Here is a 144179-nt window from a genome sequence, read left to right on the forward strand (position 1 = left end):
ATATGTTATGTGCACTTTTGTTGCCAACCAACACCACAGCTGCAGAATTATTCAAGTCTTTGAATGATTACATATCAGGAAAACTGAATTGGTCATTTTGTGTCAGTATAGGCACGGACGGAGCAACTGTCATGACTGGACAGCTTTCTGGTTTCACTATTCAGGTCAAAGAGGTCACTTCTGAATGTGAGTCTATGCACTGTGTCACCTATAGAGAAATGCTGGCTAGCTGAAAAATGTCACCTGAACTTTTACAAGTTTTGCAGGATGTGATTAAAATTATCAACCACATTAAAGTACATGCCCTTAACTCATGTCTGTTCATGCAGCTCTGTGAGGAGATGGACATAGAGCACACACGTCTTCTCTTGTACACAGAAGTGAGATGGCTTTCTAAAGGTAGATCACTGGCCAGAGTTTTTGAATTTCATGAGCCACTCCAGAAATTTCTTTAGAAAAACAGTCACCACTGGCAGCACTCGTCAGTGATACCACTGGCAGCACATTTCAGTGACACATTTCAGTCACCGCTGGTTGCAAAACTTGCTTACTGGTGTGACATATTCAACCTGCTCAACGAACTCAATCTGTCACTTCAGCGGAGAATGGCAACTGTGTTCAAGTCGGCAGATAAAGTGGCTGTATTCAAAGCCAAACTGGAATTACGGGGGTGACAAGTGAATATTGGGATTTTTGACATGTTTCAAACATTAGCAGAGATTTTGAAAGAGACTGAGCCAGGGCCTTCTTTCTCCCAGCTTGTGCATGATCACCTATCTCAGCTTTCAGAAGAGTTTGAACATTATTTCCCAACAACAAAAGACCCCCAAACTGGGAAGGAATGGATCCGTGACCCATTTGAGAATAAGCCAGGTGAACCGACTTGTCTGTCCTAGAAGAGGATCAACTACTTGAGATCGCAAATGACGGTGGTCTTAAAAGTATGTTTGAGACAACTTCAAATCTCTGTAAATTCTGGATTAAAGTCAAGGCAGAATATCCTGAGATTGCCACCAAAGCATTGAAAAGCCTGCTTCCATTTCCAGCATCCTATCTTTGTGAAGCAGGGTTTTCTGCAGTGACAGCAACCAAAATGAGATTACAAAGTAGACTGGACATAAGCAACACATTTCAGGTGTCACTGTCTCCCATCACCCCCAGATGGGACCATCTAGTTGCAGGAAAACAAGCTCAGGGCTCCCACTGATTCTGCATTATGGTGAATTGTATAATTATTTCATTATATATTACAGTGTAATAATAATAGAAATAAAGTGCACAATAAATGTAATGCACTTGAATCATCCTGAAACCATCCCCCCCACCCTGGTCCATGGAAAAATTGTCTTCCACGAAACTGGTCTCTGGTGCCAAAAAGGTTGGGGACTGTTGCTTTAAAAGACAATTGCCTATGTAAGGCAAAAATCACAAAGTTTTGTGAGTTTATAACATATGTAGAAGTAAGGTGTATGATAATATGAGCCAAAGGATGGAGAGGAAAATGGACATATAATGTAAGTTTCTTATACTATATACCTCAAAAAGTATGGTACTATTTAAAGGTAGATTATAATAGGTTTTATTTATTGCAAAGAAATACAAATTTTATCATTTATTATTATTATTACAAATATATTATAAAATATATATTTGCAGTTATATATATAATATATATTGAAATTGCAAATATACATATATGTACACACATTTATATATTTTTCAAACCCTAAAACATGGCTAAAAACTAAGCAAATCAAAACAAGACAAGAGATTTCACTAGTAAGAGAGTTGTACAGATAAAATGAAACTTAAGTCCTCAATTAACCCAAAGAAAGGCAGAACACAAAAAATAAAGAGAACAAAATTCAAATGGAATGAATAGAAAATAAGTATCAGGATGGTAAATTGAAATCCATTCATAACAATAATTACATTATATGTATAGATCTATAAATCCAATTAAGAGGAAGAGATTGTCAGATTGGATACAAAAAGCAAAATCCAATTGCTGCCTACAAGAAACTTACTATACATACAAAGGCACAGATTGAATGAAAATAAATGATAGAAAAGGGTATGCATAAAGAATCTGGAGTGTTCAGACTAATATTGGACAAAGTAGATCGGGACAAGGAATATTACCAGGGATAAGGAGGGAAATTTCAGAATGATAAAGAAATCAATTCATTAAGAAACAATCCTGGGCCTCCCTGGTGGCGCAGTGGTTAAGAGTCCGCCTGCCGATGCAGGGGATACGGGTTCGTGCCCTGGTCTGGGAGGATCCCATATGCCGCGGAGCGGCTGGGCCCGTGAGCCATGGCCGCTGGGCCTGCGCATCCGGAGCCTGTGCTCCGCAACGGGAGAGGCCACAACAGTGAGAGGCCCGCATACCGCAAAAAGAAAAAAAAAAAAAAAAAGAAACAATCCTAAATGACTATGCATAGAAATATCTTTTCTTTGAAATATTTTATAAATTATGAGAAGTACTTATACACTAAAAATACAAAGTATTGTTGAGAGAAATTAAAGAAACCTAACTAAACAGATAGAATATATCCCATGTTCATGGATTGGAAGACTCAATATTATTAATATGTAAATTTTCTGAAAATTGATCTATGGATTAAAAGTATTCTATTAAAATTCAAGCAAAATTTCTTGTAGAAATTGACAGGTAGATGCTAAAATTCATATGAAAATGCAAATGATCTAGACTTTGCAAAATAATTTTTGAAGAAAAATGAAGATGGAGGATTTAATTTTATGATTAATTCTAAAATGGTTGTCATCTAGGCTGTTTGGTATTGGTGTAAGGATCATAATAAAAATTCTCAGCATTTTAGGACTAGAAAAGGATGTCCTCAGTCTGATAAAAGGCATCTACCATCTATAGTTAACATCACTCTTAATGGTGACATTTTGAATGCATTTTCCCTCAGATCAGGAAAAAAGCAAGAATATTCGCTTTCACCATTGTATTCAGTATTATTATGAAAGTCCTACTAGTAAAATAATTCAAAAAAAGAAATGAGCATAAAGATTGGGTATAGTGTCTTCCCATTATATTAAATCAATTTATAAAAAACAATTGCATTCTTTATACTAGCAACAGTACATTGCTACATTATTAAGTACTATACAATATTACAGTACATTACTGAGAAAAATAAAGAATAAATATATGGAGAGATATGCCATGTTTGCTATTGGAAGATTCAATGTATAAGATGTAAATTCACTTCAAATTTTGCTATGGATTCAATGATAACCCTATCATACTACCAGTAAATGATTTTTTTTCTTTAGAGAATGAAAAGCTTAATATAGATATATTATATATCTGTAATATACATGTATAAAAGAGAATTGCAAAAGCCTCAGAAGAAACAAAACAATCTTGATAAAGAACAAAGTGAGAATACTTATATTACCTAATTCTAAGACATTGTAAAGCTGCAGTAATCAGGACAGTGTAATATTGACATTAGTATAGACTCAAAGCAATGTAATAGAAGTACAGAAATAGAATCACAATATATGACCAATACTTTAAACAAATGTGCCTATATAATCCAATGGGGAAAGGATAACCTTTGACACAAATGCCTCTGAAACAACTGTATAATTGTGGAACAACAACAACAAAAAAGGCCATTGACTCTTTTGAATACTATTTCCCAAAATTGATTCAAGAAAATCATAGAACTACTCATGTTAAGCTGAGACTTTAAAAAGTTCTAGGCCTTAGACTAGGCAAATATTTCTTAGACAAAAAAAAAGTGCACTAAATCAAAATTAAAAACTTTTCCTAATCAAAAGACAGCTTTACTAAAAAAGAACAAACCAAATAATGGGAAAATATTCACAATACATATATCTGACAAAGAAGTTTCATGAATGAAAAGAACGTCTACAAACGACTGATAGAAAGGAAAACATCAATAAAAGAATGGGAAAAAAAGGTTTGAGCAGATCATTACAAAAGAAAGCATAATAATGGTCAATAAGCCATGAAAAGATGCTTAATATGATTTGTCATCAGGGAAATATTAAATAAAGTACAATGAGGTAACACTTCACATTTTTCTAGATTGTTAAAATTTAAAGACTGACAGTAACAAATGTTTATGAGGGTATGAAGCTCCTGGAATGCTCATATAATTGTGAGAGCCTGTAAAATTGTACAACCACTTTAGAAAACTGTGTGACAATTTCTTATGAAATTAAACATATCCTGCTCTATGACTCAACAGTTTCACTGTTTTTAACCCAGGAGAATGATAGCATATGTCCTCAAAAGAATGTAGACAACAATGTTTATAGAAGCTTTATTCATTATAGCCTATACTTAAAGTAACCCAAATGTCCTTCAACAAAAGAATGAATAAACAATTTAAATCTATCATAAAAAAGAATACTTCTCTACAATAAAAAAGAAAGAAGTCTGATTAGACTGGACCCTGTATAGGATAGAAAGGTCACATAGAGGATCTAATTGAGTCTATTGACAAAATTATAATATGGGATAGTTTATTAAAGAATCTTATTGATATTAAATTTACTGAATATAATATATAATGTGATTTTGTAAAAGAATATCTATGTTTAGGTAACCTACCTAATATATATGGGCAAATAGCCATGATGCATGTAACTTTTCAAATGTTTAAGAAAATTTTTCTATATTTGGAGATGTTTATATAGTTGCATACATATGTAAGTATATACATGTATGTATGCATGTGTGTGTATATAAATATATACAGAGCACGCACAAATGTTAAAACAAATAGTTAAATGGTATCAGGTAAATCTGGCTAAGAGATACATTTTGTGTGTTTTATTACTCTAATTCTTACACATTTTTTATAAATTTGAAATTATTCCCAGATAAAAGATTAATTTTTTGAAAAACATAAAAAGAACTACAGAAAAAAGACAAGGCTGAATCTCAAAATATTATTTTGAGTGAAAAAGTCAAACACAAATGTATACTTACTATTTGATTCCATTTAGATAATGTTCTAGAATGGATAAAGCCAACCTGTAATGTTGGAAATCAGAACTATGGTCACCTGGGCAGGGAGTAGAGGGCTGTTTCTGTTATCAACTGGAAAGGAAACAAGGGAGAATTCAGAGGTGAAAGGAATGTTTTATATCTTTATTCTGTTGTTAAGCTGCATGAGTTATACACGTGTTAAAACTCATGGAGCTATATTAGGAGTGCATTTTACTCTATGTAAAAGATATCTCAGTAAAATTAGATAATTATAAAAAGTGCATTTATAAATATTCATTCCAGCAGGCAATGTCACTAAGCAAAAATCAAGTTGCCTTTTGGTTCTCATTGAAGGGTCTGTATTGATAATTTGCTTTCCGGGCCTAATATTAATATCATTGCCCGCATAGCCTGTGCCTGATTATTTTATTGTTTTATATTTTACTTTATCCATCAGGAGAGTCTATATATATATGAATATATAATTCACAAAATACAATTAGGTTTCCAGCAGTATGCTGGTAAACTAAACCTGGCATTTTGAGAAAAAAGAAATCTCCATGAAAACACTTCCAACCATGGCCAACTTCTAGTTACTAAATGACATCACAAAAGAAGCAGAATTAAGAAGTGATAGTATCAGCTGTGGTGCAGGCTTCATCACACCACCACCTTTCTCTATATACATAGAATGTCTACCTATGGAAAGAATGCTTTTCACAACACATAGTAAGATCCAAAACAATAAGCAGAAGATCACTGACTGCCTGCTGTTTGGCAGTTTGGACACCATTGTTTATTGGTGATCACATATCCTATTTTGATTCTTTTGTAGTGATTTTCTTTTTTAGCTGAATTTGAGTTTCTTTACCTCTGGAAACCTTGTAGCAGAAATCTGAGTAAAGGTCATTTAGGTCCATGACTAGCTGAATAAGCATTGGATACTGCTGATGGTGATTATTTTTTACCTGGTGGCATTAAAAGATGTTTGCAGACACTGACATTGTCAGAATACTTATCCTTTACTGCAGGTATTGCTCTGAAAAATCTTGATTTTGTGTCATCTCTGATTAACAAGGGCCTGGCCTCCTCTCCTCAGCTCACGAGGCCCATCTTCTTCCAGAGGATTTCAAACCTAGGGCTTCTTTGAAAAATGTATGGAAAAGACAGCTTCTTTCCCCATCTGTTCTCCTCTTCCTTTCCCCTGGCTTGTCTCCATTAAATTAAAGAAATATAGGCACTGATCCTAAGTCAATGGAAATGTTCAGAATTTTTCTTTTTTAATGTATTTACTTTTGGCTGTGTTGGGTCTTTGTTTCTGTGCGAGGGCTTTCTCTACTTGTGGCAAGTAGGGGCCACTTTTCATCGCGGTGCGCGGGCCTCTCACTATGGCGGCTTCTCTTGCTGCGGAGCACAAGCTCCAGACGCGCAGGCTCGTAGTTGTGGCTCACGGGCCTAGTTGCTCCGCGGCATGTGGGATCTTCCCAGACCAGGGCTCGAACCCGTGTTCCCTGCATTAGCAGGTAGATTCTCAACCACTGCGCCACTAGGGAAGCCCCAGAATTTTTAAAGAAACTTTTAATATATATTGATGGATGAGCCCTAAAGGCATTTATGATTGTAAACAAGAATTTTGCCAATAGGTCATCTGACTGGCAACTTAACTTTATATTACCTTCCTCACTGTAGGTCTTAAAAAAAAGCAAGGTACTTAAAAAGCTCATTAATTTCCTACTAACATTTCCTGTGTGCAGTATATTTTTTTTGAGGCAGTACTTTTCTGCCCTACTATCTAAACTGGCCATCTATCTGCATTGTTCTACAATATTGTAGAAAAAAATATATTTCATGATGTCTACAAATATTCTTTCTCACTCCAGTTTTCTTTAACCAATAACTCATTTTAATTTTGATTGTTGAATTTTAAGCATTTTACAGTTGTATGATTGTGACTCAGAAGACAAAATAATACACAGCAACTCCTTGAATTTATTCTAGGGAAAAATTATCTACTTATAGAAAAATTTAATTTTATGAAAGTTCATCTCTTGTGAAAATTCCAACTAACCTAAATGTAAAACATAATGGTAAACTATACAAAATTATTTATATTGTATGAAATAAACTGAAGAAATAAAAAGAAGGGTGTAGAAGAATAAAGACATGGGAATATTATTGATATATTGAGTGAAAGATCAGATTATAAGTAATTATGTAGGTTATGATGTCACCTTTATTTAGAATGCATGCAAAAATCATTATCAGTAATCCTCACTAAGTGATAGATTATGGAAGGATTTTACTTTTTATTTGTGATTTTCTATACTTTCTAAACATTTCAAGATGACCATGTTTTTATATTAAGAAGAAACTTTAGATGAAATTATTTCATGACAGGACAATAGAAACTAAAAGCAAATATAATTATTTGAGCTTTTACTTCTTTTTGATTAGTGGAGAAATAAAGAGAGCCATTTTATCTTTAAGTGCTCAGGTTCTTCTCTGCCATTACTACTATGCCTATAAGGGTTTTTCTCCTTTTATTAGGAAGGAACTAAAATTTATGAAAGCTACTTTATATAAGTGAGAGTTTAGTATAAAGCTTATGTTCATCAGACAAAGAGGAAAATGTGAACTTTCAGGTCACAGAAAAAGCAGGAACTGTAGAACTCTAGAAAATCTAAGAACTCCTGTAGGAAAAGCAGGATCTAAAATAAGAGAGGCTCCAGAGCAGCACTGAGGATTTCTTCAAGAGGAGCTTGTTTCCTCCTTCCTCACTCTTCTTCCCTCCCTTTCTCCCTCCCTCCCTTCTTTTCTTCTTTCTCTCCGTTCATCTTTTAAATATTCCTTTCTTAAATACTTTATCAAGTTCCTACCACTGGGGATGCAGACAAGGTCTCTGCCTACATTCTCCTAGAGGAGAAAAATAACAGACCTTAACCAGTAAACAAATAAGAGAATTACAGGTAGTGACAAGTGCTTAAAAAGAAAATAAAACCAGGTGTTGGATTAGTGACTAGCAGAAGGGTTGGTGACATGTAAGGGTGCCTTAGAGTGGGTGGTCAGGAGAGTCCTCTCAGAACAGCTGACATTTGATCAGAGCTCTAAATGAAGAAAAGATTTGGAGAAAAAACATTCCAGGTACAGGTGCTATGTGAGCAGGAGGGAAGAATGATCCGAGATGGGTTGGAGCAGTAGGAACTGGGTAGCTCATGTGGGCCCTTAGATTATATATTCTTGATGCATTGGGAAGTTCTTGGAGCTTTTTAAGCAAGGGTGTCAAGTGATAGGATGCATGATTTAAAAGACTGTACCCTGGCTGTTGTATGGAGAATGGCTGGATCCCAGTGGGCAAGCGTAACACAGGGTACAGTTAAGATGTTATTACAGTGACTTAAATAGAAAAGGGCTTATATATTCTTTTTTTTTTTTTTTTTTTTTTTTTTTTTTTTTTTTATTCCTTTTATTTCCTTTTCTTCTCTGATTGCTGTGGCTAAAACTTCCAAAACTATGTTGAATAAGAGTGGTGAGAGTGGGCAACCTTGTCTTGTTCCTGATCTTAGTGGAAATGGTTTCAGTTTTTCACCATTGAGGACGATGCTGGCTGTGGGTTTGTCATATATGGCCTTTATTATGTTGAGGAAAGTTCCCTCTATGCCTACTTTCTGCAGGGTTTTTATCATAAATGGGTGTTGAATTTTGTCAAAAGCTTTCTCTGCATCTATTGAGATGATCATATGGTTTTTCTCCTTCAGTTTGTTAATATGGTGTATCACATTGATTGATTTGCGTATATTGAAGAATCCTTGCATTCCTGGAATAAACCCCACTTGATCATGGTGTATGATCCTTTTAATGTGCTGTTGGATTCTGTTTGCTAGTATTTTGTTGAGGATTTTTGCATCTATGTTCATCAGTGATATTGGCCTGTAGTTTTCTTTCTTTGTGACATCCTTGTCTGGTTTTGGTATCAAGGTGATGGTGGCCTCGTAGAATGAGTTTGGGAGTGTTCCTCCCTCTGCTATATTTTGGAAGAGTTTGAGAAGGATAGGTGTTAGCTCTTCTCTAAATGCTTGATAGAATTCGCCTGTGAAGCCATCTGGTCCTGGGCTTTTGTTTGTTGGAAGATTTTTAATCACAGTTTCAATTTCAGTGCTTGTGATTGGTCTATTCATATTTTCTATTTCTTCCTGAGTCAGTCTTGGCAGGTTGTGCATTTCTAAGAATTTGTCCATTTCTTCCAGGTTGTCCATTTTATTGGCATAGAGTTGCTTATAGTAATCTCTCATGATCTTTTGTATTTCTGCAGTGTCAGTTGTTACTTCTCCTTTTTCATTTCTAATTCTATTGATTTGAGTCTTCTCCCTTTTTTTCTTGATGAGTCTGGCTAATGGTTTATCAATTTTGTTTATCTTCTCAAAGAACCAGCTTTTAGTTTTATTGATCTTTGCTATCGTTTCCTTCATTTCTTTTTCATTTATTTCTGATCTGATTTTTATGATTTCTTTCCTTCTGCTAACTTTGGGATGTTTTTGTTCTTCTTTCTCTAATTGCTTTAGGTGCAAGGTTAGGTTGTTTATTCGAGATATTTCCTGTTTCTTAAGGTGTGATTGTATTGCCATAAACTTCCCTCTTAGAACTGCTTTTGCTGCATCCCATAGGTTTTGGGTCGTCGTGTCTCCATTGTCATTTGTTTCTAGGTATTTTTTAATTTCCTCTTTGATTTCTTCAGTGATCACTTCGTTATTAAGTAGTGTATTGTTTAGCCTCCATGTGTTTGTATGTTTTACAGCTTTTTTCCTGTAATTGATATCTAGTCTCATAGCATTGTGGTCGGAAAAGATACTTGATACAATTTCAATTTTCTTAAATTTACCAAGGCTTGATTTGTGACCCAAGATATGATCTATCCTGGAGAATGTTCCATGAGCACTTGAGAAAAATGTGTATTCTGTTGTTTTTGGATGGAATGTCCTATAAATATCAATTAAGTCCATCTTGTTTAATGTATCATTTAAAGCTTGTGTTTCCTTATTTATTTTCATTTTGGATGACCTGTCCATTGGTGAAAGTGGGGTGTTAAAGTCCCCTACTATGATTGTGTTACTGTCGATTTCTCCTTTTATGGCTGTTAATATTTCCCTTATGTATTGAGGTGCTCCTATGTTTGGTGCATAAATATTTACAATTGTTATATCTTCTTCTTGGATTGATCCCTTGATCATTATGTAGTGTCCTTCTTTGTCTCTTCTAGTAGTCTTTATTTTAAAGTCTATTTTGTCTGATATGAGAATTGCTACTCCAGCTTTCTTTTGGTTTCCATTTGCATGGAATATCTTTTTCCATCCCCTTACTTTCAGTCTGTATGTATCTCTAGGTCTGAAGTGGGTCTCTTGTAGACAGCATATATATGGGTCTTGTTTTTGTATCCATTCAGCCAGTCTGTGTCTTTTGGTGGGAGCATTTAGTCCATTTACATTTAAGGTAATTATTGATATGTATGTTCCTATTCCCATTTTCTTAATTGCTTTGGGTTCGTTATTGTAGTTCTTTTCCTTCTGTTGTGTTTCTTGCCTAGAGAAGTTCCTTTAGCATTTGTTGTAAAGCTGGTTTGGTGGTGCTGAACTCTCTCAGCTTTTGCTTGTCTGTAAAGGTTTTAATTTCTCCATCAAATCTGAATGAGATCCTTGCTGTGTAGAGTAATCTTGGTTGCAGGTTTTTCTCCTTCATCACTTTAAGTATGTCCTGCCACTCCCTTCTGGCTTGTAGAGTTTCTGCTGAGAGATCAGCTGTTATCCTGATGGGGATTCCCTTGTGTGTTATTTGTTGTTTTTGCCTTGCTGCTTTTAATATGATTTCTTTGTGTTTAATTTTTGACAGTTTGATTAATATGTGTCTTGGTGTATTTCTCCTTGGATTTATTCTGTATGGGACTCTCTGTGCCTCCTGGACTTGATTAACTATTTCCTTTCCCATATTAGGGAAGTTTTCAACTATAATCTCTTCAAATATTTTCTCAGTCCCTTTCTTTTTCTCTTCTTCTTCTGGAACCCCTATAATTCGAATGTTGGTGCGTTTAATGTTGTCCCAGAGGTCTCTGAGACTGTCCTCTGTTCTTTTCATTCTTTTTTCTTTATTTTGCTCTGCAGCAGTTATTTCCACTATTTTATCTTCCACCTCACTTATCCGTTCTTCTGCCTCAGTTATTCTGCTATTGATCCCATCTAGAGTATTTTTTATTTCATTTATTGTGTTTTTAATCGATGCTTGATTCGTCTTTAGTTCTTCTAGGTCCTTGTTAACTGTTTCTTGCATTTTGTCTATTCTATTTCCAAGATTTTGGATCATCTTTACCATCATTATTCTGAATTCTTTTTCAGATAGACTGCCTATTACCTCTTCATTTGTTAGGTCTGGTGGGTTTTTATCTTGCTCCTTCTCCTGCTGTGTGTTTTTCTGTTTTCTCATTTTGCTTATGTTACTGTGTTTGGGGTCTCCTTTTTGCAGGCTGCAGGTTCGTAGTTCCCGTTGTTTTTGGTGTCTGTCCCCAGTGGCTAAGGTTGGTTTAGTGGGTTGTGTAGGCTTCTTGGTGGAGGGGACTACTGCCTGTGTTCTGGTGGATGAGGCTGGATCTTGTCTTTCTGGTGGGCAGGTCCACGTCTGGTGGTGTGTTTTGGGGTGTTTGCGGACTTTTTATGATTTGAGGCAGCCTCTCAGCTAATGGGTGGCGTTGTGTTCCTGTCTTGCTAGTTGTTTGGCATAGGGTGTCCAGCACTGTAGCTTGCTGGTCGTTGAGTGAAGCTGGGTGCTGGTGTTGAGATGGAGATCTCTGGAAGATTTTCGCCGTTTGATATTATGTGGAGCTGGGAGGTCTCTTGTGGACCAGTGTCCTGAAGTTGGCTCTCCCACCTCAGAGGCACAGCACTGACTCCTGGCTCCTCAATTTGGGATGATTTGTTGTCTATTCATGTATTCCACAGATGCAGGGTACATCAAGTTGATTGTGGAGCTTTAATCCGCTGCTTCTGAGGCTGCTGGGAGAGGTTTCCCTTTCTCTTCTTTGTTCTCACAGCTCCTGGGTCTCAGCTTTGGATTTGGCCCCGCCTCTGCGTGTAGGTCGCCGGAGGGCGTCTGTTCTTCGCTCAGACAGGACAGGGTTAAAGGAGCAGCCTCTTCGGGGACTCTGGCTCACTCAGGCCGGGCGGGAGGGAGGGGCACGGAGTGCGGGGCGTGCCTGCAGCGGCAGAGGTCGGCGTGATGTTGCACCAGCCCGGGGCGCGCCGTGCGTTCTCCCAGGGAAGCCGCCCCTGGATCCCGGGACCCCGGCAGTGGCAGGCTGCACAGGCTCCCGGAAGGGCGGTGTGGACAGTGTCCTGCGCTCGCACACAGGCTTCTTGGCGGCGGCAGCAGCAGCCCCAGCGTCCCACGCCCGTCTCTGGGCTCCGCGCTTTCAGCCGCGACTCGCGCCCGTCTCTGGAGCTCCTTTACGCGGCGCTCTTAATCCCCTCTCCTCGCGCACCAGGAAACCAAGAGGGAAGAAAAAGTCTCCTGCCTCTTCGGCAGCTCCAGAGTTTTCCCGGACTCCCTCCCGGCTAGCTGTGGCACATTAGCCCCCTTCAGGCTGAGTTCTCGCCGCCAGTCCCAGTCCTCTCCCTGCGCTCTGACCGAAGCCCGAGCCTCAGCTCCAGCACCGCCCGCCCTGGCGGGGGAGCAGACAAGCCTCTCGGGCTGGTGAGTGCCGCTCGGCACCGCTCCTCTCTGCGGGAATCTCTCTGCTTTGCCCTACCCAGGTATGTGGGGAGTTTCTTGCCTTTTGGGAGGTCTGGGGTCTTCTGCCAGCGTTCAGTAGTTGTTCTGGGGCTTATATATTCTATCTAGTTGTTAGCTAGCTAGTTTCTGTCTTCCATCTAATCATCATTTATTCTCCTTATTTCTTTTCTCCTTTTGCTTTGACACAATTTTTATTCCCTTTCCTTCACTCAGTGTTTACCTCATAGCTTCTATGTCCTCATGAGTGTGGCTCTCTGTGGTTACTCATTCCCAGATTCAATTTCCATGCCTTTAAACCCTGATTATATCTTCTTGCTAATTTGTATGTAATTTTAGGTCCCTCAGTCAATTGCTCAGTTCTTTCCAAGCTGGCATGCCAGAGAAAATCAGCTTCATTAAGCTTACCTTGACATAGCAGGCAACATCATGTGTTGCTGGAGTGCCTATAGATTATTGTTGAACTTTAATTATTTGTTTCTGGCTTGGTCAAGAGGGAGCTAAGACAAGTTATACAAGTCATGGCCATCTAGGACTACTCTCTCATCAGGAGCTATGAGTAGAGTAATTTCACTTAAATGGAGCCATGGGAATATTGAACACCAGAACAGGGACAGCTCTGTGGCATTTTTCTTTTGGTTTATTAGTAAATACTTCAACTAAGAACTCCAATAAATAAGAAGAACTGTGAGTAGAAGAGACATGCCACTAACAAATAAAGGGCAATAAACTCATAGTTAGGGACTTGGATAGTGTGTGTGTGTGTGTGTGTGTGTGTGTGTGTGTGTGTGTGAGAGAGAGAGAGAGAGGGAGGGAGAGAAAGAGAGTGTGTTTCTGTTTGGTATGCTGCATTGTAGGACTAAGACATGCCTTGTTGTTTTGGAAGTCTGAAATTGTAGACATAGGACAGAAAATAACTTTTTCAATTTAGAAAAGTCTATAAATGCCTCAGTTTGCTAAAGGACAAACTATTGAATAACTGAGTTGATTGAAAGTATGTTGTAGCTTTTTGGGTTCATGATGATTGAGAAGTAATTGTGGTAAATTTGCAGATTCAACTAAAGCTAATATTAATAATGCCTGGAAATGTCAAAAGTTTTGAGAAGATCTTTGAAACTTGTATTACACCTACTATAGTTTTTTTTTCACCAGATTGGCCAGTGAGGGTGAAATGTGAACTATTAGCCACTCAACCTATACTTTAGGTAGATCTTGGTATCATTTCATTTTCTTACCTTGTTGAACATGATTGAAAGATTCTAGTCAGTTAAGTTTTTCCGTAACATTGGGATTTCTCATTTAGAGACTATCTCTATGTACATGTAATAATAGCTAAACGGTTTATTTTCTGATAAGTGCATACATAGATAAAATAGAAAAGAAAGCAGAATAATAGGAAGGTTGCTTTTAAAAGTATTGGTAATTTAAAAAATTGTGAATTAGGTAACAAAATTTTCAATTTATTTCTAAAAGCATTTGGTTATGAAGATTGTATCTTATTTTGAGCCCCAAACACAATTGAAGAGTCTCTTGCAGATAGAAGAAAGTATAACTCCAACTCACTTATTTTCTACTTCTTAGTCAAGATTTGGGCTCTGCAGTGCACTCTCTCAACAAGAGGCATTTTTGCCTGAGAGGAAGAGCATTGTGTCATCCATTTTAATTACACATCTTGTGTCTGGCAGTAATGCTACTGTTGATACTGCCAAAGCTGTGAGTCTCTTTTAAAGGATATTTCTTGGGATTATGTTCAATGTTATGCATGATTGGATCAGAACTGGGACACAGAGAGTTTTGGGCCACATTTGAAAATTTAATACAGATAAAAGGAAAACAATTAAGTTATAAGTGTCTGCTTTGCTCTGTGGGGCTGATTGGAATAATGGGCAAAAAGTATTGACTGAAATCTATAAAGGCTAAATTGATCTGTATAACATACAGCTAAGTGTGGAGGGGTATAGTGAGGGCATATAACAAGTCAAGCCAATGCTTAAGCACCGAGGTAGTTTTGGGAGAAAACTTGGAAATCAAATATAGGATCAGGGGAGATTTTCTGAGCAAGCCATTGTGACTATTTCAGAACAGAAAGTAGCAAGGAGAAATTCTAAAGCATTTTGCTCTGTGTCACGCACTGTATCTCCCTTTGCTCATCTTCAGAAACTTGAGTAAAAATATATTTCAGTTCATTGTTGAATGTGATGGTATATGGAAATGTGCTACAAGGAAGAAGTAAGAAGACCCAGTTGTATTCAGCTTACTTAAGAAAAAACACCAGTCTTGGAAGATACCTCAATTTTCCATCCTCATCCTCCCAGAGAGAGAAATGAGCCCAGAGAAGGTTAAATAATCTGCCTAAGATCACACAGCTAATAGGGGAAATTCAGTACTAGAATTCGAGTTTTCTTCTCATGTTTTAGCATCTATGTATAATCTCAGCTAATGCTACACAGTCACACGGTATTAATATATTCATTTATTATTGGGTGCCATTAAAGCAATTGATGTTAAGTATAAGAAAACAAATTTAATTGAATATTAGTGTATAAGGAAATAATGAATAATAGTAATAGATCTTTTACCAGTTGCTTTGAGCAAGGATTAATAATGACAAAAGAACAGTGGGCTACCTAGATACCATCATTGCAACTTTCAAACAACTGCCCCCCTGGGAAATTTTACTGTTGATTTAATTAATAGCATTGTTGGTGCTTGGCTCAATTACTTGCTTTATTGACAACTTTTTACACTTCTTAATGTTCAATCAGTTATCAATATTTATTATGCATCAATAGTATATTTATATAACAAAAATCAACAACATATTTTATTTGTTTATGAATTTATATAAAAATTAACAACAGTACCTGACAACATTCCAGGCACTGTTCTATGAATTCTACATTTATTAACAAATTAACCCTCATAGTAAATTTATGACATTTTACTATGAGGGTTAATTTGTTAATAAATGTAGAATTCACAGAACTTAGCCTGTTTTACACTTACCCTGTTTTATACATGGAGATATTTAGGTAAGAGAATTTATTTATTTATTATTGTGGTAAAAAAACATAACATGGGGGCTTCCCTGGTGGCGCAGTGGTTGAGAGTCCGCCTGCCGATGCAGGGGACACGGGTTCGTGCCCCGATCCCGGAAGATCCCACATGCCGCAGAGCGGCTGGGCCCGCGAGCCATGGCCGCGGAGCCTGTGTGTCCGGAGCCTGTGCTCCGCAACGGGAGAGGCCACAGCAGTGAGAGGCCCGCGTACAGCAAAAAAAAAAAAACCAAAAAAAACATAACATGACATTTACACTCAACAAATTTTTGGTGTGCAGGACAGTATTGTTAACTATATGCACATTGTTTACAGCAGATTTCTAGAACTTTTTCATCTTGCTTGACTGAAATTCTACACTTATTGAATAGCAACTCCCCATTTGCATACACCCAGCCCCTAGCAAGCACCATTCTACTTCCTGATTCTATGAATTTGCCTACTGTAGATAATTCATTTAAGTGGAATCAGGCAGTAATTTTTCATTTGTTACTGCCTTATTTTGTCCTGAAAGTTCATATATATTGGCATTTGACAGAATTTCCTCCTTTTTTTAAGGCTGAATAATACTATTTTGTGTGTGTGTGTGTGTGTGTGTGTGTGTGTGTGTGTATCTCACATTTTCTTTATCCATTCATTCATTTATGAGTATTTAGGTTGCTTCCACCTTTGGGTTATTTTGAATAATGCTGCAATGAAAAGTAAATCCAAATATCTTATGAAGATTCTACTTTCAATTCTTTTGTTTTTCTTTCTCTACTTGCTTTAGGTGTAAGGTTATGTTGTTTATTTGAGATTTTTCTTGTTTCCTGAGGTGAAATTGTATTGCTATAAACTTCCCTCTTAGAACTGCTTTTGCTGCATCCCATAGGATTTGGATCATTGTGTTTTCATTGTTATTTGTCTCTAGGTATTTTTTTTAATTAATTTTTATTGGAGTATAGTTGCTTTACAATGTTGTGTTAGCTTCTGCTGTACATCACAGTGACTCAGCTATATGTATAAATATAGTCCCTCTTTTTTGGATTTCCTTTTCATTTAAGTCACCACAGAGCACTGAGTAGAGTTCTCTGTGCTATACAGTAGGTTCTCATTAGTTATCTATTTTATACATAGTAGTGTATGTATGTCAATCTAAATCTCCCAATTCATCCCACCCCCCTTCCCCCTGTGGTATGTCCATATATTTTTCTCTACACCTGTGTCTCTGTTTCTGCTTTGCAAATAAGTTTATCTGTATCATTTTTCTAGATTCCACATATAAGCAATATTATATGATATTTGTTTTTCTCTTTCTGAATTCACCTTGTATGAAAGTCTCTAGGTCCATCCACATCTCGCAAATGGCACAATTTTACTCCTTTTTTACTGCGGAGTAATATTCCACTGTATGTATGTACCACAACTTTATCCATTTCTCTGTTGATGGACATTTAGGTTGCTTCCATGTCCTAGCTATTGTAAATAGTGCTGCAATGAACATTGGGGAGCATGTATCTTTTTGAATTATGGTTTTCTCCAGGTACATGCCCAGGGGTGGAATTGCTGGGTCAAATGGTAGTTCTCATTTTAGTTTTTAAGGAACCTCCATACTGTTCTCCATAGTGCCTGTGTCAATTTACATTCCCACCAACAGTGTAGGAGGGTTCCCTTTTCTCCACACCCTCTCCAGCATTGATTGTTTATAGATTTTTTTTTTTTTTTTTTTTTGCGGTACGCGGGCCTCTCACCACTGCGGCCTCTCCCGTCGTGAAGCACAGGTTCCAGACGCGCAGGCCCAGTGGCCACAGCCCACGGGCCCAGCTGCTCCGTGGCATGCGGGATCCTCCCGGACCGGGGCACGAACCTGTGTCCCCTGCATCGGCAGGACGACTGCGCCACCAGGGAAGCCCGTTTGTAGATTTTTTGATGATGGCCATTCTGACCAGTGTGAGGTGATATCTCATTGTAGTTTTTATTTTCATTTCTCTGATAATTAGTGATGTTGAGCACCTTTTCCTGTGTTTGTTTGCCATCTGTATGTCTTCTTTGGAAAAATGTCTATTTAGGTCTTCTGCCCATTTTTTGATTAGGGTGTTTGTTTTTATGATATTGAGCTGTATGGGCGGTTTATACATTTTGGAGATTAATCTGTTGTCAGTTGCTTCATTGGCAAATATTTTCTCCCATTCCTAGGGTTGTCTTTTTGTCTTGTTTATGGTTTCCTTTGCTGTGCAAAAGCTTTTAAGTTTCCATTAGGCCCCATTTGTTTATTTTTGGTTTTACTTTCATTACTCTAGGAGGTGGGTCAAAAAAAATATCTTGCTCTGGTTTATGTCAAAGAGTGTTCTGCCTATGTTTTCCTCTAAGAATTTTATAGTGTCTGGCCTTAAATTTAGGTCTTTAATCAATTTTGAGTTTATTTTTTTGTATGGTGTTAAGGAGTGTTCTAATTTCATTCTTTTACATGTAGCTGTCCAGTTTTCCCAGTACCACTTATTGAAGAGACTGTCTTTTCTCCACTATATGTTCTTGCCTCCTTTGTCATAGATTAGGTGACCATATGTGCCTGGGTTTATCTCTGGGCTTTCTATCCTGTTCCATTGATCTATTTTTCTGTTTTTGTGCCAGTACCATACTGTTTTGATGACTGTAGCTTTTTAGTACAGTCTGAAGTCAGGGAGCCTGATTCCTCCAGCTCTGTTTTTCTTCTTCAAGATTGCTTTGGCTAACTGAGGTATTTTGTGTTTCCATACAAATTGTAAAATTTTTTCTTCTAATTCTGTGAAAAATACCATTGGTAATTTGATAGAGATTGTATTGAATCTGTAGATTGCTTTGGGTAGTATAGTCATTTTCATAATGTTGATTCTTCCAATCCAAGGACATAGTATATCTCTCCATCTGTTTGTATCATATTTTATTTCTTTCTTCGGTATCTTACAGCTTTCCGAGTACAGGTTTTTTGCCTTCTTAGGTAGGTTTATTCCTAGGTATTTTATTTTATTTTTTTGATGTGATGGGAAATGAGATTGTTTCCTTGATTTCTCTTTCTGATATTTCGTTGTTAGTGTATAGGGATGCAAGGGATTTTTAATTTTGTATCCTGAAAGTTTACCAAATTCATTGATGAGCTCTATTAGTTTTCTAGTAGCAACTATAGGGTTTTCTATGCATAGTATTATGTCATCTGCAAACAGTGACAGTTTTACTTCTTCTTTTTTGATTTGTATTCCTTTTATTTCCTTTTCTGTAATTGCTTTGGCTAGGATTTCCAAAACTATGTTGAATAATAGTGGTGGGAGTGAGCATCCTTGTCTTGTTCCTGATCTTAGAGCAAATGCTCTCAGTTTTTCACCATTGAGATGATGTTTGCTGTGAGTTTGTTGTATATGGCTTTTATTATGTGGAGGTAATTTCCCTCTGTGCCCTCTTTCTGGAGAGTTTTTATCAGAAATGGATGTTGAATTTTGTTACAAGCTTTTTCTGCCTCTATTGAGGTCATCATATGGTTTTTATTCTTCAATTTTTTAATATGGTATATCATATTGATTGATTTGTGTATATTGAAGAATCCTTGCATCCCTGGGATAAATTCTGCTTGTTCGTGGTGTATTATCCTTTTAACGTGTTGCTGGATTCTGTTTGCTACTTTTTTGTTGAGGAGTTTTGCATCTATGTTCATCAGTGTTATTGGCCTGTAATTTTCTTTTTTTGTGATATCTTTGCTGGTTTTGGTATCAGGGTGATGGTGGCCTTGTAGAATGAGGTTGGGAGTGTTCCTCCCTCTGCAATTTTTGGGAAGAGGTTGAGAAGGATAGGTGTTAGCTCTTCTCTAAATGTTTGATAGAATTCGCCTGTGAAGCCATTTGTTTTTTGGAAGATTTTAAGTCACAGTTTCAATTTCATTACTCGCGGTTGGTCTGTTCATATTTTCTATTTCTTCCTGGTTCAGTCTTGGAAGGTTGTACCTTTCTAAGAATTTGTACATTTCTTCCAGGTTGTCCATTTTTGGGGCATATAGTTACTTGTAGTAGTCTCTTATGATCCTATGTATTTTGGTGGTGTCAGTTGTAACTTCTCCTTTTTCATTTCTAATTTTATTGATTTGAGCCCTCTCCCTTTTCTCTTGATGAGTCTGCCTAAAGGTTAATTAATTTTATTTATCTTGTCAAAGATCTAGCTTTTAGTTTCATTGATCTTTCCTATTGTTTTCTTCAGTTCTATTTGACTTATTTCTGCTCCAATCTTTATGATTTCTTTCCTTCTATCAACTTTGGGTTTTGTTTGTTCTTCTTTCTCTAGTTGCTTTAGGTGTAAGGTTAGGTTGTTTATTTGAGATTTTTCTTGTTTCTTGAGTTAGGAGTGTATTGCTATAAACTTTCCTCTTAGAACTGCTTTTGTTGCATCCCATAGGTTTTGGGTCATCATGTTTTTGTTTTTATTTGTTTCTAGGTGTTTTTTGATTTCCTCAGTGATCCATTGGTTTTTTAGTAGCATGTTATTTAGCCTCAATGCGTTTGTGTTTTTTACAATTTTCCTGTAATTGATTTCTAATTTCATCACGTTGTGGTTGGAAAAGATGCTTGATATGATTTCAGTTTTCTTAAACATATCAAGGCTTGATCTGTGACCCAAGATGTAATCTATCCTGGAGAATGTTCCATGTGTAATTGAGAAGAAAGTGTATTCTGCTGCTTTTGGTTGGAATGTCCTATAAATATCAATTAAGTCTATTTAGTCTAATGTGTCATTTAAGGCTTGTGTTTCCTTATTCCTTTTCTGTCTGGATGAGCTGTCCATTGGTTTAAGTGGGTTGTTAAAAGTCCCCCACTATTATTGTGTTACTGACAATTTCCCTTTCATGCCTGTTAGCATTTGCCTTATATATTGAGGTGTTCCTATGATGAGTTCATATATATTTACAATTGTTATATCTTCTACTTGGATTGATTCCTTGATCAGTATGTAGTCTCCTTTGTCTCTTGTAGCATTCTTTATTTTAAAGTCTATTTTGTCTGATGAGAGTATTGCTACTCCAGCTTTCTTTTGATTGCCATTTGCATGGAATATCTTTTTCCATCCCTTCACTTTCAGTCTGTATGTGTCCCTAGGTGTGAAGTGGGTATCTGGTAGACAGCATATATATGGGTGTTGTTTTTGTATCCATTCAGACAGTCTATGTTTTTTTTTTTAACATCTTTATTGGAGTATAATTGCTGTACAATGTGGTGTTAGTTGCTGCTGTATAACAAAGTGAATCAGCTGTATGCATACATATATCCCCATATCCCCTCCCTCTTGTGTTTCCCTCCACCCCTCCCTATCCCACTGCTCTTGGTGGTCACGCCCTCAGAATGGGAGAAAATATTTGCAAATGAAGCAACTGACAAAGGATTAATCTTCAAAATATACAAGTCTATGTGTTTTGGTTGGAACATTTAATCCATTTACATTTAGGGTAATTATTGATATATATGCTCCTACTGCCATTTTCTTAATTGTTTTGGGTTTATTTTTGTAGGTCTTATTTCTTACCTTCCTTTTCTGTTCTATTCTCTTGTGGTTTGGTGACCCTCTTTAGTGTTGTGTTTGAATTGCTTTTTCTTTTGTGTGTGTATATCTGTTGTAGTTTTTTGGTTTGAATTTTCTATGAGGTTTAGATATATCAATCTCTATATATACAAATTTGTTTTAAGTTGCTGGTCTCTTAACTTCAAATGCAGTTCCCATTTCCTGCATTTGTACTCTCCTCTTCTCATAGTTGCTGGTTTTGATACTATATTTGTGTGTGGATGACTTTCTACTTTTATTGTGTGTTTGCCTTTACCGGTGAGCTTTCCCATTTACAATTTTCTTGTTTCTAGTTGTGGCTCCTTTTCCCCCCCCTGCCTAGAGAAGTTCCTTTAGCATTTGTTGTAAAGCTGGTTTAGTGGTACTGAATTCTCTTAGCTTTTGCTTATCTGTAAAGCTTTTGTTTTTTCCATTGAATCTGAATGAGAGCTTTGCTGGGTAGAGTATTTTGGATAAATACTCAGAAGTGGGATTACTGAATCATATGGTAGTTCTATTTTTAAATTTTTGAGGAATCTCTATACTGTTTTCCACAATGGTGACATCATTTTATATTTACACCAACAGTGCACAAGTATTCCATATTCTTGACATTCTTTCCAACACTTCTTTACTTTCTTTCTCTCTCTCTCTCTCTCTTTTTTTATAGCCATCCTAACAAGTCTGAGCTGACACCTGTTTATAGTTTTGATTTGCATTTCTCTTATGATTTGTGATTTGGGTATCTTTTCCTATACCCACTAGCCATTTGTATGTCTTCTTTGGAGAAGTGTCTATTCCAGTCCTTTACCCATTTTTAATCAGGATGTTTTTGTTTTGTTTTTTAACTGAGTTTTAGGAGTTCCTTGTATATTGGATATTAACCATTTATCAGATATAAGTTTTTCACATATTTTCTCCTAATCTGCAGGTTGCCTTTAATTCTGTTGCTTGTTTCCCTCACTGTGCAGAAGACTTCTATCTTGATGTAGTCTTACTTGTCCATTTTTGCTGTTGTTACCTGTGCTCTTGGTGTTTTATCCAATAAATCATTGCCAAAACCAATGTCATAAACCTTTTCCTCTGTTTTTCTCTAGGAGTTTTATAGTTTCAGGTCTATGTTTAAGTTTTTAATCAATTTTGCATTGATCTTTGTGTGTGGTATTAGTGACCAATTTCCTTCTTTTACACATGGCTATCAAGTTTCCCAACACCATTTGCTGAAGAGATAATCCTTTCCCCACTGTGTTATTTTTGTTATTCTTGTCAAAGATCATTTGACCATATTTGTATGGGTTTATTGTTGAAATTTCTCTTCTGTTCCAATGGTGTATATGTCTGCCTTTTTGCCTGCATCATACTTTTTTGATTACTGTTGCTTCGCAGTATATTTTGAAATCAGGACATGTGATACCTCAACTTTTGTTCTACTTTCTAAGATTGCTTTGGCTGTTTGGGGTCATTTGTGATTACATATGAAATTTAGGACTGTATTCTTCTATTTCTGTGAAAAATGCCATCGGAAAATGATAGACATTGCATTGAATTTGTAGATCATTTTGGGTAGTATGGACGTTTAAACAATATTAAGTCTTCCAGTCCATAAACACAGATGTCTTTATTTGTGCCTTCTTTAATTCCTTTCAGCAATGGTTTGTAGTTTTTGTGTATATGTCCTTTATCTCCTTGTTTAAGTTTATAACTAAGTGTTTTATTATTTTTGATACTATTGTAAATGGACTTCTTTTCTCAATTTCATTTTCAGATTGTTAGTGTACAGACATGCAACTGAGTTTTGTATGTTGATTTTGATTCATTACACTGTGCTGAATATGATTATTAGTTCTAGTAATTTTTAGTGGAACTTTAGGGTTTTCTCCATACAAGACCATGTCATATGCAAACAGATAATTTTACTTCTTCTTTTCAAATTTAGATGCTGTTCATTTCTTTTTCATACCTAATTGCTGTAGTTAGCAATTTCAGTACTATGTTGAATAGAAGTGGTGAGAGTTGGCATTCTTATCTTATTCTGAATCTTAGAGGAAAATTTTTAGCTTTTTACTGTTGTATATGCTGTTAGCTGTGCCTTGTCATATATGGCATTTACTATGTTGTAGTAATCTTGTACTCCTAGTTTGTTGAGAGTTTTATCATGAAAGTGGTGTTGAATTTTGTCACATACTTTTTCTTCATCTATTGAGGTGATTGTATGATTGTTATTCTTCTTTGTGTTAATGTAATACACCACATTTATTGGTTTTCATATGCTGAGATAGCCTTGCAACCTAGGCATAAATCCCACTTGATCATCATGTATGATCCTTTTAATGTGCTTTTGAATTCAGATTTCTAATATTTTTTTGAGGACTTTTGCATCTATATTCATCAAGGATATTGGCCTATAATTTTCTTTTCATGCAGGGTCCTTGTCTGGATTTAGTATTAGGGTAAAGCTAGCTTTGAAAAATGAGTTTGGAAGTGTTCCTTCTTCTTCAATTTTCTGGGAAGAATTTCAAAGAATTGCAGCTAATTCTTTTTTTAAATGTTTGGTAGAACTCTCCAGTGAAGCAATCAGGTCCTGGGCTTTTCTTTGGGAGGTTTTGATTACTGATTTGATCTTCTGACCTGTTATTGGCCTGTTCAGATTTCCTATTTCTTCATGATTCATTCTTGGTAGGCAGTATGTTTCTGGTAATTTTCCATTTCTTTTAGGTTGTCCATATTGTTGGTATATAATTTTTATAGTATTCTCATAATTCTTTTCATTTCTGTAGCATCAGTTATAATATCTGCCCTTAAATTTCTGACTCTATTTATTTGATTTTTTTGTGTGTTTTTTTCCTTGTCTACTTAAAGGTTTATTAATTTTGCTGATCTTATAAAAAAACTCATTTTCATTGATTTTTTCTATTGTTTTTCTGTTCTCTATTTTGTTTATTTGTGCTCTAATCTTTATTATTTCTTGACTTCTGATAATTTTGAACTTAGTTTGTTCTCTTCTTTGCTAGTCTGTTGAGATGTAAAGTTAGCTTTTTAAATAAATATTTTATATTATAATATTTAATATATAAAATATACAATGTGATTAATAATATAATGGAAAATCAATTATATTAATAGGATTAATTACATTAATGTAATTAAATTGGTTAATATGTATTATATGATTATATGAATATAATTGTATATGATATATAATTATGTTATATTAATAATATATAATATAATATTAATACATACTATTTTATATTATAAATCTATAATGAATCTAAAATATCATATTTTCCTCCTTCTATAACACAAAGAACGAAAACAAAAACATTTTCAATCAATATGACATAGTACTTTCTTATTCTTTAGAAGTGTTGCATTATATTTATTGAAAAAGCTGTTTTAGTCTAATTTTTGACATAGACCTTTCATATAGCACTCTTATGTATATATTAAAAGAAACATGTAAATGAAATGAATTCTGTAGTGATTTCTAAAATGTCTTCACATTCAGACTCATCTGAATCTATGTCATCAGAGACTATGTTTTTCCATATAATAATGTATTCTGTGACGTCAAGAGAATTGATGCAGTAGTTATGAAATAGTCCTCCACTATTGTCTTCCAAATTTTCTACCAAACAGCTGCCATCCATTCTGTAAGCTGTCATGTTGCTTATTTTGTTCTTAACACAAGGGCTGGCAATGAAGCTACACCATTGACCACTGCCCTGCTGACAATAATTATGAGGCACTATTCTGATTTTAGATATATTAAGATGTGAAAACATGTAGGTCTTAGAATCAGTGACATATGATGTTGAAAATCTTTCCCTGGAGGATGTGATTAATATATTAAGTCCAGCTTTTAATGTATTTAATATTATGCCACAAGACTGTGTCCTCTGCCCTGCCCTGTTCAAAATAAGCATTAACGTTCTAGATGATATGAATATCAAAATTACATATTATAGGAAGCTGAAGTGAATAGTCACTAAAATAGTCTTTATTATCTAATAAAGAGCACAAACAGGAGGAATTTAATAGGGATTTACTGTAGTTCTGGTTACACTGCTGCCTTTGCTCACAGGGAAGTTCCCCACTGATCCAATTTAGTTTACCTTGGTAAAGGGGCAAGAGCCTTCCCTCAGACCCTCAATCTAACATGGAATATCCAAGTTCAAAGTTTCGTTTGGGATAGGTGGGAAGAACTCTGGTAGCAGATTGTTCAGTATGCTTGATCTGCAGATTGTAAACAGGTAATGAATTGATGGACAGAATCTATGTTGAAGGACAAGTCCCAGGCCTTTTTTGACTCATAGTAAACCAAAAGCTCTTTTCAAAATCTTGTTTAAAAATCCTTTTCCTTTCAACATAACTCTTAAAACCTCTTATCTTCTCACTGTCAGTGAGGAGTTTGAGTCATCCAACTGGTTCGTCACCACTTACTTTGAGATTTGTATTTGGCATGACATCTCACTTTGGTATTTGACACACCTCACCTTAGAGTCTTAGTAGAAGCTTCCATTTTAGCATTGTGTTACAGGGTGAGTTTAAGATGATGCACTAAAACATGTAAACTGTTACTGGTCAAAGTAAAAAAGTTACTGAATAAAGAATCAGAAACTTCAGTTTCTGAGTTTGAATCTGTAACAAATTCTTTATATTAGATATTTTCAACATTTTGTTTGTTTTGTCAAAATGCACACAGTAAATGAAAATTACTTATGTGATACATTCTCACACAAAATTTTCAGTTTCATCATTTTAAATCTATTGATAATACTTTTGTACTGAATCAAAATAGTATATTGACATTCAGGTAAGAGAAATATAAGACTGTAAGTATAAGCTCATAAATTCTGCTCTAGAAAACTGAAAATAGTTAACAATCTTTTTTCTATTATCAATAACACATTACTTGCAATGTGGTTTAAAACTGCTAATGACAACAGTGTGTTGAGACTCTTTGCTGAGAACTCCTATTCTATGTGGTCTTGAGGAAGTTATTTTGATCCTTGACTTTTTCTTCACCTGAAAATAAGAAGTGATCCAGAAGGTGCCTTTCAGTTCTCAGACAATTTATTGCCATATATAGGATGAAGAGTTAGGGTTAATTGAAAAACATGTAAAAGACATATATTTTAGTTGAGTTATATGAATATACAATACAAATATTTTAAAAATGAAAGACAATGACTATATGCAGTTTTTAGTATTTCAAAATCAGTATAATTATTGAATCTATATAATTATTGATTTTGAAATAAGAAAACATGTACAAGATATATATTAAGATTTTTCATCTGTATCTTTAATTTTTCATTTTCAGATTGCTTAAGTAAATACCTTGAGTATTCCTGAAAGAAGGGGATAGGAAGGAATATGCTGTAATTGAATTTACTTCATTACTTCTGAAAACTGCTTATTAAGAACTATTACCTCATCTAGTTTGATGGTGCAGCTCCTCTTATGTGATGAGAGCTCTCTAGGCAGGTTAGTTTTTTATAATTCAGTCTAGATGATAACAGATAACTTTAACAAAAAGATCTACTCTTTAAAAACCACTATTATTACACTATTTCATTCAGTGTTTTACCTTTTCATAGGATATTTTACATGCTAAATTTCATCTTTGATATTTTCTTGGTCACAGAAAAGCATCCTTATGCTTTTACCAGGTAATTGTAATGAGATATGATGCTGCTTTAACAAATTTTTTTTTTCTATCTAGTTTGATACGTCTTAACCTTGGCTGCAAAATTGAAATAATCTGGAAAGTCTTTGGAAAAAATACTTTGCCCCAACCTCAGAGATTCTGAGTTTTTTGTTTGGGGATGGGGCCTATGCATTAGCTACTTTTGAAAAGTTTCTGAGGTGAGATCTAAGAGTCTGGGCTGAGACCCACTTCCATATATAAATTTTTATATTTCTTTGTCAGAATTATTTTCCTTCTTATTATGAGACCAGTCTGTATATTTCACTAACTTTCAGCCCAGAGTCATATTGTGAATAAGGTACAGAACATTTCTTAGTCAGATGTGAGTGTAAGTGAAAACATATAGTGTTAAAAATAGCTAAATTTAGGAATAGGAAAAATGTAAAAAGTTAGATATTTACAGGTAGAGTAGTTTGAGTATGTTATTCTTCCAGGTTCATGATGTCCTATTACTTCCCTGACTAGAAGGTCATTTTGTCTTTTAGCTAATGACATTTGAATAGAGCTCAAGGTGTACCTACCTCTGATTGAATTCTCCCTAGAAAATATTTTTTTTTGGGGGGTGGGTAAGATCCTGATATGGTGTGTTATTACATTCTGCAGAGGATATTTAAGTTTCTGGCAGTAACTAATTTATTCTGAGCTAAATATTAATCCATGTCTTTGATGATAATGCATGATGATAATGACTTGTATCCTGTTCTTATGTAGTGGCCAGGAATATGATTTCTATATGTAAACTAAATCCCATCCAAGACCTAATTTTAGGTGGGATCTGAGTGATAAAACTCAGCAGGAGACATGTTATTTTTTTAATATTACTTTTACTCTATGCTTGTATTACTAGTATAATTAATAGTATTTTCTTCATTCTTGTATTACTATTATTATTTTTATTATTCACTGCCAGTGAATTCTCTTTTGCATGGGATTTACATGTTACCCATTATTTTTCTTCTTCTTTTTTTTTTTTTTGCGGTTCGCGGGCCTCTCACTATTGTGGCCTCTCCCGTTGCAGAGCACAGGCTTTGGACGTGCAGGCTCAGCGGCCATGGCTCACGGGCCCAGCCGCTCCGCGGCATGTGGGGTCTTCCTGGACCGGGGCACGAACCTGCGTCCCCTGCATCGGCAGGCGGACTCTCAACCACTGCGCCACCAGGGAAGCCCTACCCGTTATTTATTTATCTTTTTATCCATTATTCTTTGGAGTGAAGTTTCAAATGGGAGATTGTTTTCAGTTCAGGAAGCCTTAATTGAATATCCATTTTGAACAATGCATGGATTTTCTCTCTCTATGAGGATTAGAAATGTAGTAAGACAAATAACTTGTCCTCAGGTGTCTTATAATGATGAACAAGGTAGTATTAGCATGTTGTTCAGAGTGCTGGGAATACTCTAATAGAAGCATGATATTGAATATTAACTCTTAAACAACAATCCTCATTTTATATTTTCAAGACTATTAGAACATGCAATTTTTGCTATAAAAAAATGATCGTCAGACATAGTTGGATTTGACTAAGCAGAACAGAATATGATTACGGACCTCACATATAAAAGATACTCAAGCTAAAAATTATACTGTTTTGACAGTGTTCTGAAATTTGTTTTAACACATGAAGACATATGAAATATAAATTTTTCAGAAGACGTTCTTCCGATATCGTAACTTTAGACTTATTAATAGATAAGAGACAAACTTTTCTAAGTTAAAAAAGTCATTTTAATGAAATACAAAGAATGCTAGTTTTTGTTTGTCACAGATATTTTTGGAGTACCATATCCCAGTGACACACCTGAGATTAACTGAATTAGTAGTAAAATTTCTGTGCTGCTGGTTTCCTACCTCAAGTAACTGTGAGTCTTTTCCTCCTTGCCTGAGGGCTTTCTCTGGCTTGGTGCAAACTTTCTCTGCAGTACACTGGCAACCAAGAAATAGGACATAATGAATATACTTAGAGGCAACCCTCATCCAATGGGGATGGGGGTTTTTAATAATGGCCTTAGCCTCCCATTGTCAGGTGGGATGATTCTGATGCATGTTTCATGTCATCTGTCCAAGTGCACCCAGAGGACTAGAACCCTATGGGCCATGAAATTAACCTGCTTACTGGGGCTTACTTATTTTAGGTTTTCTTCTCACTTTTCTCATTTCCTTATTTGTGCTTCCCGAGATCACTATCTAAAATCACTTCCTTGAGTCAGCATTTGTTTCGGGGGAACCAGAACAAAGCCACCTCTCAATATCTATTTTTTCCTACTTCTTATAGAATAGAAACCTTGAGTTTCTGCCGGTCCATTGCTTTTCACAATAAAGACTATATTTCTCTGCCCTCTTTGTAGCTATATATGATCATGTGACCAACTTCTGATAAATATAACATGAGTAGAAATTTTGGTTGCACCTTCTAGGTTGTGCTTTTAATAGTGGGGACATCATGCTATTTCCCCTTTTCTCTTCTCTAGATGGAGGTGAGCCATCTTGACTATACAGTAGAAGGCTCACCACTTTTGCAAATTTGGGAAAAGGCAACAGAAGCCTGGATATCAAACACTGCAGAGCCTCTGTGCCAGCATAAAATGCTTGCATTCAGGCTTTACTTAAAAGAGAAACAAGCTTCCCTCTTATTTTTGTCTCTTACTTTATTTTTTATCTCTCTCTTATAGCAGCCTAAACTATATTATAATTATTATGTTGTCTACACAATTAAATATAAATACATGGTATTGTATCTAAGAGCAGAATTACATTATAAGGCCAGTGGAAAGATTTTTTCTGTAGTAACATATATCACACCTAGATAGAAATAAGATAATTATGACAATTCCCTAAGAGATGATGCTTACCTTATTTTTAGCACTTTAGATGTGAGAATTTTAACTGAAATAGTCAGGCAGATTTTATCACTCCAGGAACTACTTTAAAAATACTTGGAATAGTTGCTTAGCTTAAGCAGATACAAAATGACATGGAATTAGAAAAATACGGTTGAATCTTCTCTCTGGAATGAGAACATTATGCATTTTATGATGCATTAGCTTAAGCATACACATATTGAACAACAGTAAAGGTAGTTTGTTGATTGTGATATGAACTTGCAGTTCTTCCCAACTAAGGACTTTTTGCTAATGAGGTTACTGAGAAATCATCTGCAAGTTTTTAAATTATACCTGCCAAATTAATAAATATGTATTTTTTTAAAAAAAATCATCTCTGGGCATTTGAGGAACACCAGAGGATGGGAAACAGGGCATTAATGAGCAGTGCTGAGGGTTCTTTGTGAATTGGCCTACTATTATTTCAGGATGCTTATTTTCAGTTTTCAGAACATTTTTTATCTCTGATAATATTTTATTTCAAGCACTGAGTTTTTATCAAAAGTTCTCTATGGACATGCATTCCCTAAGATATTTCCTGCAAAGTTTGTATTACTATATTTAACTTGAGACTGGCTTCTGTCTCTAGTTGGAGTATACTGTTCTGCATTTGTACTGGTTGTAATTTTCTGCAGTTTCTTGGGTTGATCAGTAGGACTCTATTTACTCATTCATTTATTCACTCATTCATTCACTATTTCAGGCACAGTAGTAAGCAATGTCACTTTCCATTTGGGCATTAAGCTTAATGCCTTCTTTGGCAGCAGTGCAACATTGTTTTGAACATCTCAAGCACCAACCTAGTGACACTGGCTATGGTGGCATTACTCTGAACTGTCCCATAGCCACAGCATGGACTTCATTTGTTCTTCTATTCCTGCTATTGATTGTTATATTTCCACTATAATCATATACTCATAATATTGTTTTATAAAAGCATTAGGTTTTCTTTTATGATAACTTAAAGTTGAACTTTCTTATTTGCTCTGGATATAGTCTCCAAATTGTCATTAATGACTTATTTTCACCTTGACATATTTGAATTTTCTAGTATATCTAACTTTTCCTTTTAATTAAAAAGGTGATGGTTTTGTTCCTTCTCAAAAAGGTAAAGAAGGAAAATGCAGGGTGTTTTGCCAGAACAAGGCTGTGGAGAATCCATAGAGCCATTAACAGAGAGAACGCTTATGTTCTGAAAAGGTCAGTGACATGTATTGGCTGAGATTATTTTGAGCTCTGGTTTTCTTTATCAAGTGCTCCTGAATACATTATTGTTAATCTCATTGTAAACCTAATGAATTATTCCATATATAATATTCATGCTTAACTAAGTAGTGTCATAAGGGTAAAAGCAAAAGATTTTTTTTTTTTTTGTAAACAGAAATGTGCAGACTAAAACCTAAAATGAAAAGCAAATTATTCTGTTTCCTTTTGGCTTCTTTGATTTCAGTGAAAAGATAGAATCAAAAGTTTAGTGCTGTCTCAGGTCATCTCTTATAAAAACAACTCTGTATCTACTATTTGAATTTTTTTTTGTTAGTTTCTGCTTTATAACAAAGTGAATCAGCTATACATATACATATATCCCCATATCTCTTCCCTCTTGCATCTCCCTCCCACTCTCCCTATCCCACACCACTAGGTGGTCACAAAGCACTGAGCTGATCTCCTTATTCTATGTGGCTGCTTCCCATTAGCTATCTATTTTACATTTGGTAGTGTATATATGTCCATGCCACTCTCTCACTTCGTCCCAGCTTACCATTCCCCATCCCCATGTCCTCAAGTCCATTCTCTACTTCTGTGTCTTTATTTCTGTCCTACCCCTAGGTTCTTCACAACCTTTTTTTTTTTTTTTTTTTTTTTTTTTTTTAGATTCCATATATATGTGTTAGCATACGGTATTTGTTTTTCTCTTTCTGACTTACTTCATCTGTATGACAGTCTCTAGGTCCATCCACCTCACTACAAATAACTCAGTTTCCTTTCTTTTTATGGCTGAGTAATATTCCATTGTATATATGTGCCACATCTTCTTTATCCATTCATCCATTGATGGACACTTAGGTTGCTTCCATGTCCTGGCTATTGTAAATAGAACTGCAATGAACATTGTGGTACATAACTATTTTTGAATTATGGTTTTTTAAGCGTATATGCCCAGTAGTGGGATTGCTGGGTCATATGGTATTTCTAGTTTTAGTTTTTTAAGGAACCTCCATACTGTGCTCTATAGTGGCTGTATCAGTTTACATTCCCATGAACAGTGCAAGAGTGTTCCATTTTCTCCACACCCTCTCCAGCATTTATTGTTTGTAGATTTTTTGATAATGGCCATTCTGATTAGAGTGAGGTGTTACCTCATTGTAGTTTTGATTTGCATTTCTCTAATGATTAGTGATGTTGAGTATCTTTTCATGTGTTTGTTGGCAATCTGTATATCTTCTTTGGAGAAACGTCTATTTAGGTCTTCTGCCCATTTCTGGGTTGGGTTGTTTGTTTTCTTGATACTGATCTGCTTGTAAATTTTGGAGATTAATCCTTTGTCAGTTGCTTCATTTGCAAATATTTTCTCCCATTCTGGGGGTTGCCTTTTTGTCTTATTTATGTTTTCCTTTTCTGTGCAAAACTTTAAGTTTCATTAGGTCCCATTTGTTTATTTTTGTTTTTATTTCCATTTCTCTAGGAGGTGGATCAAAAAGGACCTTGCTGTGATTTATGTCAGAGAGTGTTCTACCTATGTTTTCCTATAAAAGTTTTATAATGTTTGGCCTTACTTTTAGGTCTTTAATCCATTTTGAGTTTATTTTTGTGTATGGTGTTAGGGAGTGTTCTAATTTCATTCTTTTACATGTAGCTGTCCAGTTTTTCCAGCACCACTTATTGAAGAGGCTCTCTTTTCTCCTTGTATATTCTTACCTCCTTTATTAAAAATAAGGTGACCATATGTTTATGCATTTACCTCTGGGCTTTCAATCCTGTTTCATTGATCTATATTTCTGTTTTTGTGCCAGTACCATACTGTCTTGATGACTGTAGCTTTGTAGTATAGTCTTAAGTCTGGGAGCCTGATTCCTCCAGCTCCATTTATCTCTCTCAAGAATGCTTTGGTTATTCGGGATCTTTTGTGTTTCCATACAAATTGTGAAATTTTTTGTTCTAGTTCTGTGAAAAGTGCCATTGGTAGTTTGATAAGGATTGCATTGAATCTGTAGATTGCTTTGGGTAGTATTTTCATTTCCACAATGTTTATTCTTCCAATCCAATATAAATATAAATAAATATACCACGTGGTATATCTCTCCATCTTTTTGTATCATCTTTAATTTCTTTCATCAGTGTCTTACAGTTTTCTGCATACAGGTCTTTTGTCTCTTTAGGTAGACATATTCCTAGGTATTTTATTCTTTTTGTTGCAGTGGTAAATGGGAGTGTTTCCTTAATTTCTCTTTCAGATTTTTCAGCATTAGTGTATAGGAATACAAGAGATTTCTGTGAATTAATTATGTATCCTGCAACTTTACCAAATTCATTGATTAGCTCTAGTAGTTTTCTGGTAACCTCTTTAGGATTCTCTATGTATAGTATCATGTCATCTGCAAACAGTGATAGCTTTACTTCTTCTCTTCCAATTTGGATTCATTTTATTTCTTTTTCTTCTCTGATTGCTGTGGCTAAAACATCCAAAACTATGTTGAATAATAGTGGTGAGAGTGGACAACCTTGTCTTGTTCCTGATCTTAGTGGAAATGGTTTCAGTTTTTCACCATTGAGAATGATGTTGGCTGTGGGTTTGACATATATGGGCTTTATTATGTAAGGTAAGTTCCCTGTATGCCTACTTTCTGGAGGGTTTTTGTCATAAATGAGTGTTGAATTTTGTCAAAAGCTTTCTCTGCATCTATTGAGATGATCATATCATTTTTCTCCTTCAATGTGTTAATATGGTTTATCACATTGATTGATTTACTTATATTGAAGAATCCTTGCATTCCTGGAATAAACCCCAACTTGATCATGTTGTATGATCCTTTTCATGTGTTGTTGGATCCTGTTTGCTAGTGTTTTTTTTTTTTTTTTTTTTTTCGGTATGTGGGCCTCTCACTGTTGTGGCCTCTCCCATTGTGGAGCACAGGCTCTTGATGCTCAGCCTCAGTGGCCATGGCTCACGGGCCTAGCCGCTCTGTGGCATGTGGGATCTTCCTGGACTGGAGCATGAACCCACATCCTCTGCATCAGCAGGCGGACTCTCAACCACTGCGCCTCCAGTGAAGCCCTGTTTGCTAGTATTTTGTTGAGAGTTTTTGCATCTATGTTCATCAATGATATTGGCCTGTAGTTTTCTTTCTTTGTGACCTCTTTGTCTGCTTTCGGTATCAGGGTGATGATGGCCTCATAGAATGAGTTTGGGAGTATTCTTCCCTCTGCTATATTTTGGAAGAGTTTGAGAAGGATAGGTGTTAGCTCTTCTCTAAAGGTTTGATAAAATTCACCTGTGAAGCCATCTGGTCCTGGGCTCTTGTATGTGGGAAGATTTTTAACCACAGTCTCAAATTCAGTGCTTGTGATTGGTCTGTTTATAAGTTCTGTTTCTTCCTGCTTCAGTCTCAGCAGATTGTGTTTTTCTAAGAATTTGTCCATTTCTCCCAGGTTGTCCTTTTTATTGGCATATAGTTGCTTGTAGTAGTCTTTCATGATCCTTTGTATTTCTGCAGTGTCAGTTGTTACTTCTCCTTTTTTCAGTTCTAATTCAACTGATTTGAGTCTTCTCCCTTTTTTTCTTGATGAGTCTGGGTAATGATTTTTCAATTTTGTTTATGTTCTCAAAGAACCAGCTTTTAGTTTTATTGATCTTTGCTATTGTTTCCTTCATTTCTTTTTCATTTATTTCTGTTTTTGGATAGAATGTCCTATAAATATCACTTAAGTCCATCTTCCCTAATGTTTTATTTAATGCCTGTGTTTCCTTATTTATTTTCATTTTGGATGATCTGTCCATTGGTGAAAGTGGGGTGTTAAAATCCCCTACTATGAATGTGTTACTATTAATTACCCCTTTTATGGCTGTTAGCATTTGCCTTATGTGTTGAGGTGCTCTTATGTTGGGTGCATAAATATTTACAATTTACCATTGTTATATTTTCTTTGTGGATTGATCCCTTGATCATTATACAGTGTCCTTCTTTGTCTCTTGTAATAGTCTTTATTTTAAAGTCTATTTTTTTCTGATATGAGAGTTGCTACTCCAGCTTTCTTTTGATTTCCATTTGCATGAAATATCTTTCTCCATCCCCTCACTTAAAGTCTGTATGTGTCCCCTGGTTTGAAGTGGGTCTCTTGTAGACAGCATATATACGGTTCTTGTTTTTGTATCCATTCAGCCAGTCTATGTCTTTTGGTTGGAGCATTCAATCCATTTACATTTAAGGTAGTTATCGATATGTATGTTCCTATTACCATGTTCTTAATTGTTTTGGGTTTGTTATTGTAGGTCTTTTCCTTCTTTTGTGTTTCCTGCCTAGAGAAATTCCTTTAGCATTTGTTGTAAAGGTGGTTTGGTGGTGCTTAATTCTCTTAGCTTTTGCTTGTCTGGAAAGGTTTTAAATTCTCTGTTGAATCTGAATGAGATCCTTGCTGGGTAGAGTAATCTTGGTTGTAGGTTTTTCTCTTTCATCACTTTAAATATGTCTTTCCACTCCTTTCTGGCTTGCAGAGTTTCTGCTGAAAGATCAGCTGTTAACCTTATGGGGATTTCCTTGTATGTTATTTGTTGCTTTTCTCTTGCTTCTTTTACTATTTTTTCTTTGTATTTAATTTTTTTAGTTTGTTTTATGCATCTTGGTGTGTTTCTCCTTGGATTTTTCCTGTATGGGACTCTTGCACTTCCTGGACTTGATTAACTATTTCCTTTCCCATATTAGGTAAGTTTTCAAGTATAATCTCTTCAAATATTTTCTCAGTCCCTTGCTTTTTCTCTTCTTCTTCTGGGACCCCTATAATTCGAATATTTGTGTGTTTAATGTTGTCCCAAAGGTCTCTGAGACTGTCCTCAATTCTTTTCATTTTTTTTTCTTTATTTGGCTCTGCAGGAGTTATTTCCACTCTTTTATCTTCAAGGTCACTTATCTGTTCTTCTGCCTCAGTTATTTTGCTATTGATTCATTTTAGAGAATTTTAAATTTCATCTATTGTGTTGTTCATCATTGTTTGGTTTCTCTTTAGTTTTTCTAGGTCTTTGTTAATCATTTCTTGTATGTTCTCCATTTTATTTCCAAGATTTTGGATCATCTTTACTATCATTACCCTGAATATTTTTTCAGCTATACTGCCTATTTCCTCTTCATTTCTTTGTTCTGGTGTGTTTTTATCTTGCTCCTTCATCTGCTGTCTGTTTCTCTGTCTTCTCATTTTACTTAATTTACTCTGTTTGGGGTCTCCTTTTCACAGGCTACAGGTTTGTGGTTCCCGTAGTTTGTGGTGTCAGCCCCCAGGGCTAAGTTTGGTTCAGTGAGTTATGTAGGCTTCCTGGTTGAGGGGACTGGTGCCTGTGTTTTGGTGGATGAGGCTGGATCTTTTCTTTGTGGTGGGCAGTTCAACATCTGATGGTGTGTTTTACGGTGTCTGTGACCTTATTATGATTTTAGGCAGCCTCTCTGTTAATGGATGGGGTTGTGTTTCTGTCTTGCTAGTTGTTTGGCATAGGGTCTCCAGCACTATAGCTTGCTGGTCGTTTAGTGGAGCTGGGTCTTAGCGTTGAGATGGAGATCTCTGGGAGAGCTTTTGCCATTTGATATTATGTGGAACTGTGAGGTCTCTGGTGGACCAATGTCCTGAACTTGGCTCTCCCACCTAAGAGGCACAGGCCTGACATTTGGCTGGAGCACCAAGAACAGAAGAAAAGGGGAAAGAAAGGAAAGAAAGGAAGGAAGGAGAGAAAGAAAAAAGGAGGAAGGAAGGAAAGAAAGAAAGAAAGAATGAAAATAAAATAATCAAAATTAAAAAAAAATTTTAAATGATTAAAAATAAAAAAATTAGAAGGTAATAAAATGGAAAGGAAGAAAGAAAGGAGAGACCAAATCAACAAACAAGTCTACCAATTATAACAAGTGCTAAAAACTATACAAAAAAAAAAAAAACCCCAAACAACCAGACAGACAGAACCTTATGTTGAATGGTAAAAGCAAAGCTATACAGACAAAATCACACAAAGAAGCATACACATACATACTCACAAAAAGAGAAAAAGGAAAAAAAATCTATATAAAAAAAAAAACAATGAAGGGAGCAAACAAATCAGTAAACAAATCTACCAATATAATAAACTGTTAAACTAAGATAAATATAAAAAACCAGAAACAAATTAGATGCAGAGAGCAAACCCCAGGTCTACAGTTGCTCCCAAAGTCCACCATCTCAATTTTGGGATGATTCATTGTCTATTCAGGTATTCCTCACATGCAGGGTACATCAAGTTGATTGTGGAGATTCAGTCCGCTGCTCCTGAGGCTGCTGTGAGAGATTTCCCTTTCTCTTCTTTGTTCACACAGCTCCTGGGGTTCAGCTTTGGATTTGACCCTGCCTCTGAGTGTAGGTCTCCTGAGGGCATCTGTTCTTTGCTCAGATAGGACGGGGTTAAAGGAGCAGCTGATTAGGGGGCTCTGGCTCACTCAGGCTGGGGGGAGGGAAGGGGTATGGAATGTGGAATGTGGGGTGAGCCTGCAGCGGCAGAGGCCGATATGATTTTGCAACAGCCTGAGGCATGCCATGATTTCTCCCGGGGAAGTTGCCCCTGGATCACGGGACCCTGGCTGTGGTGGGCTGCACTGGGTCCCAGGAGGGGAGGTGTGGAGAGTGACCTGTGCTTGCACACAGGTTTCTTTGTGGAAGCAGCATCCTTAGCATTGCATGCCCCTCTGTGGTGTCTGTGCTGATAGGCGTGGCTTGCACCCATCTCTGGAGCTTGTTTAGGCGGCGCTCTGAATCCCCTCTCCTCCTGCATCCCGAAACAATGGTCTCTTGCCTGTTAGGCAGGTCCAGCCTTTTTCCTGGACTCTCTCCCAGTTAGATGTGGCACAGTAGTACCCTTCAGGCTGTGTTCACGCAGCCCGCCCCAGTCCTCTCCCTGGGATTTGACCTCTGAAACCGGAGCCTCAACTCCCAGCCGCTACCCTCCCCGGTGCCTGAGCAGACAAGCCTCTCAGGCTGGGGAGTACTGGTCAGCACCGATCCTCTGTAGAGGAATCTCTCCGCTTTGCCCTCTGCAGCCCTGTTGCTGCGAACTCCTTTGTGGCTCCAAAGTTTCCCTGCCACCTGCCAACCCCTGTCTCTGCCAGTGAAGGGGCTTCCTAGTGTGTGGAAACTTTTCCTCCTTCACAGCTCCCTCCCAGAGGTGCAGGTCCTGTCCCTATTCTTTTGTCTTTGTTTTTTTCTTTTTTCTTTTGCCCTATCCTGGTACGTGGGGAATTTCTTGCCTTTTGGGAAGTCTGAGGTTTTCTGCCAGCATTCAGTAGGTGTTCTGTAGGAGTTGTTCCACATGTAGATCTATTTCTGACGTATTTGTGGGGAGGAAGGTGATCTCCACGTCTTACTCTTCCACCATCTTGAAGGTCTCCTCCTATTTGAATTTAATGTAAAACTGACATCCTGCATGCAGCCCAAAGTATTTTAGGATTATAAGCGTTTTATTTTTAAAATCATGGCTTAAACTACATATAGAAAGATACTTGGCTTAAATGATTTATTCATCATTCCTCAGTATAGTCTTCCATCTGATATAAGGAAGTGGGTGTCTGTTAAGGCATATAGGGATGAAGAGTGTGATAAACATTCTTACTCTGTTTTTTTGCTACTTGTAATACTATTCAGTGAGGGGACTCAAGTGCATGAGGCAAATGAAATTGTGTTTCCTAATATATTTAGATCACATTTCAAACTGCCAGAAGTGGTTCAGCATCTATTCTCCACAGCCTGGCAAATTAGGCTATTTTAATGTGATAAAATATAGTCTTGATGGAAACTTTTATTTTTAGTTTGGTATATTATAAAGGAGTCTTACAAAATCACTGTGTCTGTGTATGTGAGTGTCTACCCCCATATGCTGTCACAGACAGTTGGCATTGCCTTGGAAACTTTACAAGATCAAATTGCTACATTCAGTATTCAGTGAAAGCAAAACCAGCGCTGCCTCTTCTCCCTGTCTGTAAATGGGAGAAAAGTCAGTCTCTGTAGGTTTGAGGCTTTTGTTGTACTAAGATAGTTATAAAAGTTATAATAAGCTCCTTTGGGGCAGGGAAATATTTATTTGATTTTGTATCAACAGCACCTTGCCAGTACTTGGCTCATAGAAGGTATTCAATAAATCTTTTCTAATCAATGGATTAAAAAGAAACTATCATTGCTTTTGGATTATTTCAGAAGCTTAAAAAACTGCAGTAAACTATTTGGTGATGATCCTAGGTTCAGAACTGAGGTGAGTGATTCACAGGAGGTTTCTGCAAAATCTCATTTCTGTGAAGGCTATTCTGCTTTCATTATTCATTCAGAATCTCCTATGAATGCCTCTCATGAGTGGGAATTAACCCCAAGATTCTGGGAAATATAATTCCCAGGCTTTCAGACCCTGTGATACAGGGGAGAACATAGAAGGGGAAGACTTGCTGAGTTGTCAAAAGGTGATACAAAACAGCTTTCTAGGCACAACTTTTATAAAAATTACCTGGAAATGTTGTATCAATGCCTGCATAAGGTGGAATTCAGTATGACTGGTCCAGATCCTAGACTTATACAGGGATTGAGTGCATACAAGTTTCAAAATGCCCTTATTCCTGTGTTGTACCATAGAGTTTTAGATGATACCAGTATATACAGACAATTCTTGTGCTTGTCCTTTTGGGAGTTTTCTTATGGGGTCTGATCATTGAATTGTCACTTTGAGGAGTCCTTGTAAACAAGAACTAGTTATGGGAAAACCTTGGGGAAATACTTCCTATGGGTGCTGAGATTCTCTGACATATCCAAGTTTTCCTCTGTAGGAAAAGCAGAGTGGACTATTGATCTTTTTTTTTTTTAATTGAAGTATAGTTGATTTACAGTATTGTATTAGTTTCAGATGTAGAGCATAGTGATTTGGTTATTTTTTTTTCTGCTTATATTCTGTTATATATTATTATAAGATATTGAATATAATTCCCTGTGCTATTTGGTAAATTCTTCTTGCTTATCTATTTTATGTATAATAGTTTGTATCTGTTATTCCCAAACTCCTAATTTGTCTCTCTCCCCTTCCTCTCTCCTTTGGTAACCATAAATTTGTTTTCTATGTCTGTGAACCTGTTTCTGTCTGTAAATAAGTTCATTTGTTTCATTTTTTTAGATTTCACATATAAGTGATATCGTATGATATTTGTCTTTGTCTGACTTCACTAAGTATAATATTCTCTAGGTCCATCCATTGTTGCTGCAAATGGCAATAGTTCACTCTTTTTTGTATGGCTGATAACAGTCCATCGTGTGTGTGTGTGTGTGTGTGTGTGTGTGTGTGTGTGTGTACTGTCTTAAGCCAATTGTCTGTTTATGGGCACTTGGGTTGCATCCATATCTTGGCTATTGTGGATAGTGCTGCTGTGAACATTGGGGTACATGTATCTTTTCGGATTAGAGTTTTCGTCTTTTCTGGATATACACCCAGGAGTGGGATTCCTTGATCATATGGTAGCTCTGTTTTTAGTGTTTTGTGGAACCTTCGTATGTTTTTCCATAGTGGCTGCACCACTTTATATTCTCACTAACAGTGTAGGAGGGTTCCCTTTTCTCCACACCCTCTCCAGCATTTATTATTTGTAGACTTTTTAAACTATTGAAATTAATAAGTTAAACAGGATCTGTAGATGCCCCCTCCCCCCACCTCCTAAGTTAGGTTAAGTAACTACAGCAAGGGAAAAACATTTATAATATCTACACATTTTTTCTTAAAACGTTCTCTGTTTTGAAATATTTTTTGCTAATTTTTAGAATGCTTCCATTAAAAATTGGAGAAATGTGTCTTCTTTAGTGTCCTGAATGAAGTATGCCATCCCTAGACCACAGTCTCTGCCCTCAGAAAGAGATGAAAAGAGTTTGAAAAAAACCTCTCTTCCCATGCCCTTAACCTTGAATAGTGCCTGGTACATAGTAGGTTCATAAAATATATTTTGTCAAATGAATGAATAGATGTATGAAGTAAAACATTATTATTGAGGGTATCAATATTTAGAAAGTTTTTATTTTGTTTTATTTTATTTTATTATGAAGCATTTCTTTGATGTGACAGGTGACTGAAAAATGAGTTTGGCTTCTTTTTATATTATTCTTTACTGTTGACTCAATGTTACACACTGCTTTCCAGGAAACCATCTCTGTGGGGGAGCCAGGAAGTCTGACTACCAGATATCTTTTTTCTAATGGTAGGAATAAGGTGTGTTGGGAATTGGTTCAGGAATTAATGCTACAGTGCTTCAGGAAGGCAGATGAGTTGCAAGACTTATATTACAAACTGTTAATCATTCATTAAGACTCAAGTTTGTATGATTTAGACAATTTTTTTCTCTTTTTCCCTTTATTCTATGTTCATGGTATTTTGTACATACTTCAGTTATTCCATGTACATTCTGTATGAAATCAATTTATCAATATTTACTGAGTGTCTGCTTTGATTACATGTTACATTAGATCTATTAGTATTAGCATGCAAACAAAAATATTATAATATATCATCCCTCATTTCAAAAATTTACAGTTTAGTTGTGGAAATAGATGGTAAACTAGAATTTCAATATTTTTGGTGAAATATAGGTGTAAAGATACCTATTGGCTGCTGTAAAAAACAAAACAAAAAATCTAACAGTGCATTTAGTTTATAGAAGGATACAAGGCTAGAAGGATATGTTATTAACGTTGTACACCTAACAACAATTAATAGGCTCTCAATTAATATGCAATACATTGATGAATAAATTCTAAGCACAACATTATTAGTAGTAATGAGTAATTAAAAGTATATTTTATTTTATTTTATTTTTTTTTTGGCCGCACCCATGCAGCCAGGGATTGAACCTAGGCCCAGGACAGTGAAAGTGCCGAGTCCTAACTACTGGACCACCAGGGAATTGCCCTAAAAGTATATTTTTTATTGATCTAAATGTTACATGACATCAAGTTTTTAAGATAAAATTTTAAACTTTTAAAATGAACATAATTCTATATTAAATTCTGATTTTATCCTATATACTCTATTTTCTGAAAGCAAAGTTCTTTTTTGCATGCATGTTAAAACCCAGCACTACCTCTAAATTGAAGGTAAACTAGGAAGTTTGTTTTCATTCCTTGGTAGTGATGGAAATACAGTGTTTCCACATCTTTGAAAATCAGTCCCTCCTGTGCTACCGTGGCTACCTTTGGTTTATATTTAACTGTGAAAGTAATACTGGAAGTGATTCCCTGGATTTTTCAATGGGTAGGCTCAAATCTAATTCAAGGTATACTGAGAATACATTTTGCCTCACTTGAGCAAAAGATGTTGCTGCCTGTTAGGTACACACTTGACTCATCCCTAACTCATAAACTGATGCATGTTCCTGACACATCACACCAGCCCCTACAGCTTTTCTTCCCTCAAACACACTACTAACTCCACGTGGCACACAACACCCACCACTCCTCAGGCCAGCAGGATCACTATGATATATTTTCACAAAGATATGCAAGAAATAACACACACAGTTCTCCCACACAGCTTGGAACAATCATGCAGAATGAAGCACGATTTATTCTGGTTTCATATTCTTGTTTTCCAAAGGTCAGTAGGCAGATACAAAGATGATGATACTGTAATAATCTTTATGGTCATAAAAGATCTTTGAAAATATTTAGCAAATACATTCCTAAGATTATTGAATCTCTAAAACTAACTCTTAGTTGATAGGGCTCATTCAGTGGTTTTTAAAAAAAAAAAAAAAAAAAAAGCTAGGTCTTTTGGGCATAAATTCTTCTTCATTACCTTCAGTCTCCTCCTTATAAAGGTATCCAAACTAGATGGACAAGAAAAGTCTACTCTTGCATTTCAAATGCCAGCAAGGCTTATTATTGCCAGCATTTGAGTCACTATTAAAAACAAAAGAGAACCGAGACAATAAGTTGGGGCACACATCCAAGTCAAGGTGCTTCACAGATACCAGAAACAAGAAGGTAATTGTTAAAATGTGGGAAGGTGTCCTTTAGGCATTCAGATATTTAGAGGCTACCTCAATTTCAGCATTGTTATTTCAGTGTGCTCTACAGCAATAAACAAAGCTAGGAGACCTGGATCCTCATCACAGATATTCTGCTTAGTGTTTTGTGTCACCATGGATAAGTCATCATATTTCTTTATCTCAACTGTCTCCTAAGTAAAGCTGGGTATCCAGATTTATATGATGGTATGTACATGTAGTATAACTCAACTGGAAAACACACGTGTACACACACACATTTTTATTAGATACACCTGTAGAGAAAAAAATCAGGAGGAGGGTGTGGGGAGAAATAACATTAATTGAACATCTATTATCAGCTTATGTAATCTTCAAAATGAAAATAGTGTTAGGCCCTTTCTTTCCCCCTGTTTCTTACTTACTAGGAAATACAGCCCAGAAAGCAGGAGCACCATGTATAATGTCCTCAAAGTAGTAAATGCTATAGCTAAAAGCTCAATATGTAACAAAAAATATCTAGAATTATCATTCTCTGACAAGGTGGTATTTTAATTGTGAGTGACCCATATCAAAATTTTAGGAGATAGTTCAATATTTAAGGAAATCTATTATTATGAATAACTTTTGTCCTCATAAAAGCATTGTATTTTACAAGGAAAATAATCTTTTATATTTGAATTTTTGAACTTAAAAATTTTTTAAATCTATTTTAAATTATAGAGCAGTGGACATTTTTGTACATGTATACTTACACATATCCCTGGTTTCCTTCAAGGGGAATTTCTACTTAAAAGTTATGAACTTTTTTGGACCTCTTTATTCATACTGAAAAATTATTTTTTAAAAAGTAAACAATTACACTTTCACCTGAGTATATGATTGTGTCTGTCTACAACACATATTCCAGCAATAAAAAGTATTATTCTTAGGATTTATCTAGTTTGATTAGTAAAAAAAAATGACATTAATTTTTGTTTTAATTTATAATTATTTAATTCTATTGAAGGTGAATATCTGGATTTATGTAGATTTTTACATTTGCCTACTTAATCTAGGTGGGATTTACTTTGTTGTATGAGGTGAGGTGAGGATCTCTTTGGAACTTTTCCCTAATTTCTAGGCCATTTTTCCAACATTATTTGTTTCTCAGCATCGTCTCTTTATTGACTTGTGATACCTTATTTATAATACGTTAATTTTTTCACTATTAATATTAGAGGGTGCTTCTAGAGAGTATACAGCTCTTTAATGTTTTTGCCATAATATCACTCTGTTTTTGTAATTGTCACTTTAAAATATATATTTAGTAGGTCATGGCAGAATTCTCATATTTTTATTAATATTTCCCAAGATAATTTTTGTTATCCTCACTTCATTCTTTCAGATACACTTTAGGATACACACACACACATGCACTTTTTCATTGAAAGTGTACTACATTTATTAATAAATCTGATAGGAATTGATGTCTTCACAATATTTAATTTCATCATCCAGGAAAATGATATATATCATATATCCCGGTCTTTTTAAAACTTTTGCAGGGACTTCCCTAGCGGCCCAGCAGTTAAGACTGCACTTCCACAGCGGGGGGCATGGGTTTGATCCGTTGTTGGGGAACTAAGACCTGCATACCTCACAGTGTGGCCAAAAAAAAAAAAAAAGCCAAAACTTTTGCTTATTAGAAGTTATGGACAACAGATGCTATGATAAGTGGAAACCATCCATAAGGAGGAGGGTAGAGTCAAGGTCATGGCAAGAGTAAAAGCATGGTTAGAGGCTAGCTGAGTCAAATAAGTGAAAGGGCAGTGGAGAAAAGGGTAGTGGATTCTTGCTCCCAGAATATGACAACACAGAGAGAACTCAGGAGTAGCCTTGATCAGCTATGTGAGTCCAGTTTCAAATAACACCTGGCTGTAATTTCAGTAATATCCTAAAAGGCGTCCCAGGCTTTTGGAAGCCTGGCTGTGAAGCTGTTCCTGTTGTATTCTCATATTCTGCTTTACTTTTTAAATTAATTCCTATCCTTTGAATTAGACTTATCACATCTTTTTTACCCTACAATGGGAAAAAGTGTAACAGATAATCATTACTTATTCTTTTGCTACACTACTAAATTTGGCTTGCAATATTTCATTTTGAAATTGTGCATCATATTCACAAGTGAGATTTAACAAATTTTATGAGTATCAGAGTGGAAGTTTGTTTGCCAGTTCCTTGATTTGGGCACCTCAGCACTCCATAAGCATTGAGAGTGATTTTTACAAAAAAAGAAATGACACACATAAGTTTATGGTTGATGAGCAGTTGGAATATGTGTGTTTTCCCTCTAGTATCTAAATTTCTTTTTTTATTTTACCTTATTTAATTTTTTACTTAATTTTATTTATTTTTTTATACAGCAGGTCTTATTAGTTATCTATTATATACATATTAGTGTATATATGTCAACCCCAATCTCCCAACTAAATTTCAAACCAAAGAAAATGTTTTTGAATTGTAGTAAAAAAAAAAAATGTGTTGTATTTATCAAATGTATCTCACTGATGAAAAACAGTGTTTTATCTTGATCATCATCAGTTTATCATTGATTAAGTTTTTCAGTGTGAGTAGAGCTAAATAGTTACTGAATGCACAATCACCACCCAACAGAACATTTGACAGTATATTTATTGAATACCTGCTAGTTTTTAAGAACTAGGCTAAGAAGTAAGGATTCAAAGACTCATATGACTGGCTACCTGTTCTTAAAGAGCCAAAAGTCTAGAAGGGGAGAAAACATGTATTTTATTTATTATAACACGGTTTACAAAGTGCTGTAGTAGAAATATATTCAGGATGTTCTGGGATCATGAGGAGATACACCCTCAGTTCTCTTCTCTGTACCAGGCCCTGGGGCAAGTAATTATGGTAAAATAAGCAACAGGACACTTTCGTGACGAGAGTACCTACATCATTTCAATAAAGTCCAACTTCTCCACCAAGTATTTGTGTGAACACAAGTAGGGTAAGTTATTTAAACTTTGTGTCTTACTTTTCTTGTCTATAAAATGGAAAAACATACATTCCTCGTAGATTGTTCTGAAAATTAAATTACTTAATGCATTAAAATATATCCTGCATATAGTAAGCTTAATATAATATTAACCTCTACTATTATTGACTTGAAAAAGAAGAAAAAGAAGCAGCAGCAGCAACAGCAGCTGCTGTGTGAATGGGAGGAGTATTAAAAAAAACCCACACAATCGAAACTGCCTGGAAAACACTATGTGAATCGTGTCAACAGACTGCATGATGTCAAATGTAAGGCAGGGATCTGCAAAGGCTTCTCAGAGTCAGCTACTTCCAACTTGACTCCTGGAGGAGTTGGGGTCAAGTTGGTAAAGTTGGGAGGGAAAGTCACTAGAGGATGAAGGAGAAGATTCTGTAACATCAGAGGCAAGAGAATGTATGACTGGAGCATAAAGTGTGAGGTTGGGTTACTATAAAAACTGATGCTGGTAATCTAATTGGACATGAACAAGAAGGCTCTTTATGTTAGGACTCTTGTTAATTGCAAGGGAAAGAAAAGCTAGTCCAGAACAAATTAAGTAAAAAGAAAATCTTTGAGTTCTTACAACTGAAACGTCTAGGAGTAGAGAAGATGGTGCTCAAACAACGTCCTCAGGATCTTGTCTTTCTTTGTCTTTCTGCTCTTTTTCTCCAACCATTTTTCTCTCTGGGTGAAAAAACTTACCTCTCACAGTTTCTAATACAGCAGAAAAGACAATTCCTTTGTCTTGGTCACTTACCAGGTGTAGACAAAGTGCGGCCTGAGGGCCAAGTCTGTTCCAGAGGCTGTTACTGTAAGGCCGGTGTTGTGGACTGGTTGTTTGTATCCCCCTAAAATTCACATGTTGAAATCTTAACCCCCAATGCGATGGTATTAGGAGATGGGGACTTATAGAGGTGATTAGGTCATGAGATTTGAACGCCCATGAATGGGATTAGTGCTCATAAAGAAGACCCCAGAAAGCTCTCATGCCCTCACCCACATGAGGATACAGCAAGAAAACAACCATCTGCAACCTGCAAGAGGGCTTTCACCAGAACCTGACCATGTTTGCACTCTGATCTTGGGCTTGGAGCCTCTAGAACTGTGAGAAATATATTTGTTGTTTATAAGCCACTCAGTCTCTTATATTCTATTATAGCAGCATGAACTAAGATAGCCAGCAAACTAAGAATGTTTTTTTTGTACTGTTATAAGGTCGTAAACAAAGACAAATATGTAATTGAGGCAGTAAGTGGCTGGACTCTCAAAGCCTAAAATATTTACCACTTGGCCAACTCCCTTCCTTAAGTGAAAGTCTTGTAATTATATCTGAGCCTGACTGAATTGGCCTGGGGCATGGTCATGTGACTATCTAGTCACACTGGTCAAGTTCAGATTGTCCTGGTGTAGGCTTCATGTCCACCTCTGGACCTAAAGATGAAACCAGCTTTATCTGAAGCACACAGACTGAGAGTGGAAGAAGTATAGCTGCTCTGAGAAAAATCAGAAGAGTAAATGGACCATAAAATAATATATGTCCAACATAACCTTGCAAACCATTTTGAAGAGAATGTACTCACTTGAGAGCATCAGGTTGTCACTGCAGATTTTTTATTGTGTGGACTGGCATGCTTATATTTGTGTTTTTATAAATTCAAGTGTCAGAATTAATTTCAAAAATTTAAACTGTTGTTTTCTGTGAGTTTCTCTGCCCTTCAGCAGTCATGAAATTCTTTCACCTGCTCCTGGAGGACCTTCTCTCTTGCCAGATCACTCTGGGGAGTCTGACTCACAGATTCTGGAAGCATAAACAGAGACTAGGACTTAAAAGAAGCTTCTGGCCAAAATTCCAGACAGAAAGATTTAGATGCGTGTTAGCAGAGAAGTTTTTCCACTTCTTGAAACTAGATAAGATTCAGACTGAGAAAGGAGGAAGAAGCTATGACAATTGGAAAAGAAGAAATGGCATTTAATCCTGGAAGGGAGCTGGGGAAGGGCATGGTGGATTAGTAGAAAATTTTTCTTTTAGACAGTAGCTTCTCAAATTTTAATGTACTATCTGAAATATTGTATCATCTGAAATACTGCTAAAATGCATATTTTAGTTTGGTAGGATAGGGGTGAAGCCTGAGACTATGCACTTCTTCTAAGATACCAAGAGATAAAATTGCTAGTGGTCTATGAACACCACTTTGAGTAGCAAGGGTATAAAGTATTAGGGAGATACTTAGAAGTTGATTCAGTGCCTAATCTCCTTCTTGTAACTGTCCAGGGAGGATTAAAATCTGCAGTGGTCACTCACTGGCCATCAAGTCAAAGTGACATTTGCCTCACAGCTTTTGCTTTCCCTCAACTCCATCATCCCATTATTTGTGAAGAACCCCAAAACACATGGCCCTTACAACTTTAATTGAGCCCTCTACTAGGATAGAAAGTACAGATTTGGACAATTCAGTGATGGTGGCAAAATGAAAGGAAAGCCTTGCCTCCTGTTCAATGTAGGATTAGATGTAGTCAGTTTGAAATTTCTCTCTGAACTGGGATAATGATAAATATACAAGCCTTTTAGAGCCTATGTTCTAAGTCCAGTATAGGTGATAGATTGGAACAGGAGGCAAGACGGGAAGTAAAGACACAAGATGCAGTAATATTCTAGAGGAGAAATGATAATGTTCTTAATTGAGATGAAGACCATGTTGGGCTGCACCCCGCTGGCCTACAAGGCCTGCTCAGCTTTAAGACCAAAGAAAGAGCCCGGAGTCGGCATCAGAGACATCAGTGGTTTAACGGATGGGGGAGCTTACATGTCTGAAGCAAGGTCCTGGAGTGACACCCCAATGTGTGTACGAGGTAGATGGTGGGCATGACATGGTGGCAATCTTCAATCCCTGCAGGGGAAGGGGAGGTTACCAGATATAGGGGAACTGACATCAGCTGGGCTTATTAGTTACCAGGGAAACCAGTAGAGACGCATGCCCCTCACCACACTTTTGATAAGCTATCATTAGCTGGGGCATGGGGCAAGTATGTAGGAAGGTCAGTCATGTGAGTAGGGTGTAGGTGAAGCAGGCCTTTGTCGGGCAGGTGATGTACTGAGAGCAAGAGGACAGCCATAGTGAGTGACGTGACCATACAGACTGATAGTTGAGAGAATCTGTTTGGAAATATATTGTCAGTAGAACTGATGGAATTTAATCCTTGATTTCATGTGGGGTATAGAGGAGAGGAAGAAGTACTTTTGAATAATATCCAGGCTTAGAATTTGGGAAACTGGATTTTAATATTGTTTATTGAGCTAGAAAACGTTGGAGAAGAAGCAGGAAGAACTGTTTGGGACTCTGAGTGGTCAGGAAAGTATCTATGCTGAGTAAACTGTGTGTAGAGACTTGATGGAAGAGTGGACATTATGTAGAAAGAGAAGCAGAGCTTGTGATGATGTTTCCCAGAAGAATGAATGGCATGTGCAAAGGTGCAGGGATATGAAATGTCACCTGTGGCTCACTGTGTGACTGGAGATGGGAGTGTATGGGGCAGCGAGTCGAGAGAAAAGTGAGCCTTGAAAAGTACATAGAGGTAAAATCTCAGAGGTTTTGCAATGCTAAACAAAGATTTGGAAATTGTTTCTGAAATTAAAGGAACCATTCAGGAATTTAAGCAGAGGGATGACATAATCTAATATAAAATTTAGGAAGAGAGGAAGGGAGTCATTACTTCATCAATGCATTTTATGGAACAGAGTTTATATTAATTATCTTGTATCAGGATGGAGAAGAATGGCATTGAGCTTCTGAAAAGCAGATGATGAATTGCTGCAACTCTAAGTATGAGAGGTGGAGCTCCATTCATAGGACACAGGGAAGATTTTCTTTAAGAAATGAACCCTATGTTAGTATTCATTTTCAACCGGGCTACACAGTTAATGTGATTATGTTACCTTTTAATATAATGACCCGTGACCACCCTGAACATCCCCACTGTAGTTAACTTTTCTGGGTTGTGGGTACAAAGTCTTCTATGTGCCTGTCACTAATACACTGCAAAATCTCTGGAAAATCTATAATGCTCCTATTGATACATTTATCCATATTAGGTTATCTAACTTTTTTCTTGGAGACATCTCTCCTATAGGTTTTCACCTACAAAATATAAGACCCCTCTCTAGGCTGGAATATAGATGCTGTTATGAGACTTCCCTTTGCCTTAATTTTGGGAAATCCTTTTTCTCTAGTATTGAATTTCCTGATTCCTAGATAAAATCTCTTCCTTTTTTTGTTTACTCCCACATTCTAATAAAGTACACTCCCTAGTAGGTTCTTAGTAAATAATGCATGGGAGATACAACTTTTTAGATATTTGCATATCTAAAGTGTTTTTATTCTATTCTTCCAGTGACACATATTTCAGGGGAATATAGGATTTTATATTGCAAATATTTTCCCCCAAGAATATTGGAGATACTGATCCATTGTCCTCTATCTCCAGTTTTGCCATTGGTATGATCTATACCATTTCTGATACCAGGATATTTCATGTAACATTGTTTTGTTTTGTTTTGTTTTTCCTTTTTAGTACTGAAATCTCTTGGGATGTTCTATATAGTGCCAGAATTTACACAATAATATGACTTATTGAGAATATATTTTCACTTATTTAATTGGGTGATGGGTCATTTTAATTTGGAAACATTTTTTTCTTCATTTAAGGAAACGTTATTTCCTTTCTAAATTTTTCTCCTGAATTTTTTTTTTCTTCTTCTTAGAAATTTTAATGTTCACATGCTGGATCTCCTGGATTGTGCTTCTAATTTTAATTTTTTTTCTCAATTAATATCTATTTTTTCCCTTTTGCCACACTTTCTGGAAGATTTCCTTAACTTTACTTTTCAAACTTTCTATTGATTTAAACATTTTTTTTCTATCACAATTTTCATTTCTAAGATCTCCTTGTTCTCTTCTGGTTATTCATTATTTATCATTGCCTATTCTTGTTTCTTGAAGATGAGGTTTTCTCTCATCCCTCTGAGGATATTAATCATACGTATTTCTTTTGAAGTTATCTTTTGCAGTGTCTTGTCACTATTTATTCTGACTCCTTTTATTTGCTTAATCATGGCTATTTTCTCTGAATTTATAAGAGGTTTTTTCCAAATATCTGGAAATATCTTGTATTATAGGCAGAATTCTAAGATGACCCCCCAAATTCTTGCCCCTGCTATATAAGCCTTGTATAATCCTCTCCCCTTGGGTATGGTAGGTCCTGAAAATATGATGGGATAGCCACTGTTCTGACAAAACTGTCAACCTAGAATCTTACGTTCAGCAAAACTATCTTTCAAAAATTAAGGTGAAATAAAGACATTTTCAGATAAGCGAAAACAGAGCATTTGTTGCTAGCAATTCCACTCCACAAAAATACTAAAGAAAGTAGTTCAGGCTGAAAGCAAGTGACACCAGACAGCAATTCAAATCCACACACACACACCCAAAGAGGGTTAGTAAAGACAGTTATGCAGGTAATTATACATGACAGAATAATTGCATATATTCTTTATTCTTCTTTCTTTTTTAACTAATTAAAAATGTACTTGCATAAAACAATATGTACATAATTACATTGTTGAGGTTTTAACATATACAAATATAATGTATTTGACAAAAATTGCACAAAGGAGGTGGGTGGAAACAAAGCTTTATTTGAGTAAGGAAATGATACCAGATAGTAGCTTGAATCCACAGGAAGAAAATGAAGAGAATGGATAAAGAAGATGTGGTACATATATATACAATGGAATATTACTCAGCCATAAAAAGGAACAAAAATTGGGTCATTTGTAGAGACATGGGTGGACCTAGAGTCTGTCATACAGAGTGAAGTAAGCCAGAAAGAGAAAAACAAATATCATATATTAACACATATATGTGGAATCTAGAAAAATGGTACAGATGAGCCTTTTTGCAAGGCAGGAATAGAGACTCAGATGTAGAGAACAGATATGTGGACATGGGGGGAGGATGGGTGGGTGGGATGAACTGGGAGACTGGGATTGACATATATACACTACCATATGTAAAACAGATAGCTAGTGGGAACCAGCTGTATACCGCAAGGAGCTCATCTCGGTGCTCTGTTGTGACCTAGTTGGATGGGGTGTGGTGGGCTGGAAGGGAGGTCCAAAAGGGAGGGGATATATGTATACATATAGCTGATTAACTTTGTTGTACAGCAGAAACTAACACAACAATGTAAAGCAACTATGCTCTAATTAAAGTATGATAAATGAGATTAATGTAATAGACTCTATAAATACTATATATGATTTGTCTCCTCTTATCTTTGAAAGCCATAAGATTATAAAATGTAATAATTATAAGAATGGATTATAGGGTTTGAAACATATGTAAATATAATATGTATAATAAAAACAGCACAAAAGTGGGGGAGGATGCAGCTCTATATGAGTAAGATTTTTATGTTTCACTGGAATCAAGATAGTATAAATACATAGTAAACCCTAGAGCAATTGCTGAAAAATCATTTAAAAATATAATTAAAAATTATTAAAGGAATTAAAATGTTACTAGGAAGTATCCATTCAGTATAAGAGAAGAGAGCAAAGGAGGAACAAAATGATATGAAGCATATAGAAAACAAACGTAAAATGGCAGACATAAATCTAACTATATTCATAACATTAAATATGAATGAATTAAATAATCAAGTCAGATATCAAACTGAATTAAAGAAAAACAGGATCCAAAAATATGCTGTCTACAGGAGACACATTTTAGGTTTAAAGATATAAATAGGCTGAAAACAAAAGGATCAAAAAAGATGTACCACACAAACAGCAACCATAAGGGGATAAAGACATAAAATAAATAGACAAAACAAATAAGACAAAAATACTTAAATAAATTGACATATAAAAGGCCATAGAGTGATCAAGCAAAGACTCCTATTTTCCTAAGGAACAAAATTGCAGTAATTGAAAGTCTTTTTTCTGGGGCTGGTCAGTTGTCCAGAGGGAAAAATTCCAGCTCTTGTCTAGGGCACGATGGGTATAGGTTTGGTGGTCTTTGTGTGATCTCAGCCTCCTAGGTCACATTCTGAGAACTTGGGGGTAGGTGGCTCAGAGAGGAACTTCACCATTTCAGATCTGGATTTTCCATCTCCTTTTTCCAGATAGCATCTTTCTTCCACCCTAAACTGTGCCTATGGTGGCAAGACTAGATTTTTTTCTAAAACTGGAATCCTCTGCTAGGTTGAGACAAAGTCATTGCCTAAATGGGGAATGTAAGGAAAGAGATTTCGGGGGAAATTTTTAAAGTTTTCAAGCTTTTAAAGATTTTTATTCGATTATCTTTTTAAAAACCCTTACCCATAATTCAGCCTTAATATTTTCTGGGCTTTCCAACAGGAACTTACTTTTTCCTGGCTGCCATGGCAAATACCCTCCATCTGCTTTTCATTTTCCAAATAATTACCCCTTTCTCCTTTGTCTTCCTGGGTTTATACTTTTCCCCTCTTTATTGTAATTTTTGTGGGATTTTGAAGAGAGCAAAGACAAATGTAATCATTCAATTTACCATGTTTGGTCTTAAAGTACAACCCCTCAAAAATATGTCAGCAAAGAACAATAATACAACTTTGGGTTAAGCAGATCTTGGTTTAAGTACTGAGTCAACCTCACACTGATGGTGTTATAATGAACAGGTTATATATTTTCTTGGAACCACGATTTTCTCAGTGGGAAGACGTGCATAATAATACCTACCTCATACATAGAGGTCTTACGTAAGAAAAGATGTATACAGTACTTTCATGGCTTACTTCTTTGGGACTGTAACCATCATCATTTTTATCATCATCCTGGCTCCAGATAAAAACAACATGGCTCAAAGTGCTTAGATTAGTGTTTGCAATTCTTCAGCTACTTATTGATTTAATATTATTATTAAATTTGAATAAGATGATTCAAATAACCAGCGACCAATATATTTCAAGCTATTGTTCTGCCTTCTTAGTCATAAAGAATCTCCTTTGGAGAGAACATGGATCATAATTTTGTGGTCTATTAAATTTGAACTAGAAATGAGAAAGCCAAATTCAGTTTTGAAGGTTGAGGTGAGATGAGGTGGTAGTTAATAGAATGACCACAGTGTTGTATTGGTATAATAAGAATTTAAATCCTCAGAAATATGAGATTTGTGAGATGTCATGACTTCTATGTGATGTTTGAGGAGGAATTCAAGATATATAGGGTTTTTTTTTGGGGGGGGTTGGCCTATTCTTCAGCTAATTGCATTTTTTGAATTTGTATTTTCCTGTCTTCTGTCTTCAGATTTTAAATATGATGGCTTAATGGCCATAAGTCTTCCTTGATTAATATTATTTGCTTGTATTCATGGATAGTGTTGTCTTTAGTAATGAATAATTCATTTGTAAAATAAGCACATCCTCATCATTCCAAATTAACCACATGAGTATTAAATGGGAAGTTAAATAACTCCTTGACATTCTTGTGAACCAGTAGCCCCAGAGAAGAATCTGATTGGCCAAAATGATAAGAATTAAGAATAATAAAAAATATATAAATCTTCAAGAATCAGAAGTAAATGCAGATATCTGTCATAAATAAATAAAACTTGTTATTCAGTATTTCATGTGTGTATAAATGTATTTTAAAATGTTATTAGTATCAAAAGCAAAACACTTTTTATTTGTACAACGCTGTTTTCTGAACAAGAACCTTCCAGTATTCATGTGCCTCAAAAATGTTGTCTCTGTGTGGAGAGAACTTTATTCAGGGAAGATAATTTTTGAATGGAAAATTATTCCATTAATTAAATATTTTTCAGGGTGGCTGCTTTGCACTCATTTCATGCTTCTAGATTTAGAATTGTTGTGTTTTAACACTGATTAATAAGTTGTCTATGTATTTTGTAAACATTCTCAAGGAAGGTAGTCTGTAAAATAGTAAAATTGCTGAGGCACAAATATTTATCACTGATCCAGTAAGATTTTATGTACCCTGTAAATGCAATATTATATATTTTATGCTTCCTCTGTTTTTGGTACAATATACATTCAGTTTTTTCCCATGAAGTTAATTTCATGATCAGTAGATATCTCTGAAGAATATATTTTTTACAGCTTCATGGGTACTGAACACTTACATGGAATCATTATTTTTCCCTCAGGTAGTGATAAGGAGACAGACAAGCTGAACCCACATTGTTTATATTTTGAAATCATGCTTGATTTCTAAGCTATAATTATATTTTATTTCCTTAGATCTATTATATTTACATGCTTCTCTCTTGCACTTACTTTGAAGTCTATCACTAGCTCATCTAACAGCTTATGTAGCATCATGGACATCAAAGTCGAGTTCAGAATAGGGTGCATTTAATTAAATAACAGAGTGAAGGAAAATCTGATTCAGTTTTTGGTTTTGTGTGGTTAGGAGGGAAAAAAGAATTTTTGATCCTCCCAATTGCTTGAAAAATCTTATACTACATATTCAAGTATACGCAAGTATGTATATACATGTACACATATTTATATATACACTGTAACATAATAAACCAGTTTTAATAATGAATTATTTTTGTGAAGAACAGGATTATTCAATAAAAGCAGGTGAATAAGCAATTGAGATTTTAAAATTATATTGCAAGTCTATACTTTCAAGGATCATTTCTATAGTTCATAAAATTCTATAGCCAATTCTGTCACTGATCTGTTTTGTGAACTTACACAAATAACTCATTCTTTTTATTTCTTTCTATTTTAAAATAGAGATTGCCACATCACCTAGCTAATGGTTTTGTGAGGGAGAATAATGAATAAAAAGGAATGAGAAGTGAGTGGACAATGATTGCTATTGAAACACTTCATTCATAGTCTTGAGACTGGAGGTGAAAGGTTACCTAACTTTTTGCATTTGCACATATTTGGGTTATCAGGGTCTTTAGAGTCAAGTATTGGTTATAAACTCTGAAGGTTACTGTTCCTGAACCCGATTGATTTTAGTGGAAAGATCATTAGCACTAGGATTCAACGTACTGAGTTCCAGCCCAAACAATGCCACTAATTTTGCAAGGTCAAAGGATGTTTCTCAGGAAACATATTTCCTCATTTGAAAAGATAGAGTAGTCAATCTTTTTACTCATATGGTTATTGTGAGGCTCCCAATACTTTGAAGGCCAGGAAAGGTGTCTAGAAAAAAAAATCTGACATGTTTTATAAATTCAAGGTGCTATTTCTAGAGATATTTCAGAATCAAATATACCATAGGATAATGACTGGGGATATTAAAAAAATCTACAATGACTTTCTCTTCAAGAATGTTCTTTCTTCCCTCCCTCCCTCTCTCTCTCTTTCTTTCTTTCTTTCTTTTCCTTTCTTTATTTAGTTAAATCATAACCCTTCTGCTAAGAGTTCTAACAGTGTTTATCAATGCTCAGACCAAACTTTTGTAAACTTCTGGGTGGACCACTCAATCACTATCCTTTCTTTAAAAAGTAAACTACACATCGGACTTTCCTGGTGGTGCAGTGGTTGAGAAACTGCCTACCAAGGCAGGGGACACGGGTTTGATCCCTGGTCCGGAAAGATCCCACCTGCCGTGGAGCAACTAGGCCCGTGCGCCAAAACTACTGAGCATGTGCTCTAGAGCCTGCGAGCCACAGCTACTGAGCTTGCGTGCTGCAACTACTGAAGCCCACGCGCCTAGAGGCCGTGCTCTGCAACAAGAGAAGCCACCGCAATGAGAAGCCCACGCACTGCGACAAAAAGTAGCAACCATTTGCTGCAAATAGAGGAAGCCTGCGTGCAGCAATGAAGACCCAACACAACCAAAAAAAAAAATATATATATATATATATATATGTATATATATATGTAAACTGCACATTTATCTATTTTTTTTTATTTTTCAGTGCCCGTGCAATCTTCATTCTTTACCAGCCATGATTTAGCTTGCCAAATTCAAACAAAAACATTCTATGGTAACTAAGAACTGTTTAGTCACCAAAATTGAAGACTTGTTTTCACTTCTTTTTCTCATTACGTTGTCAACAATATCTGAAACTGTTTACCATTCCTATTTTTCAAAATTGTTTTTCACTTGTTTACTTTATAATGATCTATGCTAGTATGCCCATGAGTTCTTTTCCCATGTCTTCCTTACATTTACATATCTACTCCCCTGCACGTGAAGCAAGTTAATACTCAAGGTCTGCCTCATCCTTTTTTCTCTTTCTTTCTGTTATCCATTTTTCTTTCATTATTGAATTCTTATCTATGGCTTCAACTATCATTCAGATGAAGTTAAATGCCTATTCTATCTCTGTCTTTAATATCTACTATTTTTTCATTATTACTTTCTATTACTTCCCTAAGTACCTTTCCAATTGGAAAAAGTTACCACCAGATCATCAATATGCCTGATGTTGATATTCTAACTTCTATTATCTGGATCATTCTCTGCTTTTGGTCTTAGGTATTTTCCTATCTTTGCATGCCAGAATGCTAAAAATGAAATTGTTGCATACATTCTATGGTTTCTAAAACTTTTTTTACCAGTTAACTTAAAAACTGGAAGTTAGTGACTAAGTACAAATATACTGAATTTTAAATAGATTGTAAGTATTGGAATTATAAAAATTAAAAATAAGATCACTGTAGGTTCAAAGTTTATATTAAATTTTGCTCAGTTTTCATGAAATAAATTCAGGGTCAATGGGAAGGTTGATATCTTTTTGTACCTTTTTTTTTTTTTTTTTTTTGCAGAGGAGAAGGAGTTATATGGAGAGTCAAAATTTAATCCAGGTTTATAGTACATTGTGTTAACTATATTTTTGTTTTATTCTGTTTCTTAATGAAGGGGACATTTATGTTCTATCATCCAAAAATGCTAAATGAATGCTTAAAGAATATGTAAGACTTTACTAGGGATTTTGAGGGATACAAAAAATCAGGCCCAATTTTTGTGTCAGGGAACTTAGGGTCTTGATGCATACTTATATGAGAAGAGATATGTAAAAAATATCTATACTAGTAGATAGAGTGAAATAAGTGCCTTAAGAGAGAGAGAAAGTGCTATGTGAAATTTATGAACTGTAATAACGTATATATGGCTTGGTTTTTATCCTCATATGCAAACTGCAGTTTTTATTTTCCCTAGATGTCTGCAGTTTTTCTTAATAAGAAATTGAATTGTGTAGTGGCTAGGTTCATGGTCTCTAGAGCCACACTGCCTAGGTCAGACCTCTAATCCATTATTCACTAGTTGTATGTTCTTGGCCAACTTAAGCTGTATCCCAGTTTCCTCATCTGTAAATTAGGGATAATAAAAGTACTACATATAACACTTCACATGTTTATTATAAGATTTAAATTAGATGTATTTGTAAAACCCTGAACAATGTCTGCCTTGTAGTAAGTGGTAAGGATGTGAGAACTCAATTTCTTAATGATATATCTATCTTTACTTGGATTAAAAATGACCTTTATTTCAGCCTTATGTTTACTTACTTCTAAAACTTTAGGATATTCCCATCTAAGAATATGACAATAGGCAATGATAAAAAGTTTTGATCATAAAATTGGGCAGATATTGGCATATTTCATCCAAACTTATGGGTGAAAAAATCCTATCAGCATAAAATTGTATGTTTTATGCAACATAATTCCTTTGATTTTAAAAGGTATAATTCAGTCAAAAGGATTTTTAATTTTAAGAATCATAAAGAGGATAATTTCCCATTTTTTCCCAGTATTTGGCCTAAAGTATGTTACCTGGTTTTTATGGAGGTCTCCAGGGACAGGTTACATTAAGAATACTATCAGTATGTATGTAATACCCACTTTTGCTCCAAGCTCTTTCAGCTATAATGAGTGTTAGCAGTTCAAAATGTTTGAATATAATTTCCCAGCTTTCCTTTAAAAAAAAACAAAACTTTTACCAAGTTGGAATGTATGCATTTATTTATTAGTATTATGCCTGCAACATTAATCCCTATTTAATATTCTTTCAAATGCAGTAGAGGTTTGCTTTTACATATTAGACTTGGGAGGACCTAGTTGAAATATGTAAGTCTTGATTACATAGAGCTGTATTTGAAAACTGAATTTCCTTTTAATGATTTAATAAATATTTCTTAGAATTTCACATGATGGGATATGACCATTTTTCATTACTCTCTATTTCTACAGTTTGAGATTAATGTTATAACATCTCTTATATTGGGAAATTAACATAAAAGAGAAATTTTGGTAACGAATTATATATAATTCATTTTTCAGTTATGGATAATTTGAATTTGAGATTTTGCTGTTGTGTCTGAAACTGTTGTCATTATTACTATTTTAAAATTGAAAAGGATTTGAGATTAAATTCTATAGACACAAAGGTCAACTCCATAGTTTCTTCAAAAAAATCACGAACATTCATAATGGGAAAGAAATAATAAATCTGTTCAAATAGAGACATGATAAATTTCATAGCAGCCTTCTAATCATTTAAAGGAATTGTTGTCAAGTCATTTGGCTCAGAACAATGTTTTTATTATGTTACATATGCGATATATTATAATAAAATATACCTATTTTATTTTATTTTTTAACATCTTTATTGGAGTATAATTGCTTTACATTGTTGTGTTAGTTGCTACTGCATAACAAAGTGAATCAGCTATACGTGTACATATATCCCCATATCCCCTCCCTCTTGCGTCTCCCTCCCACCCTCCCTATCCCACCCCTCTAAGTGGTCACAATATATACCTATTTTAAAACAATATAATCTATAAGTATATAACTTTATTATATGAAAACATAACACATAAAATATCATTATATAATCCTCAGGTACAGTATATAAACATAATTATATGAAAATTTAGACATGGAATCTATGTGAGTAGTCATTTGCAGGCGTTTTTTAAAAGGTTTCAGAAATAAGTTGGAACTAGAACTTAAGAACCTGTTTAAAAACAAGGGAGGCTGAATCCTATGAGTGTGGAGGCAGAGACCATGAAAGCCCATGTAATCAAAGTTGAAGATGCTTCCAGCTTGGTACAGAGTCAACTTAACAGTGGTCTCAGCTGCAGGAAGAAAGAAGAGTGTAAAGGAAGGTCACCCTGAAAGAAAATGTAATAAAGCAAATATATGAACAGTTGAAGTAATCAAGGAAAGGGCCAGATAGGTGCTGCCAATGATGATGTATATATGAAGTGGAAAAAAATGAGAAATATCAAAATATTTTTTATGATCAATAAAGATAAGTATAGAGAAAATAATCACATACCATTAGAGATGATTATTAGCTATAGTGTGGCTGTAAAAGGCAAGACTGAAACAACTTTGAAGTAGTCCCAGCTGATTCTTACTTTTGTCCTATACCTTTATTCAAAAATAGTGAAGGAGCTCAGTACCCTCATTTATTCTTCTCCTCGACTCTCCCTCCCTCTCTCATCAAAGTATTTCTTAGCTATTAGTTGTATTAAATTGTTCTCAGAAATACAAATGATTAATATATCATATTATGTATATGGCTGCCTATTTTTTCCATTTTGTTACACTGACCTTGGGGCTAATGGTTTCTCTCTTTCCTAACTTAGAATTCTGATTTCAAGTTTTGGATGAGTTGACTAAATTTATCTAGCTAAGTAACTCCGTGTTCATGTCCCTCATTTTACCCATCTATAAAATAGATTACTTATTGAGTACAATACCAAATAAACTTAAAATTGTTGGTAAAAATGTCTTTGTTTAAATCAAGTGTAAAGGAAATAATAAAGAAACAGTAATGTACCAGAGACATCAGAATTTTTCTAGTTTACAATGTAGAATTATGTAATTTACATGAAACTGGCTAAAGGATAAACTGTACTGTAAGACGTGTTGAAATATGATAACTAGGTCAGTCAATTCTGCCACCTGACTTGCTGTGACAAAAGGTTCTTGTGGACCTGCTCAAACTACAAAAATTATAAGGAGAGAGAAATACTCTTGTTCTTGTAGATAATAAGGTAATTTTATTTTGTCTGCTTTTTTATGAATGAGAGAATAGTGTATTTCATGCTTAAACACAGGTGCACCACACACCCAGTCTCTCAAATGCACAGATCACGTTTTGAAATGTCTCATACCTATATTGTTCAAGCTTGAAACTCTTTACTACTGATCATTGTTCTTAAAGGCATTTCTTGCTTGGATTTAATGTGGTTATCTCTTTCTTACTTTAAAAAAAAGTAACGTATTACTATATAATTTACTTGCATTTGCTATATAAATAGAGTATTTTGTTACATGACCCTAAAAGTAGATTACTTTTTTTGAGGGTTTTAATGAAATAAAGGGAAGCTTCATGTACTCCTAAGTGTTTAATAAATGTTTCTTGATGGTGATAATAACTTTTTGGTAGTTTAGGTCCAACTATAGTATCATTTCAAACTAGATTTGGTCCAACCTGCAGTGTTATTTCAAAGCAGCTTGAAAGGGAATCTTGATTTTTATTTCAAACTCTCTTACTTACATTTATACAATTCTTGAAGATAATTTTAAAAGATGTTGATCTGATAATAAATTCCTTCTTAAACTCTTTGTAATGATTTTAGAGTTCTTTCATTTTAATAACTAGTATATACATTTATTTAAAGCATTTTCCCTTAAATTACAAAAAAACACTTTCAAGGGTGGATAAAATTAAAATACAGTGAACCTACAAGAAGCCATGGGTTGGTTGGAGATGAATGATCACTTAAATATATTCTACTTAAGAAGTGCCACAAAGAAGTTTGATTTGCAAAATCGGTTGAAATATGCTAATGAAATCAAATAGCAAATAGAACAATAATGTTGTTTGCTACTTTTTACTGTCACTTATTTTAGTTGTTGGTTGAAACAGGGAAATTGTAGAATGGCTTTTAAAGATCCATGTTTAATTGTTTTAATATTGATTGTCTTTCCTAAAATTTAAATCCTTTATCATTCTGTAAGCATTTCAAGGATTTGCCTTTTTTAAATCAATAATTTTGCTTTCTAAAGCACCTTCACAGAACCCTCTTAAATACTTCTATATGTTAAAATATTCTTAAAGTAATATTGAATGATACCCATTTCTTAGATAGGAGAAAGTGACAAAGAAAGGTTGTGTATCTTATCTTTAGTTATAAATCTGAAATAATTTGTATAATTTAGAAATTAATTCAAGAAAATAATTCTTTTAACAATATACCAGTTATTTAATAAACAAAACAATATTGCTATCTGTCTGGCCTTTGTTGAATATTATCTAATAATAGAATAAACTCCATGTTTTCAAGTGAAAGTCATCTGAAGAGTTTGCTATACAATTCTAGGAGAAAAAAAGTGTTTTCCTTCAATTTACCAGTGATTGTAAAAGCTCATTATCAAGGGGATCAGGTTTATACTTGTAAAGAATTGGATGTGAAACCATGAAATATATGTTCATTGTTTCATGTGGGTGTTCTTAATAATGCCTCAAGATTTGTGAAAATCAGGTAAAGTCATATTATGATACCACAAATAAGTCTAAAATGCTGTTAATGGAACTACTGTATTGTATGATCTTAACCTAATTCATTTACCATCAAATAATAAGATCTTAGTAAAGCTCCAGTGTCTGTTCACCACAGATGGTATGATTGTAGTTTACTTATTTAAATGGAATTACAGCAATATACTCAGCAATTATATCACAGGTATTAATGGAAGATAACATTGGTTTAGAACTAATGAGTTAATACCTTGATACCTTGTGAGAGAGACATAGGGAAGAATATCAGATATTAGTTTACTAGATTCTTTTATGCTTTTATTCAATGGACATTTGAAATTTTTCTATAATTGCTATTAAAAAAAACTGGAATAAGACAAGTCCCTAGATTTAAGGAGCTAAGAGTCTATGGGGACGGGGTCTGTAAGCAAATAATTAACTTCCAAGTGGACATTGTAGTGGGAGAAACACTTCCATCTGGGGTGGTCAGGGAGGGATGTGGTAGCATTTGTGCTTTCTGTAACAACTTAGAGTATGAAAAAGTAGCTGAAATTTTAGGTATATAGGATATGTGCAAAGGCGTAGAGGTGGAAGGTATCTTTTTTTTACAAGATTATGTGAAGTAACTGAAAGAAGCTAGAGAGTTTAGAACAGTATAAGGAGTGAGCGTTGTGTGAGTAGTGTTTGTGAATGAGGGTGATAGTGAAGGAGTAGATAAGCCTGAAAAGATAGTTTAAACAGATTGCAAGTGTATATGAATGGTGAGTTGTTTGGAGTTTGTCTTGTATGAAATGAAAATCCATAAAAGGTTCAATAGGGAAGTGCATGATCAAATTATATTTTAGAGAGCAAAAGGTGGTGTCAGAGTGGAGGTGTGGGAGATGAATAGAGAGGACAAAGGAGAAGAAAAATTAGACACAATATAAGGCTATTGAAATACTTCAGTAATAAAATAGGCGCTCTCAAAAATGGGTTTAGATGAATTAGACATAGAATAACCACACTGAATGGCATAAGAATTAGGTTCCATCAATTCTGCCTTAAGGTGGCCATTGAAATTCCCGAGTTTTGTAGAGATTTTTCTAGAGTTGAGTTTACCTGGAACATTGCTCCAAAGTCTAGTCCCATGTTCTCATGGCTGGCACTGGTTCTTTTACATGGACTGAAATAACAAAATTATAATTTCCTAAGTATTTTTAGGTGAATATTTTACCTTGCTGTTATTCACGTGGCAAAATGAGGAAATCCTTTGGAAAGAATAAATTTGTCTTTGGACAATAAGAATTTATAGGTAATACTTAATTAACTATTTGACAGAGATGCAAACTATGGATTCTTTTTCTGCCCTGTTGACATCAGAGTGACCTTTGTCTCACCTTGCACAGAAGGTTCCAGTCACACTCGGAATGGATTATGACACACTGAGCTCCTTCTTAACATGTCCTTATAGTCAGCAGATCTCAGGAGGGATTCCCTGTGGAGGATATTGTACTCTCCCTCTGGATGCTTTTTTTTCCTTCTTTCTTCTTTTCTTTGCTTTGAAGAGCTGGACAAGAAAAGTATCTATGCTGAAAGCTGAGTAAACCTGGAGGGCAAGTGCTGACATTCATGAGATCAGAGTCACTCTTGCAAGAGCCAACCAGCAGGGTAAACAGTTTTCTATAGCTTTAATAAATGAGACTAATAGGAATGGCATCAGATCGGTTAACCTGCATGATTTTCATTTTCATACACAGCTAGTAGTCACTGAACTCTCCTTATCACACAATTATTTTTTTCCAATTCCCTTTGTTCTTTCTGTCACATAGCACCTCAGTTTGTATAAACCAAAGGCGGCATTCTAAAATGTGATGTGATTATTGGGAACATTTTGTTGATAAAAGATACTCGCGCAAGAGGAGGAAGTTAAGTTGTTACTGACATTTCTCCATAGAAAGTGGAATTCTCTGCAGCTGAAAGCTCACACAGTGGAATTTCCATTTAGCAAACTCTCTAAGACTGTGAGAACTTCCTGGTAATATTAGATATGGCAACTTCAGAAACATAGACTTGAATAAATGGCAGTGTTGAATACTCTGTGGTGCAGAATTCTAGCTCTCTAGGGAGTGTCCAGTGTCCTACATAATAAGTCACAGGAAAGAATTAAAAATAAATTAGGACAGTGCTATACTTCTATTTTCCTCTTACACTAAAAGCCTTGGAATGTAGAGAAAAGTTTGTTTCTTACATTACATTTTCAACCAAGAAAGCTGGATGAACACTACATGTATGAGAAAAGTCTTCAAAAACAATATGTTTTAGTTTATAAGCATTTAAATTTCATCCAAAGCTAGGAGCAGAGGTGTGCCCCACATGGTCCTATATCTGTTTCTGTCCACAGTGGTGGTCTTGAATGTTTTAAAGGCTTCAAGATATATGGAAATATTATCTTTGCTTTAAATTAGGGAAGGAAGCCATTACAAGGTGTATAACGTACACATTGCAGTGATGTAGTCTGAATCAATCATAAGTCATCCTGTGGAAAGTTCTTTTAAATTTTACTATTGGTAATGTCCTCAATGCCACAGAAAGATTAAATGTCTCATTATAGCATTTTGTGTAGTAATTAAGTAATATAGCATTTCTTTTCCTCCAGTGAAACAACAATTTCAGGTTAACTCTATTTCTCTAAATTTGTAAACTGGTTAATGTCAATCAAAGATGAGAAAATTAGTCTACATTGAGACTTCTTTCCTCAACCTTATGGTGATTTTCTATATCTGGGGTGAATTTTGATTATGTTATTATGATTTTATCTTTTTACTTTCTGTTTATAAGGACTTCTGTTTAGCTAAACTCAAGCTTCTATTGGTTTCAGAGGTAGGCCAGGTGGGATTAGGAATTTTATATCAGGTATGCAAGGTTTAAGACAGAATTAATGTTTAATTTCTGGAAAACCAGGGAAGAATTTTCCACCAAAAAATAGGTTTGAAAGAAGAACTTGGAGTAGATATTTTGAAATTTTTTTGGCATATAGTGCCCAGGCATCAATGGCACAGGCTATGGAAAAATTTCCCTAAATATAGGGGGCATGCCTGCTACCTTCATGGATAATCCTTATGGCTTGGTACCCATGGTAAGTAGGTATGATGTAAAAGCAGTAGATAGATAGCTCAGAGCCTGTTTTTGTTTTTGTTTTTGTTTTTGTTTTAGTCCCAAGGAATTTTGAGAGATAAAGGTAAAGCAGATGAATAATGGAGTGAAGAATCTGGGCCCCAATCTCCCATTTTCAGACTTTGTCTTGAGCAGAAGGAGATATATTATAAGTTGAAGGAATTGCCAAGGCTAGAGTACTTGACTAGATTCATTTCTGGAACTCTGGAAAGAGACTGCTTCTCAGATGTCCCTGAAAAAGTAAACTTTGGAACTCAGCATGGTTAGGTTGAAGAAAAGATGTGGTTTAAGTTTTCCTGAGTTGCTTGTAATACCTGTGAGGTGTGGATTGAATCCCCAGTATTCTTGCATGTCCCAGTGGGGACTTCTGAGGTGATATAATGCCACTACAGTGGTTAGAAATTAGGGGTCTAATTGACTATTGACTATTGAATATTAGGGGTCTATTGACTATTGACTGTTAGGGGTCTATTGACTATTATAGTCTAATTGACTATTCCAGGCTCTGGGTGGAAGATCTAGAAGAGACTCAAGGAGATTCATAGAACCAGCAATTGCTGAGATGAGGCCATGTAAGTAAGAGATTAGCACTAGGCCTTTAAGAAGCCTTGCCAGCTCTGCCTGTGAATTACAGCAGGGGATTCTGGCAGGGAGAGGAGCAGCCAGACAGATAAGAAACCTCCTCAGAGACCAGCGGAGCCAAGGGAAGCAGGGCATGCCCACACTCCCTCCCTCTGATGTCATGAGAACACTGTGAGCCTCCTAATATACCCATGCCCCACTTTGAGGAAGAAAAGAGTAACTGGAGCATCTTTCTAGAAAGTCTGAGCAGGGGTGGGGGGAGGAAGAAAAAACTCCCTAAAAACAGTTCTGTGAGGGATTTGGTTTTTGAAGTATAAAACCAGAACTGTAAAAGCCAGAAGAGACTGAAATACTGTTATATGGCAGGAGTAAGTTTTCTATGTGGGGCGGGCTGTGGTAGATTAGGCCAGGTTTAGAGAACAAAGGAGCTATATTTTCTACATACCTCTGAGAACAGTTTGAGAAAATTTAAGAATCCTCCATGTATGATGTTCTGTACTCAGTTGGGTCTCATAACCATAGCAAAGATTTACTCATAGTGTAAGACAAACATCTTAATAACTGGAAACCTCTGCATTAAAAAAGGAAAGTTTATTAGTGTATTAGGATTCTATTGCTTTAGAATGAATTATCACAAACTTCGCAGCTTAAAACAACAGAAATTTATTAACTCATAGTTCTGTAGGTCAGAAGCTTGGGCAAGGGCAATTGAGTCTTTTGCTTAGTCTCCCAAGGTGGAAATCAAAGTGTCAGCAGACCTGGGCTCTTATATGGAGGTTCTGGGGAGAATCCAGTTCTAGCTCATTTATGGTCAGCAGAATACAGTTCTTTGTGGATTGTAGGTCTGAAGTCCCAGTTTTCTTCCTGGCTGTCATGTGGGGACTACTCTCTTCTCCTTGAAGCCACTTGCATTCTTTCTCATGTGGTCCCCTCCATCTTCCAACCAGCAATAGCAAGTCAAGTCTTTCTCATGCTTTGAATCTTTCTGGTTCCCTCTTCTGCTATCAGTTAAAGAAAACTATCTGTTTTTAAAGGATTCATGTGATTAGATTTAGTTGACTCACTGGAATAATCTCCCTTTGGATTAACTAAAAGTCAACTAATTAGTAACCATAATTAGATCTGCAAAATCACTTTTGTCATGTAACTTAACATTATCACAGGCATAATGTCTCATCAAATTTCCAATCCTAGTCCTGCTGGATTAGGGTGGGAAGTTATGGGGGTAGGGAGTGGAGAGAGGAGAATCAGTTAAGGATTCCTCCTAACACTACCCAAATTATCTTGTGTACATTTTTGTATAATAGCAGACCCTAGTAAGAGAGGTAATATTGGTTAGGAAAATAAATAATGCTGTTGATAACAGTTATGATCAGTTACTAATTATTAATAGTCATTATTATTAAATATCCATAAATATTTTATATTGCCTATCATGAACAAATATTTATTGAATATTACAGATTTTATTATGTGCTGAGGGCATGCCCAAGCAAATTGGACACAATGTCATCCCATGTAAATCTCACAGACTGCAGGGGAAGAAAGATGTATAGATAGATGATTACAGCACGATTGATATAAATTATTATATATAGCCCATATAACTTATGCTATGGAAAGGCAGAACCGAATGATGTCAGTGGAGAATTCTTTGAGAAAATCACATTACTTGTTTGCTCAAAGTCTAGAAATTTCCCTCTTGATTAAAACAACACAGGCCTATTGTAGAAAAATGGAAAATATAAAAGAGAATAGAATGATAATCACACACAATCCCATCCTATAGAAATACCTTTATTTACATTTTGATATTCCTTTATGTCTTATTTTACATATATATTTCCTACGTATTTTACACAGTCAAGGTTGCGCTTCATATACACTTTAGTACAACTCTTTTATATATAATGCACTAACATTTTTCTGTATCTTAAGAATTTTATAAATATTATTGTTGATTATTTAGTAATATTTCATCATAAGGATGGACCAAATTTTAATTAACCATTACATCTATTGTTGGATATTTGTTTTTTTTCTGATATTTTGTAATTATAGGGAGCATGAAGTCCACTTTTTTCACATTGTGATCATGTGAAATTTGAAAAAATTCAAGTTATTCTAAGGCAGAACTGTGTATATCATTGTCCATTTAGAAGACATGGTGAAAGGAAAACTCAACTTAATGTATGTTGAAAATAATTACAAATAATTATAGACTAATTGTTAGTATTGGTACAATTAATTACTTAAATGAATAAATTTATATAATTTATTATAGTTTATAACTATAAACATATGGTTTAAAATAGTCAAATAACTTCTTTTAACTGAAGCAATGATATCTAAGGATAGAAAAATGACTTTCTTCAAAAATTTATTTTTCTACTTTGTATTTATAGATTGTATTGGGCTTTTCAGAGAAAAAGAACCAATGGGATGTGTGTATATACAGATGGTCCCCAACATACAATGGTTTAACTTAACAATTTTTTTTTTGACTATGATGGTGTGAAAGTGATAAGCATTCAGTAGAAACCATACTTTGAATTTTGAATTTTGACATTCTCCAGGGCTCACAATGTGCGGTATGATACTCTCTCATGATGCTGGGCAGCAGCAGGGAGCCACAGCTCCCAGCCAGCCATGTGACCTTGAGGGTAAACAGCTGATACACTCATAACCATTGTATTCTTCACCTTCAGTACGGTATTCAATAAATTACATGAGATATTTAGCACTTTATCGTAAAATAAACTTTGTGTTAAACGATTTTGCCCAACTATAGGCTAATGTAAGTGTTTTGAGCATGTTTAAGGTAAGTTGGGCTAAGCTATGATGTTCAGTAAGTTAGGTGTATTAAATGTATTTTCAACTTATGATATTTTCAACTTTTGATGGGTTTATTGGGACATAACCCCATCATAAGTTGAGGAAGATATGTATATCTTTATATACATATAAAGATATATGTATCTATATATGTATCTATATATATACATACATATTTTTACATATCCATATGTATATGTAAAATATATATAAATGAGAGAGAGAAAAAAAGAGAGGGATTTTAAGGAATTGGGTCAAATGATTGTGGGAGCTGGCAAGTCCAAAATCTGTGGGGTAGGCCCACAGCCTGAAAACTCAAGGAAGATTTGCAGTTTGAGTCTGCAGACAGCCTGCTGGCAGAATTCCCTCTCTCTGGGGGTAGGTCAGTCTTTTCCTTAAGGCCTTCAATGGATTGGACAAGGCTCACACACATTATGGAGGACAGTTTGCTTACCCAAGATCTACTGATTTAAATGTTAATCCCATCCCCAAAATACTTCACAGAAACATCTAGAAAAAAAAATATCTGGGTACCATGGCCTAACCAAGTGACATAAAATTAACCATCACACAGACTCATTATGAAGAACCATTGGTGATAGATATGGCTATTTGAGGTTTGATGTGAGTTCTTTGTATTCCAGAATTGAGTATACTTAAGATTCCTTTCTAGAAGACATTATGTCATGAGATGAAAAACATCTAAGAAGTGGAAGGCATTAGTTATTGTTAATATAGAGCTAGTAGTAGTAAATAGGACTCACAAGTGTCCTTAAAGGACAAAAATTATTTTCTACTCTTAATTGTTCTAGTAGGCAGATTAAGTGTTATTTACTGTTTTGATGAAAAATCTCTCCAATGAGGACTATTTGTAGTAAAGCTCATTTTAATAGATTAAAAATTGAATTAGATAATATTTAAAGGAAACACAATGTTTTAATTTTGGTTGCATATAATTCCCCACACAGGAGTAAATAAAAAAATTGACTGCCAGGACTTCCCTGGTGGTCCAGTAGTTAAAACTGTGAGCTCCCAATGCAGGGGGCCTGGGTTCGATCCCTGGTCAGGTAACTAGATCCCGCATGCTGCAGCTAAGACCTGGTACAGCCAAATAAATATATAAATAAGTAAATAAGTAAATAAAAAGTTTAAAAAGAAATTGACTGCCCTAATTTTTTTTAAGTGCAAACCACTGGGGAACTTTCTTTTAAGTAACTAGGGAAACATTGTAATTAATATATTTCTTTATGTAAATTGTTGAGAAGTTCTCGAAAATAGGTCTTTGACTTGCTTATTTAAAATAAATCCCTAGCTATTTTGTCCGTATCATACATTTATAGAATCTGAAAAGGATTGGATAGATAAACTTAGGTAAACATCAGCTTAAATCCCTTCTAAATTATTGAAAATTCCAAGGAATTGTGAGTTAGTAAAATTTATCATGCTTGTGTTAATCTTTGGAATGTATTATTTTTTTCCCAGTATAATTCTGTGGTTTGTTTTTGCTCAAAAGATTTTTATATCACATATAGTAGCAGAAATATTATTGATAAGTGAAAAATTAGAAAAAAGCAGCATATAAATGTGATTTTTGGAAATTTGTCTAGAATTTTAACTTATTTATAGGAATAAGTTTTAATGTGGGATTAGAAGTACTTGCTATGGGTAATAAGCCATTTTAAACTGATAGCATTTATATCTAATACTATTAATTGAAATGGGTCTTTAATAAGTTTCCTCCAAGTGAAAAGAAATGCAGATTTAGATTCTTATGAGAGATAATAAGCTAACAGTATCAGGGAATGAACTTCAAAATCAGTAATGGAATTATTGGTTTCCTGATCTAACCAAGAACTTCTACCTTGACTAGAGCTTTTTAGTCCTCTGATTAGCCAGATAATCCTAGATTGTGTGGCCTTTATCTGAGTAAGCTAATAAAGGGTTAGTATATAGAATACAAGTCCTACCAGCCATGTAAAAGGTCCAGGTACTTCAATTCTAAATAATACTTAAAGGAAGTTGATGACTTAAGACTAAGGATTAAAACCTACCAGAATGGTAGGTTTAACTTAGCAGTATGGCTACTCTGTCAGTTTTGAGATTTTGAAAACTGCAAATGAATAATACATCATACATTAGTCCTAAATATTATTACTTCTTTTTAATTGTTTTTGGGTTTACATTCCAGAACAATGTTAATATTTTTGCACGTGAAACCAAGAGGAAATTAGCATTCATGTTTTATTCTATTTTTCCAAATTATAAATGTTTTTCTGACCTTTAAATACTAATGAAGGGAAATAAAGTGAACATAAAGTATTTGTCTTAATTGTTTTGTGTTTTCTTGCTTCATTATGAATCTTTTCTTAACAGCTTAATTATTCCCAGTGTCATTACATCAAGTGGGGAAAATATCAAGTGAGCCATTGAAGGGACACTTTTGGGGTTTCAGAACAATTTCTGAAAGCCAAAGAGGATCACACAGGCAGCACAAATTATTAATATAGATAACTTGACTGAGTTACTCATAATGCAGCAGAATTATTAATTTTATACCAATGTTTTAGGGAAAGAGGGAACTGTTATCATACCATTCTTATAATGAATGAAGGCTACTTTTTCTGAGTCTGGTGGTTCCTCTGGAGAAACCAGAGGATTTGATTTCTCCAAATTGTGATTTGGCAAAGTATATTATACTTTCTGGATTATTTTACAGTAAATGATCAATATCCTTTTCAAGGACTGAGGACATCGAGGTGAATTCTTTATCTGCACAGTTTTATATAAATACATATTTGCAAATAAAACCTTAAAAATTATCTCTAACTAGCGAATCCTGGATTTTTATGTAATACGGAGATATGTCCTTAGGGTACTCTGCCATAGCTTTAAAAAACTTCTTTTCTTTTACAAAGTTAGGAAATATGTCAAATATTTAAAAAATATTTTACATATGTAATATGCATCTGCTGGAGTACTGAATGGTGGGAAGGGACCAGCCGCACACCAGCTATAACTTCTTGATTTATTTAGCCAAACAGCAGACAAGCGTGAAACACGTTAGTATGGCTTTCCTCTTGTATTTTAGCTCCTGCTGGGCACATAGATGCTTTATGTGTGGGAAGGATTCTACCAGATTAAGAAAGAAGTCACAGGTAGCTTTGTCTCTTCTCTCTTATTCTCAGATTTAACCTAGCATTCATGAAGAAAGTATACTATTTTCAAACCTCTATTTAATAACTACAACAACAAAAATAATAGTATGAATATGGCTACAAATATAAATACTGATCTTACTAATGATAATGGTAACATTTTACCTTTACTGTATATTAACATTTTACATTTGCTGTATATACACTCTTCTTCGGGCTTTACATATATGTATTACCTTATTTGATTGTGAAAACAGTCTAATAGATAAGTACTATTATTATTCTCTTTTTATGCATGGGAGGCAGAGGCACTAAGAGCTTGGTAAATTGCACACGGTAACTCAGTTTAAGTGGCTGGTTGGAAATATTGGCCATTTAAAATTTATGAGTTAAACTTAATATTCTCTATAGCATCTGATTTTTTTTTTTTTTTTTTTTTTTTTTTTTTTTTTTTTGCGGTACACGGGCCTCTCACTGTTGTGGCCTCTCCCGTTGCGGAGCACAGGCTCCGGATGCACAGGCTCAGTGGCCATGGCTCACAGGCCTACCCTCTCCACGGCATGTGGGATCTTCCCGGACTGGGGCACGGACCCGTGTCGCCTGCATTGGCAGGTGAACTCTCAACCACTGCACCCCTAGGGAAGCCCAGCATCTGATTTTGTACCTCAGAGAGAGGCACATCTCATTAAAAGTGCTTCCAACTGCAGCATCCCTTTCATCCCTTCCCACTTTCTTTTCAACCATAGCCCACTGCCACACCTTAATCTCCAACACATTTTCCCTATGATTTGCTTTTATTGTATAAAATGTGATATGTACAAAACAATCTTTGTAATACTTATTGTGGTGATCAATTTTGTGTCAACTTGATTGGCCATGGTACACAGATATTTCATTCTACATGTTTCTGTGAGGGTATTTTTGGATAGAATGGACATTTAAATCAGTAGACTTTGAAGTGCTATTTTGTTTTACTTAGTTTTTAACTTCATAGAAGTTTATCGTACTTGTATATAATTTTAGTTTTCTAAAATTTATTTCAAACCCCAAATTATGCTTTAATGATTCATCTATGCTGTCAAATGTAGCTGTACATATTCTCTTCATATTAGAGAATGTGAAAATACTCTAATTTTAAATTTTTTCTCTTGTTTTTGGACATTTACTTTGTATCCAATATTTTATACACCTCTGCAATCCTTCTTTTACATGTGTCTTAGTATACATGTGAATGAGTTTCTTGGAATGTACCTTGGAATCAAATTGTTGGGTGGTAGGGTATATGAATTCTTCCTTTTTCCAGAAAATGCCACATTGGATTTCATGAGTAATGTGTGTTTCTATTGATCCACATCTTTTCCAACTGTAGATCTCTAAAATTTTGCCAAGCAAATATATATAAAAAGGGACCTATTTGTCTTTTTCTTGTGGTACATGAGCATTCTTTATTCTGGATACTAAATCTTTATCAGTTACATGTATTACAAGTATCTTCTCCCACTTTGTGGCTTATTTTTTCACTTCTTTATGTATTTTTGATGAACTGAATTTAATTTTAGTAGTCAAATTTATAGATTTTCTTTGGGGGGGTCATATATAAAACACGATTCCCTCACCCTAAGTAAGAAAGATATTATTTAATAGTTTTATTCATAAAGATCTGCGTTTCATTTTCCACACTTAATTTTTTAATCCATCTGAAATTGATTCTATGTGAGTATGAGGTAGGGATATTTTTTTTTCCAAAATGGATTCACCAATTGTGCTGACATCATTTATTGACGTCTCTTCTTGTCTCTCTCCCCACCTCACCTCTTCCGCATAATCTGGTATACTCTGGTCTCTATACATCTCAGTACCAGGCTGTCTAACCTGTTGCATTGCTTAATTTTTATTTCTTGGCACAAATGTCCAAATACCATAGCTTTGTAATAGGTTTTGATATCTAGAAGGAGAAATTGCCTCACTTTATTATTCTTTGTCTCAATTATTCTTGCTCCTTTATACTTCCACAAAAGTTTTATGATCTGTATTTCAAATTCTTGTTAAAATTTGATTTAATTGACTTTGCAGATTCACTTAGTGTAAATTTATATCTTTATCCTGTTTGAATGATCTTGTCCATGATTGCAAATTATCTCTACACTTACGTCTTTAATGTCTGTCAATACATGTTATGAATTTTTTGTACAGGTTTTACATATCTTCTATTGGATATATTCCTAGGTATCTCTTCAGCTGCTAATATGTAAGCAATTTATATATAGAATAATATTTAGCATAGAAAAAGACTTCACCATAAGCAAAATATCCAGAATATGACCTCGTCTCACTAATTGCCCAGTACCAACTTAGTCTAAGACATCTTTATTTCTTGCTGGAATTACTTTAATAGCTTCCTAGCATTTTATTGCTACTACTTTTGCCCCTACTCCATTACCCACACTCTATCCTCAATAGCACAGCCAGATGGTTTCACAACCCTCTAATGGTTTTACATTTAATAGAGAGTAAAAGCCAAGTCATTACAAGATGTGCAATGCTCTATAATATCTCCCTTCCATTCATCCCCTTCCGCCCATCTTTTCTTCATTCCCCATGTTCTTGCCACTTGCAGCAGACACTGTTGATTCTCCAACCCATACTATCTAAACTTACTTTTGAGTTCACTTGTAGCTATAATGATGGGTATTTCAAATGTCCACTAGGACCATCCCACTTTAAATAGTGTCTCTTGACTCTTGCTTCTCTGCCCAAGGGCTGACTTTGGCAGCACAGAAGCTGCCAAACAAGCCCACTGCAGGACAGCCCAGAAGTACTGCAAGGTGATGCTGCAAGGGTATCCCTTAACTTTTGAGGGATGGGAACCAGTGGAATAATACTTCTGCTTCGGTCTCTCTTGTTGGGGAATTCTAAGATGCCATGTACATGCATCCTGTTAGTCCCCAGCAGGATCAAGACTCAATTTAGATTTTATCAGCCATTCTTCCTTCTCTGCCTTACATTTCTCCCATCCTCTTGCATGCTCCACAAGATCACCTCTCAAATAAACTGTGAGTATCCAAATCCTTGATGATTAATTTCATCAATTCCTTGGGATTAATTTCAGGGAAACCCAATCTAGAGTACCACTTTAGCCATGCTGGCCTCTTTGCCATTTCTCAAACATAAAGGCATGTTACTGTATTAACACAGTTTCACTGCCAGGAATTCTTCCAGATATTTCTTTGGTCTCCTTCATGCCTCTCATATGATTGTTAAATAACTTCTTCTCAGAGAGGCTTCTCAGGACTGCCTATTTAATGCTACAACCCGTACCACCTGATTTACTTTAATCTGCTCTACTTTTTTGTTTTTTATTGTATTTCAGATTCTAAGATTTATCATATTTATTTAACATTTATAAATATTTATGATATTTCAGGTTCTAAAATTCTATATAATTTATTAATTGTATTTATTATTTGTTCTCTATCATCTCTTACTAGAATGTAAGTTCCTTGAAATCAGGGATCTTTGTTTTATTTCACTTGTATATCACAAATGCCTAGAAGAGTGCTTGGTATAGGTTCAATCAACATGTTTTCAGTAAGTGAATCAATGAACATCTTTGTCTCATTGGTGATGTCAAAGTAAAAGATTTCAGTGTTTCTCCATTAAGAATATTTACTGTAAGGTTTTGGTAAGAAATCTTTATCAGTTTAAGGAATTTAATTTGTAGTTATGTTTTTTTTTTTTGCTTTTTTAAATTTTTTATTATTTTATTATTTTATTTTTTATTAGTTTCTGCTTTATAACAAAGTGAATCAGTCATACATATACATCTGTTCCCACATCCCTTCCCTCTTGCATCTCCCTCCCTCCCACCCTCCCTATCCCACCCCTCCAGGCGGTCACAAAGCACCGAGCTGATCTCCCTGTGCTATGTGGCTGCTTCCCACTATCTATCTACCTTACGTTTGGTAGTGTATATATGTCCATGCCTCTCTTTCGCTTTGTCACAGTTTACCCTTCCCCCTCCCCATATCCTCAAGTCCATTCTCAGTAGGTCTGTGTCTTTATTCCTGTTTTCCTGAGAAAACCATAATTCAAAAAGAGACATGTACCAAAATGTTCATTGCAGCTCTATTCACAATAGCCCGGAGATGGAAACAACCTAAATGTCCATCATCGGATGAATGGATAAAGAAGATGTGGCACATATATACAATGGAATATTACTCAGCCATAAAAAGAAATGAAACTGAGCTATTTGTAATGAGGTGGATAGACCTAGAGTCTGTCATACAGAGTGAAGTAAGTCAGAAAGAGAAAGACAAATACCGTATGCTAACACATATATATGTAGTTATGTTTTGAATAAAATTGTCCTGTAATTTTTCTTCCATTACTCTCCTTGTATAATTTTGCTTTCATGAAATGAGCGGAGAATGGTCACAATTTTTAACTTTCTGGAAGACTTTACAATGGTGGAAAGACGTATTATTTTAGGGTCTGGTAGAACTCTCCCCCAAACTATACGATACTGCAGGGTATGTTTGTATGAATGTGTGAATATACTTGACTGTTGCTTCTACAACTGTTAGAAGACTATATGGCATTAAGTTAACCTTGCTGTTTTAATTCTGTAAGAATCTGCTTATTTCATATAACTATTCAAATGAATTAACAATCAGAAAATTGTTAATATCATTTTATTATCTTTGTATTCTCTGCTGCTCTATGTCCTCTTTTGTTTCCCTTATATTATTTATTAATTACTTCTCTCCTATTTTCTTCATCAGACTTTCCAGAATTTTTTCTATCCTGTTACTCCTTCCAGTACCAAACGTTTTGGCTTTATCTTTGCTTCTAGAACTTTTTTTTTTTTTTTTTTTTTTTTTTTTAGTGGTACACGGGCCTCTCACTGTTGTGGCCTCTCCCGTTGCGGAGCACAGGCTCCGGACGCACAGGCCCAGCGACCATGGCTCACAGGCCCAGCCGCTCCGCGGCATGTGGGATCCTCCCGGACCGGGGCACGAACCCATGTCCCCTGCACCGGCAGGCGGACCCTCAACCACTGCCCCACCAGGGAAGCCCCTAGAACTTTTATTTCTGTTCTTATCTTTACTATCTTCCTCCTTCTACTTCCTTTACATTTACTCTCTTTTTTCTCTAACATCTTAAATTGGATACTTATTTCATTAATGTTCTACCTTTTTCTTTTGAAATATAACGAAGTAAGGCCATAAGGTGGCACTGATTTAATCATATCCCACAAGTCCACTCCTCCCCCAACTCTCCCAAAAAACTGAAAAATGTTTTATTTTTACTTTTATTATTTTTATAAATATATATTTTTTATTGGAGTATACTTGATTTACAATGTTGTACTATTTTCAGGTGTACAGCACTGTGATTCAGTTATATATATATTTCTGATTCTTTATATATATATTTCAGATTCTTTTCCCTTATAGGTTATTACAACATATTGAGTATAGTTCCCTGTGCTATACAGTAGGTCCTTGCTGGTTATCTATTTTATATATAGTAGTGTGTATATGTTAATCCCAATCCTCCTAATTTATCCCTCTCCCACTCCTTTCCCCTTTGGTAACCATAAGTTTGTTTTCTATGTCTGTGACTCTATTTTTAGAATTTCAAAATAGTTTGAACAAATTCAGTGAAGTTAAAAAAAAATTCCTACTAGGTGCTGTGTACTATGATAAAGAAGTTGAATAATTCATAATCTTAACTCTAAGTCCATCATGCTCATATTCTATAGTAAGAAACAGACATGTAAAGCACACAATTTATATGTGGCATAGGTGCTGCAATCAGGAGATAAAAGGTAGTGTGGAATCACGGTTACAAATGTAGTGTCCTTTCCAAAGCAAGCAATGGGAATTAGAAACAAATATTCAATTATTGAGGAGATATTTTGAAGTGTTTCAAATATGGCCGTTGAAATGGAAACCAAAATTGCTGCTTTGGCATCATGATGAATCTTGATGGCCAGAGAAGAGGGGAATCCCTCACAGTTATTTCATAAGTTTTGGTATATGATATTGTCTGGATCATTTAGTTGTAAGTATTTTAGTTTCCACTTTGATTTCTTCTTTTACTCAAGAAGTATTTAGACATGAATTTCTTATTTTGCAAATGTATGAGGATTAAAAAAATATATTTTATTGTTATTAATATCTAATTTTATTAGTCAGGGTTCTCCATATAAATAGAACCAATAGGATGTATATCTAGCTAGCTCATGGGATTGTGGAGGCTGCTGACAAGTCCCAAGATCTACAGGGTAAGTCAGCAAACAGAAGACTCAGGAAAGCTGATGTTTTAGTTGAGTTAGAAGGCAGGAAGAAATCTATGTCCCAGCTTGGAGGCAGTCAGACAGGAGGACTCCGCCTCTACTAGGAGAGGCTCACACTTTTTGTTCTATTTAGGCTTTCGTTCTATTTGATGATGCCTACCCATACATATCAGGGAGGGCAATCTGCTTTACTCAGTCTACCCATTCAAATGTTAGTCTCTTCCAGAAACATCCTCTAGGACACACCCAGAATGATGTTTGACCAAATGTCTGGATACGCTGTGGCCCAGTCACATTGACACATGAAATTAACCATCACACTAACCTTATTTCATAATGAATGTGATCTCTGTGGCAAGTCTTTGAAATTTGTCAAGAGTATATTTATGGCCAATCTGTGATCATGTTTCATGTAGGCTTGAGAATAATACATATTCTCTAATTGTTGGGTACAAAGTTTAAATATGCACATTGTGTGTGTGTGTGTGCGTGTGTGTGTGCATGTAAATAAATGACTTTGAACAGGATAGTCATTTTAACAAATAGCAAATCTTGAGTCATTTTTGCTTAAAATTCATTGTGGCTAGGAACTTCAGAACTCAAACCAGCAAAAATGGTATTTGATTCCTGGACCTCTTCTCAACTATGCACTGAACTTTTATTAATCAAATTTTATATTTAAAAACAATTGAGGGCTTCCCTGGTGGCTCAGTGGTTGAGAGTCCGCCTGCCGATGCAGGGGACCCGGGTTCGTGCCCCGGTCCAGGAAGATCCCACATGCCACGGAGCAGCTAGGCCCGTGAGCCATGGCCGCTGAGCCTGCGCGTCAGGAGCCTGTGCTCTGCAATGGGAGAGGCCACAACAGTGGGAGGCCCGCATACCGCAAAAAAAATAAAAACAATTGAGTATGTGTCCTTTACTCATTTATTCAATATTTTTTCATGATATTTTCTGCATGATCAATTTTCTTTTTCTCAGTCAAGTGTCCTTTCTGATTTCTTAAAGCCTAAGCATTGGAAACTTAAAAGAGGGAAACGGACTAACTACTCTCTGCTCTCCACAATTAGAGCTATTCCCTAAAGCAAAGAATACAGAATGGCCAGGGTGACTGGATGGAGAATCTGGGGGATTGTGGGGAAAGAGGAAATAAAAGGAAAACTAAACCCCCAAATATATATATTTTTTAAATTACTAAGTTATGTAGAACTTTCTTTCCCTACAACTAAGGCAAATTGACCATTCCTATGCTTCTTCTGAATATGAACATGCCTTCGCAAATTCACATCCTTTTCAAATTTGTTCTGCATGTCAAATGAGCCAGGGTTTATCTATGTTCTGCATGAGCCAGGGCTGAGAATGTAATATAAGTTACCAGGAAGGTGTCTGGGCAGCCCGATATGAGTACCCTTTTGTTACCAATAACATGATCCATACTAATTTTTAAACTTAAATGTAAATAAGTAAATGAGACTCATAATGCTCATAATGCTCTGGCCAATATTGAGTCTAATACTTCTTCTGTTGTCTTGTTATGCTTCAGCTGGCAACTTGAGTTTCAAGCTAAAAATCATTTAGTTTTGAAATGTTTTAACCCTAGACTACAATGAACAATTCCATGATTTAAAAGTATTTTTCTTTTCATGAGAGCATTACTGATATGTGTTTCTCAGACAACTTAATCATACTCTGATCATATCTTTCCTTTTGGAATCTCTGCTAGATATACAAGCTTTGTTGCCCCCTCCCCCAAAAAAGAATAAAACTCTCTATATGTATATATTCCAACTATAACAAATAGCTACTGGAAAAGTATTTATTTTTAACAACATTTATTATATTCTATCTGCCTAATTTTAGTTGTATAAAATATTGTAATTGGCCAAATTTACATCTTGGAATGCAAATAAAAATTATTTTAAATGCTTCACCCAGATCTCCTAGCATTCTTTTTCCCCATGTTTGTATGTGGAGGGCACCCTTTTGTTTGCTTTGATTTTCAATAACTTGAGGCATTTAAGTAAGAAGGACTGCTTTGCATTTTGAAGGCCCCTTTGCCTACCTGTATGATGCTCCTTAAGAAATGACTGCTGGGGGCTGGTATGCGCAAGCCCCAGCCCCCTTGCCTTGGCTCAGGACAACTGTCAACCACAAATAATACTCCAGCATATCTCTGTGAGGTCAGGCTGAAGGTACCAATCTGGGACTTGGGCTAAGATGGCCTGCCTACTCTTTCTCCTCCTGTTTCTCCTACTCTTTTAATGGTTACTCCAAGAGCATTTCCTTATAAATCACTTGAGCATAGATCCTCAAATCTAGGTCTGCTTGGGGGTACTTAGCATAAAGATATTTAACCTTAAAAATCACAGAGCAAACGTGTCTCTTGTCTTATCTTTAATTTGATGGAAAATGTACCTGAATTTACTCTTTAGACTCCTAATAGTCTGTTTTGAGGCTTCATTTTTGCAATACAAATAGTAACACCATTTTATGCTTTGTATTTAATTCATGATTTATCAATTAATTCTTAGCATGCTGATGTTTAAAAAGCCACAGGTTTTAAGGCCCCATTGTATCTATAGATATATAATAAATGGGACTTGAGAGTACCAGAAATTACCAAGAATTCTCTGAAGTATACTACAGAGTGTGCAGTGACTTGTTTGCATTGAATTCTGTGTGAGAATGTGAAATTCTTTCAGACTTCATGGTCATTTTCAGAATTCTTGATTGTTGAAATAAACTGACAGTTCTATTAGTATGAGTATAGCTAGGCATGTCACTGAGAAAAGCAGCCAAAAATAAATATTGTTTTTTTCTTTAAAGAATTTTTTACATAGCATATGGCTTGGGAAATGGTACTCTTGAATAAAAGTAAGCAATTAGTCTTCTGTTATTGACTAAGCTCAAATATTTGTAGTGGGTCAAGGTTAGTGGTGGTTTCCTAGGAGGAAAGTGTACTGCTGGGAGAAACCAAACAGGAAAAAGAGGGTTTTTTTTTGTTTTTTTTTTTTTTTTTTACAAATGATCAAACATTGAAAAGATAAAACAGAAATCACACACCTAAAAATCATTCAACTACTGTCACGGAGTACAGAGGACTGAGTAGAATAGCAAGTGGCAAAAGAACAAAAGACCAGCAAATGAAATGAAGGCTCCTGAAGGTATTTGGCCAGATGGAAGAGATATTTATTTTAATCTATCACAGTGGTCATAATAGTATGTTATATGTAACAGATCTGACTTATATAATTAGCACTTTTTTATAGACTAACATTTTTTTATTGAAAAATCTAAATTCCATTTCCTTTCCAAACATCTATTCAATACTTATGAAGCTCATTTCTATACAAGTCACAAAGACAGTCCCAGTAAATTATAAAACTTCAAGATCGTATCAGTCATGTTTTATATTACACAGATCTTTAAGTTTATTTGGGGGAAAAAAAGGTAAATAAATAATAAATTAAAAGATGTACTGGGTGAAAAAAGAAAATACAAATTATGATAAACTTTCCTCCATTTTAGAGCATTCAAAACTAGATATGTATGTAATTTATTAAGAAAGATAATATGACCCTGTATCAAAACATTGATAACTAAATATGATTTTTAAATCTTAGGTAAAATTATATTATAAATATGTGAACTGCTTTCTTATATTTGTATCTGAACTTATTTCCAAATAACTGAGCAACTACTGGTTCCATTTTTGTTGATGTAGTCATCAAAGTTCTAAGATTATCGGCAATAACCCTTGCCATTGTATAATGTCTTCTCCAGGAATGTGTGTGGAACCTATGAATACAATAAGATATCACTTTTCTGGTCATGTTATTGTACAGGAAAAAGGAATTTTCCAGATTGAGCCTGACGTAATCAAGTAAGTTCTATAAAAGCAGAGAGTTTTCTCTGGCAAGTAGAAGACAAAGGAGTCAGAGAGATACACTCTTCCTGGCCTTGAGGACACAAACTGTCAGGTTTTGAATGGCCTATGAGGGTCATGTGTCAAGGAAAGTTGTGTGGTCTTTAGGACCTCAGAGCAACTCATAACAGAGCCACAGAAGGCAGAAACCTCAGCTGTATAGCTGTAAGAGGTTGAATTCTGCTAAAACCCCCTGAGTTTGGAAGCAGATTTTTTCTGAGTCAAGCTTCCACATGAGAATGTAGCCTGGCTGACACTTTTTTTTTTCGAAGTCTGATTTAGATTTTATTTTATTTTTAGTAATTAATTTAATTTTAAGCTCATTGACATACAATATTATATTAGTTTCAGGTGTACAATATAGTGATTCAATATTTTTATAGATTATACTCCATTTAAAGTTATTATAACATAATGGTTATATTTCCCTGTGCTGTACAATATATACTTGTTGCTTATTTATTTTATACATAGTGGTTTGTATCTTTCAATCTCATACCCTGATCTTGCCCCTTATCCTTCCCTCTCCCCACTGTTAGCCACTAGTTTGTTTTGGGTATCTGTGAGTCTGTTTCTGTTTTTTTATATACATTCATTTGTTTTATTTTTTAGGTTCCACATGTAAGTGATAACATAGAGTATTTCTTTTTGTCTGATTTATTTCCCTAAACATAATACCTTCTAAGTCCATCCATGTTGTTGGACATGACAGAATTTCATTCTTTTTCTATGGATGAGCAATATTGCATTGTATATATTTACCACATCTTTTTCCATTCAGCTGTTAATGGACACTTAGATTGCTTCCATATCTTGGTTATTATAAATAATGATGCAATGAACATTGGGGTGCACCTTGTATCTTTTCAAATTAGTGTTTTAATCTTCTTTGGGCGTATACCCAGGAGTGGAACTGCTGCATCATATGGTAGTTCTATTGTTATTTTTTTGAGGAACCTCCATACTGTTTTCAATAGTGGTTGCATCAATTTACATTCCAACGAACAATATAAGAGGGTTCTCTTTTCACCACATCCTCGTCAACATGTTATTTGATAGCCATTCTGACTGGTGTGTGGTGATATCTTATTTCAGTTTTGATTTGTATTTCTTTGATGATTAGTGATGTTGAGCATTTTTTCATGTGCCTGTTGGCCATCTGTATATCTTCTTTGGAAAAATGTCTATTCAGTTATTCTGCCCATTTTTAATTGGGTTATTTGATATTGAGTTTTATGAGCCATTTATGTATTTTGGATATTAACCCCTTGTTGGTCACATCATTTGCAAATATTTTCTCCCATTCAGTAGGCTGTCTTCATTTTGTCAATGGTTTCTTTGCTGTGCAAAAGCTTTTAAATTTAATTAGTTCCCATTTGTTTATTTTTGCTTTTATTTCTTTAGCCTTAGGAGACAGATTAAAAAAAATATTGCTATGATGTGTGTCAAAGCAGTTTCTGCCTATTGTCTCTTCTAGGAGTTTTATGGCTTAAGGTTTTACATTTAGGTCTATAATCCATTTTGAGTTTATTTTTCTGTATACTGTTAAAGAATGTTCTAATTTCATTTTTTTTACATGTAACTGTCCAGTTTTCCCAGCACCACTTATTGAAGAGACTGTCTTTTCTCCATTGTATATTCTTGTATCCTTTGTTATAGATTAATTGACCATAAGTGCGTGGCTTTATTTCTGGGCTCTCTATTCTGTTCCACTGGTCTATGTGTCTGTTTTTGTGTCAGTACCATGCTGTTTTGATTACTGTAGCTTTGTAGTATAGACTGAAGTCAGGGAGTGTGATACTCCAGGTTTGTTCTTTTTTATCAAGATTGCTTTGGCAATCTGGGATCTTCTGTGGTTCCATATAAATTTTAGGATTATTTGTTCTAATTCTGTGAAAAATGTCACTGTATTTTGATAGGGATTGCATTAGATATGTAGATTGCTTTGGGTAATATGGACATTTAAGCAATATTTTCCTGCCAATCTGAGAACACAGGAAATCTTTTCATTTCTTTGTATCATCTTCAATTTCCTTCATTAATATTTTGTAGTTTTTAGAGTATATGTCTTTCACCTTCTTGGTTTATTGCTATGTATTTTATTCTTTTTCATGAGATTTTAAATGGGATTGTTATTTTGCTTTCTCTTTCTGATAGTTCATTATTAATGTATAGAAAAGTGACAGATTTCTGTATATTAATCTTATATACCTCAACTTTATTGAATTCATTTATTAGTTCTAATAGTTTTTTGGTAAAGACTTTAGGGTTTTCTACATATAGTATCATGTCATCTGCAGATAGAGACAGTTTATTTCTTCCCGTCTAATTTGGATGCCTTTTATTTCTTTTTCTTGTTTGGTTGCTGTGGTTAGGACTTCCAATATTATCTTAAATAGAAGTGGTGAGAGTGGGCATTCTTGTCTTGCTTCTGATTGTAAAGGAAAGGCTTTCAGCTATTCACTGTTGAGTATGTTAACTGTAGGTCTGTCATAAATGGCCTTTATTATGTTGAGATATGTTAACTCTATACCAACTTTGATGAGAGTTCTTATCATGAATGGATGTTGAATTTTGTCAAATGCTTTTTTTGCATCTATGGAGATGATCAAGTGATTGTTATCTTTCCTTTGGTTAATGTGGTGTATCACATTGATTTACTAATATTGAACAAACTTGTTACCCTGGAATAAATCCCACTTGATCATGGTGTATGAACTTTTTTATATATTGTTGAATTCAGTTTGCTAATGTTCTGTTGAGGACTTTTGCATGTATATTCATTAGAGATATTGGTCTTTAATTTTCTTTTTTTGTAGTATCTTTGGTTTCAGTATGAGGGTAATGGTGGCCTCATAGAATAAATTTGGGAGTGTTTCTTCCTCTTCAATTTTTTAGAATAGTTTGAGAAGAATAGGTATTAACACTTCTTTATGTGTTTGGTAAAATTCCCCAGTTAAGCCATTTGCTGGGAATTTTTTGTTTTTTTAATTACAAATTCAACATCACTACTAGTGACTGATCTGTTCAGATTGTCTCCTTCCTGATTCAGTCTTGGAAAGTTGTATATTTCTATATTTGTCCATTTCTTCTGGGTTGTCCAATTTGTTGGCATATAACAGTTCATAGTATTCTCTATTTTTTGTATTTTTGTGGTATTTGTTGTTATTTCTCCTCTTCCATTTCTTATTTTGTTTATTTGGGTCTTCTCTCATTTTTTTCTTGATGAGCCTGGCAAAAAGGTTTATCAATTTTGTTTATCTTTTCAAAAAACCAGCTCATTGAACGTTTCTATTTTTTTGCCTCTTTTTTCTATTTTTTACCTCTATTTTATTTTATTTATTTTGCCCCATTTTATATTTTTGCCTCTATTTTATTTATTTCCTCTCTGATCTTTATTAGTTCCTACCTTCTGCTAACTTTCAGCTTTGCTTTTTCTTTTTTTTTCCTAATTCCTTTAGATGTTAGGTTAGGTTGTTTATTTGAGATTTTTCTTGTTTCTTGAGGTAATACTGAATTGCCATAAACTGCACTCTTAGAAGTGCTTTTGATCCATCCCATAGATTTTGGAAAGTTGTGTTTCCATTATCATTTGTCTTGAGGTATTTTCTGATTTCCTCTTTGATTTCTTCATTAGCTCATTGGTTTTTTAGTAGCATGTTGTTCAGTCTCCATGCATTTGTGCTTTTCACATTTTTCTTTCTGTAATTGATTTCTAGTTTCATACTGTTGTGCTACAGAAAAAAATGCTTGATATAATTTCTATCTTCTTAAATTTGTTGAGACTTTTTTTGTGGTCTAGCATGTCATCTATCCTGGAGAACATTCCATATGCACTTGAAAACATGTGTACTCTGCTGTTTTTGAATGGAATGTCCTGTAGATACCTATTAAAACTAACTGTTCTAATGTGGGCTGACACTTCGATTTCAGCTTTTGAAACTCTAAGCAAAGGACCCAGCTAACTCACAGTCCTGACTCACAGAAACTATGAGATAACATAGTACTGTTGTTTTAAGTTGTTACAGAGATAGAAAAGTAATACAGCTGGGTAAGTAGTATCTTCTTTACATGCCTCGCCAAGCCTTTAACAAGTTCTGTTTTGCTTCTTTTGAATTCATCACCATGGTAAGCCCTAAGGCAGTGGCAAGAAGGAATTTTATTTGGGTTACACACAAAATGAAATATTGATTATTCATCAAAACAATATTTTAGAAATATATTTTTGACATAAAAATATGTTCTCAGTATATTGTTAATAAAAAAAAAAGTTCCAAACATATTTAGTCCTTAATTCCTTTTTACTTTGTGTGTGTGTGTGTGTGTGTGTGTGTGAAACAAGTAAAGTGATTTTTAGGAGGAAAAAGGGTACATGTGGATAGACACATAGATGGACTAGACACATAGATGGACTCAGAGAGAGTCGTGCCCTCAATGTAGTTTAAATCACTTTTATGGGGCATTTCTTCTGGGTTTCCTTTAGCCAATCATCTTGCTTTGCTTGGTTCTGGTATATATCGAGGTATATCTGGTATATATCGGGGTCCTCCCATGTGTGTGCCCTCATCTCTTAGCCAAGATGGATTCTAGCAAAGAGGCTTATGGGTAGGTTGCCATCACTTACTATGAGGTGACGCCACCTCTCTTTTGACCTCCAAGGAGCCTTTCTGTGTGTGTGTAGTCAGGAAGGTCTCCTTGACTTCAAGAATGAGGAATATGTGGTCTTTTATCTCTTATCTGGGCAAGACTTAGCTTCTCCTCCCTCCTGCTATTTTGGAGGATCTGTCCACAGGGGATGAACTCCGGCTGCTCAGCCTGGAGCCCATCTATATCCTGCCCCAAATCCCCGAGAGAAATAAACCCTGAGAAATCTTTATTGGGAGGATGAAGGGCAAACGTCTGCCTTCTGTAGCTTCTTCAGGCTGCCTAGGGTCTTGTAGATGCTACCTAGTTGGGGTCATGGAGCTCTCACTCTGTCTCATTAAGGGGTGACTTCTGTTGTTATTCCAGCAGGATATGTTCCAAGGAGTGGCTGGAATCTCTGCATCACTGTCATCTTCTCTCGGAAACCATTGCGTCCTTAGAAAGAACAAACTAAACAAGTACATTAAGAAGGTCAGGGACAAAGATCAGTAAAAGAATTATTGTAATCAGGGGCCCAAGCAGCAGTAAGGGCCAAGTTACATTTGTTAGCAATTTTGATCCTGCTTTAGATAGAGTCAGTGCTTGGGTTACCCTCTTCAAAGGAATGTAGCCATTTGGCGTGGTCATATATTTTTGATGTCCTCTTCTATTAGCCCAGTGTGATTGATGTAGGTGTAACAGACCCAGTTAGAAGTATTTGGAGGAGTGACAACCTGAATGTTAATAGACAAAATAGATCTCATTTCTTTTCAGGAGAATAAGACTGAAACCCAATCTGGACCTGGCATTTTGGGGAGACTTGTAGCCAGGCAGCCAGTTGTCTATTTTTATCTAAGTAGGTTTTAACTTTTGATGTGGTATTAACACATAGATAACAGGAGCTATTGGTCATCATACATGTCTTTTCTTTTTGTTAATGTATGATCTAAAGCAATTTCATTGTCTAAAAATATAATAGTTACAAGAGGAGACCTTTGAAAAGTAAGGCTGTAGTCACCAGCTGCCAACAGACATCGTTTTGAGAGTGGGCTGGTGGCATCCCAAGTCTGACACAGCTCAGAAAACTCAGGTTCTCAGCAATACAAGGACTTGTCTGAAATTACATCCATAGTGTCACCTAGTTATTTCCTTGGATGTCTGAACCACAGCTACTCCATTTTCACTTTTAATTGTAATTTTCTCCTTAATAGCCAAAGCGGATGTCACCATTAATGATGTCAGTGTTTCTCTAGGTATGAGAAGATGCAAGAATTAGGGCTTATAAAATCTTCTCCTGAAAGTATCTATCTGAAGGCCTGTTCTGCCAGTTTTTCCCAGAGCACAGAATGCCTCATTCCTGATCTCCACCCTGAAATCCTTTCAGGGGGTGTTGAAGGTCAGCAGCTGCAGTGGCCATGATTTAATCTTTGTAGAGGTAGATAGCAAGTGCCAGTTTCCAGTTAGCAGGGCCCCTTCGTGGTCATAAATTCGACCATGATTTGGGGCCATTTCATTACCATTTTGTCCCATGGTGTTAGGAATGCTTATTCCCAGGTCTGCTGAAGATTTCCCTGATAGGCTACTCAGTGTGCTATTACTGGACTAGGCCTTATACTAGTAAGGCCTAGTGAGTATACTAGTCAAAAGTCTCTGGACCAACTGTCTTACTAGTCTCTTATGGTCCAGGAAAATATTCCCTTTTGTTGATTCTTCCCATATTTAGAGTTACATTATTACAATCATTGATCTCATATGGAACTATGTATCATCATTTTATCAGAGGTTCAGTCACACATTTGGTAATGTAAGAAATGACAATTTTGTAAAACAGACAAAATAGAAATAACATAGCTAGCAGTATTAGTAAAGTCATAAGTAAGAATTAAGCCAAGAACTTCCATTAGGTGCGGTACAGTATATCCCAGGTTGTTTGACTTAGTCTGTTCTGTACCAGTCCTTATCTTTCAGGGAGATTATATATTGGCACTGTCCATAAGGCATCCAGCCCAGTTTCCTAATGTTACTAGACTGATTATCCTTAGAATGATTTAATTGTTCCCAACATAGAGAAGCCTTTAAAGTTAAATTACCATAGCCTGGTGTTAACTATATAAATCCATCCCATAACTGTGGAAGGTTTTATTCCTTGGTGAAGATTTTGCTTGTTGCTCTGATAGAGTTTGAGCTATAGAGGGAAATTCATATTTATGTCCAGGGTCAGAGCAGGTATTATTAATTGACCAGGTGAAGGGATCCCATCTAGTAATATCAATAGTGGCTTGAACAGGACTGTAATTTTTTCTTTAAAATAAATTTCCTAACCAATTAGAGCCTTGGAGTAGAGAAATCCACCCAGGTAATCCAGAGGTTCTAGATACAGGTAATTGGTCACAAACTCAACAATTGGATTGATTTTTAAAACAAGCATAGGATCATGCCTATGATGGAAAAACGTTTGGTTCACATGAAAAGGTCCAAGAAGTCAAGAAAACATAAAGGATCATATGAGTCAGGTCGAGGATCTTGGGGAAGCAGTCTACTTCTGATGCTACATGTATGTTTATATGATTGTAAGCATATATGCATACAGATGCTCCAAACACAGTTGATACTTTGCAAGGTAAATACCAGAATGTTAATGGAAATTTACAATGGTTGGTGGGATTGAGATGATTTATATTTTCTTTTTTCTATAGTGAATATTAATTGTATAATTTAAAAATATATCCATAGAAAAATAATCAAATACTGTTTTATCAGAGTTTTATGATATTTAAGGTGAGTCCTGGACTTTTACTTTTCTTTCCCTTTTCAAAAAAATGGCACTGTTATTATTTTCATTAAATTGCTAAAGGTGTTTGTAATATATGTGTATTAGTCAGAATTCTCCAGAGGAATAGAACCAGCAGCATGTATAAGAGATTTGTTATAGGAATTGTCTCACACAGTTATGGAGGCCATGAGTTTCATAAGCTGCTATCTACAAGGTGGAGAACTAGGAAACCTGGTGGTGGAGTTCAGTCTGAGTCCAAAGGTCTGAGAATCAGGGGGTAGCTGATGTACTTTCGGAGTTAGAAGGCACGAGGATGAGGACCTCTGATGTCTGAGGGCAGGAAAATACAGATGTCCCAGCTCAAGAAGAGAAAGAGAAAATTTTCCCTTTCTTCACTTTTTTGTTGTATTTAGGTCCTCAATGATTTGGATGATGCCCACAAGTGTTTGTGAGGGCAGATCTCTATGCATTCTTCTGAATCAAATGCTGATATCTTCCAGAAACACCCTCAAAAACACACCCAGTAATAATGTTTTACCACCTATCTGGGCATCCTTTAACAGAGTTAAGTAGACACATAAATTTAACCATCACAATCTGTCTAATATCAGAATAATATTTATAGTAGGGGTCACCCTTGAACCACATATTGAACAGAAAGGCCACAAAATGAGTCCTGTGGTAGATCTGTCATATACAAATCAATAGCAAGGATGTATTAATGCCTCAACAGAGCTCTTACAAGCAGTGGGGACAACAGTGAAGAAATGTGTCCTTGTCTGGTTGACTTTAGAGTACTGTTTATGCACAGTACACATTTCTTTGGACTGTATTTACATAGCTTAATGGGGTTTTGAAAGGTCAGAATCAGAGCTGCAGACATTTGGAACTGTGAATATACAGAGGCACTGTTGAATTCCTAATTATATTATTAAAGGGTTTACACAGTCTAGTTTCTACTAAAGAATAGATTGCTCTTGGTATACATTAATTTAAAATTTGTATTTTCACTTATTTTTCAGACCTCTAAATCAGATGAGAAATTACCATGTGCCAGGTTCACATCAAATAAAAACCTTGTCCTCCTACACTATTTTATTTTTTTCCTGCAGTGTATTTGACTTCTTTCTTTGTCTAATTGGTGAATACCAAGAATTATCACTGGAGCAAGATGAATGTGTTTTCTGAAAGTATTATGGGAAGACTTTGGAAATGGAATGCTAACTGAATAAAGATACTGATTAGCTTAAATTTTTTTCATTACTTTTAAAGTTTCTCATATGCATTTAAAAATAATCCCAGAATGGGGTATAGAAAGAATTGAAGTTTCAAATGACTTAAAGAAAAATGACTATGCCAATGGGAATTATGCAGAGAGTTTGCAACGACAAAACAAGCAAAATTTCTCCAATCACTGTGACTTTATTCTCATTTACGTTGTTCTTATTAGAGCACATATCAGAATAAAGTTCCCTGTTTTTAGCTGAAGCTACATTTATTCTCTTCTAGGAATGATTTTTTCCTTATCTAGGAATCTCATGAATTGGAAGAGAATAGGTAAATAAGTCAGAAAGGAAGTGGGTCCTTACCAAGTAAGCAATTCCTTTGCAACTTTAATGGAAAGTGAATGTTTGAGAGGAAAATGAATTTTCAAAACTGTTTTACGTTTTACTAAGTTTTGCCTGACTGCTTTTGTGAGAATAAAATATAAGATGTTTTGGTAACCTTAGGCTGACCATTAGACTGAAAATATTGTTTTACTTCAAGAATGAAATATTAATGAACAGAAATTGTTTGATGATAATGATAATAAGATAAACCGTACAGTGCTAAAAGGATAGCTAATCTGCAGGATGAAAGAACGAAGTTCAGAAGACTTTTGATAGGTTAAATTGAATGGGATAAAATTTACTATGTATGAATGTATAGCTTTTATATGGGTCTAATAATATAACTATAAAGTAAAGATTTAGGGAGATCTGATTGACAGAATTTCGTGTGAATGTATTTCGGGGTGTTGCATTCTTTGGCTCTATTAGAGCAACAATATTACTAATATTGTCTACCCAAATTTATTCCACCTTCAACTAAATTAATACTGGTGTGGTCCTTCGATGAAGTGGGAAAATCAATCCTCAAGGATGGGCCCCATTTACACCTCATCTAACCCATTGTATTCAATTCTGAAACGATGCAGTTTACACATAGGAGACTAAAAAAGACAGTGAAGACACTCCAATTCTTGATATATGAAACGTAGCTGAATTAAATGCACTTGTTTGAGAAATAAAAATTTGAAAATAATGTGAGAGCTGTATTATTACAGCACAATAGTTAGTTTTAAGAGCAGTACAGCCAGGGTCCTTGGATTTGATCCAGTGCCACTGGGCAAGTTACTTAACCTTTGGTAAATTACTTCAATATCCTTTCCCCATTTTTCCCACATCTGTAAAACACCACTAGTAACTGTGTCTACTCTGAAGGATTGTTGTTAGCATTAAAAGATATGTGCAAATCATATAGAACTGTTTCTGGAACATAAGTACTCAATAAATATTAGTTATTATTATTCTTCTTTTTAGTACAATTACTACTAAATATTTGGAGAGAAGTTCACGTGGAAGGGGAATCAAGAACTCTGGTTTCATAAGGCAGAACCATCAGTTGTGGCCTACACTTAAAGTGAGGAAGATTAACTCAGTATAAGACTTTGAAAACAAAGCATCATTGTCTTCCTAATGAAATAATGAACTCCTATTCCCAGCTGAACTTAAAAGCAGACATTAGGGACATATAGAAAGGAATACTAGAATGAATGGGAGATTCAAGGAGATAATCTCTATAGTTCATTTAAAAGTGGAAAATCTTGTGTTTCCAAAATGTTTTAGAGAAACATTTTTTGCTTGAGAAAATAAATATTTAAATTATAGGTGAATTATACCTCAATGAAACTGAGAAAAAAGAAATAAAATAAGCTAGAGACTATCATAACTTATAGAAACTAAAATAGTACATATTGTGCCTTAAATATACTTTTCTTTGTTACTAAGCTGATAGTTTTTTTTAATGTTAAGTAATGTTGCTGTGAAGTCATTCTGAGCCTTGGCCAAAAGTAAAACATAGATGGCATTGATAAAGCAAGCTTTCAGATTGTAATTTCAGTGAGGCTGAGTGAAGAGTTTAGTTGACAAAGAAAGGAAATTTTGATTCTCTATTTGTGGGTGCTTTGAGAAATCACATTTCTGAGTATAAAAATCCTCATATGTAAAAGAGATTATCAACTGTCTACTCTTCCAAGTTCTTTGAAAAATTAACAATCATATATACGATTGCACATGGTTGACTTTCTTATGTGGGTATTGTCAGATAGTTTCGTTTAATGGTAAAACTATTTTTCTTCACTTATGTAAATTCACCAACTTGCCCAATGGGGTTATCAAGTCAAAAGATATTAATTTGCATCTATATTTTAAATGAAATATAGCTTAAATTAGAAAGAAGGGTTCCATTTTTATTACAGAAGTCTTGAGTCTGTAACCATAGCAGAAGAACAAAGTAATGAGTTTATACTGTATATACACTAATTTGTATGTGCAGGTAGTACCATATGTGCTTGCCCTAGCATGCATGAGCACACTCGTGCAACACATACATGTTATTGCCTATGTGAACCCAGAGAGGACTTCTGAGTGCTTTTAATAGACTGCATACATAGTATCTCTTGAAAGTTACTATAAATGGTCTTGTTACTCCTAATTAGAGTTAAATTCAGAGGGATTCATTCATGGAGAATTTTAAGATTCTTTCTAATTTCAAATTGTGTTTCCCTTCCATCTCTAAGGCATAGGAGGCAGCTGTGAGGCACCATTACAATAAAATGAAACAAATAGAAGATTATTTTACCACAAAAACTAAATCTTTATTGTATACAAAAAGCAAAGAATTTAGTAGATGTAGTTGCATTTTAATTTATTTTTTTTTGACTTAGATGAGATTTCTCTTTAAAACAATGAAGATGAAACCAGTAGCTTGGAATTACACACATTACAACCAATAAAAAGAAAATGAGCTAATTCCCTCAAGGGAGCATTACTTTTTTTCTGATTGAACTCTGTATAGTGCTGTGCTCTGTGGAAATTTTAATAGTGTCACACAGTGAAGCAAGCTAGGGACCATAAAACCCTACACCTTTCTGTGCTTGAACAGTAACCTAGCATTGGTCTTTCTGTGCTGCTATGCTAACTACAGGTGCAATTATGAGACTGAACCTAATTTAACATGTGGACCTACCAAAGTAGAATGCCAGCCAAAATCAAGTTCATATTCTGCATGCATTCTAAACTAACGCCTTTCACGTTTGCATTTGAACAAGTATTTACCATCACACTTTTGAGGTCTACACCGTCATATACAGCAAAGTTGCCAAGGCTCATATGAAAATTACTTTCATATTGAATTATCTTTGCATTGTCTCTGCCCTCACAGATATGTGCCTTTTCTTTGAGATGTGTTGCATGTGGGCAGATGTTTAATTTGGAATGATTTCCAGTTATTTTTTTAAGGCTCATTATCAGAGTGTTCTTCATTTTATAAAATACATTTTATAAAAATACACCATCAGGGCTTCCCTGGTTGAGAGTCCGCCTGCCGATGCAGGGGACACGGGTTCCTGCCCCGGTCTGGGAAGATCCCACATACCACGGAGCGGCTGGGCCCGTAAGCCATGGCCGTTGAGCCTGCGCGTCCAGAGCCTGTGCTCCGCAACAGGAGAGGCCACAACAGTGAGAGGCCCGCGTACCACAAAATTATATATATATATATATAAAATAAAAATACACCAGCAGAAATGAAGATGCAATTTGGATAATAAAGGCTTACTCAAATAATTCTTATTTTGAGGTAGAGGGAAGAATAGATGTTGAAAATACAGTGAAAGCTTACTTGAAGGAAGGTTTTTTTAATGTAAGACTTCTTACACTTGATAGCAATTAGTCTTTATTTATATATATAAACAATGGTTTTAATTCCCTAGTAAATTTTGTTTTTAGTTTCATACAATTAGACAGGGGGAAAAAAAACTATTTAAAGGCCAGAAATAATTTAATTAGGTCAATTACCATAAAACAAAAGAATGTGAAAATTGTATTCAGAAAGAAATTTGAACAATATTCTTTAGTAATAATTGAATTGTATTAACAATTCAGAAAGCAGAAACTTTGAAAATGGTATTTAAATCAAAAAGATTAGAAAAAGGAAACAAATACTCAATTTAGTCAAAACAGCCTATGTGTATAAATAAAGAGTGACTACAAAGTATTATCAACATCTATGACCTAGATCATGCCCAGTTAATGAAGATGTTACCTTACTGAGGAGAACTGTATTACTTCTTTTCATCATTCAGTTATTCACTTATTCATTCAGTTATTCATTCATCCATTCGACAAGTCTTTATGGGATGGTTAATATGTGTAATCTATCACTGTAGTTTATAGTTTGCAACAAAAAATATTGTCAAAAAATTTTCCATAATTTTATCCACACCACTTGCAATATGACTTTGTAACTCTTCCCATTATGTGTTGGAGTCTGTTTCCCCACTTCTTGAATCTGAGCTGGCTTTGTAACTTGCCTTGGACAAGAGAATTGGTAGAAGCAATACTGTGCCAGTTCCAAGCACAGGCCTCAAGAGGCCTTACGCACAAGAGCCTCTCTGGGAAACCTGTCCAGCTACCTGCTGCATGATGACTTGCCATGGCCCAGTCTACTCTGTTTCCCCACATGTTAACGAGCCAACCCTCTCAAGCACAGCTAGCTCATAGCCTACAGAAATGGGCCCAAATGAAATCAAAAGAAATGCCTAGCTGAGCTCAGCCTTAGCTGACCCACAGTACTGTGAACTAAAGATTGCTGTTTTAAGCCACTGAGTTACCAAAAGCTAATTGATAGAGTTAATCTACTGATTTAGATTATGTATATGTGTGTGTGTGTGTGTGTGTGTGTGTGTGTATATATATATATATATATATATATATATATATATATATATATAATTAGATAATTTTACTTTTTCTGTGGCTAGGTTTTATACATTGTCCTTACTGAAGTGTTTTCACTTTGTGCAGCTAGGAGTATGGATTTAGAATTTGGCAAATAAGTATTTTAGCTCATTTTCTTCTTTGGATTAAGTTTAATACAGCCAAAGCATTGTTTCCTTCCAAAATTTTCACTGTTTTCTCACCTCAGGAAGGAGTTTTCCTTATATAGCATGGAGAAAATGCACTATTGTAAACTGTAACTGAGAGCACAGCATGTGCTATTCAACAATTCTGGAATAAAAACAGCCATTGTTTTATATTTTGTGAGATCAAGGAATACTTATCATTTTTACATAGTCTCCTACTTTTCTACATTAATTAAAAAGCAGAGTTAAAAATTCTATGCCAACTATTTCTTTTTCAACAATACAAGCATATGTCAAATTATTAATGTGGCTTATTTACCTTATTCAATGAGATATTGAAAATTATCTACTGTAGTTCATTTTAAAAACTATTTAATTCAATTTTAAAACTCTGTATATTGGAAAACATATTTAGTTTCTAAGAAAATGGAATTTTAAATAACAAGGCAAAATACTGAGAGACAGATGATCTGTAATGTATTAAAGTAAATTCACATAATAAATTCTCACAATCAGCCAGTAATTTTAATGGGGATTAAATTCATCAATATTATTACAAGATTAGTTTACAGGAGAAGATATAAAATTGGCAACTGTGAAGTATGTGAACTTCCTAAATATCTGAAGGATATAGTTTTCATAAAAAGACTTAGTCTAGACTAGCAATCTAAAATTATGAGTAGTTTATTTCCTTTTATTATGGTATTTATTATGATGCACATACTTACTCAATGATATTTATAATATTACCAAAAATATTCAGTTAGTAAAGTAAATTTCTTAGTGAGATGTGCTGGGGTTAATGTAATTTATACCCTATTTTGTTAATGTATAATGCATTCCTTGAATATGGATATTTTCAACTGTTGGTATTCTCTGTTGAAATTCTATTAAGGTTATGCTGTCTTAAAAAATAATCTTTAAAATGATGGTTGTGGAGGGGAATTGGGGATGGTGAAGGTGGTGGTAATTTTGTGTACAAATGTAGATATGCACATGTATTTATATAATGAAGAAACAGAGCAAATCTAAGTGGAAGTCATGGCCTTCCTCTTTATAGAGGATATAGATGAGATTTATTTCATTTTTTGATAGATAAATTGGGATTTAAAAAAACTTTAAAACATATCTGAAATAGTCTAAGATTTTAGCTTTTAGCTTTCTATGCAATGTCTTAGTCATTGGATTCATTTGGGATAATTTATAATGTCACATATGTTACATGTATTTAAATAAAAGTAGCAACACAGAAAACAAAAGTTTCTAATTAGCCGAGTTTAGTAAGACATCTTACCTTCTGATTTGGGTTCAAGTTTTATGGATGTTGTGAGTCATATATTTCATGTTTATATTTATATTTTAAAATCATCAGAAAGATTTGCAAACACATATTACCATCTTGAGTAATTCAGCAGATTTTCAAAGTTTTGAATGGTTTTGAGTTTTAAAAGTTTTCTTCTCTTGCCAGTTGAAGAAATAGCAAGAATTTAAAGGATATTTTCATGAAAAAAAAGGAGACTCTAGAAATAGTGAAAAAGTGAACAGCCCTTCTAGTACATGTTTAAATTAAACAATATATCCAGAGAAAACCATACTTTGAAAAGATACATACACCCCAATGTTCATTGCAGCACTATTTACAATAGCCAAGGCATGGAAGCAACCTAAATGTCTACTGACAGATGAGTGGATAAAGAAGATGAGGTACATATATAATGGAATATTACTCAGCCATAAAAAAGAATGAAATAATGCCATTTGCAACAACATGGATGTCTCTAGAGATTATCATACTAAGTGAAGTAAGTCAGAGAAAGACAAATATCATATGACATCACTTACATGTGGAATCTAAAAAAATGATACAAGTGAACTTATTTACCAAACAGAAACAGATTCACAGATGTAGAAAGGGGAAAGGTGGGGGGTAAGGATAAATTAGGAGGTTGGGATTAACATATACACATTACTATATATAAAATAGATATCAACAAGGACCTACCATATATAGCACAGGGGACTCTGCTCAATACTCTGTAATAACCTATATGGGAAAAGAATCTGAAAATGAATAGATATATTTATATGTATAACTAAATCACTTTGTTATACCTCTGAAACTAACACAAAACTGTAAATCAACTATACTCCAATATAAAATAAAAAATTAAAAAATCAGTACTGTCAGTCTTTAAAAAAATTTATTTATTTAAGGTGTAAAACACAAACGAAGTCGTTACTTTGTTTAACAAGGTTTGGAAATTTATGTTTGAGTCTTACTACAAAGCACTAAGCATTATTCTTATTTAATATTATATAAACAGAAGTTCTGGGGAATTGATTTTTTTTTATGTTTGAAGAAAAATGTAATTTTTTGAAAAGTTTCTCAAATGCAACTTTTTTTTTTTAAGGAAAGGAATCTTGAAAAGAAAGGTTGTATGGTGGTCTTGGAATAATGAGGTATCTTCAAAAACAGTTCTCTTAGCTAGAGGTTAAACATAAATTGAAACAACGTTTTTAACCCAAGGGCTAATTTACATTGTCATTTATTTTATAAATAGCTTTATAAACTATTAGACATGACAATCTTTAGTAATATAATCTGCTGATTTAGACACTCAAGAATAACATATTTTAGCACATGTTTACTCCAAAACTATTTTTGTTAGTAACTATAACTTCAACAACAACAACAACAACCATTTTATAAAATGCACTATGGAGATTTAAGAAAATTTATAGGTCAAAGTTGGACAATATACATTTAACTCTAGTTAATTGTCTTTCAATGTTATGAAACACAAAGATATATCCTTTGTCTTCTTTTTCTTAGTCACATTGCTTAATTTTTTCAAAGAAGGAAATTTCATTGGATTTTTAAGAAAAAACTGAAGTTGGATATATGTGAAAAATACCCGCTTGGAGCAAAATGACATGAATTCAAAGAACTAATATCTGTAGTGCAACGAATATTTACCAGGGACCGTGCCAGGTAGTTTGTTATATGTGACATTTATGATGTGCTTCAATGAATGAAAAATAAGAGGTAAAAAGAGATGCATAGGGATTTGGGTCACTGATTGATCTCCATTTTAAAATCATATTTCTGATATTTATTTCTTCTTTTGTGTTGATATCCCCAAATCATTTCTGTGGAAGCAAAGCTCTATTCACAATTAATAAACTAGAAAAAAGGCTAAGCATTCAAGTCTGCTTAAATTTCAGATTTGATTACATTGCAACCCTTTTTTTAACTGTGTGAGTATAATGAAAACAATTGATGGATTTGGTGAGCACTTTTGTAATGGTAAGATAAATAATAATGTGTATCAATAATGTTGACAATAAAGATAATGGTTTAAGGAAGAAAATTTGGTCTTTGAATGCCAAAACATTGTCAGTAAATCAGTTTTGAAGCAAATCTCTTTGACAGACTGCTGTTTTTCTGCTTTCTAATATCTATTTCAAAGCCTATTTTGTAATGCCACCTGTACTCGTTTGTAAACATTCAGGCAAAAATCACATGTTTTGTTGTCACAAACAGGGTAATAGCTTGCACCTGAACCAAAAAAAAAAAAAAAAAAAAAAATTCCCTAAGAAGAACTTGCTGGAAGGAATTAACCCTATGAGGGGGTGGCTTATGTACTTTTCCCCTCATCAGACCTATTGTTACTTATGCCTCTTTGGGGCAGGAGAGAGAAATTCTCCCTTCACAGTTATCAAGCCAAGACGTAAAGGGTAAAGAAGTTTCATTTTCTGCCTTTTAGTGTACCTAGTGGAATTTATCATATTCGGTGCCTTGACAAAAATATACACAGCACACACACACACACACACACACACACACACACTACCAGTGACAATAAAGGAACAACATGCTTGCTCAGTGTAGTTTGACTTAAGAACCAAAGCCTTCAGAAGTATGCGAGCTGAATACAAAACCATATCAGAAACGTTTCTTTTAACGACTGTGAGTCACTGTGTGTTATTTTTGGTTTTTTCCCTTGCATGTTTCAGAAGGAAAATGCAATTATCCAGGTGATTGGTCTGTGGGATGAATGTTTTAGGCAGGAATGAGTGTTTGACCAAAAATCTCCAAGGGACCCAAAAGGAGGGGGAAAAAAACAATGTCCATGATATTTTCACTTCCCAAGTGGTGGAATGTGCTTTTATTATTGCAACTTCTGGAGTCCAATAAGCTGACTAATAATTGTAGTCATCTCTGAATAATTCAAGTGGGAGCAGTTGTTTCTCACAATTTCCCAAGTAAAATTCTATAGTTGTGAACTGTTCCATTCTGGGTATACATGAGGAGTTACAAGTGCTGGGTTTTAACAGAAAATTAATTATTCTTATAAGAAATAATGGAGATATAGTTGAGAGCTTTCCCAAAGAGGGGATTAAAAAGCAAACTTCCCAGACACCTTTTCTATTTTCTTTTGTTATACAGCTGATTTTGGTACCAGCAATTTGAAAAAAATAAAAATAAAATGAACAAACTTGATTGCATTGACTAACATCTATGCTGGTGGAAAACAGAGGAGTAGAGAGGAAGGAAACAAAAAAGAAATATTACTTTATGAAAACACAAAATCAACACATCAGAAAAAATACTCCAATAAGCTAGACGTTAGACATTAACATGCTAGAAATTGCATGAATACTTCTAAAAGTATCACTCTTTATAATGTTGGCTTTGTATTTTATTTGAAAGAGTAATTTTAATACTGGCATTCCTCGATAACTTTTGTAGCTGCAGTAAATTATGACAGAACATGGAATAGCATTGATTAATCCATGCTTAAGGGTCTCATTCTGCTTTCTATGTTGTAGGACCACATGGAATCTACAGATGGTACAGAATGAAGAAGGCTTCAATTACTGGTTAAAGCTATCAATAGGGAGATCACATCCTCCTAACCTTACATTGCCTATTCTGAACTGAATTCTTTACAAGGTACGGCACTTAGTAAAATAGCACCTAGTGGGATGAGACCAATGTATGTATTCTCCTCTTCCTCAGCATTCAGCATTTTCTATTCACCATTTTCTGATATATCCTGTTCAATGCTATAATGAAGTCACTGACATCACTGAACAAATTATATCTTAGAGAGTATATGGTAACATCATCACCCTATTTTAATAAATCATAAGGATCCGTGGAAGCTTGATATTCATTCTCAGCATAGCACCATAGTAGAAGACCAATTAAATATTTAAATGAATTAGCAGACATACTGGGCAACTTAAGCTGTTCATAGCATTATACCAAATATGGGGTATATAGTGAAAGTGTATTATCTTAAATCCAAAATGATAATCAATGAAGTTTTCATAAAATATTTAGATACTTTAATTATGGTAGCTTCATGTAAGGCATAATCATCTTTCTGAATGGGTTTTCAGGAACCATGGTATTCAAAATGTAAAACTTCAATATAAATTTGATGAATGAGTGGATTAATTCATGGTCAAGTTATCAATTACTGTATCTATAAAATGAGATCAGTACCTATAGAATGTGTAATATATGTTTGAATGTAAATGTATGTTTTATTATAATATCAGTTCTCCAAGTTAAGAATAATGGTTTAAAACACCTTGAATACGGATCTTCAAAATGGTGGAGTGAGACATAGATATCACCTTCCTCCCCACAAATACGTCAGAAATACATCTACATGTGGAACAACTCCTACAGAACACCTACTGAATGCTGGCAGAAGACCTCAGACCTCCCAAAAGGCAAGAAACTCCCCACGTACCAGGTTAGGGCAAAAGAAACAAGAATAAACAGAGACAAAAGAATAGGGACGGGACCTGCACCTCTGGGAGGGAGCTGTGAAGGAGGAAAGGTTTCCACACACTAGGAAGCCCCTTCGCGGGTGGAGACAGGGGTGGCGGGTGGGGAAGAGCTTTGGAGTCATGGAGGAGAGCACAGCAACAGGGGTGCAGAGAGCAAAGCGGAGATATTCCCGCACAGAGGATCGGTGCCGACCAGCACTCACCAGCCCGAGAGGCTTGTCTGTTAACCCGCAGGGCCCGCTGGGGCTGGGAGCTGAGGCTCGGGCTTCAGAGGTCGGATCCAAGGGAGAAGACTGGGGTTGAAGGTGTGAACACAACCTGAAGGGGGCTAGTGCACCACGACAAGCCGGGAGGGAGTCCGGGAAAATGTCTGGACCTGCCTAAGAGGCAAGAGACCACTGTTTCAGGGTGCACGAGGAGAGGGGATTCAGAGCACCACCTAAATGAGCTCCAGAGATGGGCGCAAGCCACGGCTATCAGGGCGGACTCCAGAGATGGGCATGAAACGTTAAGGCTGCTGCTACAGCCACCAAGAAGCCTGTGTGCAAGCACAGGTCACTGTCTGCACCTCCCCTCCTGGGAGCCTGTGCAGCCCGCCACAGCCAGGGTCCCGTGACCGAGAGACAACTTCCCCGGGAGAAAGCACAGCGCGCCTCAGGCTGGGGCAACGTCATGCCGGCCTCTGCCACCACAGGCTCGTCCCGCATTCTGTACCCCTCCCTCCCCCCAGCCTGAGTGAGCCAGAGCCCCTGAATCAGTTGCTACTTTAACCCCATCCTGTCGGGGCGGGAACAGACACCCTCAGGCGACCCACACACAGAGACAGGGCCGAATCCAAAGCTGAACCCTAGTAGCTGTGCGAACAAAGAAGAGAAAGGGAAATTTCTCCTAGCAGCCCCAGGAGCAGCAGATTAAAGCTCCACAATCAACTTGATGTACCCTGCATCTATGGAATACCTGAATAGACAATGAATCATCCCAAAATTGAGGGAGTGGACTTTGGGAACAAAGATATATATATATATATTTTCTTTTTTCTCTTTTTGTGAGTGTGTACATGTATGTTTCTTTATGTGATTTTGTCTGTATAGCTTTGCTTTTACCATTTGTCCTGGGGTTCTGTCTGTCGAATTTTTTTTTTTTTAGTAGAGTTTTTAGCAATTGTTATCATTGATGAATTTGTTTTTTGCTTTGGTTGCTCTCTTCTTTCCTTCTTTTGTTTTTTTTATACTTTTTAATTTTTAATAATTATTTTTTATTTTCATAACTTTATTTTATTTCTTTTTTCCTTTCTTTTTTTTCCCCTCCCTTTTCAGCTGAGCTGTGTGGCTGACAGGGTCTTTGTGTTCTGGCTGGGTGTCAAGCTTGTGCCTCTGAGGTGGAAGAGCCGAGTTCAGGACATTGGTCCACAAGAGACCTCCCAGCCCCACATAATATCAAACAGTGAAAGCTCTCCCAGAGATCTCCATCTCAACTCTAAGACCCAGCTCCACTCAATGACCAGCAAGCTACAGTGCTGGACACCCTATGCCAAACAACTATCAAGACAGGAACACAGCCCCACTAGCAGAGAGGCTGCCTAAAATCTTTTAAGGTCACAGACATCCCAAAACACACCACCAAACGTGGTCCTGCCCACAAAAAAGACAAGATGCAGACTCATCCTCCAGAACACAACACAGGCACCAGTCCCCTCCACCCAGAAGCCTACACAAATCACTGAACCAAATTCACCCACTGGGGGCAGACACCAAAAACAAAGGGAACTACACACCTGCAGCCTGCAAAATGGAGACCCCAAACACAGTAAGTTAAGCAAAATGAGAAGACAGAGAAACACACAGCAGATGAAGGAACAAGGTAAAAACCCACCACACCAAACAAATGAAGAAGAAATAGGCAGTCTACCTGAAAAATAATTCAGAGTAATGATAGAAAAGATGATCCATAATATTGGAAATAGAATGGAGAAAATACAAGAAATGTTTAACAAGGACTAAGAAGAAATAAAGGGCAAACAAACAATGATGAAGAACACAATAAATGAAATTAAAAATTCTCTAGAAGGAATCAATAGTAGAATACATGAGGCAGAAGAATGGATAAGTAACCTGGAAGATAAAATAATGGAAATAACTATGCAGAGCAGAATAAAGAATGAAAAGCATTGAGGACAGTCTCAGAGACGTCTGGGACAATATTAAATGCACCAACATTCGAATTATAGGGGTCCTAGAAGAAGAAGAGAAAAAGAAAGGGACTGAGAAAATATTTGAAAAGATTATACTTGAAAACTTACTTAATATGGGAAAGGAAATAGTTAATCAAGTCCAGGAAGGGCAAAGAGTCCCATACAGGATAAATCCAAGGAGAAACACATGAAGATACATATTAATCAAACTACCAAAAATTAAATACAAAGAAAAATATTAAAAGCAGCAAGAGAAAAACAAACAAACAAACAAATAACATACGAGGGAATCCCCATAAGGTTAACAGCTGATCATTCAGCAGAAACTCTGCAAGCCAGAAGGGAGTGGCAGGACATTTAAAGTGATGAAAGGGAAAAACCTACAACCAAGATACTCTACCAGCAAGAATCTCATTCAGATTCGATGGAGAAATTAAAAACTTTACAGACAAGGAAAAGCTAAGAGAATTCAGCACCACAAAACCAGCTTTACAACAAATGCTAAAGGAACTTCGCTAGGCAGGAAACACAAGAGAAGGAAAAGACCTACAATAACAAACCCAAAACAATTAAGAAAATGGTAATAGGAACATACATATCAATAATTACCTTAAATATAAATGGATTAAATGCTCTAGCTAAAAGTCACAGACTGGCTGAATGGATACAAAAACAAGATCCGTATATATGCTGTCAACAAGAGACCCACTTCAGACCTAGGGACACATACAGACTGAAAGTGAGGAGCTGGAAAAAGCTATTCCATGCAAATTGGAAATCAAAAGGAAGCTGGAGTAGCAATACTCATATCAGACAAAATAGACTTTAAAATAAAGAGTATTACAAGAGACAAATAAGGACACTGTATAATGACCAAGTGATCAATCCAAGAAGAAGATATAACAAATGTAAATATTTATGCACCCAACACAGGAGCATCGCAATACATAAGGCAAATGCTAACAGCCATAAAAGGGGAAATTGACAGTAGCACAATCAGAGTAGGGGACTTTAACACCCCACTTTCACCAATGGACATATCATCCAAATTGAAAATATTAAGGAAACATAAGCTTTAAATGACACATTAAAGAAGATGGACTTAATAGATATTTGTAGGACATTCCATTCAAAAACAACAAAATACACTTTCAAGTACTCAAGGAACATTCTTTAGGATAGATCATATGTTGGGTCACAAATCAAGCCTTGGTAAATTTAAGAAAATTGAAATCATATCAAGTATCTTTTATGACCACAATGCTATGAGACTAGACATCAATTACAGGAAAAAGTCTGTAAAAAAAACCAAATACATGGAGGTGAAATAATATATTACTTAATAATCAAGAGATCACTGAAGAAATCAAAGTGGAAATCAAGGAATACCTAGAAACAGATGACAATGAATACACAAGGACCCAAATCCTATAACATGCAGCAAAAGCAGTTCTAAGAGGGAAGTTTATAACAATAAAATCCTACCTCAAGAAACAGAAACATCTCAAGTAAACAACCTAACCTTACACCTAAAGCAATTAGAGAAAGAAAAACAAAAAACCCCCCAACGTTAGCAGAAGGAAAGAAATCATAAAGATCAGAAATATATGAAAAAGATATGAAGGAAATAGTAGCAAAGATCAATAAAACTAAAAGCTGGTTCTTTGAGAAGATAAGCAAAATTGATAAACCATTATCCAGACTCATCAATAAAAAAGGGAGAAGAGGGCCTCCCTGGTGGCGCAAGTGGTTAAGAGTCCGCCTGCCGATGCAGGGGATACGGGTTCGTGCCCCGGTCTGGGAGGATCCCATATGCCGCGGAGCGGCTGGGCCCGTGAGCCATGGCCGCTGGGCCTGCGCATCCGGAGCCTGTGCTCCGCAACGGGAGAGGCCACAACAGTGAGAGGCCCACATACCGCAAAAAGAAAAAAAAAAAAAAAAAAGGGAGAAGACAAATCAATATAATTAGAAATGAAAAAGGAGAAGTAACAACTGACACTGCAGAAATACAAAGAATCATGAGATTACTACAAGCAACTCTATGCCAATAAAATGGACAACCTGGAAGAAATGGATGAATTCTTGGAAAAGCACAGCCTTCTGAGACTGAAACAGGAAGAAATAGAAAATATAAATAGACCAATCTCAAGCATGGAAATTGAGACAGTGATTAAAAATCTTCCAACAAACAAAAGCCCAGGACCAGAAGGCTTCACAGGTGAATTCTATCAAACATTTGGAGAAGAGCTAACATCTATCCTTCTCAAATTCTTAAAATATAGCAGAGGGAGGAACACTCCCAAACTCATTCTATGAGGCCACCATCACCCTGATACCCAAACCAGACAAAGATGTTATAAAAAAAAAAAAAAAAAAGAAAACTACAGGCCAATATCACTGATGAACATAGATGTAAATATCCTCAACAGAATACTAGCAAACAGAATCCAACAGCACATTAAAAGGACCATACACCACGATCAAGTGGGGTTTATCCCAGGAATGCAAAGATTCTTCAATATACGCAAATCAATCCATGTGATACACCAGATTAACAAATTTAAGGATAAAAAACATATGATCATCTCAATAGATGCAGAAAAAGCTGCTGACAAAATTCAAACCCATTTGTGATAGAACCCTCCAGAAAGTAGGCATAGAGGTAACTTACCTCAACATAATAAAGGCCATATATGACAAACTCACAGCCAACATCGTTCTCAATGGTGAAAAATTGAAACCATTTCCACTAAGATCATGAACAAGACAAAGTTGCACACTCTAACCACTATTATTCAGCATAGTTTTGGAAGTTTTAGCCACAGTAGTCAGAGAAGAAAAAGAAATAAAAGGAATACAAATCAGAAAAGAAGAAGTAAAGCTGTCACCGTTTGCAGATGATATGATACTATATATAGAGAATCCTAAAAATGCTACCAGAAAACTACTAGAGCTAATCAATGATTTTGGTAAAGTAGCAGGATACAAGATTAATGCACAGAAATCTCTGGCATTCCTATTAACTAATGATGAAAAATCTGAAAGAGAAATTAAGGAAACACTCCCATTTACCACTGTAACAAAAAGAATAAACCTACCTAAGGAGACAAAAGACCTGTATGCAGAAAATTATAAGAAACTGATGAAAGAAATTAAAATGATTAAAACAGAAGGAGAGATATATCATGTTCTTGGATTGGAAGAACTGACACTGTGAAAATGACTATACTACCCAAAGCAATCTACAGTTTCAGTGCAATCCCTATCAAATTACCAATGGCATTTTTACAGAATGAGAACAAAAAGTCTTAAATTTTTTATGGAGACAAAAAAGACCCCAAACAGCCAAAGCAGTCTTGAGGGAAAAAAGCGGAGCTGGAGGAATCAGGCTCCCAGACTTCAGACTATACTACAAAGCTACAGCAATCAAGACAGTATGGTACTGGCACAAAAACAGAAATATAGATCAATGGAACAGGATAGAAAGCCCAGAGATAAACCCATGCACATATGGTCACCTTATTTTTGATAAAGGGGGTAAGAATATACACTGGAGAAAAGACAGCCTCTTCAATTAGTGGTGCTGGGAAAACTGGAAAGCTACATGTAAAAGAATGAAATTAGAACACTCCCTAACACCGTACACAAAAATAAACTCAAAATGGATTAAAGACCCAAATGTAAGGCCAGACAATATAAAACTCTTAGAGGAAAACATAGGCAGAACACTCTATGATATATATCACAGCAAGATCCTTTTTGACCCACCTCCTAGAGAAATGGAAATAAAAACAAAAATAAAGAAATGGGACCTAATGAAACTTAAAAGCTTTTGCACAGGAAAGGAAACCATAAACAAAATGAAAAGACATGCCTCAGAATGGGAGGAAATATTTGCAAATGGGGCAACTGACAAAAGATTAATATCCAAAATATACAAGCATCTCATGCAGCTCAATATCAAAAAACCAAAAAACCCAATCAAAAAATGGGGAGAAGATCTAAACAGACATTTCTCCAAATAAGGTATACAGATTGCCAACAAACACATGAAAGGATGCTCTACATCACTAATCATTAAAGAAATGTAAATCAAAACTACAATGAGATATCACCTCACACCAGTCAGAATGGCCATCATCAAAAAATCTACAAACAATAAATTCTGGAAACGGTGTGGAGAAAAGGGAACCCTCTTGCACTGTTGGTCGGAATGTAAATTCATACAACTACTATGGAGAACAGTATGGAGGTTCCTTAAAAAACTAAAAATAGAATTACCCTATGACCCAGCAATCCCACTGCTGGGCATATACTCTGAGAAAATCATAATTCAAAAAGAGTCATCTACCACAATGTTCACTGCAGCTCTATTTACAATAGCCAGGACATGGCAGCAACTTAAGTGTCCATTGGCAGATGAATGGATAAAGAAGATGTGGCACATATATACAATGGAATATTACTCAGCTATAAAAAGAAATGAAATTGATTTATTTGTAGTGTGGTGGATGGACCTAGAGTCTGTCATACAGAGTGAAGTAAGTCAGAAAGAGAAAAACAAATACCATATGCTACCACATATATATGGAATCTTAAAAAGAAAAGGTTATCAACAACCTAGTGGCAGGACAGGAATAAAGACACAGATGTAGAGAATGGACTTGAGGACACGGGGAAGAGGAAGGGAATTGTGGACGAAGTGAGGGAGTGGCATGGACTAATATATACTACCAGATGTAAAATAGATAGCTATTGGGAAGTAGCCACATAGCACAAGGAGATCAACTTGGTGCTTTGTGACCACCTAGAGGGGTGGGATAGGGAGGGTGCGAGGGAAATACAAGAGGGAGGAGATATGAGGATATATGTATAGCTGATTCACTTTGCTATAAAGCAGAAACTAACACACCATTATAAAGCAATTATACTCCTATAAAGATGTTAAAAAAACCCAACAGCACCTTGAATAGTATTTACTCTGGATGTATATATCCACCACTCCCAATTGTAAGATATAAGCCCATTCACATACTATATTATCTGCCTGGAAATATAAATCATTTTAATTTGCAGACTTGCAAAGCACTTGAGATATCAAAATATGAAATAGACATATTTAAAAAGCAAAATACTACAGCATCATATTCCTCCTTCCCCATTTGTTTATACCTATAGTATTCCTATAGTTTGTAATTTCTGGGGCATCACTCTTAGTTTATTTTGCCTGAGAGATACTTTTGAAAATAAAAAATATTGGTTGTTTTTCAGCTTAGAAATTCAGTCCATTTCAGTCAACCATGTGGCCTAATTAAGTTTTCAAGGTCAAAACTCAATTTCAAAACCATGTATATCCTAACAAATCATTGATATTGATACCTGGTAAAATACTTGGGGATAATTTTAATAATCCCCACTGGATGTCTTAATGGATTTCCAACAGCATGCAGCTGCAGATAAAATGAACACAGCAGGTCTTATTCATTATTCCAGAGTTAGGTACACAGAGGTTTTCCTTAGATTGATAAGATATATGGATAGTTTTAGATTTTTGTCTATTGACTTATTGGTTGTGTGACTTTGGTCAATTTATGTAACCTCAGTAAGTATCAGTGTACCCTTCTAGAAAGAAATTGGTTTGAGTATAGATAGTATGTGCAACGTGTGTGACATTTAGGAATATTTCATGGATTGTGTCTGTTATTATTGGATAATTATATTGGAAAACAATGGCACATAGTCAAAGCGACAAATTAATCAAAGACTTTGCTGTATTTTTTTCTGGTATGCGTTGTTTGTCTAGTTCCATACACATATGTTTTATTCGCATTTTCCTCTGAGTAATATCACCATTAGTTTACTTTCTCTTAATACATGCCAACAGATGACTGGAACGTAGTATCTTGAGTGCCAAAGTACTAGTGGACATTATTAAATGATTCCATGGACACTTCGTATCTAGATCATTAAGAATTAATTATATATTCTTGTCAATTCATATTACCAAATGACACTAAGAGGGGGTTAAACTGGTCCACTGTAGTCTTACACCACCATCTGCACCTGTGTTATTCCATTGCTCATCTGCAGTGAACAATAAGATAAACATAAATCTTGGTACTCAGCTCTGCATACAGTGGGTGCTAAATAAATCATGAAAATTATGAAGTAAAGAAGTAAAATGTTAAATCAAAAACTCCATCATTTATCCTATGAGTAGAGTAAATTCTGTACCTTCTTCCTCTCATTGTGTTACTTGTTACACTTAGATGGTTTTATGAGCAACATCAAACCCTATATATGTGTTGGTCATAGGCAAAGAAATATGACCCACTGTAAATAATTTTGCTCAGTTAAAATGTATGATGCAGTTTAAAATAAAGATTCATTTCTCAGTGTTTTACTGTATTTTGAGAAGGATTGCAGAATAGTCTAAATTTGACATGACAACAATCTACTCTTACCACAAATGAGAGTGTTTATTGCCTCCTTTCCTCTCCAACCTTGGCACAAGGTGTAAAATATAATTATTTCTACATTTATTGCCATCTGTTGTATGGCATTAAGATCAACTGCCCTTTATTTCTGTTTGTGGTGCTTTTTAAGGTTTTTCTTTGGCAGTCAGGTCATACCATCTGATTTTGTGGCTTAGTGCCCGTGGGTGGACATCAGGAATAGTTGGCTTAAATAAGTTTGTGCTTCTTGCTAGTTCTGGTAGAGACATAGTTTTCAACGGTTATTTCCTCAGATTATCTGCTGGAGTAAATTGGTTTCAGTCCAGTAGAATATCTTCCATGGTACTTGTTTACAAAGCCATCCAGTCCTTGTGTAAGATTTTGGTTCCTTTCCAATCCTTGCAGCTGTAGGCTAGTAGTATGATTACATTTGAGTTGAATATCCTGTTTTGTATCCATGCTTTTAGTTTTTGTAGACTCCTTATAAATAATTTAGGAAATAATTTCTCCTTTAATCTGAACATTATTTGTTTGATGAGTTTATAATATAAAGCAACTTAAGTTCTAGATTGATGTTAATTTGGGGTCTGAAGAGTGTTTGGTTTGACATAATTATGAGATTTAGTAAGCTGGCTGGATTTTGTGTATCTTTTACTAAATTTACTATCTTTGGATTTTCTCTGTAGGTTGCTTGCAAAGCAATAATATCTGATTGCACATGGTTTATTTGTACCTCCCTGAATGCTCTCCTTCTCACTGATGTCAACCTAAAGGAAGGATATCCTCCATTTGAGGATTTGAAAATTCATGACCTAAGAGAGAGTCAATGTAGAAAAAGAAAGGCAGCAGAGTGAGGACAGGCCCTTGTTACCACAGATCCAATAACAGGGAAGTGCTGTGCCAAAAAAGCCAAGAATAAGAAGGGTTTCAAGAAAAAGAGTCAGAGAAAAAGTTTGAAATTATTATCATTATTAACGTTTCTTTATCTTGTATTTCAATATGTAGAGTAATGGTCATTCTAGAATCTAAATGATCAAAAACTATTATTTTCTGAGTACCCAGAGATGAGATTTTTCTTGTAAAATATATTAGCTACCTTTGACCCCATCTGAAATAAAAATGTAAATACTTGGCTCAAAGCAGTGCCTGAATACATGCTGATTTATCAATTGCTCTGCCTTGAATTGCCTGAAACAAAGCTGATTCTTCATAAAAGGAACAGATGCTCTCCTGTTGACATGATAAGTTAACATTGTTGCACAGCTATCATGATTTGCACTCATTATCTTCTATAGAGCTCACATAGTGGTAAGTTCTTGAATGTGACTTGTATTGGATTGGCCAAAAAGTTCGTTTGGGTTTTTCTGAAACATCTTATGGCAAACCTGAACGAACTTTTGGCCAACCAAATAGTATACCATTTCTTCTGCTTCAGTTTACTCTCCAGAGGTGAAAGTTCAGTATTCAGTGTTCTTCCTACATTATTACTCTTTTACAAATTAAATAGATGATTTCTATTGTTTATAAAGACTTTAATTTTTCTTCAGGATATACTTCAAAATACAACAATTCAACCCTCCATATAACCACCAGCAAATTCCAGTAACAAGTTAACAATGACCAATTTTATCATATTAAAGAAATTGTATGTAGATAGCATTAAGTCAGAGTTCTTATAATGATTTCAAAACTTTTTAGGTGTTTTTACTCACTCAACTCAAGAATTCAGCAATTATCCATTACATTGCTATCTTTGTAGATTTAAGTATAGATATAATAACAAACATTATTTTAAATTTTATTTCATTTTCTACTAATTTATAAGCTAACTTTATGGCTAAATATATATTTGTAACATTCATTATCAGAAGTAAACAATTTATAAATGGAGAATTCTCAAAGAAAAAATATGTATCTTTTGCCTAATCAGAGCACTGCTTTTCCCCAGATATTTCTTCTTGAAGATATGAAAAAATAAAAACCTCAGAATCTCGTAGACAATTCTGATGATAACACTAGCAACCACTCAAGACAGGAAGAGACAGAAACTAATTAGAATTTTATTAGAACAGTAATTCAATGAATGGTTAATTGATTGCTGTTGCAACACCCCCAGGGAATGTTTGATTATTTCAAGAGATGGAATAAAATTCCCAACTTCACCAGGAAAAATTAATTTAAATTTAATTAAAAATATATAGCATCAAACCCTACTTTTGAAATCCAACATCTGTAAATCTCAAACTTTGGAAAGATAAATTCAGAATTAAGAAAAAAAAGTTAATCTGTAGGAGCCTAGGTACCGAATTGAAAGGAAAAACACTGTTTGCACACTGTTTACTTTCACCTATTGAATTAATTAATGGATGGCATTTGAGATGAAATCTTTAATTATCAGGAAGATTCCATTACATTGAATCCCATTTTTGAGAGTGTTGGATAATAAATTAGTATTTGTGAATTTGTCATTACAATAATAAAGTGCCAAAGTAATTTGGTAATTAGAAGGATTACGTAAAAAATTTAAAAAAATTCTAGCTTGCCATATATGTATATATGACAAAGGGACAATTTTCCCAATCTATACAAATGAACTAACATATTTGTATAGGAGAAAAGTTGTGGATTAAAACATCCAGAATTGAAATATTAAGTATTTGAAGTAGTTGAAAGAGGAGTGTCTCATGAACCAAAATAATTTGCTTTAACTCAAATTTTGATAATATTCCAGATATCTGATTTTTAGAAATCTTATTGCTTTTGAGAGTGATTATCAAACATTTTACTTGGCTTATTTTGTAGAATTACCAGCATAGGAAGATTTTTTAAATGCACTTTAGTTCAGATTTTTATTCAAATTGTGACCCATGTGGGTGATTTTATTTCTCAGAAATGTCTTCCTCATTCTTCTGACCCCACATGCTTTTCCAGAACTGCTGCTTCTACTAATTTATAAGCTAAACTAGTGGGCCCTGCCAAGTTCAGTTTGGTGAGCCAAGTTTATATGTTATTTTAAGCTACCACTATTTGGTATAATTTGTTATGTAACTGTTTTTTAAATATAAGTTTTACTAGTATTTTGGTATGGCAAGTCCAAAAGATCAAAAGAGGACTGCCATTGAAAAAATTGTTATATGCACAGTTCCCAAGAGGAGGTGGCACGCCATGCCACAGAAAGCCACATGGGGAAGCACCAGCATCTGTTAGGGGGCAGGGAGAGCAAAGGGAAGTGTGGACAAGAGACTTTATTGTGTTTCCATAGGAAGGAATGGACAAAGTAAATGGGCTTAAGATTGGCTAGTTTGAATAATTTTGATGGGCTGTGGGGCAGAGTGCTGTTCTTAGTTGTGTGAGCTCTAGATTGTTGTATTTTCATTTGAAAGGCACACTCAAGGGTGAGTTGTTTACTATCTCTAGGAATTGACTAGCTCTGGGAGGGACAGTCCTTCCAGGGACAGCAAGGCCCCATATGTTAAAGCATAATAATACAGAAAATAAATCATGGTTAATTGAGTAGCAGAATATATATCTATAGATATCTATCTTTATTTATCTATCTATCTATCTCTCTATCTTTCTATTTTTAACCAGAATTATGTAAGGAAGCCTCAAACTTAATCATGTGAACCTAGGACTGTGGTGTAGGCACAAGCTCGAAGAACAAAAGGCAAAAGGCTTTTGGCATGTGAGTTGGCTGTTGATAATACCTTAAAGGAAAGTAAGATGTTATTTGAAGCTGGAGACTAGAGAAAACTTGTGTAGTGGTAGAAAGTTTCATAAAAATTGCCTGTAGTAATGTGGAAAATACAAAATATAACTAATGAACTGATGACCTAGCTAAGGAGATTCAGGCAGAGTGATGAAGGTCATTCTTGGTTTTTCTTACTGACTATTATAAAATTCAAGAGGAAAACTATAAGCTAAGAAGGAACTAGTTAATACAAATGAGCAAGTATTTGTTGGGTTTGAAAATAAATTTGTTCCCCATTCCCAACCTCTCCAGATGGGAACAGTACTAAATTTAAGAAATGGCTTTTAGGCAAAGATTGTATCAGTGTATTGTCATAAAAATATGGCTGTAGATGAGGACAAGGATGTAACTATATATCCCCTTGTTAAGAGTTCAGAAGGATTTAAGGTAGTACTTTGATTAGACAAAATTCCTTTTAGTATCTCATAGATCATCTCTGTTAAAAAATAAGGCTCCTAAGACTATAAGGGCCATTGTCCTAAAATACCTTTATCTAAACCCCACAATACACAAAGCCTTATTTCAAGATTTATGAGTGTAGATTTTACCTAATAGATTAAATTATAAGATTTATAAGAAATCCATAGATGCTTTAAGAGAATAATATTAGTGGAAACACTGCCAGCTTGGACTAAAAAACACAGGGGTAGTGTCAAATGAAAAGAGACCTTTGGATCCTCAAACTTTTGTAGGTAGAAAACAGGCTGAAAGAATCATTCATCTGCTAACACCAACAATTTTTTTTTATGGCAAATAAAGAATACTTTAGAGGAAACTATCAAAAGCCCAGAAGGCAAAGCCAAGAGATAGGGAGAATCATTCCTGTCAACCTGTGTCCAACTGGGATTTAGAATTTCTATGGACCTGTGATTTCTTAATGCCTTAGATTTTTCTCCCTTTAAAATGAAGGATCTATTGCATGTCTAACCATGGTATGTTGTGATTGTGTGGGTCAGAGAGCTTGTCTTTTTAGTTTACAGCTCTTCAGATCTACAGGATTGTTCTCTAAAAGTTATACTAGATAAATTGCACCTGAGGAGCTTAATCTGTAATTGGAAATTATTTAGAAGATCCTGGGCCTCAGTCCTGAAACAAATGCCATAATGGGATAAGACTAGACTCACAAGACGGATATGAATTATTATGACCAGAGAACAGACGGTGGTAAATTATAGTTTCCAAGAAATTATCTAAGCAATATTTCCAGTCCTACGTGGACTTTCAGAAGCTTGCCTATTGTTTTAAGCTACTAAATATGGGATCATTTTTATAGTTTGATGAATTAGAGCAGAATGATCCCTTTAAGGTAAATTAAATAAAAATTTTCACTCTATCCTTACAACAGTGTGTTAAAATATGTAGATTTTGTAAATCTCCTTTTGATTGATAGTTATACAGTGATTAAGTAATACTTGTAAACTTTCATATCCTGGAGCCAAGATTCAAATCCAGGCAATCTTATTTCAGAGGCACTTAGTAACAAAGCTATATTGTTTATTTATCATTTATAAAACACCTCTTTTAGATCATGTACTGTACTGTTTGCAACAAAACACAAAGAGCCCTCTTCTCATTTAACAGTTGGAGAAATATTACACAAAGAAGTAAAGTTTCTTGCTCAAAGTCACAGAGCATGAGAATGTCAAAACTATGTCTTGAACCCAGGGTATCAAACTTTAGAATCCCTGCTTTTAAACAATGTCATATACAGCTGCTGTGGCTAGTAGTTTAGCATTCTTATCTTTTTTCTTTCCAGCAGATCTTAAATTCATTATTTTCTTTTCAGAAAACAGAATGGATAGAAAACTAAAGCTGTACCAGCACAATTTGGATGTCACCAGACCATTTCTCCTAAACATTGACCCTACCCTCAGGTAAGAGATGGTTTACTAAAATGGCCTTTTCCAGGAGGCTCAATTTTTCTCAAATGTCTGCATTGTTTTAATAACCATTTAGATTTTGCTAAATATATATAGTCAGATATTCTGGTGATTGTAATAACAGAAAGGTCCTTAATTCAGTGCTTGTCATTAAAAAAATGCATCTTTTCTGAATTGCCATTCAGACTACTTTTTCTTTGCTTCTTTCTCATTTTTCATAATATTAATTATTTTAAAAACACATATCCTGACTGCTCCACTCTTCTGTAAAATCTTTTCAGTAGCCATAGTATCCAGAATGTAAAGTTTCAATACAGATTTGATGAATGAGTAGCAATAAAATGGGGTTAGTACCTCTCCCCCCGACCCTTTAAAAAAAAAATTTAACAAATACTTTTACTCCAGGCACTGCTCTAATTGCTTTATAAATGTTAACTCATTTGATATCTAAAATAATTCTATGAAGTAAGGGCCGTTAATATTCTCATTTTAAAACTGAAGAAACTGATACGTAGAAAATCTGTTAAGTAATTTACTCATAGTCACACTGGACAGGTAAGGGAACAGGACTTTAAAGCCAGGCAGTCTAATTTCAGATTCTATGCTCTTAACCATTACAGTATGATACATATGAAGTGACTCAGTATTGAATCAGCAGGCATTACATAAATATATTAAATTGAACTATATTTTTGATCCTTAAAAATGTCAATTTCATGTTTCAGCCAATAATATTTGAAGGTATACTTTGACCAAGAGAAAAGAGTAAATAGTTTTATTTTCTGTGAATGAGAAGTCACAATGTGAATTGAATAGACATGTTATAGAATAGTATATTCTCTAATGCTCCTATGATGGCTGTGTTTTCAAAAAGTGATGGAAAGAGTAACTCTTTAGTGTCTCGACTTTCTAATCAATTTAACAATTGATTAGAAAGAGGAGGCAGCAAGGAGAACAGTGGATACGTAAATACAGCTGCAGTGATTCAATCTAGTGAAGAGCCAAAGACTGCCTTACAATTAGAGACAGATCCGTGGTCAACCGGTCTGGGGGCTGACTGATCAATTAAAAGCAAATCCCTAAACAAAGAGTTATTTACTTGGTGAGGTACTCTTATTTCAGCAGGAAATAACACAACAGCACAAAAAGCATTCTGCTTTGAACTTTGTAAGCTGATAACACAGTCTTTAGCATTACTTGAATTTTGACATTAGAGATATGTATTTTTTCAGATGGTAGGCACTGAGTTCCAGCTCTCCATCTCCTTCCCCAGCACTCCCTTCCCCCGCCCCACAGATAAATAACTTATCTTAGAAATATATTCTAGCTGAGAGAAAGGTTTGGTGTCGGCACTTCTAGAATCACCTTCACCGCCTTTCTTGTGTGTGTGTGTCTTTTTTTTTTTTTTAACAGTGCAACTTGGGACAAAACTCCTATTTCTCTATGTGTTAGTGTTCTCAATTAAATTTCTTTACTGGATTTTTCAATTACCATGTAATTGGTAACTGATCAAGTGATTAGGAGATATGTCTTTGGCTATGATATTGACTCTGCACTCAAGGAAAATTAATAGAGGAAATCTAGACAATCTAAACAGATTATCTGCCTTGAAGTTTCAGAAAATTTTCAAAAACTATATGAAATAACAAATAAGGATTTTTTGGGAAACATACATCATAATGTCACAGTATTTGAAAACGTAAAATACGGGTGTAGTAGTGAATAATAATAAACGTATTGAGCACCTATCCTGGGAAAGTCTCTAGGTCTCATCTTGGCTTTAATGTGACAGTCATCACACATTTCTCTTTCATACTGCAGCATCCAGCATTTTCCTGTGGACCCAACACTATTAGCCAAGGTTCTCAGGGGTGGTACTGCTATGGAACAACAGGCATAGGTGGGATTTAGAATTAGTTACATAGCATACATAATTAATGCTTACTTTGATGATAAGAAAGTAAGAAAATGGATTTTGCATAAGAAATTTAAAGTAAACTTTACCAGTGAGTGTGATGAGAAAGATGAATTAGGCAAAATATATTGATATATACTTACATTACATTAATAGGGTACATATTTAGGCATTTATACTATATAGATGCCTAAAAATGTACCCTATTAATGTATTTATAGATTAAAATATATTCATACATTATCTTAGGTGTCTATTTATAACCAAGATACTTAAGACATATCGCTACACAAGTTCAAATATATTGATTCTACATTTTTTTATTAAAAAAAAATCAAGGGAAACCAAAGAAAAAATGAAGAATCCTAAAGATAAGCAAGGAAATTTAGCTTGTAAATAGCATGGAGGAAAATATCTGCCAAAAGCAGAGGAGTAAAGAAGATTGACTCAGAAAATGAGTCCAATGTTTAAGGAGCATGAAATGAAAAACAATATACAGTGTGCTGTTATAATGTTTTAAAGCACTGTGGGTTTTATGTTGGTGTTTATGGCAACATCTAATCTGCCTTAGAAACTTTTTTTGACATTGTCTTGTACTAGGGATGCATGTCAGAAAGCCTTTTCTATCTCAGGTCTATGGGAATCAGGATCAGGAATAGATGTCCTATCTTAGTATCCTCAATTGTCATGCTTTATCAGATCTCAAGTATGGTGAAGTTTTTGGAGGATGTATAATAGAAGTTAAATAATAATAAATTTCACTCACCAGAAAGCATAACATAAACACGTTTGTGTGAAATATACCACATATTTGATTGGAATATCTCAGTAGACTTTCTGAGAATTTAGACTGCAGTAAAATCAAATACCTTCCTAAGTGAAACATAGTTCTCTATAAGTCTTTTTTAAGTGTAAAAATTATTCATTCATTCATTCATCAACATTTTGGGGGGTAAACTTAACAATAGTCAAGCACTGACTACCATACATCCGTTTCATTTTAAGGGTAAAGTGAACAAGAAATCTTGAAAATTCATTCTGGTTATCTTTTGCCGCACTTTAAAAACTGGGGACCAACCAGTTCATTACATGTTGGGTGATGCCTTCACCCAACATCATGGAAACCTAAAAGCTTACTTTGCAGTGTCTGAAAGCATAATTTATTTCAGCTTCAGTTTTATGAATTTATCTGTAATAAGAATCAACCAATTAATCATAATATGTATGATTCAATTTAAAAGTTACTATCAAGCTTTTGCAGCATAATTCTATAGTGAAGCAAATTAATTAATTAATTAATTTAAGCCAAATTTATTACTCTTTGTTTATTCTAAAGATTTTGGCAATTATAATTATAGAAATATCGAGGAAGAAAAAAGTTTTATCTTTTAAAAATTCATATTATGATCCTTAGTCATATTCAGTAGCTTTTTAGATATTTTATATATAACAATAAATTATGTAAATATATATTATATTAAATTATAAATATTCCAAAATAATAATTTTCTTGTTTACTTAGTTTTGTTTTTGTCTATCTTCCTCACTGTAATGTAAACTTGTTAAGAATGGAGACCACGTTCATATAGTTCACTTGACTCATAGTTAACAATCAATAATTATTACTGAATGAATGAATTTGTGAATTCCTTCTGTCTTGTGATGTATTCTAAACAAAAACGCACCAGAGAAGCTCCCATAGATTTAATAAATAGCAAGCCATAATTAAAAAGGAATTTTGGACAGCCCAATTAAATTACAGCCCTAATGTCTAGATGACATACTAATAATAGTATAAGTCAAAAATTGCTTTAGTTACAAACAAAATCAACTCAATTCTAATTAGCAAAAAAAAAAAATGATGTTAATTGTTTTATGTAATGAGATCAGCCAAGGGTTCATTTGAATCTGGTATGCTTGGATCCAGGGACTCAAACAACTTCCATCAGTGTTCCATTTTCCTTTTCATCTATTGGACATGCTTAATTTCAATGGTGGGATAGAGATTCTCTGATTTCCCAAGACTTATACCTGCCAGGTTGGTAATCCCATGAGAAATAAAATACTTTCTTGAATATCACAGGTTGATTTGCCCAAGGAGAATTTTTATTAACCTGCACTAGTTATATGCCCATTTCGAATAGATAACCTTCCCAAGGGGTTCTTCTGTTCCCTGGGTTTTAGGTCATGTTCTCATTTGCAAGGGCAAACTACACAAAATTGATTGACCCTAGAAAAGCAGGAATGCTATTAGATGAAAAATAAAAATGTGTTAGGAAAATTAGTAAATAATGTTTCTTTTACCCACTTCTTGCCAAAAACCAGTGCTAAGTTTCATTTTTAATTAAGGCTTTGCTAAATGAATAGTTTAATTCCTTAATGGCTTTGATGAATGTCTTCTAAGAGATAACTTTTTGTTATCCCCCTCATATACATTTTGCCTACAATGTTTAAGTCATATAGGCAATGGCTACTCTGTTGACTAGTAAGAATTAACCTTCTTTGTGTTTTATATATGAGACAAATATAAAAATGTTCAAATAGAAATTTATCATTTAAAACAGTGCATATGATTAGTCCGTAATACTCTTGGAATATCTTCCTATCCAAGGATACCAAGCAAAGACTAAAATTTAACCTTTTTATGTGATTTTGAAGATGGAAAAATTTTGAATATAGACATCTGACTGATTGGAGTGGAATCATTACATCTATTAGTAGCAATGATACAATGACCTTTGATAAACTAGATTTCCCAGACGTTCATGAATATTAGTGTTTGGTTCTTTATTTTTTTATTTTTTATTTTTTTGTATTACTTATAAGTTTTATTCATGTACTACTATGCAATATTATACATATTATTAAAATTCCAAAATAGAAATTATGTAAGTATATAAAGATAAATAAGTTCTTATTACTGTTTATATTCTCCAAGGAATCTTCTTGGACACCCTTTAGGGGAAACGTACCCCACTTTGGAGATGAATGCTTCAAGCTAGTATTTTCAAATTTTAATGTGCTTATAAATAGCTTGGAGATCTTGTTTAAATGTCTGATTCTGATTCAGGGCGTCTGAGGTGAGGCTCGAGATTCTGTTTGTCTAATAAGCTCCCAGGTGATGCTGATACTACTGGTCTAAGAACCACACTTTTAAGAAATGAGGATCCATTCAGTAGCTTCTCTATTACTGACCTAAATCCCGATGCAAATTGAAGTTTTAAGTGGTCAGGAGCAGTGTAGACGGAGCAGAGAGGCTGAAGGTGATAAGCCAGCACCGCCCCATCGCCCCCTCCCACACTTCAGTGTAGAAGACCTGTAGTTCATTTAAATTTCACTGATGTGGAACAAGTGAAAAGCACCCTGAAGAAACTTCCCCCATCCCTAGCCCTTTATGTACTTTTCTAGAAGGGTTCTCTTTCAGCTTATCTCTTCTTTTTTTTTTTTTTTTTTTCTTCCTTTTTTTTTTATTAGTTTCTGCTTTATAACAAAGTGAATCAGTCATACATATACATCTGTTCCCACATCCCCTCCCTCATGCATCTCCCTCCCTCCCACCCTCCCCATCCCTCCCCTCCAGGCAGTCACAAAGCACCGAGCTGATCTCCCTGTGCTCTGCGGCTGCTTCCCACTATCTATCTACCCTACGTTTGGTAGTGTATATATGTCCATGCCTCTCTTTCGCTTTGTCACAGCTTACCCTTCCCCCTCCCCATATCCTCAACTCCATTCTCAAGTAGGTCTGTGTCTTTATTCCCGTTTTACCCCTAGGTTCTTCATGACATTTTTTTTTCTTATATTCCATATATATGTGTTAGCATACGGTATTTGTCTTTCTCTTTCTGACTTACTTCACTCTGTATGACAGACTCTAGGTCTATCCACCTCATTACAAATAGCTCAGTTTCGTTTCTTTTTATGGCTGAGTAATATTCCATTGTATATATGTGCCACATCTTCTTTATCCATTCATCCGATGATGGACACTTAGGTTGTTTCCAGCTCCGGGCTATTGTGAATAGAGCTGCAATGAACATTTTGGTACATGTCTCTTTTTGAATTATGGTTTTCTCAGGGTATATGCCTAGTAGTGGGATTGCTGGATCATATGGTAGTTCTATTTTTAGTTTTTTAAGGAACCTCCATACTGTTCTCCATAGTGGCTGTACCAATTCACATTCCCACCAGCAGTGCAAGAGTGTTCCCTTTTCTCCACACCCTCTCCAGCATTTATTGTTTCTAGATTTCTTGATGATGGCCATTCTGACTGGTGTGAGATGATATCTCATTGTAGTTTTGATTTGCATTTCTCTAATGATTAATGATGTTGAGCATTCTTTCATGTGTTTGTTGGCCGTCTGTATATCTTCTTTGGAGAAATGCCTATTTAAGTCTTCTGCCCATTTTTGGATTGGGTTGTTTGTTTTTTTGCTATTGAGCTGCATGAGCTGTTTATAAATTTTGGAGATTAATCCTTTGTCAGTTGCTTCATTTGCAAATATTTTCTCCCATTCTGAGGGTTGTCTTTTGGTCTTGTTTATGGTTTCCTTTGCTGTGCAAAAGCTTTGAAGTTTCATTAGGTCCCATGTGTTTATCTTTGTTTTTATTTCCATTTCTCTAGGAGGTGGGTCCAAAAGGATCTTGCTGTGATTTATGTCATAGAGTGTTCTACCTATGTTTTCCTCTAAGAGTTTGATAGTTTCTGGCCTAACATTTAAGTCTTTAATCCATTTTGAGCTTATTTTTGTGTATGGTGTTAGGGAATGATCTAATCTCATACTTTTACATGTCCCTGTCCAGTTTTCCCAGCACCACTTATTGAAGAGGCTGTCCTTTCTCCACTGTACATTCCTGCCTCCTTTATCAAAGATAAGTTGGCCATATGTGCGTGGGTTTATCTCTGGGCTTTCTATCCTGATCCACTGATCTATCTTTCTGTTTTTATGCCAGTACCACACTGTCTTAATTACTGTAGCTTTGTAGTATAGTCTGAAGTCAGGGAGCCTGATTCCTCCAGCTCCTTTTTTCGTTCTCAAGATTGCTTTGGCTATTCGGGGTCTTTTGTTTTTCCAAACAAATTTTGAAATTTTTCGTTCTAGTTCTGTGAAAAATGCCATTGGTAGTTTGATAGGGATTGCATTGAATCTGTAGATTGCTTTGGGTAGTAGAGTCATTTTCACAATATTGATTCTTCCAATCCAGGAGCATGGTATATCTCTCCATCTGTTTGTATCATCTTTAATTTCTTTCATCAGTGTCTTATAATTTGCTGCATACAGGTCTTTTGTCTCCTTAGGTAGGTTTATTCCTAGATATTTTATTCTTTTTGTTGCAATGGTAAATGGGAGTGTTTTCTTGATTTCATTTTCAGATTTTTCATCATTAGTGTACAGGAATGCCAGAGATTTCTGTACATTAATTTTGTAACCTGCTACTTTACCAAATTCATTGATTAGCTCTAGTAGTTTTTCGGTAGCATCTTTAGGATTCTCTATGTATAGTATCATGTCATCTGCAAACAATGACAGCTTTACTTCTTCTTTTCCGATTTGGATTCCTTTTATTTCCTTTTCTTCTCTGATTGCTGTGGCTAAAACTTCCAAAACTAGGTTGAATAAGAGTGGTGAGAGTGGGCAGCCTTGTCTTGTCCCTGATCTTAGTGGAAATGGTTTCAGTTTCTCACCATTGAGGACAATGTTGGCTGTGGGTTTGTCATATATGGCCTTTATTATGTTGAGGAAAGATCCCTCTATGCCTACTTTCTGCAGGGTTTTTATCATAAATGGGTGTTGAATTTTGTCGAAAGCTTTCTCTGCATCTATTGAGATGATCATATGGTTTTTCTCCTTCAACTTGTTAATATGGTGTATCACATTGATTGATTTGCGTATATTGAAGAATCCTTGCATTCCTGGAATAAACCCCACTTGATCATGGTGTATGATCCTTTTAATGTGCTGTTGGATTCTGTTTGCTAGTATTTTGTTGAGGATTTTTGCATCTATGTTCATCAGTGATATTGGCCTGTAGTTTTCTTTCTTTGTGACATCCTTGCCTGGTTTTGGTATCAAGGTGATGGTGGCCTCGTAGAATGAGTTTGGGAGTGTTCCTTCCTCTGAAATTGTTTGGAAGAGTTTGAGAAGGATGGGTGTTAGCTCTTCTCTAAATGTTTGATAGAATTCGCCTGTGAAGCCATCTGGTCCTGGGCTTTTGTTTGTTGGAAGATTTTTAATCACAGTTTCAATTTCAGTGCTTGTGATTGGTCTATTCATATTTTCTATTTCTTCCTGAGTCAGTCTTGGCAGGTTGTGCATTTCTAAGAATTTGTCCATTTCTTGCAGGTTGTCCATTTTATTGGCATAGTGTTGCTTGTAGTAATCTCTCATGATCTTTTGTATTTCTGCAGTGTCAGTTGTTACTTCTCCTTTTTAATTTCTAATTCTATTGATTTGAGTCTTCTCCCTTCTTTTCTTGATGAGTCTGGCTAATGGTTTGTCAATTTTGTTTATCTTCTCAAAGAACCAGCTTTTAGTTTGGTTGATCTTTGCTATCGTTTCCTTCATTTCTTTTTCATTTATTTCTGATCTGATCTTTATGATTTCTTTCCTTCTGCTAGCTTTGGGGGTTTTTTGTTCTTCTTTCTCTAATTGCTTTAGGTGCAGGGTCAGGTTGTTTGCTCGAAATGTTTCCTGTTTCTTAAGGTGGGATTGTATTGCTATAAACTTCCCCCTTAGAACTGCTTTTGCTGCATCCGATAGGTTTTGGGTTGTCGTGTCTCCATTGTCATTTGTTTCTAGGTATTTTTTAATTTCCTCTCTGATTTCTTCAGTGATCACTTCGTTATTGAGTAGTGTATTGTTTAGCCTCCATGTGTTTGTATTTTTTACAGATCTTTTCCTGTAATTGATGTCTAGTCTCATAGCATTGTGGTCGGAAAAGATACTTGATACAATTTCAATTTTCTTAAATTTACCAAGGCTTGATTTGTGACCCAAGATATGATCTATCCTGGAGAATGTTCCATGAGCACTTGAGAAAAATGTGTATTCTGTTGTTTTTGGATGAAATGTCCTATAAATATCAATTAAGTCCATCTTGTTTAATGTATCATTTAAAGCTTGTGTTTCCTTATTTATTTTCATTTTGGACGATCTGTCCATTGGTGAAAGTGGGGTGTTAAAGTCCCCTACTATGATTGTGTTACTGTCGATTTCCCCTTTTATGGCTGTTAGTATTTGCCTTATGTATTGAGGTGCTCCTATGTTGGGTGCATAAATATTTACAATTGTTATATCTTCTTCTTGGATCGATCCCTTGATCATTATGTAGTGTCCTTCTTTGTCTCTTCTAATAGTCTTTATTTTAAAGTCTATTTTGTCTGATATAAGAATTGCTACTCCAGCTTTCTTTTGATTTCCATTTGCATGGAATATCTTTTTCCATCCCCTTACTTTCAATCTGTATGTGTCTTTAGGTCTGAAGTGGGTCTCTTGTAGACAGCACATATATGGGTCTTGTTTTTGTATCCATTCAGCCACTCTGTGTCTTTTGGTGGGAGCATTTAGTCCATTTACATTTAAGGTAATTATTGATATGTATGTTCCTATTCCCATTTCCTTAATTGCTTTGGGTTCGTTATTGTAGGTATATTCCTTCTGTTGTGTTTCTTGCCTAGAGAAGTTCCTTTAGCATTTGTTGTAAAGCTGGTTTGGTGGTGCTGAACTCTCTCAGCTTTTGCTTGTCTGTAAAGGTTTTCATTTCTGCATCAAATCTGAATGAGATCCTTGCTGGGTAGAGTAATCTTGGCTGCAGGTTTCTCTCCTTCATCACTTTAATTATGTCCTGCCACTCCCTTCTGGCTTGTAGCGTTTCTGCTGAGAGATCAGCTGTTACCCTGATGGGGATTCCCTTGTGTGTTATTTGTTGTTTTTCCCTTGCTGCTTTTAATATGATTTCTTTGTGTTTAATTTTTGACAGTTTGATTAATATGTGTCTTGGTGTATTTCTCCTTGGATTTATTCTGTATGGGACTCTCTGTGCCTCCTGGACTTGATTAACTATTTCCTTTCCCATATTGGGGAAGTTTTCAACTATAATCTCTTCAAATATTTTCTCAGTCCCTTTCTTTTTCTCTTCTTCTTCTGGAACCCCTATAATTCGAATGTTGGTGCGTTTAATGTTGTCCCAGAGGTCTCTGAGACTGTCCTCTGTTCTTTTCATTCTTTTTTCTTTATTTTGCTCTGCATCAGTTATTTCCACTATTTTATCTTCCACCTCACTTATCCGTTCTTCTGCCTCAGTTATTCTGCTATTGATCCCATCTAGAGTATTCTTTATTTCATTTATTGTGTTTTTAATCGATGCTTGATTCATCTTTAGTTCTTCTAGGTCCTTGTTAACTGTTTCTTGCATTTTGTCTATTCTATTTCCAAGATTTTGGATCATCTTTACCATCATTATTCTGAATTCTTTTTCAGGTAGACTGCCTATTACCTCTTCATTTGTTAGGTCTGGTAGGTTTTTATCTTGCTCCTTCACCTGCTGTGTGTTTTTCTGTCTTCTCATTTTGCTTATGTTACTGTGTTTGGGGTCTCCTTTTTGCAGGCTGCAGATTCGTAGTTCCCGTTGTTTTTCGTGTCTGACCCCAGTGGCTAAGGTTGTTTCAGTAGGTTGTATAGGCTTCCTGGTGGGGGGGACTAATGCCTGTGTTCTGGTGGTTGAGGCTCGATCTTGTCTTTCTGGTGGACAGGTCCACGTCTGGTGGTGTGTTTTGGGGTGCCTATGGCCTTATTATGTTTTTAGGTAGCTTCTCTGCTAATGGGTGGGGTTGTGTTCCTGCCTTGCTAGTTGCTTGGCATAGAGTGACCAGCACTGTAGCTTGCTGGTCGTTGACTGAAGCTGGGTGCTGGTGTTGAGATGGAGATCTCTGGGAGATTTTCGCTGCTTGATATTATGTGGAGCTGTGAGGTCTCTTGTGGACCCGTGTCCTGAAGTTGGCTCTCCCACTTCAGAGGCACAGCACTGGCTCCTGGCTGCAGCACCAAGAGACTTTCATCCACCCAGCTCAGAATAACAGGGAGAAAAAGCAGAAAGAAAGAATTAGTAGAAGAAAGAACGAGAGAGGGAAAGAAAGGAAGAAGGGAAGAAAGGAAGGAAGGAAGGAAGAAAGAAAGAAAGGAGGGAGGGAGTGAGGAAGGATGGAAAGAAAGAAGGAAAGAAAGGAGGGAGGGAGGGAGCAATGAAAGCAAAAGGAAGAGTGAATGGAAGAAGGGAGGGTGGGAGGGAGGAAGGAAAGAAAGAAAGAAAGACAGGAGGGAGGGAGGGAGGAAGGAAAGAAAAAGAAAGTGTAAAGAAGAAGGGTGGGAGGGAGGGAGGAAAGAAAAAGAAAAAAGGAAAGGAAGAGCGGAGGGAGGGAGGGAGGAAGGGAAGGTAGGAAAAAAAGAAAGAGCAGGTAAAGTAAAATAGAATAAAGTATGAAATATAGTAGCGTTATTAAAATTAGAAAGTAATTATTGAAAAAAAAAAAAAACGGACCGATAGAACCCTGGGACATATGGTGGAAGCAAAGCTATACAGAGAGAATCTTACACAGAAGATTACACATACACATTCACAAAAAGAGAGCAGGGGGAAAAATCAAAAATCTTGCTCTCCAAGCCCACCTCCTCAATTTGGGATAATTCGTTGTAAAAAGAGGAAAAGGGCAAGAAGTCTGAAATCTTGCTCTCTTAAGTCCACCTCCTTACTTTGGAATAATTCGTTGTAAAAAGAGGAAAAGGGGGGAAAGTCTTAAATCTTGTCCTCAAAGTCCACTTCCTCAATTTGGGATGATTCGCTGTCCATTCATGCACTCCACAGACGCAGGGCACATCAAATGGACCGTGGAGCTTTAATCCGCTGCCTCCGAGGCTGCACAGAGATATTTCCCTGACTCTGCTCTCACAGCTCCCGGGTCTCAGCCTTGGACCTGGCCCCGCCTCTGTGCGTAGGTCGCCGGAGGGCGTCCGTTCTTCGCTCAGACAGGACGGGTTTAAAGGAGCCGCTGATTCGGGGGCTCTGGCTCACTCATGCAGAGGGGAGGGAGGGGCGCGCAGTGTGGGGCGGGCCTGCGGCGGCAGAGGCCGGCGTGACGTTGCAGCTGCCCGTGGCGCTCCGTGCGCTTTCCCGGGAAAGCCGTCCCCGGGTCTCGGGACCCAGGCAGTGGCGGGGTGCACAGGTCCCCCGGAAGGCGGGGCGGACAGTGACCCGCGCTCGCACACAGGCCCCGCGGCTGCGGCGGCAGGCGGCGGCGGTGGCGGGCCGCGGGGGCGGCGGCGGCGGGTGGCGGCAGGCGGTGGCGGTGGCGGGCCGCGGGGGCGGCGGCGGTGGCGGGCCGCGGCGGCGGCGGCGGGCCGCGGCGGCGGCGGGCGGCGGCGGGCGGTGGGCGGCGGCGGGCGGTGGGCGGCGGCGGCGGCGGCCCACGCCCGTCTCCGAGGTCCACGCCTTACCCGCGGCTCGCGCCTCTCTCCGGCGCTTCCCTAAGCAGCCCTTTTAATGCCCTCTCCTCGCACACCAGGAAACGAAAGTGAAAGTGAAAAAAGACTCTTGCCTCTTCAGCAACTCCAGACCCTTTCCCTGGACTCCCTCCGGGCTAGCCGTGGTGCACTAACCCCTTCAGGCTCTCTTCCGGCCTCCAGCCCCAGTCCTCTCCCTGCGCTCCGACTGAAAGCCGATACCCAAGCCTCAGCTCCCAGCCCCGCCCGCCACGGCGGCCGAGCAGACAAGCCTCTCGGGCTGGTGTGTGCCTGAGGGCACCGATCCTCTGTGCCAGAATCTCTCCGCTTTGCCCTCCACACCCCTGTTGCTGTGCTCTCCTCCGCTACTCCGAAGCTTTCCCCCTCCGCCACCTGCAGTCTCCGCCCGCGAAGGGGCTTGCAGTGTGTAGAAACCTTCCCTCCTTCACGGCTCCCTCCCACTGGTGCAGGTCCCGTCCCTATCCTATTGTCTCTGTTTATTCTTTTTTTCTTTTGCCCTACCCAGATATGTGGGGAGTTTCTTGCCTTTTAGGGGGTCTGAGGTCTTCTGTCAGCGTTCAGTAGGTGTTCTGTAGGAGTCGATCCACGTGTAGATGAATTTCTGATGTATTTGTGGGGAGGAAGGTGATCTCCGCGTCTTACTCTTCCGCCATCTTCCTCCGGGGGCCGTGTTTGGTTCTTTAAAACGTAGCAATGATTAAGAGCCTGATAAAGTGAAAAAATATGATTTTTTTTCTATTGTGGTCTGTTGTGTTTTAAAAAAGCATCAAAGTGAGAAATGACAGTTATTAAGAATAGAAATATATATTTTCATTATTTTAGTCCTTCTCATGAGAACATGTTAAAGCAGATCTTGCCTAGGGCTCTAACATCCACTGTGTAACAGAGTAATACATTTGAAAACTTTGTATATTTTTTTGATATTTAAAAGCGGCCTTTTTGAAATTTTGTTTCTAGGTAGATATTATTTACAGTTGGTGGGACAGGATGAATTCAGTCTATAAATCAACCTCCAGGAACACAAATCTTGTTGGCTGCCATGTTAGTAAATCAACTCACCTAAATAATCCTGAGACTCTGATAATGATTCAGGCTGTGGGCTTGGAAATTTAGCTATTGCCTCACTGTGAACTTGATCTTCTGACGTTTTAATGGATTGAGGTCCTATTTCTGATGGTTCAGTTTATACATGCACATAAACTATTTTGAGCACATCAGAGCTGAGAGCTAAGAGCTAATGTTCAGGTTTGGAGTCAAACTGTCTGTCCTTTGAACTAAGTAGGTAGGGGTAAAGTAGACATCTAAGGAGTTTTCATTATAAGTGCAATTACTGCACAAAATAATATAATATATACATGTACAACAAAACAAAACAAAGTAACACTGAAACAATGGATACCCTGGAGGGGATGATATATTTCCAGGAACTTCCCCATCTCTTCAAATCAACTAATTTTATTATTTATTTATTGTATATGCTGTGCATGTGTGTATGTGTGTGTATTAAAACAAAATGAAAGTTGTTACTCAAAGGCATAAAAACAACTTCCAAGAACATGGAGTCTGATGTTTGAAGCACTTTAATCCCAATTTCTTCCTTGTGTCTGGAATTGTTCGACAATAAATTGTGTTCTATACTACTTCAATTACTAGTGTTTTCAGATCTGACTGCACTTAATTACTAAAGACATGATCTGCTAAAAGCTACATCGGGAAACAATGTCACTCTCTGTGTTTGGCATTTGAAAGTTGGACTTAGGTTAAATGAGTACTTTTAACTACAAAGCTTTGGAAAAAAAAATTACTGTCACCATACACTTTCTCTGGATTTAGCTTAAAACAAATTTTGTATGTTGTTTATTTATTCAGTATTTATTTTCTGAACTGCCTAGGTGTGTCTCTACCTTTATCTTATCTTTATCTGTGTATCTAACCATAGTTTCCCAGATAATTGCCTCCCTGGTATTAAAAGCAGATCTGGCCTTTTCTATACATCAATTTTATATATGAGCGTGCTATGCGAAATGGTGAACTTAGCCTTTAGAATGTCAAAGGCAATGAAGGGTGTTCCCATTCAAGAACAATTTTAATTTTACAAATAGCACAGGAATTGTTTTGAATGTGTCTTATAGAATGAAAATACATGCTTCTGTTCAACCCATAATTATTTGGACTCTTCACAGAATAGCTGATGAACATGGCTTATACCCCACAGATCCCATCAGTTGGGCAGATTCTATATTTTGAACCATAGATTTGCTTCACATGGCAAAGATGCTTGGGCTTTAAAAAATTACTGTGGTAACATTTTTGTCTTGCTTCCTTGAGGGTGAATCAATCCAAAGGTAAGAGTGATGTAAAACTGGCAGTATATTTAGTTTAAAATATATCTTTATGAAGTAAGGGTAATCTAGATACTAGTGAAAGAGGACAAAATTTGATGTGAAAATAAAATAATTTCTATTGCTTTTTTCCCCTGATTAATGGCATTATTTCTGATGTGAGACAAGATTGTATTTTTCACTTCACTATGATATTAAATGTTTTGCTTCTGGCAAAAAAAAAAAAAACTAGTTTTAGCAGAAATCCCTGTTTTTTTAATTCCTTTCCCTAAGTGTTAAGTAATTTGACAGGGCCAGCCTTACATTACATCTTATTAAATTGATTGAGGCTAGAAAAACATTAGAATAAGATATCCTACAACCCAATTCATTTCTGACATGTGATTTATAAGCTAGAGTTAAACTTGTTGATTAAAAGACAAAGTAAAATCAGAGAAATCTGAATGACACCATTCACTGCAAGAGACACAGCTTCCTCAGCCATTTATATTCCTGAGAGTAAACTAATAGACAAATAAAGGTTACTAAAGAATCAGTGCTATGTGTCATTTTGGCATAATTAATGCTATATTTGAAAGAATTCAGATGCTTATTGTCCATCACAGAGGATGAGCAGTTTATATCTTCAGAATCTACTAGCTGCATGGCAAGACATTACAGGGTAAATTGTTTATATTGTTAATTATATCAACAGAATATTGCATTATATCAGCCTACCCATTCTGGAATATTTGCTTTGATGGTAATGTATGAATTATACAGTTGAATCAATTTAAAATCAACACTGTGCTTCTGTGTGGATTGTTTAAATCGTATTAGTTTAATGGAGCACTTACTGATGGGAAATAAAGATTGAATGGTCAACAGAGGTCTTCTCTTCGAATGTAACACTTCTGAGTATTAATGAAATTATTCGTGGCCGAGAGATGGAAGAACTGATGTCCTGATATATGCATTTCTATTACAACTATGCTGCAATTGAGAAGCATTTTCCCTAAAGTTAGTAAAATTTACCATTAAAGAAAAGCCACTCCTTCAGATAATGTTTTATAGATATTTGAGGTGATTCTCTGAAGAATACATTGAAGTTATTTTCCCAAGTTTTCTGTTAACTCTGATATATATCTGCGGTACTCTCATGCTGTCATGAAGAAAATGCTACTGATGTCACACATTTAAAATATCAGAATATCATGTAATAAATCTTTCCTGGACTTATGTGATAATGAGGTAATAAATTATTTTTGATCTGAAAAAGTGGCGAGAACTTGAAAACTTCTAAACTTCTTTTTATTGTCTTGCTTCTGGTGAATTAAGTGTAATAGAGACAACCTTACATGTCCAGGTTCAATGACCTGGATCAAGTAAGAGTTGTGCACAACACTGGATTTAATACAGACAATTCCTCTAAAACGAGAAGGAAAATGTGATGCCATACAGAAAACTATGGGATATGGAGATATGGACTAGAGAGCATGCATATAAACTACATATTCTGACTTGCAATTGCTATTCAGATTTAACTGCCTAACTGCTTTCTGGTCATCTGCGTGCCTTTGACAGAAGCGAAGCACAATGAATAAAAGTGAATATGTTTTTATATAACTTGCCATACTGACATACAATATTGATTACCTTTACTTTTATTTGTAGTGACTTTAAAGAGGAACAATAAAGAACAGAAAGCATTCAGGTATTTTAAAGAAATTTTCTGAATAATTTGGTATAATAGTAATAATGTTTAGCAAACAGTTAAAGATATTTGGTAAACATTTCTCTGTGATGTCTCTGAATGATTTACATTGATAATTTAATTTTTCCACATTGTTACAAGATTGTACCATTGCTAGGGGTGCAAGAAGTTAGAGCCATATTAAACTTGAAGTAAAATTATATCATGAAGAAACTTCAAAAAATGATGTATCTATACAAAATGTTTTCATCATTTTTTTTCATTTCCATTTCTTGTAAAAGAAAGGAAATTTTATTCTGTTTGACTGACAAACCATCTCATACTGTACCTAAAATATTACTATGTTTACCAGCAAGAAAAGAATCATTAGGCTATATAAACACAAACTTTAACTGTACATTTTATTTTCCTGTATTAGTCAGTACATGCAAATATTTATTTCTTTTTTCATTACTAGCAGTCTCTTCAGATTTCTAGTTTAACGGGCTTAAGAATTTTTTAACATATATTTGAGCTACTCTCAATTTTCTTTTTTTTTCAATGTCTCTTTACCTTTAGAAGAAATAAGTCTGTTTTCAACATGTTTTCTTCTGCTTTCTGATGGAGAAAAGGGAGATAAACACATCCCATCCTATCTCCTTGTTCCATTACCCAGTTGCCCTTTGGTTTCTCAAGAGGCAGCAGTGTGTCTCATAAGGTTATTGCTGCTTTATTTATCTGTAAAACCTTTTATCATCTATCTCAATGCCCTTTGTATTCCCCATTTTATTTTCTGCCTTTACTTTCTGGATCATTTTCGTGTGTTCCCTAAATCAAACAGGCTGTTTCTGCAAGGTTAATATCCTATGTACATTTTTTTTTCGGTCTTTGATCATTTTCTCCATCTCCCTGGTCCTTCATATGGTTCATTTACAACTTCACATAAAAGTTCATTTCTTTGAATTCCCTGAAATCAACCCGTGAATACTTTATGTTTTCTCCTCGGCTCTATCTCACTTCCAGCTTCATTATTCAATGTATTTCCTTTAGCAGAACATACATTTATCCCACTGTGTCATTTTCCTCCCGGGGTTTGTTTGGCTGCTCTTGGAGGAACTTGTGTAGGATTTTTGTTTTGGGACTAACAGATCCAGATACCATTCAGAATGAAAGCTCTTCTGCTCTTTTATTTTATTTCAAGCCTGTTTCTTGTGAGGCAGCAGCAAACATTTCAAAATGGCTTTTACCTCTTCCTCACCACAGAGTAAATAGTCTCAGGCAAGGATGAGATCTCTCATTTTATATATTCTTTTCAGCTTCCTGCCTTGTAAAGGAATACTAGAGAAGTGATGAAAACTGTGTTTTCATCCAGCTGTGCACAGTATATGCAAATAATGCTGATGCTTTTACAAAGTATTGCTAAAATTTTAGGTGCATTATGGAAAACTGGAAAAAGAAAGGGAATATTGCAGACTGACACATGCTAATAATCTTCTTAGACTAAATGAACTGTGAGGTTGTGTTTAGTTATCTTTCATTAACAGAAGATGAATTGACTGAATTATAGCTGAAATAGTTTGCAATTAGACTTCCAGAAAACCATATGATTCTAAACATAAGGATGTAAGGCTAAGGGCTGCGTTACACAAAGATATTGGAGAATTACCAGCACTGGTGATTTTTAAAAACAAGGAAGGTAAATTCTTTTGGAAGGTATGGAATGTCTCGATATAGGGGAATAGACTCTCTCTCTTTTGGGAATTCTGTTGTCCCTTCCAGCACTATAATTTTTTTGATTTATTTGTATAAAAGTTTTCTTGATGGTGAGCCAGAAATTCTGCGTGTAAATTTTGCTCCTGGGACTATGTTCCAGCTGCAGGATGCTGAGTTTATGCTCTTGTCAAAACACTTAAATTTCCAGAGTAACTTATGAACTAAGAGAATCTAACCAATGGAGTCATTAGCTTTTCCTCACTTCATTTAGCCAGTATCTCTATTTAACTATTTTTCAACCCCAGTAAAAATAGTATTCCTCTTAAAAAATCCATATTGATACTTATTTCCACATTTACCAACATATAAACATATTTGGGGTGAGGAGTTAGATTTTTATATTTTCTTCTTTGATATTTTCTGAGCTAAAAGTTCAAATTTGTTCATTTCCCTTCAACTTATTTACTAACTTAAAAACTTCATAAGCAGTCTGAAATATTGAAAAGACCTATGTTTCAGTTACATCTGTGAGTTTCTAACATTGCTTTTTGATACAGCCCTAAATAAATGCAGCCCTTTATTTGGTAATTTAGTTTAATAGAAGTGTAGAAGCATTTATATTTCTAAAGGTTATTTTAAAAAAGCAAGTTTAAAATATTGTTTTAAATTTCATTCTTTAAATAGAAAGAATACCCCTATATATGATGTATATGCATAGCAAATTTTAACAAACACTTGGAAGTGTTATTAATGACTACTATTTGGGTTAGTGAATAAAGTCTCACGAAGGGGATAGGAAAGAAAGAATGTTTACTTAACATTATATGCACATTTATACTGTATTTTATCAGTACCATGAGTAAGTATTCAGTTTATAATTTTTATGAACTTTTTTTTTTGTTTTTGCTATAAAACATGACGAACTTTAGTCACCATTATGGAAGCAACTAATTTGCAGTAGTTTATAACAGTCCTTTCCTACCAACTGTAACCAAAGAAAAAGAAAAATTGTTGGAGCATTTGTTTCTCCTTCCTTTACTTTAGGAATATGAATTTTCTAAAAGCAGAATCAAGTCGCAACCATATTTCAAAATCCTTTCTAAATAAGGCATATCAATAAAACGATTCTATTCCAGCAACTTTTCCTCTTTCTTATAATTTTCTTTCAAAAGAGTTAGCATACAGTACTAAATATGGTGAATGAACAAACCCCTTAGTTATGTTTGTTTATTAAAATTCAGGGCAGAGACAAAGGCAGATGTCAGCTCTGAACTTGATATGCTTGCCACATTGGAAAGCAGTTCTGTGTAGTTACTGCTGTCCACCTTTCCTCCAGATCTGCATGTAACTGTTGAACCTAAGAATGGGGAATATCTCTTCTCTCCATCTGTCAGTGAGGTGGGCTGGAGGGGAGGATTTGGGTTCTGAGTATTTGTCAGATAAAATAAGGTGATGATGGGTCTCAGAGAGGGCTGAATATGCTTCAATCTTGTTCAAAGTTTAGCTGCAATGAATTCTTTATTGCAGTAGTAAGGAAGAGGCCATGGAAATCTTGCAATGTAACTCATTACCGCTCCTTAGAACTGACCTCCACTTAGACTCCTGGCCCTCATTATAACTTTGTAACTAAACCCAGTCACATTTTCCTTCACTACAAAGGCCCTTCCTCTTAGTTTGGCCCTGGTTCCCAAACCACTCTACTCAGTTTCACTCCACTAACAAGAATGTGAAACTTACTCTGCTTTAATCATCACTATAAATGTTGGGGGGCTGTGTCTTGACTTTAATGCATTATACAAAGGTTGCCTCCTTCCACCATCTTGTCAGATGAGACTGGAAGATTTAAATGAATGTTGAAAACTTCATACTAGTTTTAAGGTTGAATACTTGATTATATAATCTGCCTTAAGAAAATAAATGTCCATCGACGAATGGATAAAGAAGATGTGGTACATACATACAATGGGATATTACTCAGCCATAAAAGGGAATGAAATTGGGTCATTTTCAGAGACGTGGATGGACTTAGAGTCTATCATACAGAGTGAAGTAAGTCAGAAAGAGAAAAACAAATATCATATGTTAATGTATATATGTGGAATCTAGAAAAATGGTACAGATGGACCTATTTGCAGGGCAGGAATAGAGATGCAGACATAGAGAACAGACATGTGGAGATGGGGAGAAGGGGGGATGGGATGAATTGTGAGATTAAGATTGACATATATACACTACCATGTGTAAAATAGCTAGCTAGTGGGAACCGGCTGTATAGCACAGGGAGCTCAGCTTGGTGCCCTGTGATGGCCTAGATGAGTGGGATTGGGGGTGGTGGGAGGGAGATCCAAGAGGGGGGGATATGTATACATATAGATGATTCCCTTCATTGTACAGTAGAATCTAACATAACATTGTAAAGCAACTATACTCCAATAAAAAAAAAGAAAAGAAATGAAAAGAAAAAACTAACCTCACAAGAAATTTAAGCTGTTAATTGAGAAAACATTTAAAAACAATTTCTGGTTTATGCATGGCATCATATATATGTTTGTATATGAACAAATCGCTTTCCTTTTTCTCAAAACCATAAATTACTATTCCTGTGTTTTGAAGGCATAATGATGTCACTACGTTAAACCAATCTTCAGCTTGAGTACTGGATTTAAAAAGCCTGTTTTCCCCATCTTGCATTGAGACCCATTTCCTTCCAAGAACACAATATTTTTTTGCCCCGCAGCTTGCAGGATCTTAGTTCCCAGATGAGGGATTGAACCTGGACTCCCCAGCAGTGAAAGCTCAAAGTCCTAACCACTGGACCACCAGGGAATTCCTGCAAGAAGACAGATTTCTAAGAAAGTAATTTTTTTTTTTTTTTTTTTTTTTTTTTTTTTTGCTGTACGCGGGCCTCTCACTGCTGTGGCCTCTCCCGTTGCGGAGCACAGGCTCCGGACACACAGGCTCCGCGGCCATGGCTCGCGGGCCCAGCCGCTCCGCGGCATGTGGGATCCTCCGGGATCGGGGCACGAACCCGTGTCCCCTGCATCGGCAGGCGGACTCTCAACCACTGCACCACCAGGGAAGCCCAGAAAGTAATTTTTATATAAAAGACCCTTTAAAATAATAGCTACGTTAGTTTAACAGGCATAGTCAGGATTCTGACAGTTTATTTATAAAATACACGCATGTATAAATAAAAATAGGCAGAATATAGTCTTGAACGTAGCTTTAAAATATGGATAGATATGGTACCAGTTCCACCGTTGAAGGCTGAGACCAAGTAGGGTATCTCTTTCCAGTTGTGATACACCTATGATTTGCTATCATTTAGCTGATTCAGTGTAGCTATATAGAAAGAAAAAATACCTACATCAAAGGAAAGTAGGGTATCGCAGGTTTAAAATGCATGCAAGTAATATAACAGAAATATTCTAGTCTTTGTTTTATTGAAAAAAACAACAATAGATATATAAACCAACCAAAAAGTGTTCATTTGGGATTTGGCAGGATTAGTGGTATGTTAATCAATGAACTCTTCCGAGGTGGAGAGTAATATATTCAAGTGCTAAGGATTTAAAGAGTTTGAAAAAGTGTTGCAGTGAAATAAATTTGCACTCCTCCATTTTTTTTCAATCTCTATTGTAACCGAACTTTTTTACTGTTATAATAATCTCCTCATTGACCTTATTGTTTCAATCTTGCCAGGATATCTTTCATTCTCCACATCTTTTTAAAAGATCACCTTGCTTTATTAAAGGATTCTTATTACATGTAGAATAAACCCAACACTTCTACCATGGGCTATAACCCTAAAAGGAACTGTACCTACTTATCCCTCTGGTCTTATTGTTGTGCCTCCCTTCCCTTGCCTCCTATGCTGTAGAAATAGCTGCCTGGTAACTGTTTTAATTAATTAGCTAATCAATCAATTAATTAGTTGAGGTATAATTAATATCTAACCTTATGTTAGTTTCAGATATATTAGTTTCAAGATAATGATTTGATATTTGTATAAATTGCAAAATGATCACCACAGTAAGTCTAGTTAAAGCCTGCCATCATATATAGTAAAAATTTTTTTTTCTTGTAATGAACACTTCTAAGAGCTATTCTCTTAGCAACTTTCAAATATGCAATATAGCATTATTAACTATAGTCACCATGCTGTAATTACATCCCCAGAACTTAATGGTCTTATAACTGGAAGTGTGTATGGTTTGACTCCCCTTCATCCATTTCTCCCACCCTCCACACCCTACCTCTGGCAACCACCAATCTGTTATCTATATCTATGAGCTCAATAAAAAAAATTCCACATATAAGTGAGATCATATAGTATTTGTCCTTCTCCTTCTGACTTATTTTATTTAGCATAATACCCTCAAGGTCCATTCATGTTGTGAAAAATGGCAAAATTTCCTTCTCTTTATGGTTGAATAATATTCCATGTGCATATATCTTTTTGAATGAGTGTTTTCATTTTCTTCAGATAAATACCAAGAATGGAATTGTTAGATCATATGGTAGTTCTATTTTAATTTTTTGAGAACTGCCGAACTGTTTTCCATAGTGGCTGCACCAATTTACATTCCCATGAACAGTGTACAAGGGTCCCCTTTTCTCCACATTTTTGTCAACACTTTTTATTTTTTGCCTTTTTTTTTTTTTTTTTTTTTTTTTTTTTTTTTTTTGCGGTACGCGGGCCTCTCACTGTTGTGGCCTCTCCCGTTATGGAGCACAGGCTCCGGACGTGCAGGCTCAGCAGCCATGGCTCACGGGACCAGCTGCTCCGTGGCATGTGGGATCTTCCCGGACCGGGGCACGAACCTGTGTGCCCTGCATCGGCAGGCGGACTCTCAACCTCTGTGCCACCAGGGAAGCCCTATTTTTTGTCTTTTTGATAATAGCTATTCTAACAGGTGGGAAGTGATATCTCATTGTGGTTTTGATTTGCATTTTCCTGATGATTAGTGATGTTGAGCACCTTTTCATGTGCATGTTAGCCATCGGTATGTCTACTTTAGAAAAATGTCTATTCGATCCTCTGCCTATTTTTTAATCGATTGTTTTGTTCTTGTTTTTTGCTTTTGAGTAGAGTAAGTTATTTATATATTTTGGATATTAACCCTTATCAGATATATGATTTGCAAATATTTTTTGCCCATTTGGTAGGTTGTCTTTGCATTGGGGGGATGGTTTCCTTTGCTGTGGAGAATCGTTTTAGTTTGATGTAGTCCCACTTATTTATTTTTGCTTTTGGTGTCAATCCACGAAATATCACCAAGACTTGTATCAGGAAGCATACTGCTTATGTTTTATTCTAAGAGTTTTATGGTTTCAGGTCTTACATTCAAGTCTTCAATCCATTTAGAGTTAATTTTTGTGTATAATATAAGACAGTGGTCCAGTTTCATACTTTTGCATGTGGCTGTCCAGTTTTCCCAAAACTATTTATTGAAGAAATTGTCCTTTCCCCATTGCATATTCTTGGCTCCTTTGTCATAAATGAATTAACCATATATGTGTGGGTTTTTTACTGGGCTCTCTATTTTGTTCCATTGATCTATGTATCTGTTTTTATGCATATAACTTACTCTTTTGATTATTATAACTTTGTAATAATATATATTTTTAAATAAAGGAGCATGATGACTCTAGCTTTGTTCTTCTTTTTCACGATTGCTTTGGTTATTTGAAGTCATTTGTGGTTCCATACAAATTTTAGAATTGTTTTTTCTATTTCTGTGGAAAATCCTGTTGAAATTTTGATAGAAGTTTCATTGAACACATATACTGCTTTGTGTAGTATGGACATTTTAACAATATTAAGTCTTCCAATTCATAAGCATGGAATAGCTTTCCAGTTATTTGTGTCTTCTTCAATTTCTTTCATCAACATCTTACAATTTTCAGTTTACAGGTCTTTAAACTTCTTGGTTAAAGTTTTTCCTAGGTTTTTATTCTTTTGGTATAATTGTAAATGGGATTGTTTTCTTAATTTCTCTTTCTGATAGTTTGTTATTAGTGTCTAGAAACAAAACAGATTTCTTTATATTGATTTTGCATCTGGTTATCGTTTTAAAACCGCTGCTAATTCTGCCTTAGGTTCTTTATGTTAGCTTTCCTGCTACCTGGATTCTAATCTGCAAAAACTCTGCATAGTTGGCATTTTATTTAAGTTTCAGCCTAGATGTCATCTTCTCAGGGAGGCCTACTTTCATCCTCAGACTAACATAGTCCCCCAGCCTCATTCCGTTTCTATCATAATACCTTGTTTTTGTTCTTCAAATTATTATCTGAACTGTTCTTTGCATCATGATTCTGTGTGATTCACTATTCATTGCCTGTCTTCTACAATTAGAATGTAAGAGTGAGTGTAAGCTCTGGGAGGGCAGGACATCTTCTCTGCCACATGTACAGTGTCTCCAACATGCCTGACACATATCAAGTGCTCAGTACTTGCTGAATAAATGAAGCTCCACAATGACTCAATATTCCTGCCAAAGGCAGTTTTTCACCATATTTATACTCCATTAATTAAATATTTTTTAAAACATGGGATTCTGAGAAGAAAAGCAATGCATGGTTGTGCTCTCTAGCTGTTCATGATTTTAAATGGAAAAAACAAACACCTACAGATATGAAGAAATGATTTAAGAAAAGGAGATAGAATATTCCTTATAGAAAATAATATATATATATATCTCAAAGCATCAAGTTGTACACTTTAAATATACAATTTATTTGTTAATTATACCTCATGAAAGATGGAGGGAAAAAGGAGATTCAACTTTGTATTAGGGTCTAGTAAAAATCAACAAAAAATTATGTGTTAATTGATATGCACTAAAGAAGCAAAATTTGCAGCAAAGTACAAGAAAAGATGCTTAAGTAGAATAGAAAGATTGGGGAACTGTCATGATCCTCGGGTCAAGCAATCCTTAAGTGTGTGTCTGAGGGTGAATTGTTAGGAATACCTAAAAATTTAATCTAAAGGATCCTGTACGTTTGGGTTAAACAAAAAAAAAATTCCAGCATTTAGGGTAGAAAGAAAGAGTCCTCTTATGGATTAATATACAAATGCAAGTTATGGTATTAAAATATCTGTATATTTTAAAATTTCATTATTAGTAGGAAGTATTCTATATGACAAATGTTCACTTATTGTGTTTTTTGATTGTCTATTTAAGTTTATACTTGATATTTGCTTGTGCAGTAACTCTCAAGTGACTAGATGAACAGATTAATATTTTTCTTTGGCATGCAGTAATAATAAATAATGTTTTATTATTGAATAAATAATAATTCATTATTACTAAATGAGTAAGAAAGGAATCAAAGGACAACATAAGTGAGACAATACTGGTAGAAGACAAGACTGAGAGTAAGCTGGAATTCAGAAGTTCAGACAGAAGCCATCTGAGAATGTAGCAGTAGGCTTGTCTTGAATTATACTCATTGAGAAAACAGGGGACTACTATATCATTCACATTGTCTGCACACAGTGTTAGAACAAAGTGGAATGAAGTTAGTGTCTTAAAGGAAGAGAAATCTTTCATTTTCCTGACTGCAAAACTGTATCCATAACTCTAAGAGGACATCTTACAACTTGAAACATATGGCCAACAAGCGCTGGCATATTGTTGAAAGTAATCTGACTGAGCAGGCAACTTTCACCTTTCTAATGAAAGTAACCATAACTCCTGGAGTTGATGTAATTTTGGATTTAGGGGCCAATCTCAATCATACTTGGACATCTTGCTGCTTTTCCAAAAGCACTATGCAAATTGTGCAATACTCTTTGTTCAGATGTTTTTTTCTAATTGTCCTCAAATTGAACATAGCTTAATGTTACTTTTCTTTTTGCCTGCAAGTAATACATTCATATAGGCTTATGCAGGAAAAAAAATTGTGAAAGTTTATTACCTTGAAATCTCAGTTCACTTTGAGAGGAAGTAGAGTGGGCGTTGATGATGTATGTAGTCTGTGAGTAATGCATATTAGGAAGATATTATAGAATTGTAAGTCATATCTGGGAAGTCTAATAGTCATTTGTGAGTAGAAAAATAAAATAATATTACTTTTTTGTACACATTCTTTCATATGGTAGGGGAATATTTCATTTTTAAGGATTTATGGAAACATTTAGAATTAAAATTTACTCAAAAATTGTTAACTCTAAGGGATTTTTTTAGTATTATAAAGAACAGGGCAAGCAAGCTGCCTTGAAAAATGTAGGACTTGGACAACTCATTGACATCTGCAGACTTATTGCCCTCTTATTTTTGTTGTTCTTAATTATTTTCTATTAAACTGTCTATTAAATTTCTATTTAATAGCTATCTATGAAAACATCAAGAAATATTTAGTGGCACATTTTCATTACGTTATCTTAATTTTCTGAGATTGAAGGTTGTGTTGCTCTAGACTTTCATTAACAGCATGTACAATATAAAAAATATCTTTATACTTTTTTAAAATTGCATGTGTCATAGCTTTTAAGACCAATTGCCTTGATGGAGCACCCAGAATGAAAGGTGGAAATAATGTTCAGTGGACTGGAAGCCTGAAAGTGTCAAGACTGTTAAAAGGTGGCATAAAAGAAGGAGGAGATGGGATTGCTGTGTTATGAAAGCTCAGATCCAACTAGGAAAGGCAGTTTTGGGGAATTTCAAGCTAAAAACATAAAGTGAGAAATAGTAACAAGTTATAAAAATTCAACATTAGCACAAAAATCTGAGTTTGGGATAATGAAAGATCTGGTGTAGGTAGCAGATTGCAAGAGCCTGGGACATATTTAAGAGAATATTTTGAACAAAGTGTGCAGGTTTCAACAATTTGCATTTTATCAACATATAAGACAGCTAGTAAACTAGTACTATAAGAAATCTATAAATATCTTAATACATATGCTCTCAAGATATTGATATCTCTGGGATAAGTGAACAATTACTTCTAGTTTTAAATAAACAGGGGAGAGCTATCCAGTAGAACCTGGCATCATAGAGGGGACACAGCTCAGAAGGGGCTCACCTGAATCAAAGAAGGCCATACTTTGGCCTCCCTGCCTCCCATCCTCCAGTCACCCAACCATCCTTCAGTTGGCTACGTTTTCCTAGAAGCTGGAGGAAAAAGAGCTGGAGATAGAGTAGAGCGTACCATAGCTCTGAGAAGAAACAAGCAAGTAACTTGCAGATGTTATTTTTGTATTCACTTTCTATTGCTGCTGTAACAAATTACCATAAATTTAGTGGCTTAAAATATCATACAGTCATACCTCAGAAATATTGTGGGTTCACTTCCAGAATATCAAAATAAAGTGAGTTACAGGAATTTTTTGATTTCCCAGTGAATATGAAAGTTATGTTTACACTATACTGTAGTCTATTGAGTATGTAATAGCATTGTCTAAAAAAAACCCATACATACCTTAATTAAAAAATACTTCATTACTAAATAATGCTAACCATCTTCTGAGCCTTCAGTGAGTTACAATCTTTCTGCTGGTGGAGGGTTTGAAATATAGTAAGAATTACCAAAATGTGACACAGAGAACAAAGTCAGCAAAGACTGTTGGAGAAATGGGGCTGACAGACTTGCTCAATGCAGGGTTGCCACAAACCTTCAATTTGTATAAAACAGAATATCTGCAAAGTGCAATAAATTGAAGTACTATAA

Source organism: Mesoplodon densirostris, chromosome 1 (assembly GCF_025265405.1).
Source record: "Mesoplodon densirostris isolate mMesDen1 chromosome 1, mMesDen1 primary haplotype, whole genome shotgun sequence".
Lineage (NCBI taxonomy): Eukaryota > Metazoa > Chordata > Mammalia > Artiodactyla > Ziphiidae > Mesoplodon > Mesoplodon densirostris.